Here is a 140963-nt window from a genome sequence, read left to right on the forward strand (position 1 = left end):
TCTGCAAAGTGCTGTGTGGACGGTCAATGTCATCAGGGACAGTGCCTCCTGTGGGCTTGGTTCTGGTAGGGCAGGCTGGAAGATCTACAGTAGCTGCTTTCCTGGCTGTGGAAGCACAGGTTCAGCACACACTTTCAGGGTGCCTTTTGTGTGCCAGCCCCTCGCCTGGCCTGGGACTTGGACGGCAGGAAGATGAAGACACCTTCAGCAGGCCTGGGAAAGGGGAACCTGAACACCTGCCTTTTCTCAAGGGAACTCTCCAGAGGCCTGCTACAGAGCTCAGAACTTAGGAGCAACCTGACTTGTTGGCTCAGGAAGGAAATTTCCACAGTCCGTGTCCAGGGACACCAGTTCTCCTCCAGTAGAGACAAACACTGAGCACCTCCAGGAGGGAGTCAGGAGCGAGCCAGGAGCTGGGACACCACAGGTGGTTTCTAGTCCCGGCTCTGCCGCTGGCTCTGCCATTGAACCTCTCTGAGCCCCAGCTTGCCCATCTGAGAAATGGGTATCATAATAATTACCTTAGAGGAGGTGTGGGAGGGTCGCTGACATGCTGTATACGCATTCTTAAGGCAGTGCCAGAAATGCAGTGGGAACTAACCCCAGTCACAGTGTGACCAGCAAGGATATGCACTCCGGGGAGCCTGCGCGGGCCTGACCTCTCTGCTGGAGTGTGGCAGGAGGTCGGTCACTGTCAGCTGGCCAGAACCAAGCTGTAAGGGGTCAGGAGGGGCGGTTTGGAAGTGGGATCTACCGCAGAGGCCGGAGCTCAGCCCGGGGTCTGGGCGGGACGTGGAGTCTGGGAGTCTTAGGTAGACCTGGGTCCTTCCCCCCGCACCCTGCTCCTTGAGCGCCCGGCAGCTCTGGCCTTTGATGGGCTGTGTGAACTTGCAGGCAAGTCCCGCCACGCTTCTGGGTCTGCCTTTGCTCATCTTTATAAGAGAAGAGCGACAGTTCTGGCCCCCTGGCTGTCGTGAGAGGCACACGGGGGTACACCTGAGTATCAGGAGCAAGGCGTACTCCAGGAGCTGCGGTTGCTACCCCGAAGTCACGGCGTCTGCTTCTCCTGCCTCAGTGATTGTCAGACAGAGGGGACTGATCTGGAGACGTTCTGGTGGGAGGCCCATGCTGCGCCTTCCCATCCCTCCCATCCCCGTGTGCGTTGGGAAGTTGTACAGTTGCGGAATTCCTGTCCTGATCCAGCTCTCACTGCCCACTTCACAGACAACCAGACCGAGACGCTGAGAGGCCCAGCACCAGAGCCAAGGTCGAACACTGAGGTGCTGGCAGGCTTGGGAGGCAGCTGGGGCCCCGGACTCTGCACCAGTGCTCCCACCCCCGTGACAGTCATGGCGTGGAAAGGCAGAGGGTAATCCCCTCGTGCGCTTAACCCCCCAGGACTAAATACCCTCTCCCCTCCCAAGGAATAGGCTCGGCGCTCAGAGGGCGCGTCAGCACGCTCCAGGTGAACACGCTTGGAAACACAGTTGGGATCTCAGCATCGTTTCCTTTGTCTTATATGTTTTTTAATTAAGTAAAACACAGGGGGGTGACGGGAGGAGAGGAGGAAGGCGGAGTGGTTCTTCCTCTTCTTGTCTCCAGACCGGTTCCTGAAGGGGGCTCTGCTGTAGTCCCGCATCTCTGTCTCCAAGGCATGACCCCTCAGATGAACAGTCCGCCCACCTAAGTGAGACAGAATTGCTCCGAGACCCCACGTCTCTATAGCACCTTGCCCCGCCAGCGCTGTCCCGGTGGACTTAATCACAGATTAAGTCCCACAGATGTGGGGACGCACTTCCCACCGAGGGCAGTAACTGAGACCCTCCAACTTCTCTGTGGTTCTAATTAGTCCCGAGGGTATCCTTCTGGCCTCAGTAGGATTTACAGCTCCTCTGCCTCCTGATTTCCTAGCTGGTCCTGCAAGGTATGAGTTAGGCAAGAGGATGCAGATTTCCTGACTCAGTTGGTCTTTTTCAGCAGACCCTTCAAGGCCTTGGAGAGAGGTGGCTTTTGAGGACGCTGTCTGCCTCCCCGCCTCCATGGGATGGGTGCTCCCGCCATGCCTGTGCATGCCCCTGGCCACTGGAATGCCTTCCCACCGGCTGGGTTCCTGCTCATACTGACCTTTTAAGACCCAGCTTCAATACCACCTCCTCCAGGAAGCCATCCCTAATTGCCTTGGCTGGGTTCTCCCAGTCCCCATGTCTCTCTCCATTGAAGCACTGACCATACCACGTTTGCTTGTTTGCCTTCCTGACTCTTTGAGGACACTGGGAGCTCTAGTGCGGTGGCGCAGCACGTCTGCTATAACGAAGGAGTGGAGGAAGGAAGAAAGGAAAAAGCAAGGAGAAAAGGAAGGGAGGGCAGGTAGCACAATGCCCATTTTGCAGATGAGAACACTGAGGACGTGTGTCTGGGAAGGGGCAGATCCAAGCACCCCACCTACCAGTTCATCCTACTTTCCATCTTGGGTCTAAAATAGCAAAGAGGAGCTTCTTTTTGATTTGGTGAAACAGGAACGGCTTTACTAAAAAGCTGCAGGTAAAATGTAAAGTGCGGAGGGCTTAGGGTCTGGCAGATGTGTGTGCAAAGCCCAGTCGTCCCTGCCGCAGGACCTTAGACAGGGCCCTTCAGCCTTCCAAGGTGGCTTTTCTTCTACCTCAAGTGGAGACCACAATCCTCACCTCCTGGGTTGCTGGTGGGTCAGAGGAGATGGGTCAGAGCAAGGAAAAGCACCCCAGGCAGTGTTCTAAGAATGTCACTGGTTGTCACCCCCTCAGCCCCATGTGGAACTTGACATCCACCACATCGGCAACCCTGGTGTACCGATGAGGACGCCAAGGCACTCAGATGTTGAGCAACTGCCCCAACATCACACACCTAATGCATGACAGAGCCAGGATCTGAAGCTGGGCCCTCTGCTGTGACACTGGGGCCACTGACTGTTTTGCTCCACTGCCTGAGGTGTGTAACTTCCAGAGTTGTGTCTGGCTGCTGGGGACTTAAGTATCATCATGCCAACACACTCGGTGGGACCCTCCACTGCTGTGTCTGGGTGGGAGGCTCCCCTCCTAGATTCTGCTGTTTGTACAGCTGGAAAACAGGGCTTGTTCCCCTGTCTTGCTCATGACTTTCCTCTGTGGGCCCCCAGCCAGGGCACATTGGAGCTGATCTGTGGCCCCTGGAGCCACTTGGATAAAGTATGACAATGGAGGGCTGTCAGGCTTCTGGATGCTGCATGAGAGACCGGAGCTCTCAAGCCCAGCTCTAGGACATCTCAGGCCAGGTTGAAGGGCTCTGAGTTGCCTGGGGCCCCAAGCTGCTTTTCCACATGTGGCCTTGCCCTTGGTCTCCGGAAGGCTGAGGAACTGCCTAATTGTCGTCTGAACTCTCAGGGATCAGTGGTCCAGAATCACTGAGATTGCTAGTACAGCCTTCATGCATAACGACCACTGGGCAAGTGTGGACAGAAGTATTGCAACTAAGCATGCACAGAGGGAGGCATTCTGAAGGCTGGAAGTACTCAAGCGCCTTCCAAAAGCATTGACCAAAGTGTCCATCTGTAAAACCGCATCCTCACCGTCAGCTGGGTCCAGGGGATGGAGAGAATTGTTGTCAACCTTGCCAGCTTTTTCTAGAAGGACAGGCGAGCTGAATAGTGTTCTAACATTTCCAATAAGATTCATGACTCAAATGTTGGATAAGATTTCAGATTTATTCTCATACCCAAAAGTTTCTTCTATGGGAGTGACATTTGCTTTTGGCCAAATACTGATTGTAGCATCCAGCCCTGACCCATGCACCATGCAGCAGCCAGCTGTGCCCCATGCACCATGCAACCATGCACCATGCAGCCATGCACTGTTTGGCCAAAATGTGCACTGGGCACACTGCGGCTTCTGGCAGAATGTCTATATGAGCTGAGATCCTTTTTCTCCTTTGAGATGTTCTCTTGGCCCTTTCTGGCTCAGTTTCCCTCCCTCACTCCCTTGACCACAGCAGCTCTGTGAGCAGAGGCAAGGCGTTGTCCAAGACGGAAGCAGCAAGGCTGCCCATGCGAGCTTTGGTTCTGTATTGTTTGCTGTCAGGTTCTCGTCGGCTCACCTTCACATCTCCATTCGGTTCTGGGCATCTTGCAACAAATGGCACCAACCTAGGAACACAGGAGAGTCCTTGATGAACCCAAGAGCTCTAAGGACTAAGGAGAGATGCGTGGATGAGTAGACACGTTAATAGATCAAACACCCAAATTGCCCACCATACTTTTAGGGGTGGCGATTGTCAACCTTTTAGGTGTTAGGAGCCCTTTACACTCTTAAAAATTATTGGGGATTCCCTAAGAGCTTCTGCATATGAGGGGTATCACCATCAATATTTACCATATTAGAAATGAAAACTGAGACATTAAAAGATTTGCATATCTGTTCATTTAAAAACAAGAATAATAAGCCCATTATATGTTAACATAAATAATTTTTTTTCCTGGAAAATTACTGTGTGAAATGAAAAAAACATTCATGAGAAGAGTAGCGTTTTGTGCATGTCTGTCATGTCTGGCTTCATAGATGGCAGCAGGATCCTTGCACCTGCTTCTGCACTCAGCCTGTTCGGATCCGTTGTCCAGTTGAAATGGTAGAACAACCAGCCTCATGCACATAAGTATTTGGAAAAAACAGGACCCCATGAGCTACCAGGGGTCCTTGGACCACATCTGAGAACTGCTGGTTTAGGGGATCGATGAGGCTCAGGATGAAGCTAAAAGAGAAAGCATGTGTCTCCCTCCCTGGGTCACTTTCCATTGACAAGGTATCTTAGACAGCATCCCAAAGGAGGTAGGTTAGGAGGAAAATACCAGCTCCGACTGGCTTGACCTGAGACCCCTCCAGCCAAGACCCCCATGCTTTGGCTCAACTATCCCCTGCTGTTTCATCCAGCTGCAGACTTCTGTCATTCGGCTGGACTGGACATTTCTGGTGGAAGCTTGCTTTTGATGCCGTGTTGGCTGCCCACTGGTTTTCAAGCTTCACTGCTGTATGGCCCAGCCCGACCCCTCATATCACATCAAAACGGTCCTGACTCTGCCTTTGCTTGCTGGTCCAAGCCTCAGGATCCGAGAGTGCTGTGGAAAAGGCTTTGTCCATGGAGCGGGGGCACCTTGGGCTTCTCCAAAGTTCAGCTCAGGCTACCCATGCTGGCTTCTGGCTTTCTGTTGGCCTTTGATGAGCTCCGTGCACTGGGGGAAGCAGGACGATTATTAATTAATTCAACATGCAATTAATGAGATTTTACTGAGCGCCTGGCACAATGCATTTCTCATGCCCAAGCCAGGGTGGGTCAGACCTTCTTAGGCAAATCAAGATGAATTAGCAGCTTGATAAATATGAATGATCTCAGTTGATGAAAAATGCACAGAATGGTTGTTTCCCTTAATGTAATTACTCGGGTGGTCGGCTTGTCTCTAGAGCCTTGAGGGTATTAAACCATCAGTACTCTGGAGGATTCAGAGCAGGGTAGGTGCTTGCCATGGCCCTTTCCCCTTAACTGCAAATAAAAACTTAAGGGTGTTAGTGAGTGCTATAAACTGCAGCGTTCTGATGATTAGGATTACAATTAGGATTCTGATGATTAGGATCACAATTAGGATTCAGAACATTTCCGTCACCCCCAGAAGTTTCCTTGTTCTCTGGCACTGTCTCTCTCGGACTGTGCCCTGTGTCCTGGCGACCGCTGATTTGCCTTCTGACACTGTGTATTGATTTGCTTTTCCTGGAGTTTCAAATACATGGACCGCTTACGCTTTTGTCTGGCTTCTTTCGCTGAGCATAATCCATTTGAGACTCCGCCCCCCCCCCATTGTGTGTCTCACTGGTGCATCCTTCCTGATGGCCAAGCAGCATTCCACTGTATGGACGTACCACAGTTTGTTTCTGCATTCACCTGTTGGTGCATCATTTCCAGTTTCGAGCCGCTGTGGGTAAAGCTGCTAGGGACACGTGTGGGCAAGTCTTCATGTTCATGGGCTTTGTTATTCTTGATGACAAGAGATGGCTGGGTCATATGAGCGGCATGTGCTGAGCTCTACAAGAAGCCACCCAGCTCTTACCTACAGGGCTGAAATCACTGTGCATTCCCACCAGCAGGGAAGATTGTCAGTTGGGGGACACTCTCACATACTTGGGATTATTAGTCTTTTTAATTTCAGTCCTTATCTTGGATGTCTGCTGGCATCTCATCGGGATTTATTTACTTATTTATTCATTTTTATTTATTTATTTTTCTGAGAGAGAACAAGAGCATGAGAGGAGCAGTGGGAATAAGAGAGAGAGATTTTTTTTTAAAAAGATTTTATTTATTTGTCAGGAAGAGAGAGAGAGAGAGCAAGAGCATGCACTGGGGGAGGGGGACAGAGGGAGACACAGGCTCCCCACTGAGCAGAGAACCTGATGTGGGACCTGATCCCAGGACCCTGAGATCATGACCTGAGCTAAAGGCAGATGCTGAACTGACTGAGCCACCCAGTCCTCCTGGGAGAGAGAGAATCTTAAGCAGACTCCATGCTTAGCACAGAACCTAATGCAGGACTCGATCTCACGACCCCAAGACAATGACCTGAGCTAAAACCAAGAGCTGGTTGCTTAACCAATTGAGCCACCCAGGTGCCCCTCTCATTGGGATTTAAATGTACATTTCTCTGGTGAGCAATGGTGTTGGGCAACTTTTCATGTCTTTACTAGCCATTCATATATTTTGCTCTAAGAGCAAAATATTTTTTCTCTATCAAACATTTTTCTCATGTTTGTTTAAGTGGTTTGCAGGCTTATTACTGACTTATACGAGGTCTGTGTACACTCTGGATGTGGGTGGTTTGTCTGCCATACATGTTGTGGATATTTCCTCTCAATCTGTGGCTTGCCTTTGTGTTTTTATAATGGTTTCTTTCAAAGAACAAAGCTTTAAATTTCAATCAAGTACAACTTATCCATTTTTTTTCTTTGGCCATTCATGCTTTTTAGTCTTGTCTAAGAAATCAAAGCTGCAAAGATTATCTCCTATATTTTCATCTGGTTGTTTTGTAGTTTTAGCTTTTCTATTTAGGTCTGTGACTTATTCTGACATAATTTTGTACGGGGTGTAAATTAAGGATTAATGTTAACTTTTTCCCCCATACATTTATTTATGGATTGGGAAGACCATCCTGCCTTCGTCCAGTTGCCTGGGGTGTCTTTAACAAAACCATAGACCATGGATGTGTGGGTCTATTTCTGACCTCTCCGTTCTGTTGTCCTATTGTGTCCTCGTAGCAATACGACAGTCTGACGATTGTAACTTTATAGGAAGTCTTGAAGTCAGGTTGGGTAGGGCCCCCAATTTTGCTCTTTTTCTGTAAAGTTGTTTTGGCTATTCTAGGTCCTGATCTAACAGGAACTCAGGCTCACGCATTTACTCCTCATGGCCCCGTGAGGCAGATGTGAATGTTTGGCCCATTTCCTAGCGTGCTGGGGTCTGGTTGTTCTCCACGAGCGCCTTGGTCCTGGCCTCTGTGATGCTGGGCTGAGCCAGGTGGGGCTGGGAAGCCGTGGTGAGGGTCCTGTTGATTGAGACGTGGGGCTTCCAGGGGTCATGCTGCTCCCCAAGGGCCACGGTGGGGCTGTGGGAGGAGTCTCACTTGGAGGCTGAAGGCTTCGACTGAGGCCAGATTCAGGACCCGGGCAGGTGTGGATGTGGGGGACTCACCTGTGGTGTGCCAGAGATGTCTTGTGTCAGAATTTGGTGCCCTGGCCCTGGCTGTTACGTTTTTAGGGAGTTTGCAAGCCTGTTGTTAAACTGTGAATGACTTGAGGTCTCAGACTTAGCAAACACATACATCAGCATGTTCACTCTGGTTCCCCCACCCCCACCCCATCCCCCAAAGAGCCAGTGGTCAGCTGTCTACCAGCACAGCACAGACCCCACCGTCAGGGAGCCTCAGTTTCCCCATCTATAAATGGGGGAGAGTCGTGCCACCCCAGAAGGCCATCACAGCCATTAAGTAAGGTCATAGGTGCAAAATGCTTGCGGTGATTGTGACGCCAAGTTTGAGGGACAGTCTCCATGTTGGCCCTGCAGTTGGGATCCACATACCAGTTGCTGAATACAATGTGCTTGGGCCTGGGTTTACCTGCATGGAGATGGCAGAATGGCCCAAAGTCCTAGAGCTGCGGTGGGGACTTAATGCCCCATGTCGGGGAGGCTCCTGGCCAGCACCCTGTCCGCAGTGGCTCTCAGTGAGTGTGCGCCCCCAGGACCCGGGTTCTGCCAGGGTGCCAGGCGAAACCACGATGGGGACATCTGCTTGTCCATGGCCTTGGACAAGCAGAGTGGCTGTGCCAGCCACATAGCCCAGTCACCTCGAGGCCAGGAGAGGGGAGCCCCAGGGGAGCCGGGACTCCGGCCCACCAGGGAGCAAGGCAGGCAGCCTAGTGGCCTGAGCGTGCTTCTCGCTGGTGAACGAGGCCCCGTGGAGGACCGGCAGCAGCGGCAAAATCAAGTGGGCTCCACGCTAACCTTTGCTTGCCACATCCCATTCCATAGGCATTGTCGTGCCCATTTTACAGATGAGGAAACTGAACCTCGGAGGTGGGACTGCTGCCAGTGGTCCTCAGCCAGTGCCCAGCTAGAGTGACCCTGTCTACTTGCTGCTAAGGCCATGCCCTTACCCTTGGGCATCTGGGGGGCACCCCCAATGACAAGGCTGGAACAATGGTTGGGGGTGTCCAGGCACTGCCACACTTCAGCGGGAAGGCGCTCTCACTCTGCACTGGACTATCTCCCAGAAGCTGGGCTGCAGGGCCTTCCTAGGAGGAAGGGGAAGGAGAGAGAGTACAGTGCGCAGTGTTTCTTTGTTTCTTTGTGGACACTCCCCTGCCAACAGACACTTGGTGTTGGGAGGGCCCGCTCAGTTCCCATTTGGTGCCCTCCTTGTTCCCATGGCCTAGCATGAGATCTGGCCCTTAGTCGGTGGCCACTAGTCCCATTTGAGAAAACACAAAAGTCCAGGCTGGCTAAGGGTTGGGGTTGTGTTTGGAGGGAGAGAGAGGCAGGCAAGGACAATGGGGAGCCACAGGTTTTAGGGAGGGTCACAGTGTGATGGGGTTTCAGCTTCACAAAAGGCCCTCTGGCCTGCATGGACCGGGCTGGACAAAGGCAGGAAGCTCCAATCTCCCAGGAGAGAAATAGTGATGGCCAGGACCAGGACAGAGGGGCCGGCTGGCTGTGCCAGCCATGACATCAGCACCCAGCTCAGTGCCCAGCCCCATGCCCCAGCCCCGGAGCGGAACAGGTGCAGGCCTGGCAAAGGAACCAATGGACACACTGATGTGATGAGGCCCGAAGGGTGTCCTTGTCACTGGGCCATTTGGCCCAGGGTTGCCTGGCTGCCAGCAGGGGTCTGAGGGACTGGCTGCATCCTGAGCTGGATGGCTGGGGCTTATAGGACCCAGGCGCTGGGAGGGCCCTGCTCCAGCTGGCCCAGCCAGACCCTGGTTGTCAGTCTGGGTCAGCCTCAGGCCTCCATCCTCCCCTCCACAGCAGGCTCATCATCCTGGCCTGTGAAAGCTCGTTGCCATTTCCAGAGCCTTCCAGCATAGGCAGCTCTTACCACGACCATTACACAGAGGGGGAGAATGAGACTCAGTGGGCTTCAGAGCCAGGTCCCCCGACAGCAAATTCACCACATCTCAAACCACCCCCTCTGTGTATTAATTCTTCCCTCTGCCCTTCCTCTCGGTATCCAGATCATTCTGTTGGTTTGTGTGCAGAATCACAACATACTACTGATCGCAGCTCCATTTTTGGGCAGTTTCTTGTTATCAGACACTTTTGTATATGTCGCCTCAAGTCCTCACAACCAACCCTGAGAGACAATAGCATTGTACCCACTGTAGAGATCGGGAAACCGAGAATCCAGCTGCCCCAGTGAAGTGAGACTCTTTCACTCCCAAACCTCCCAGTGCTTCACCAGCGGCTTGGAGATCTTGGCACAGCACAGGAGAGCCTGTCAAAATGCAGATTCCAGGGCCAGCAAGCCATTCTGATCCACTGGGTCTGGACAGAGCCCTGGGAATCTTCCTCTTTAGGAGAGGAGCCCAGATGATGGTGCTGTGGGCTTTTCCTGGAGCTTGTGCTGTGAGGAAGCGGGCAGGGAGAAGGTGGCCTTCTCTGGGTCCCTTTCACCTTGCCCCATCCCAAGATTAGCTGCTGGCCCCAGGCCCCCTGGGCAACTTCTGGGCCCACAGTGGTGTGATTGAGCAGTGATGCCTGAAGGCTCTCCTGGAGCCCACTCTGGGGAATTGTCCCTATTCTGAGTACAATCTGCCCTGGCCCGAAGTCAGACTCAGCGGCCTGACCAGGTCCTGCTGACCACAGGCAAACCCATCACTGTCCCCACTCCTCCCGTCCCCATCTGCGTCTGGGCCGGCCGGGCCAATGGCTACACAGCAGGCGCCCATCCGGCCTGGCAGGGAGGAGCTGGTAGGCCCAGCCCCTGCCCTCCCTGAATGCTGCCCCTCAGGGAGCAGCCATGGAAGGGGCAGCACTGTCCCACCCTCGCTCAGTCCCTCAGCCGGTCGGGGGTCCCAGGGCACAGGGCCACTCACGGGCTCCCATGCAAGCCTTCTGGGGCTTGCGTTTCTGCTGGAAGGGAACGGGACCTGTCCCGTCCTTGATCACAGGGGAGTGGTACTCAGCCAAGAAAGGATAGAGCAGTGGTGAACCCTGCACATGGGTGAGCCCTGAGAACAGGCCAGGGAAAGGAAGCTGGACACAGAAGGCCCCGAGCTCTAGGATCCCAGTTAGAGCAAGTGTCCCGAAGAGGCAAAGCCCCAGGGACAGAAGACAGATTAGGGGCTGGCAGGGAGTGAGGAGTGATTGCTAACAGGCACAAGGGCTCTCTTGGGGTGTGAATGGAATGTTCTGGAATTAGGTAGGGGCGATGATTGCACAACACAGTGACTACACTAAAAACCGCTGAAGTATACAGTTTGAAATGTGAATTTTATGTTATGTGAATCATCTCTCTGTTTTTAAAGTGTTAAAAATAAAAGCAGCTATCACAAAGACATCGTGATGCCTCTCCCAGCAGCTCAGGAACCAGAGCGAGACAGAGAAATGAGGGAAAGCACGTGGGTGGTGGGGACAGAGTGGGTTCCTGCCATCCCTGCTGCATAACCCTTTCCTGGGAGCTGCTCGGGCCAGGCCTGCACTGGGCGGGGAAGGGTCTCTGCTCCCCCTACCCCCAAAAGAGCTCACCTCCCTTAGTGAGAGACGCACACATGGGTAGCCTCAGCCATCAATCCTTGCCAGTTGGTGGTACCCTGGCCCAGAATGCTCTGTGGTTTCTCGGGTCACCTGGAATCAAATCCTGAGTCCCACCTTGGCCTGCCTCCCCCAAAGACCACACCCCCCACCGGCCTGCCACTCAGAGCTCATGTCCTGCTTCCTGTCATCTTCATGCACATGCTTCCTCCTTGCCTACCTGCAGCAGACCAAGCTGATTCCTACCTAGCCAGGCCTTTGTACCTGCTACTACCCCCTGATATCTGTGTGGCTCCCTCCTTTGCTTCCTCAGGTCTCTGCTGAAATGCCCCTCCTCCAGGAAGTCTTCCCTGACTTCCCCAACTAAAACAACACCTCCGGCCCCTTCCATCTCCTTTATTTTTATTTTTCATCTTAGCTCTCATCCCCTCCCCAGAAAAATGATGTATTTTTATATGAAAATTTGCTTATTGGTTGTGCCCTTCCATAAGGAGTGAGCTTCCTGTGGGGAGCGTATATGGAGAGCGCCTCTGTATGCAACAGTGTTTAGGATACAGTAGGTGCTCAATTACTATTCTTTTTTTTTAATTAAAATTTTTTTGGCATCCCTGGATGGGCCCAAATAAACGAAATTTCTTGTAAAATATGCACAAGACAAAATGTACCATTTAAATCCATTTTAAGTGGACAATTCAGTGGCATTAAGTACATTTACAGTGTTGTGCAACCAAACCCATTTCTAGAACTTTTTCATCATCTCAAACAGGATCTCTGTACTTTTTTTTTTTTTTTGAGTCTTTTATCCAACAGTCTACCTTAAAAACATCAAACTCTAGCCAACATCTTCCCTTAAGACCATAACCGAACATTTACCCAGTGCCCATCCTATGGTAGGTGACGTCGGGTCAGCCTTTCAACCACCATGGAAGGTGTGGATGGCCATCTTCATTTCACAGATGATTGGTTGGGCTCAGAGAGATGACGTGCTTTGTCCGAGCACACACAGCTCAGAAGACTGGGATTTGAAGGCAGATCTCCCGCTTGCTAGATAGTGACCATCCCATGGAGTGACAGCCTTCACCAGCCCACCACCCAGCCCCACCCTAGGCCTCCTCCTACCACCCCTCTCTCCCATGGGCACTCTGTGAGCCAAACATTCTAGGCATCCCCGGCTCTGGTTGGCTGACCACAGGATGGGAGGTGGTGGGGGCCCACTGCACAAGACCCTCCCAAACCGCCCACCAGCCCCTTCACATCGTACTCTGGCCAGGTGACCCCAGCATCATACAAGGAGACCTTCCTGAGCTGGCCACAACAACCAGCTGTCCCCACCCAGTCTCTGCCTGCAGCCTGGGAGCTGTTCCCCAACCCCTGCCATGTCCAGGTTCTCACAGACCTGCTTGGACACGGGGCTGGACTTCTGCAGCAGGGGCTGAGGTTCAGCAACAGCATGATCACAGTTCCCGGTGGCTGCCAGGAGTCCTGACAGGCTGGGTGCTGGTGCCTGGGCGAGAGCAGAGGTGCAGGAGGCAGGCGTGAACGGTGAGCTCAGCCTCTTTGGGGTGGTGTCTCCTCCCTTTCATCAGGCCTTAGGGAGGTAGTCTTCCCTGCCCTGGATCAGGCCTTGGACAGGTCCGTGCCCCGATGGTCACCCTCAGGGAGCTAATTGGCCCCTTGTCATATATGTGGTAGCGGCTGTCCGGTCCCAGGTAACGGTCCAGAGGCCGAAGCAGACTCGGCATGTCCCCTCTGCACCCCCCTGCTCGTGCTGGAGGCCGGCAGTGGGGCTGGGGCTGGAGCTGGGTCTTGTGGGCCCACCCCATTCACTGGATGGCCCACCTCCTACTTCTGGTGGCTTTGTCTGCTCTGGGTGGACAAGGCAGGTGGATACAACTGCCCGCTTTTCTCGTGGGTCTTTCCTTGGCTGTTCCGGAAGTGTCCTGCCAAATCTTTCCTCACAGAACCCTTGACTCAGTCACAGCTGTGTTTCTGGTGGTCTTGCTTGGCCCCCGGGTGCAGTGGTTTCCCTCTCCTGCATTCTCCTGGCCGTTCTAGGAAGCCAGCAGACAGGACAAGGATGACCCATGCCGACTCTCTCCTGTCCCCAGGAAGCACATGGACACAAGCCATTGTGTCCCCAGCAGAGCCAGACACCAACACCTGGCTTTCCCAGTCTTGGGCCTGGGTCCCCTGCCTTCAGGAATTGTACTTTGGAGCTCTGTGAAGGTGTCGCTAGGCTTGGGGAGGGAACGGGTGAGTGGGGACCCTCCCCTCAGCTCCTGCTTTCTCCCAGGAAGTGTCTTCACCACCTCCACTCCCACCTCTGACCCCTTTAAACATCCAGAGAAGCACCAGGCTGGGGGTCAAGTTCAAGGACTGTGGAGCCAGCCTGCATGGGAGTGAGTCCTGGCCCTTTACACACCAAGCAGGCAGCTTTTGGCAAGTTAGTAATCCTCTCTGTGCCTCAGTTTCCTCATCTGTACAATGGGGACAGCGGCATCACTCCAGCTTTTGAGAGCAAAGAGAATTTATTGTTGTAAGTTTAAGTGCTAGAACAGCTCCCAGGAAGTAGCAGGAGGGTTAATTATTACGGTGACCTGTTCTGGTCCCAGTGTGGACCTGTCATTTGGCTGGTTGTATCGGACACCACCTTTGACCTTTTCCTAAGCCCACACTGGACCACAGTGTGGATTTCTGGCTTCCCTGACCAGATAGCTCTGGGACTCCCCTGCCAGAGCTGTGTGGTGCCCAGTTCCAGGGAGTTGGCTGGTGTTCCCTTGTGCCGTGGTCCAAGCTGCCTCTTCCAACCCTGCCTTGCCATTTGGGGGACTCCCCAGAGCTGCAACAGAAGGCAGAGGGGACACCTCCCAAGTGGAAGGCAGCATAGGCTTTCATGGGATTTTTCTTCACTCAGATAGGGTGACTTGAAGCACCCACCAATCACGGGTGGGCTTGGTGGACCTCACTTGGTGGCTGAGTTGGGACCCTGAGCCTGAGGTTTTAGCCAGTGGCACCCTGAGGCTCTATGCTGCAGGTGCAGGGACATGCCGGAAGTCCATGGCAGAGGTCCTGCTGCATGTGTGACTTTGGACAAGTGTCTCACCTCTTAGTGACCAGTGTCCTTACCTGTAAAGATAGAACGATGAGAGGACAGCAGGATTGTGCCAAGGTTAGTCTTCTGGTCCAGAGAAAGCTTTAACTGAGTCTTCACTTGCTTTTCATTCTTGAAGAATATTTGCATTGGATATAGAATTCTGGGTTCACAGATTTTTAAATTCTCTTTCAGCACTTTGAACATCTTCTGGACTCTGGGCTCTAGTATCTTTTTTTTTTTTAAGATTTTTTTATTTATCTTAGAAAGAGAGAGCACAAGCCAGGGGAGACATGGGGGAGAGGGAGAGTGACAATCTCAAGCAGACTTTCCATTGAGCATGGAGCTCAACACAGGGCTGATCCCAGGATCCCAAGATCATGACCTGAGCTGAAATCAAGAGCCAGCTGCCCAACTGACTGAGCCACCCAGGTGCCCCTGGATCCAGTATTTCTGATGAGAAATTAGCATTCGTTTGAGTCCTAATGCCTCTGAATGTAACATGGTTTTATTCTAGCTGCTTACAAAATGTTATCATTATTTTGGTCCTCAGCAGTTTAATGGTTAGGTGTGGTTTTCTTGGTATTTATACTTTTTGGAGTTAACTGAGCTTCCTAAATGTGTGCATTAATGTCTTTTCCCATACTGGGGATTTTGTCAGTCATTATTCCTTGAAGTCTTTCTCCTACTCTACTAACTCTCTCCTCTCTTTCTGAAACTCCAGTTATGTGTATGTTATACCTTTGATGTTGACCTACAGATCCCAGAAGATCTGTTCTTTCCTCTTTCAATTTATTTTCTCTCAAGTTTATTAAGTCTTTCTTCCAGCATCTCGAATTTTCAGTTAAGCAATTCAGTGGTTTTCTGTTTCAGATACTGTATTTTTTAATTATAGGATGTTCATTGGGTTATTTTTTTTTAAAAGATTTTATTTATTTGACAGAGAGAGAGACAGCAAGAGAGGGAACACAAGCAGGGGGCGTGGGAGAGGGAGAAGCAGGCCTCCCACTGAGGAGGGAGCCCAATTCGGGACTCGATCCCAGGACCCTGGGACCATGACCTGAGCTGAAGGCAGATGCTCAACGGCTGAGCCACCCAGGCACCCCTCCACTTGGCTATTTTAAAAATAGTTTCTCTTTCTCTGTTGAAATGCCCTTTTTTTTCATCCAGTGGAAGCAAATTTGCCTTTACATCCTTGAACATAGTTATAATTCCTACTTTAAATTTTTTTCATTTGCTAATTCCAACATCCAGGGCATTCCATAGCTAGTTTCCATCAATTATCCTTATATTAAGTATGGGCGATGTGCTCTTATTCCTTTGTGTGTCCTCATATAATTTTGGATTATATCCCAGGTATTGTGAATGATAATATTGTAGAGATTCTAGATGTTAAGTATGTCCCTCCAAAGAGCATTTTTGTTTTATTTTGTGTTTGTGAGCAGTTAACTTGGTTGAACCCAATGGCAAACCCCATCTCTGGGGAGATGGGCGCAAACTCCAGTTCACTTCTTTTAGCCTTAGCTGGGCTGCTTGGAGTCTGTCATGGGTATGCATGTTTTGTGGCCAAAGATTTGGGCAGAGTTTATGTGCTGTATTTGGGGACCTCCCTCAGGCATCCCCCTTTCTAGAATTTAGTCCCTCACTTTCTGTCTACTACTATGGTTTCCCCAGCCTCTGTCACCTGGTTCATTGAGCCTTAAGTGTAATACTCTCTACCTGAGTTTCAACAGCTACATGGCACAGACTGGGGCCTGTTCCCAGACTAAAAGCCATGAAAATTACTCACTGGGTGAGTGATTGCTAATTTTCCTGCAGGTTCCAACTGCATTTGGTCCCCTCCAGGGCCTTCAGGTAGCTGTGTTTTATTGTTCTTCTGCTGAGGCTTTGTAGTTGTGATTGGTGAGAGAGTTGATCCAACAGGAGCCACCAGGCTATTAGCAGAAGCGAAAGCCTGGAGACATTCAGAACAGTCCCTGGCTGATGAACACATAAGACACGTGAGCCGATGTTACTGACTGCACCGCTGGGTTCCCTTCCATGGTCAAGATGAGAAGCAACATGGATACGGACACCCTCGTGAAAGAAGGGGTCTACATTCAATGAGGGGCACACAGTGGGCATTAGACTGTTGTTGTGGGAGACCACTGAACTGGGGGGCAGCAGCGCTCTCCAGGAGGCTTCCTGGAGGAGGTGGTATTGGGGCAGGAGATGTGTCAGATGTTCCAAGATGAGAGAATAGACTTTCTGATTTCAGGGTTTTATTGATAAGGACTTCTAGCTCTTGGGGGAGGTAACCTTTCCTAAGGTAAGCCCTGGAAGTTACTTCCTGTAGCCGCGAATAGATGTGAAACATCCAGGAGCCCCAAAGTCCAAGGAAGCAATGCCACGGCCTGCTTACTCCATAAATGTTCCCAGGATGGGACTAGCGTGGGGCTGGAGTTCGGGACCCCCAAACCTGCCTAGTAAGGTTGAGCTACCACTCATTTTGCTCACTTCTGAGCCCACCATTGTGAAGTCTGTGGAGGCCAGAAGCAAGGATGACAGGGAGCTTTAGTTTTCTGTCCAGTTAATTTTGGTAACTCCTCATTCCTCAGAGTTGTGATCCTTCCTCCCCAACACACCCCATGGTCCCACTGGAGCTTCCAACCATGGGCAGGCTCTGTTATGGCCATGCTACAAAACTGAGGCTCAAAGAAGTGGTGTGACCAACCCAAGGCCACACAGCTAAGGTGCTGGGTCCGAGACTCCAACCCAGGACTTCCCACTGGCCCTCGAGCAGCTTGGGAGATTGCCCCCGTGCAGGGTCCTCCATCTCTCCAGCTGCCAATGGAAATAATAGCCTTATCCCCCTCAGGGGCTGGCGTGAGTTTCAGAAGAGGCCAAGTGTGTGAAACTGACACATAAATTGTAAATTGCCTACAGACGTTAGTGTCTGTTACTGTGGTAACCGCCCAGCATTTATAGACTGCTTTTGCTCTGGGTACCAGTAGTCACATTGGCATTTTAATTTAATAGCATTGTTATTCTTCCGTTGTAAAAACAATATAAATTATGCATATGTCCAAACTCACCAATTGTGTATATTAAATGTGTGCATTTGTATAAATCAGTTATATCCCAATAAAGCTATTAAAAATTACCTTCATTACAGAAAGTTGAGAAAATGTAGAAAAGTAGAAAAAGAAACAAAAATATTTTATTGCAGCAACCCCAAACTACCCTCTGCTAATGTCGGGGGGATGGTAGTCATTTTTCGACTTTTCTTCCCTCTGCCCAGTGTGTTTGCCATTTAATACGGCTGTGATCACTGGTGTATATAATTAAAAGCATTTTATACACAATTTTATATCCTGCTCTTTGCCCCTTAGGGGCTGCTAATAGGAAGAGCGAGGACTGCTGCCTTGCTGTCTGGGACCCCATCCCCGTTGGGCTCTGGCTCCGGGTCCGGTGTGCTTGTGCTCCTGGGTCAGGGTGGATGGCCCCAGGGAGGGCCCGACATATCCCCCCCGCTCCATGCTCAGCAAGCATTTACACATTCCCATCCGCTGCTCTCCTTGTCTTGTTTTTCTAAGTTTAATGAAATGTGCTTTCATCGTGACTTATGGAAAGTCCAGCTCATCATCCCACTTCTAAACCACCTTTTCTCTCCTCCTTTCTTTTGTTGTCAAATGGGCATTTACTTAGGCTCAGAAGGCTAGTGCAGGCCGGAAGCTGCCTGTAACAGGCACTGATTGGAAAAGCAAAAGGTGTTGATTGAATAGGAAAGTGAAAATCACTTGAGGGCTTGAGATAAGACATAGCGGGTACTTTTGAGAAGCAGCAAGGAGCCCCGTCTGAGTGGAAGAGCGAGGTGAGCAGGAGGGAAGATGAGGCTGGGCGGGGTGAGAGGGGTTATCTTTTACCAAGTGGAAAACACGAAACTCAGTGGCAATCAACCACAAACAATTTCTTCTTGAGCACCTGATGATCCTGCTCATCTGGGCTGGGTTGGGCTGGGCGAGCAGGTGGGCAGAGGCCCTGCTTGGGGCTGGTGTGGCTGGGTGACTCTGCTGCATTCCTCTCCCCCTCCTGAGACCGCTGGGCTGGCATGGGCAGGTCCTTCTGGCAGGGGCAGGGACAGGGTGGTGGCTTATCTGATGGTGTCCCGTAGGCCAGAGCAAGTCACGTGGCCAAACCCAGAGCTGGGGAGTGGTGGTGGTAGGCGGGGGCTGGGGATTGCCCATCCCAGGGTGGGAGGCAGGGCCATGTTCTGTGCAGGTGCAGGAGAAGGGCCAAGGTCTGGGCTTCTGACGTGGTCTGTCTCTGGGGACTGCAGACCACTCAAGCTTTAGACCCCTCTGAGACATCGCTTTACTCCAAGGTCAAATGGGGATTTGACTCAGAGGGTTTCGGGTGGGCTCCCTTGTGCTCTGCTGGGGTTAACGTAAGCAGCAGCAGGGAGAAAGCAAAGAGATCCTTTAGGGGACTGTTGGAATCTTCCAGGCGAGAGGCAGGGAGATGTGGGTGCGATCTGGCTACATTTTGGAGTCCTGGCCAGGAGGGTGGGACACGGCCCATGGAGAGGGAGACAGAGAAAGGGGTCAGGGAGACTCCAAGGCTTGGGCCCGAGCCTGGGGAGGATGGAACTGCCACCACCTGGTGGGGGAGGCGGCCCGGGAGGGCTTTGGGAGGGCACAGCGTCCGGTTTGGGGGACCAGTGCAGTGTTTGGGGCCGAGACACGCCATGATTCAGGTCGCTGTAGGAGTTTGGAGTGGGGGCTATATTTAGAGTGGTGGTTTATTGGAGAGTAGGTCCCCGGTGCTGAAGCTGGACTTGGTGCCTGCAGAGTCCAGGCCAGGAATGCGTGAAGGTTACGGGGGTCCCTCCAATGGGGAACTCATGGGGGGCAGGGATGACCATAGCTGGCCCCAGTGGACCCGAGAGTAGAGCTAGTGTCAGATTGTGGCCCAGTCACCTGGTCAGCACACGAAACCCCCGAGCTGCTTCTGGAAGGAGGAGGTGGAAGGAAGGAAGCAGGAAGGAGAGAGAGGGAAGCAAGCCCACAAACAGGTCTCCGTCCCGCAGCCAGCCGGGAGGGGACAGGGGGACCATCGGCCCCTCGTTAGTACCCTGACCCTCGGGCCCCTGCTTCTGGATGGTGGCCCAGCCCACGGGTGCAGGCTCTGGTGAGGGGGCGCTGTTCTGTTGAGCTGCACAGTACTGGGGTCCTAATGAGCCACACCTTCCTGTCTCTCCCTACTCCCCACAGCCGATATCATCTCTACTGTTGAGTTCAACCATACCGGAGAGCTGCTGGCCACAGGCGACAAAGGTGGCCGGGTTGTCATCTTCCAGCGGGAACCGGAGGTGCGGCGGGACCTGGTAGTGGCGGGAGGGGGCCCCACACCCCACCCGGGCCTTTGCTGGCTCTGTCCTGGACCCTGGGGACGCATTCAGAACAGGCAGGGGCAGCTGTGGCCCTGGGTTAAGCCTCCGATTGCTGCCCTCTGCCTGGGTGTCCCGGCCAGTGGTGGGGGGACAGGAAGACTGCGTTTTCTGGAGCCGTGGGGCTGCCTTCAGGCTGGGGTTGGTGACTTGGCTGAGCCCCAGGCCTCGCCCTTACGAGGTTTGCTGTCCAGCAGAATTTCAGGTCAGACAGGGGTGGCCTGGAACAACCCACCTAAGGGCACTGTTTCTGAACCACTATGAGAACATCATGATAAAAGACCCCCATTTGTTGAGCACCTACTATGTGCAGTTACCTTGCTGTGTTCTTTACACACTTTTGTCATTGACTCTCCACTGCCCACCTCAGAGGGTGGGGACCAACACCCATTTTACAGATGAGGACACTTGGAGAAGTTGCCCAGCTAGTGAGCAAAGACCGGGGGCCGAAACCAAGGCCATGTGTTGTCACGTACACCCTGCCTCAGAGAGGGGTGACCCACACACCAAACACATGCAGGGATTCGATGCTGAGGATGGGAGGGCGAACACCAAGGAGGTGGAGGACAGGGAAGGGAGAGGGGAGGGCAAGTGGGATGAAGGGAGAGGAAAGAGGAGGAAGGGGGGATTGAGAAGGAGAGCGGGGAGGAGAGGGATGAAGGGGGCAGGAGAGATGTTGCAGATACATCCCTGCCCCGTTCCGTTCCAGAGTATTCCTCAAGGTCTGACTTCTCCATGTTCCCTCCCTCCCCCCGTAACCCCCCTCATGACAACCCCAGTGGGGCCTTTAGGTGCTATAAGAACCCTCACGTCATAGACGGGCAGACCGAAGCTTGGAGGGTGTGACCTAACTTAGCCAGGACACATAGTGGAAAACAGATGGCTGAAAATCGGTTAACCGAGCACAGGCCTGTGGCTGGAGCATGCCGATTTCACGAGAAGGACCCAGGTCGCCCACCGGGGATTGCAAAGCCAAGCCTCCTTCTTGCTGAAAGAAAATTAAATGGGTAGATGCACGTTTCTCAACTTTGGAACTTTTCTCCTGTAATTTTTTTCTGTATTCTGGTCCCCATGACCTTAGTCATAGACAGCGCTCGTGGCAGCTGAAGGGACTTAGAGGCAAAAACACAGAAGCTTGCCAGAAGCAGGACAAGTGTATAAATATAGCAATAGATGCTTTTAGAAAAAATTAGTGAGAACTTGAAATTGTGTCTGGTTGACTGTCTCTGTTTGCTCCTGGGCGGGTTACATGTCTGGCTGAAGCTTTGTATCACCACGTACACTGAACTTGTCCACTGAGAAGGCCAGCCCTGTGCCCACGACGCCTCCCCACCTCACTGTTTGGAGGGCCCATGGAGGAAAACCGTGGGGACGATGGCCTGGCCCCAGTCTGACATTCCAGAATATTCTACCTCTGTGTAAAAATCTGCTCCAAGATGCATGCATCCCATGAGTCAGGACCAAGTTGGACACTCGGACTGGAAGAGCAGACCGGAGCCTTGGCCTTGGTGTCAGACAGACCTCAGAGGCACGAGGGACGCATGGCCTTTGAGGGGAACAGTCAGTTCACCTCCGAATCTCCATTTTCTCATCTGTAAAATGGGGGAGAATGGCTGTGCCCACTCCAGAGGGGTCATGCAGATAGAAGAAGACGGAGAGGGAGAAGCACTTAGCTCAGCACCCTGCACATAGTAGGTGCTTAATAAATGTGAGCCACCCTGATTGCTGGACTGAGGAGGAGACGGGGCTTGGCCACAGCCATGCACCAAGTCATTGGTCATTTAAAACACAGAGTTCCCTTTGACCCTGGCATCAGATCGCTCAGCCCTGGTGAACACGGGCTCCTGGTGGTCAGCACGCCCCTCACCCCTGCCCCTGCCAGCCTGGAGCTCACGCCCCCTTGTCTGGCTTTCCTCGCAGAGTAAAAATGCGCCTCACAGCCAAGGCGAGTATGACGTCTACAGCACCTTCCAGAGCCACGAGCCCGAGTTCGATTATCTCAAGAGTCTGGAGATAGAGGAGAAAATCAACAAGATCAAGTGGCTTCCGCAGCACAATGCCGCCCACTCCCTGCTGTCCACCAACGGTGAGGGGCGTGCGTGGTGGGGGGGCACCGGCTCTCTGGTGCTCTTTCCCAGTTCGCTCGGACTGAGCATTCTTCTAGGTCCCCAGAGCTCAGAAAGCATCTTGAGCGGTGGGAACATTCTGAGCCATGAGGTTCATGGCTTCCTCCACCCTGGCCCGTGGGGGATGTGGGGCTTGTTTGCCCTGCGACAGCTGGCTAAGTTTGGGACATCTCTGTCATTACTGTTCCTGGGAGGTGGAGGGAGCTTGGCATTCCCAACCGAGGAGGCAGACCTAACTCTTCTGGAATCCCGGAGCACCCCTGAGTGGGGTTGTCACCCAGAATGTGGGGCAGGCAGGAGCAGGAGGATGGGTTCAGAAGCCTGGCTGGACACTTGACCGTTCTGCCCCAGGGAGGACGCATGCACCACTCCCCAATCCCTGCCCAGGCCCCAGGGAGGCTCCTGGCCAGACTCCTGCTTTGATGTGTCCTACTCAGGGCCTGGGTGCTGGGGCCCGAGGTTCGGTGTCCCCTGCTCACCTTCCCACATCTCTCGCCCCTGTCATCAGTGGTGTCTGAGTGGTGGGAGGACAGGCCTGGACTCTGTCCCAGCCCTGTGACCTTGGGGCGGTGGCTTTGCTTCCCTGGGCCTTGGTTCCCTCCCCTGTGCAGCGGGGTGGACACAGCTCCCCCAGATTGTGGTTGGGGTTACATGAAGGCCACACGGCCAGGACCCTGAGGCCAGCCAGCCCTGCTGCAGTGTGCGTGATCCTCACACAGTGACGCCACGTGTCCTCCCTGACAGAGCCCAGACTCAGTGCAGCGGCTAAGGCATCCTCGAGACTGCTTGGACTTGATCCCACCAACCCTTGCGCCTAAAGACCACCCTGTCTGCCCCTCACCTGGCCAGCCCCTCCTCATCCCTCAGACCTCCAGTGCGTGTCACCTGCCACTGAGCCTTTGCGGACTTCTCCGCTGAGCCTGCTGTCCCTCACGAAGTCAGTCCTGGCCGCCTCCCGCCCCTGCCAGCCCCTCCTGACCCTGGGCCTGCGCTCTGGAGCTCCTGCTGCTCTCATCCTTCACTGTGCCCAGTGAGGACAAAGCCCCCTAAGGGTGCCTGGCCCTGGGCCATGCTCAGGCAGGAGCCCGTCACGTGGTTCACATCCCGGCCCTGCCACTTCCTCATCTGAGTTGCCATGGTTGTTCCTGCCTCATGGGGGTGCTGACTGGACTAAATGATGAAAAGCCACATAGTGGCTTAGAACAGGGCTGGTGCTAGGGAGTCGCACATGCTTGCTCCTTTCCTTTAACCGTGGGAGTGGAATGTTTCATTCTCCTCCTGTCCCTCGGGAGAGAAGGTCAGCTTCAGGAGCTTCTTGGCCCCCGGGTTTAAATTCCACCTGCACCCTTTCAAAACGGCATGTCCTTGGTACCTATCAAGGATTTAATGATAGCAATTGTCTCCCTCTTCCTTCTCCTGAGAAGGCTGTTTGTTTTGGCTGCAGTAGCAGTGCGAGAAGCAGGACCGATAAGCGTATGTGTGCATGTGTGCACGCGCCATGCGCGCGTGTGTGTGTGTAGGTGTGTAGGTGTGTAGGTAGGGATACACATGTACATACAGATAAGCTATATGGAAAGAGATATTTTAAGTTGTCTCACATGATTGTGGGGGCTGGAAAACCCAAAATTTGCAGGGCTACGTGGAAGGCTGGAGATCCAGGGAAGAGCTCATGTTGCAGCTTGAGTCTGAAGGCCACCTGCTGGCAGAATTCTCTCTTCCTTCGGGGGCAGGGGGTGGTGGGGAAGGGGGTGTCAGGCCTTTGAAGGCCTTCAGCTGATTAGATGAGGCCCACCTGCAGCATGGCCAGCTGTCTGCTTTGCTCTATGTTTTTATTTATTTTTCTGTGTGTGTGTGTGTGTGTGTGTGTGTGTGGGTGGTTTAACAGAAGTTTGTTCTTCATTCCCCTAAAGTCCATCGCAGGGCTGTGGGACTTTCCAGAACAGCTGTTCTCAATGCGGGGGGCTCAGCATTCCAAAGTACTTTGAGTTTCTGGTCGCTGTTTCTGTATGGGTTTCCACTACTGGAATTCCCAGCCAACCCATCTCCTGAACTGTGCTCTGTGCTAGTGTTAATGATGAATCTCATTTCGTTTGCTCTGTTTTGAAAGATAAAACTATCAAACTATGGAAGATCACGGAACGAGATAAAAGGCCTGAGGGATATAACCTGAAAGATGAAGAAGGGAAGCTTAAGGACTTGTCCACGGTGACGTCACTGCAGGTAAGATGTGGAATGCGGGAGGTTCTGGCAAGCGGAAAGCAGTGTGGGCTTCTTTTGTGAAACAGTGAGACTTCAGGACTGGAGGGGCCTTTGAGATTTGAGCCCGAGTCAGGTTCGGGTCCTGGCTGGGCTGCTTCCCTGTGGGGAGGCTGCCGGCTCTTCTCTGGCTCTAGCCTTGGGCTCTTCACGAGCTAAGCAGAGGCCATTCTCTTTCTCTCAGAAGTGATGTGGGGATGAGGTGGGGTGATACGTGTCCTGGAGAACCCATGGGCTGGACTTCGTGGATTCCAAGCCCTTTGCTGAAGAGCCGAGAGAGGCCTGGAATAGGTGATTCTCGCCGCCTGCTCAGTGGGAAAGAGGGCTGTTTGAAAAGAGGCTGGGAAGGTTCAGCTGCGGGGCCATGCCAAAGCAAACCCTCGTTCCCACGTGATTAAAAGGCAAAAGAACTCCTCTTCCTTCCAGAGGCTGTGAGACACAGTGGAGAGCGTTCTGGAGTCCCAGGATCTGGGTTCCAGTCCTGCCCGGGCCACTGGCTGCTGGTGTGGCCTGGGGAGGCACTCAGCCTCCGTGAGTCCGCTGACTCCTGGTCTGGAATGAGCATAAGCACCGTGGCCAGCATGAGTCTTCCAAGCACTCTACCCATGGTACCTCAGTCCTCCCCAAAGTCCTGTAAACGGGACACATGATTATCAACGCCATTTGACAGATGAAACGAGAGCTGGGATCTAAACCCAGGAAAGTCTGTCTCCAGAGTCGGCATCCCAGGCTCTTCCATGAAGTGGGAGCGAGGTCCCAGCCTCCCGGGAGAGCAGTGGAGATGGTCAGTGGTGTCCTGCTAGAAGATTCCGTAGAAGTCTGTCCCTGTCCATCTCCAGCAGACAGGGAGCATAGCCAGGCCACCTTGTCTGTCCCTTGCTTCCAGAACGGAGCCTGGAACATGGCCGGGCTCTGCTCGTGTCTGCTGAAGGGGATGCTGGCGCATGGCTCATTTGGACTTATTTACGCATTGCACATCTACTGAGCACCAGCTTTTTGTCCAGCCCTGCTCGGGGCATGGGGAGCCCTCAGCAAAACAAAGAGCCTGGGGGCAGTATTGGGTCTGAGTCTCAGTGTCCCCTGTTCCTGGGACCAGCTTGGCTCTGAGGAGGCGGCCTGAGTCCCACGAGTGAGCCTCACAGGTACCTCTCTTCAGCTCCAATTTCCATGTTTTGGCCAATCGGAAAAGCCTGGGTCACATCGCACAAGCTGCCTGTCCTCCTGGGAGAGGGGGACCAACTCATGACTCTGAGTGTGCACCCCTCCCCCGGGGGGCTGGGGATGGGAGGACAGTGGTGAGGCCAGGCGTGGGGCTGTTAGTGTTTCTCCCGGGCTCCCCAACGGCTCACAGGTCCACTTGTGGTTGGTCAGGCGGCTGAAGGCAGGGCCCTGCCCCATGCCTCCGTTTCCTCACTAGCAAAATGGGGATGAGGACTCACTTTCCCTGAAGCAGCTCAGTGTATATGCTTACTACGTGTGCAGGGAATCGTCGTAAATATGAAACAGTAATCAGTGTTGGTCCCGAGATGAAGAAATAAATGTTTAAGCATATCAGCCTCTAAATGACTGGCAAATTGTGCAAATAAATTCTGAGAAAGCCAGGAGGCCAATTAGCTTCCACATTGAGTAATGGGAGTGACGTGCTCCCTCCCATGCCTCCCCCAGCCCCCAGGAAGTTTATGAGGCTTTCATCTGGTGGGAAGGATGCAATTATCACCACTTGATGGGCTTGGCGTTTGCGGTAGAGCCCGTGGCCCACGGGAATCCATTTATTTCCCTCCCAGCATCTGAGACTTTGCTCTGTATCTCACTCACATCCCAAGATGACCCACCCGCTGAGGCTAAAGGAGGAGAAAGGGAGAAAGAACAGGGGCATCTGGGTCTTTCCTCCTCTCACCTCTTCCTTGTCTCGTCCTGTGTTTCCCAAGCCACCCAGCCATGTGCAGTTTTTTACTGAATCCAAGCTGTTCCCGCTGGAGCCTGTCACTGTTGTTTACTGACCAGCTGCTCTGCCCTGGGCCCCATGCTAGCTCCCTGGGTTTCAGAGGTGGGCTGGGTCAGGCTGAGTGCCCAGCCCCACAGGGAGACAGACACGGAGTCATTCTACTTTGTTGATTTGGTGAACTCCTATTCATCCTTTAAAACCCTATTAGCTTTCTCCTCTGTGAAGCTGTTTCTACACAAGCCACGGAAAAAACTTCACCCTGTTTCTGTGCAGTCTGGCCTTGTGTATCCCACAATGTTCTGTCTTTAGTGTTTAGGTGTCTGCTGTCCTGCCTCTCACCTTGACTAGACTGCGACTTCTAGAAGGGTTGGGGGAGAGGAAACATTTTAATCATGAGACACCCAAAACTTCAGGGCATATTTATTTTCACTCTTCTCCTTTGTTCTTTTAATGACTCTGAAATATGGTTTGGGGATGGCAGTAAATGCTGGAGCCCTGGGTGTAGGCCAAGGCTGCCAGGAGGGGAAGTGATGTTGCCAGAAGAGGGGAGGCAGACTGAGATCCAAGACTGCTGGGCCAGTGATGCTCTGACCTTCTCCAGACAGGTGTGACTTGAGAGAGTCCAGGCGACCTGCAGGTGGCTGTGGCTTGAGGAAAAGAAAGGAAGATTAAGAGCTGACCTAGAATATCCAACACGGGGGGGACATGGGCAAGGCGGAGGCCCAGTCACACCACCTGCTCTCGTCTCTGGTAGAGTTCCTAGAAGCTCAGGCCCAGAGTCAGCGACACAAGTATGGCCCAGAGCCAGGCAGGCATGCACACCGATTTTGCACACATCCACACTCATGTTCACACATGTGCACACCCACACACTCACATTCACACATGCACACACCCACATCCATATGCACGCCCACGCATACACCTGCACAAATGCATACTTGCACACACCCACCTCATGCACACACATGCACACTCACATGTGCACAAGCAGGCACACATGCTGGCACAGGCTTGTGCTGGGTCCCCTGGTGCTGTGCCAGAGGAGGAACATTTAGGACTCACACACCCTGACTGCAGCACCAGGCTCCCTGGGGAGCCCAAGGGACTCACCCCATTCATTTATTCACTGACCTACCCACTCATTTCCCCAGGACCTTTCTGTGCGGGGCCCTGGGCTGAGCACCAGTCATACAGAGATGAGCACGAGAAGACACAGTGCACCCCTGACCATTCCCAGGCCACTGCAGGAATAGGACAGCAGCCTCGTCATGGGGCCAGGCCTATGACAGACTGTGGCCCCTCCAGGGAGCCCCTGGCCCAGGCTAAGAGTGACGGGCAATCAGGAGAGGTCCACTGGGAGAAGGAGATTGTCAGGTCCATGTCAGCCCAAGTCTGAGCCACACAGCCATCGTCAGCCCTGCTCCTATGTATCCCTTCTCATTTCCCTTCCTACCTGGCACCTTTCCAGCCACCCTGTCACCCGACCCTGCACCTGTTTTATTTTTCCGCATAGCACCTGTGCTGTGGGAACTCTCGATCACACACACACGCACGTGCACACATGCTCCCTTCTGTATCAGTTTATTTTCTCTCTCCCACCCGAGGGCTGGCAGCCCGTCTGCCCCTGTGTGTCCTCGCCCAGTTCGGCTTGGCTTCCTGTGACTCTCCCTGGTAACTGCTGCCCCAGGCCCAGGAGCCTGGCAGGTAGCAGGACGAGTCAGCATAACAGGGTGTTCAAAGAGGGTGATCGTTTCAGGCAGAGGGCACGGAGGAAAGTCAAGGCACAGGATGTGATGCTGTCCCGGGGACTCCTCACATCACCCTCTCCGGCGCAAGTTCGTGTGCATGAGGCTAACACCAACGGCCCTAACAGATAACCCCAGCATCACAGGGAGCAGCACACAGAAATGTCTTGCTCACTTATGGGAAGGCCCAGAGTCAGTGTTCCTGGTGGGCATATGACACTCCTGCAAGGACGCAGAGTCCTTCCATCCCACGGCCTTCACTCCTAAATCTCGGGTCCTCACCTTCCAGTAGTGGAAGGGGAAAGCCGGTAGAGAAGGCCCACTCGTGCCCAGTGTCACTGTGCTCACATCCTACTGGTCAGAACTAGTCACATGGCCACAGCCGACTGCAAGGGCAGCTGGGAAATGTAGTTCTTGCCTCAGCAGCCACTTCCTTGTGAAAAGGGAACAAAAATGGTGGATCGTTGGCGGGGGCTGCCATGGTATCTTCTTATTCCATTTCAGAGGCGAGGAAACTGGGGTGCTGAGGGGTTTGGCCCCTTATTCAATGTCCCACAGTCAACTCAGAACCAATCCTGGGAGGCTAAGCTTTCCTGTAGAGCTAGCTGGTGAAGAATGTTGGCCACATGGTGCTGCCTGTTCCCAGCCTGTGCAGGATGGACGCCCACAAGCACACTCCTGCCCTCTGGTTGTTATCGTGTAGCCCCTGCATGCCGTCTCTGCCTTGGGCCCCCGTCCCCCTGCATCTCCCCCACCCCCGCCCCGCATCACCTCGTCATCCTACAGCCCGTCCCCTCCCCCGCAGGTGCCTGTGCTGAAGCCCATGGATCTGATGGTGGAGGTGAGCCCACGGAGGGTCTTTGCCAACGGCCACACCTACCACATCAACTCCATCTCCGTCAACAGCGACTGTGAGACGTACATGTCGGCGGATGACCTGCGCATCAACCTCTGGCACCTGGCTGTCACCGACAGGAGCTTCAGTATCCTTTCCCACTGCGGGCTCGTGCCATCTCCTGGGGGGCTTCCGGGAGGGGGTGGCTGGCTCAGTTCTGCTTTCGCTCAGCTTCTTCAGCAAGTGAGGCCCCGATCTGGAATCCTGATGGACTGGTTTATGAAAACTCTAAATCCGTGGCTGCCGAGGGTTATATTCGACCCCTTGCCTTCTCCGGATGGCTGTGTTCCCTGTCGTTCTGGGACAGCCTGGGGGACCCCAGAAGAAGAGAGTCCTGGAGTCTGCCCTCCCAGGGGAGGGATGGCTGATCCATTGGAGAGTCAGCCGGAGGCTGCTCTGGACCCTCCTCCCTGCAGCCTGAGGCAGGGGCCTGAGTGTGTGATGAACAGCCTTGGGGTCCCACCCCGGGCTTAGGGGGACAGTCGAGGTGTCAGGAGCCCAGCTGGAGGAGGTCAGAGGAGGGCCTGCCTGGAGGTGCCCTATGTCTAGGCAAGCTAAGGGCAGTAGGATGGACTCTAGACCCCGCTGACTTGTGAAGAAAGACTTGGTACACAAGCACGGGCCTGGGAGGGGCCCCCGTTGACAAAGCAGGCAGGTTGCTACCGTGTCACTATTTGCAGGCCAGTAATAATAATCCTACACAGTGGGTCTCTGCGCCTGACCTCAGCATGTGTTCATGTCAACTCATGTCATCCTCACAAAAACCCGGGAGGTAGGTGCTATCATGACTTCTGTACCAATGAGGAAATCGAGTCCCAGGGAGCCCAAGTTAACCCGCTCAGAACTCACATATAGCAAGTGTCCGACCCAGGGCCTGCCCCCCCAAGTCCCTGACTCCCCATCTCCAAACTTTATGTCCACCTGCCTTTTGTGAAGACTGCCTCCCAGGTGTGCAATGGAACGGGGTAGAAGGCAACCCCCCCCCAGAACTGTCATGCAAGCTGACAGTCTCCTAAGTGTCCCCTCTGTGCTGGGCGCTGGGCTGCTCCTGCCGCCAGAAGCTCTCAGCATGGGGAGTCCGGCCTGCTATTGCTGCTGCCTTACCTAAGGTCACGAGTGGATTGTGTCCCTGAGAGCAGAAGCCAGGGCTGGCCGGGAGGGCGTGTGGGAGCAGGAAGGAGCAGTCTGGAGGGTTTGAAGGTGAGACAGAGGGTAGCAAATGGCTTCTGAGGGCTGAGAGTCAGGGGCTGGTCGGAGGCCACTGGGCAGAGAGACCTCGGGAACGGAGAAAGGGGCTCACAGGAGCAGAGAACAAGCGCATGTTCTTCCCTGAGCCCCGTAGGTGGGTGTGGGGCTTTGTAGTCACTGTGAGCCTCTGCAAGAGTCTCGCTCTGCCCCCTAAGCTCGCTGACCTTGGGGAGTAACCGGATCCCTGTGAGCCTCACGGACCCCTCCTTGCTAGGACTGCATCGCGCACGTTCAGTGAGCCCCTCCCAGATGCGCCCAGCACAGAGCTGATGCTCGGTGTCCCGAAACGAAAGCATCTGTCTCCTTCCTGCCCGGAAAGGGTGGAGGGCTCTGAGCCAGGAAGATGGAAGTGGATTGCGGTGGCCCCAAAGTTCAAAAAGGAGCTGAGGCTGGAGCTGCTCGGAAGGAATGGAAGCTCAGATTTGGCTTGGTGGAGAGAGCGGGGCTGGGCATCTGCCTGACGCTCCGTTCAGGCTGAAAGCCCAGTGGGCCCTGCCCTTGTTCCCAGTGCTGAAAGCTTCAGTGGGTCAGGACTCCTTTGGTTGCAAGGCTTAGAGCATCTCATCCCTGCTGACTCAATCAAATACAGGCATTTACTGACTTGTGGATCATGAGAAAGCTTCAGGCACAGCTGGAGCCAGGGGCTGAAACAATGCCATTAGATGGTTCTCTCTGCTTCTCTTGCGTCTGCTCTCTGCTCTGGCTAGTCTCAGGTGCCCCATGGTGGCAAACTGGGGCCAGCAGCACATGCCCTGCCCTCCCAGAAAAAAGTCCCAGAGGAAAGAGACCCGTTTCCTGTAACCTGTCCCATCAGGCCCCCAGATGGCGCCCCATGGGCTCTGATGGGGCCTCAAGGGCACCTCTGAACCTGTGACTGTTGTGGAAGTGGGATACAGTGCTCTGACTGGTCAGGCCTGAGTCAAGGGTGCTGGAGGGAGTCACTATAGGGGTCCCCTTGGGAAAAGCAGGCACTGTCCCAGCAGTTGGGGGTCCCTGTGGTGGATCACACAGCCAGATGTCCCCTGCCAAGTTTGAGGTGTTGACCAGTTTCCTAACAGAACAAAATGGGTCACATGGCAGCTCTAGGTCTGCAAACAGGGTGGGCACGGGACTTGAGGGACTGTCGCAGGCCGTCCTCAGCGCTTCCTCCTAGCACTCGACCGTGTTCCCTTCGCTGTCTCACTTGACCTTGGTGTTGGTGTGAAAGCTGAATGCGGTGGCACGTTATCACCCCATTGTGCAGTGCAGAAATAGAAGTTCAGGGAGATTGGGGGCTGGGCTGACGGGGGCAGAGCTGGGACTCACCCTTGGGCCTCCATGGGCTGGACCCAGGCTGTTTGCCCTGCCCTCGGGCCATCTGCTGCGGCCACTCTCCTGGAGCTCTGGCTCCCTTGTCATAGGACCAGGCTGGGGACATGCCCCAGGCTGGACTAACACTGCTGGGCTGCTGTAAGAACTCGGTAACACTCTGAATGCCCTCGCCCTTTACAAAGTATAAAGCCCGCAGCTGTGTAAGGGATAGTGTTCCCTTTCATTTAGCCATTAATTCCTGGTGCCTCTTCTGACCCGGCCCATGCTGAGCCCCAGGGACACAGGGACAATGAAAGAAAATCAGCCCTGCCCGTGGGGGCCTCTGGACTGTGTTGGGAACATCACCCCTGCTGTGAGCGGGGCAGCACCCACACAAGCTGTGGTGGGCAAGGGTGGGTGTGGCAGGGCGTGGCAGGTGAGGACGGTGGGAGAGCTGTGCGTGTGTGTCCTGGGTGGACTGGATTCCAGCAGGCAAGCCTGGAGCCCAGGAGCCCAGGAGCCCAGTGAGGAGATCTGGGGGGAAGCAGCAACGAGCAGGCAGGGGCTTGGCCATGGGCAGGAGGCAGTGGAGTAGTGGGGCAGTGGGCATATCATAACCATCTTTCAGACTGAGGTGGTCACAGGACATTGGAACAGGTTAGTCATGAACAAGAAAAAAGGGTTGATCCACCTCAGGACTGCAGGCACGGTCCTCCTGAGTCCTTATGACCAGCGGTAACTCCTTGTCCTGTTTAAACACATGGATTGTGCCCTGTCCACATGCTGGGGAGCATGCCATTCACCACTGTATTTATTGAGGGCCTACTGTATGCCAGGCTCTTTGACTTTGAATTAGATAGAGAAAGAACACTGCCTTCCTGGAGCCAACAGACAGTAAACCATTCATGTAATGCATGCAAGCAGCTGACAGGTGCTGGGAGACCACCAAGCACAGTGTTGTACAGTTTTTCTAGCCCCGTTTATCTGCAGGGCTGCAGGTGTGAGCTAGGTGAAGGGGCAGTGGGGAGTCTCCCGGGCCGTGCGGTGGTTGTGGAAACCTCCCCTGCTGAGACTGGTTTGTCAGGGAGCCATGGTGCACGTGGCACTCCCTGGGGCCTGTTGCTGCTTGGCCACCAGTATGATGAGCCCCAGGGGCCCCACGCAGAGCCTGGTACCCGCACTGCGGAGGCCAGCGTCCTGGCAGAAAAGGCGTCAGGACCGTGGGCTGCCACCACGACGTGGGTCTTGCACCGTTAAGTAACTAGAAAAGATGTTTCATTTCCAATGTGGGAGAAATGGCTCCAAATTGGGAGACCCCATTTGGGCAAGCACATGGCCAGGTGTTCTGGGCCGGGGGCTTCGCTGTCCTTTAACTATTGCTGTCCGGTGTCTTGACTTGCCCCAGTGGGCACTGTCGTTCAGGCTCTGAACCCCCAAAAGTCTCCTGCTGCGGAACTACCTTCTTGTAATACTTTCCACCTTAGCAGAATTGATCTCTAGCAAAGGTTTTGAGAGAAAGGAAAGCCTTCTTAATAAAGGAGAGAAGGTGGGCGTTGTTTGGACCAGTGCGAACAGATAGTGAAGAAGCGGACTCAGAGGACCTTTCTGCTGCTAATTTGAGATTTGGCTGCTGTGCGTGGAGAGGCAGGGAGCCCGGTGCTCATGGAGCCTCTGTTTGTGTGCCAGGCACCTCCTTCCTCTCCCTCGCCCCCAAGATAGAAGGAGGTGCCAAGCCCTTTCCTTCCTCCCCTTGGATGGCTCTGGAATCAGGCTTTCCTTTCCATCCCTGCCAAGGCCCCGCTGCAGCCACATGGTTCCTGCCTGGCCCGTTGCCTGGATCCTACACCGCCCAACCCCCCGGCCCCACACAGAGCTGGGAGAGCGGCTCATCAGATCCTCTGCTCTGAGCATGTCGGGCCTTGGCTTAAAGGTCTCAGTGGCTCCCCATCAACTCAAGTCTGAATCCCTCAGCAGTGGCCCCTACCCGCCTCCCCAGGCTCAGTGGCTCCCCATCAACTCAAGTCTGAATCCCTCAGCAGTGGCCCCTACCCGCCTCCCCAGGCTCCTGTGCATCAGGCCTGACCACACCTTCAGGCCGTTGGGGTTCCCTTCATGTTATTGGGGGGGATTAAGAGGAGAGGTGCTCAGCCTTCTGCTGTTCCTCTTCTGGATTGCTCTTTCTCCTTCGTGTAGCCTGGCTGGCTCCCCTTTGTCCATAAGCATCACTCACAGCCCCCTTCACCAGGTCACCTCTGCTCTGCCGACTCTGTGTGCCTCCTGGGCTGTCAGAGCCCCTCTGAGCCCACACTACCTGGTCACACTGGGCTTTTCCTCCTCAACCCGTTTTCTGGAGAAACCCTTGAGATGAGGCACACCCCCTCTGAGCCATCTCTGTATCCCCATACATAAGGCCGGGTCTGGCACATAGTAGGTGCTTAGGAATGATTGTATGCAACAACTTGGAGGAATTCCAGTGTCCATGCGGTGTTAGGATGTAGACACCTCCTTGTAAATCTGGGCTCAGGGGGGCTCAGAGACCCCAGGCACGAATGAGCAGCGGTCTGGGCTCTGAGGTCTGGCAGACCTGTGCTCAGATTCATTGTGTAACTTCCTCGGCCACTGATTTCCACCAGTGTAAAATGAGCCAAACTCCTTGTCCAAAGGATGTTTGTAAGGAATAAAGAAGTCATGCTTATGAAAGGCCTGGCAGTAATCAGGCCCACCAGGTGGCCAGTGTTTCCCCCTAAACAGAAGCTCCTTAGGTCTTTGAGGCTGGCTCTCAGAATTGCCGCGTCCTCTCTGATTGTTGAAGCCCCTTTCCTCCCTGGCGCTGTGTCCACATCTGTTTAAACAACCTCTCACGTCCTGTAATACCAACATTGGAGACAGTTAGGCAGTGCTGAGTGATATTTCTGGAGCTCGATGCCTTTTAAATAAAGGTAACAGATTGCACAGAGGGTCTCAGCTGATGGGCCACTGCTTTATTTTTAGCACTTGGAAAATTGTGAAGATGGTTCAATTGATTTTTCTACCCCCTGACCAATTTCTCATGGTGGAAGCTTGCATCTCACCAAGCCTTGGTCGAGCAAATTTCTAATCGCCATTGATGGAGCAGGTCCTGAAATGAGGTGGGATGGTGTGGCGATGAGGGACAGAGGCTCCAAACCTCGGTCCACACTCAGCTGCCTGTGGGCTGAGCATGTTCCCCATGCAGGGAACAAAGGAGGGGACTATGCTAGGGGCTAGGAGGGTGGAAGGGTCAGGGAGCACAGAGCCTGGTGGACTTCAGACTCAACCCGCACTGGCCCTGACCTGCTGTCAGGCACCCTAGAGGCTGCCTTGTTTCATCCTCCCGTGGTTCCACTCTACAGAGAAGGAACAGGAATGTGTGCTCAGAAATGCCCTGGGTCTGAATCCCCAAAATTGTTTCCCACCCAGAAAGCATGTGGGTGAAGTCTTGCCAGCACACCCCTGCTTGGGGGCTCAGCAAGGATGGGCTTCCCGCAGGGCCTGGGGGAGGGCTTGTTAGCTGTCCGTGGTACTGACTTCACGGGCAACCAGCGCTGCGGGTCCTCTCCCCCACCACCTCTCCCCACCACCTCGCACAGCACCATCACCGTCACCCCTTACCGAGACCTACTCTGTGCCCAACACAGCTCTGAGCACATCGCTTGCACCAATTCTCTTTAAACCTCCTAACAACACTGGAGTAGGCATCATTCACATCCACCGTTTAAATTTTTTTTTTAATTTATTTATTTGTTAGAGCGAGCGAGTGAGCACAGGCAGACAGAGGGGTAGGCAGAGGCAGAGGGAGAAGCAGGCTCCCCGCCGAGCAAGGAGCCCGATGTGGGACTCGATCCCAGGACGCTGGGATCATGACCCAAGCCGAAGGCAGCTGCTCAACCAACTGAGCCACCCAGGCGTCCCACATCCACCGTTTATAGATGAGGAAACAAAGCCACAGGAAGGGCAAGTAATTACCCAGAGTTACCCAGCTGGGAAGTGGCAGGGCCTAGGATTCAGACTCAGGACCTCTGGGTGCAGAACGCACACACATCCCTGCACAACCTTGCAGTGAGTAGAGCCACAGCCCTTGCCACAGCCGCTGTCATTCCACCTCTAGCCCATACATACGTGGCTCACCTCATGGGGCTGTCATTTTGTGGGTGGTGTGGGGATGAGCTCTGAGAAGCCCCATGAGTACAATGATGTTTCCTGGCTTTACTTTTAGATCCTAAGGGAGAGCGTGTGCTCTCCCACGGCAGGACAGAGTGGGGATCATGTGGTGACATAGGTGACAGGTGACCCAGGTGGCCAAGTGCATGGGCCGTGGCAGCTGTGTGTTCCTAACAGAGGCTTTAGTGATGAGAACGCGCCCCTTTTCTGTGCTTCTGATTCCTCCTGATGGGCCTCCATGGCATTTCTGAGACATGCTCCTGATTAAATTTCTCCACCCTTGACCCCAGCCCGGAGCCCTGTCTCCTACCCTGCCCCATCGGGGCTCTGGTGGGACAGCATTGTGAGGTCCTCTGCTTTCACTGCTGGGCTGGAAGCCCTGGGAGGGGAGGTCAGGAGAGGCTCTGGTTTGCCCTTTCTCAGTGACCACGAGAAGGCAGTCCCCTGGATGTGCTTCCCGGCTCTGTCCTGTCCGGAGTTTCTCCCTCAGCTCTTAGGAGCCAAGGAAGGCATGCCATTCAGCACAGAGCCTCAAGTTCATTCTTTCTCGGGGAGGAGGGGCATATGTTGCACCTTTGGCAACCTGCTTAATTTCCTTTTTTCCCAGAGGGAGAGAAAGACTCTGATTCTGATTTAGAGAACTTTAATTATTGCTAAAAGTACTAACTGGGCTAGGGCCTTTTAAAAAATCATATGTCTAAGTCATTTTATTTACTTTAATTGCTAGGGCTTTTGACTTAATGTCCTCTCATTAAATCCTTATCACAGCCTTGCTAAGCAGATGTTATCAAACCATTCTACAGATGAAAAAAGCAGGGGTAGGGAGGTGGAGAAGTTGTCCGGGGGGTCACACAGCTGTGTACCGTGGGGCTGGACTATTAAGCCCTGGTCTTTGTGACTCTGAACTGAGTGCTCTCTTCCCTGGCTCGGAACTTGGGAATCACATAGGCTGGCTGGTGGCTCGACACAGGAAGACACACAAGGGCTTTAGCGGTTACATGGACTAGCCCCTCTCCATGGCCCCCTGTGGCCCCAGCAATCTGGCTCTTCTCTACAAGCAGGAGTGCACCCTCATAGTTAGTAAGGTTCTGAGCAGAGAAGGGAAGGAGCCTGTTATGGGCTGAATTGTGTCCCACTGAAATTCCTATGTTGGGGTCCTAACCCCAGGACCTCAAATGTAACTGTATTTGGTCTTTAAAGAGGTGATTAAAAGGAATCCATGGGGGAGGGGGTCCTAATCCCTTGTGACTGTTGACCTTACAAGAAGAGGAGGTTAAGAGAGCAGAGAGGGAAGACTATGCAAGGAGATGGGCAGAAGAGGGCCATCTACACCCTACAGAGAGAAGCCTCAAAGAAGGCAACCTTCTGATGCCTTGATCTTGAACTTCCAGCCTCCAGGACTAGAAGGGAATAATTTATTGTTTAAGCCACCCACGCTGTGGCAGCCTGCAGCAAGTTCATACAGAGGTCAAAGTTGCCAGGAACCTCTTCCAGGATCTGACGTGGTTTGGCCAGAAGTGCTTCTAGCTCATGTCCGTAGCCAGGTCATCTTTTGGAGAAAACTGGCTGGGGGAAAAAAAAAACAAACCAGCTTTGGTGGCTGTTCCCCAACAAGACTGCCTCCATGTGCAGGAGGCCTTCTCCAGTGTCCCTGGAGAGCCCGTGGGGGAGACTTCTCATGGCGTGGTTCTTGGCAGAGCTGCCTCCATCCTTGCGCAGTGGCTGCTCCGTCCCCATGGTAACCGTCTCCCCCATCCCGAGAGCATGTTCCTGCTGAGACATCTAGATCAACCATGCTTTGCTTAGTTGAATCAATGGAGCCCAAGGCTGCATCCTTCTCCTCATCGAACGCCCTTCACTCACGCTGCTAGCACCCCCCCTTGCAGGGTCATGAGCCAGTCCAGTGTGCCCTAGCTGCCTTGCCCGTGGGGTTGCATATCGTGTGGAGATGCCCTCCTTCCAGAACAGGGTGGGCACAGGGAGGAGCACCAGCTGGGAGTCAGGAAGCCAGGACTCTGTCCTTGCTCTGAGGTGGCCCACCTGTGGCCCCGGGCATGTCACTCGCTGGCCCTGGGGTCTCTCTCCTCCTTCATGGGCGTGGAGGGTGGGTGGTCCTTCCCACAGGGATGCGAGGGACCTGACCGGCAGGTGCAGGGTTGGGGACTGCCCTCAGCAGCTCTCTGAGGGGTGGACTGGGTCTCCAGCCTCAGCAGCTGCGTCTTTATAGAGTCCCTGGTCGTGGCACTGTCCCTAAAGCCTGCCGTGATGTTAGTTCGTATCTGTGTGCTTCTTTGATGTTTACGGGATGGTTTCCATCCCTGTTCCTCACTTGAGCTCCTTCCCAAACAAACCAGCGACGTTTGTTGTTTTCATGGGCCTGACTGATCTCACGGCTGGGGGGAGATTTGGCCGTGGATGAGTGATGGCCCTTGGCACCTGTGCCCACCTCCCCCCACCCACCACCGGTAGTGTAGGGGGAACCAGGCTGAGAGGTGAACTTAGAGGAATGAGGGCCACTGAAGCTGCAGTGACCTTTTCCCTGACACTTCAGGGGCCCTCCGAGTGGGACATCATGGTGATGCGGCCCAGGGACCGATGTGACCCTGGCTGGCTGCCAAAAAGCCATGGCCCTTTGGCAGCAGACGATGAAGGAGGTTCTATAAAAATCTCTATAAACCTGATGACACAGCAGAAGGCCCGCCTGGATTACCCTGCAGTGTCCTTGACAGCAAGAGCTGCAGACTCTGCTCTGGGCGGGGGGACAAAGGCCTGTTTCGGAGCTTTGCTGACTCCTCCCGGCAAGGACCAGAGCTCACAGGGCACAGCCAGGCCCGGGAGGGAGGAGCCGAGCCAGTGGTGCTCTGTCTCACTCTGGTCCTGCGGGGGGTCAAGAAGGAAGGTTACTGTTACAAAAGCAAGACCACAGTCCTCCTGGGCCCGCAGCCAGCAAAGCACAGCCCTGGGGGTCAGAGCACCTGCTCACATTTTAAGGGCACTCAGCCACTCCCATTCATGTTGTCCGCACCCGCTTTGCTATAGGGCTGCAGCGCTGAGCAGTCGAGGTGAGATCTTACGGCCTCTTACGCCTAAAATGCTGACTCTCGGGTCTTTTACAGACATCTGCTTGCCCTGGGTCTAGAGCAATTTGCCCGTTTACACTTGGGCCCGGAAGGAAAAGGGATTCAATGTAAGATATGGGGCAGGACCCCAAAGCCGCTAGGAGCTAGAGACCTCCCCCTAGACCCTGGCGCTCCAGGGGCCACACCCCTCCCGGCCTGAAGTGTGCACTTCTCACCCCTGCTCTGCTTTGCCCCCATCACAGGGGGCGCATTACCGACAGTGGAAACCAGCTCAGTCAGTCCCGAGAGCCAAGACCCGAGAGCGCGGCTCTTCCTTCCGGAGCCGCCCCCACCACATCTTCCACCACGGGATGGGGTACACATCACTCACGGCTGGAGAGGTTTGAGGGGTCACAGCCGGGAAGCAGCGTGCCAGCGGCCAGCCGGCGGGGCGGACCAGGCGCAAAAGCCGAGCATGAGCAGGTCTGCAGGCAGAATGCAGTGGGGACCTAAGGAAGGCAACCTTCCCGAGAACCTCACAGAAACCCAGGCGCAGTGTGCTTCCTGGGTTCCGCCGTGCTCTGGAGCGTTTGCAAGGATGCTGCAAGGATTCCTACGCGCTGCTGGTGGTGGCCCTTCTAATGGCCCTTGTCAGGGATCCCCTCCCCTGCCCCCCTGGCCTGACCTCTCCCTGAGCCTGCACTTCGCCTCCCCTGTAAGGGCTTCGTCCCCTTGAGCTGGGTGGGATGCTCCCTGTGCACCCCTGGCCCAGCTCTCAGGGGCCCCCGACGGGCTGGGGGTTCATCCACTTCTGCAAATCCCCTGTCGTGTGCCGGGCGCTGCTCCAGACACTGAAGGTGCAGCAGCGATGCAAACGGACAGGTCCCTGCCCTCACTGGGGAGCTGGGCAGCCAACTAGTGAGCACTATGGGGGACTAGTGCGACGGCCAGGCCGCTGCTCCCCAGCTCCCAGCAGCAAGCCGGTGTCTGAGTTTCCAGCAGATGCCAGAGCAAATGTCCGCAAACTGGGCAGCTTACGACAGAAATCTACTCCAGTTTTCATGCTGGCTGGGGCTGTGCTCCCTCTGGAGGCTCCCCGGGAGCCTCCATCCTGCGTCTCCCAGCTCCAGGAGGCCCCAGGCCTTCCTAGCAGCCGCCTGCTCTCCAGCCTTCCCCCGTGGTCATGTGGTCACTGGTTCAGAGCCACTCCGGGAACCCTGGATGGCCTCCTCTTAAGGTCCTTCACTATATCTACAAGGACTCTTTCTCTCAGTGAGGCCACATGTGCAGTCTCTGGGGGTTAGGTTGTGGCCAGGTACTAGTTACCTATTCACCCTGGTGCTCTGGATGAAAAGTCCTTTATGCTCAGTCGAGGAGGGTGGCCCCGAGCAAGTTCACCATCTGTCGTCCTCCTCCTCCCTGCGTGACATGCTCCTCTCTCCACCTTCCTGGTGCGCAGACTTAGATGCCAAGGTGTGACCAGAGGTCTTCCAGCGGGGTCACGTGGAAACGTTTCCCATCCATCTTTCCCCAGCAACCCCTGTACCCAGAGTCCTTTGTTTGGAATTCCTGCAAGAGATTCCCTGAGTGATGCTTGGGCTGTAAGAGCGGTGGTCCTGGGCTGTCAGCGGGACCCCGGCCTGGGAGGCTCTTCCCCCAAGCCCCACTCATGGGACCCTCAGTCCACAGGCCTTGCCTTCAGCCCCTCTGTACCACCTGGTTCAGGCCTGCTCACTGCAGAGGGCTGCAGACATCATTGACCCCCATGTACTTCTAAAAGCGGTCACGCCTTGAACGTTATTTCTAGCAGATGTTTTATGAGGCTTTTAGGACTGGTTAAGCATGATGGGGTTGCAGGAAGCATGCAGTCCGGACTTGAGCAAAGAGGCCACACCCGTTCGCTTGGCCTTGGGCCCCTTGTGGGTCAGGGAGCAGCACGTGGGGCACCAGGGGAGGAGGCTTCTGAGCCCCCTTTCCCCCCACCGCACTGCCTTCCCAGGGACGCACAGTCTGCCCATCTTGGTGAACAGATTTTCACGAGCGTTGGCCTCTGTCTTCACAAGCCAGACACTGAGTAAATGTGGGTGGCCGGTGACTCACGATGGTCATAAACAGAACAACAGTCGTGGTTGGGTGCATAAGAGTTTTAGTTTTGGTGGACACAGAGTGATTGGAGCTCAGATGTCACACCTCTGATCCTTCTCCGTTGAGCTGCATTCTAGAACATCCCCAGGTGGGAAAAGGAAGAGGGCTTGGATGCTGAGTGGGTCCGGAGGGTAGGTTATGGGCAGAAACAGACCATTGGGAAGTCTCAGAAGCTTGAAACAATTCAGGTATCTTTTGTAGCAGGTCCTCTGGGGCACAGGTCCCCCCTGCAGAGGGGAAGGTGTCATGGCGCACCTCATGCTGACTCTCAAAGCATTTCAGTCTGGCAGGGAGGGAGAACGCCTGGCACCTGTCACTTCTGCCCTCCATTCTTCGGGAAAAGCAATCAGGACGCGGCTGCACTGAGTTCCATGGTGTCTGTGGACAGGTCCCCCTACCCTGCCCCGGAAGGGAAGCTGGAGTGGTTGGCAAGGTGTTTCCACCTTATCTCACAGACTCCTGCTCCCCGAGAAGTCGCAGCCCGATGAAACACGGTGCAAACATGGGTCCCCTAATATGTGATGCACCAGGTCTCCAAGCCCAGCTGGGTTCCCTGAGGCCTGGGCATTTCTATGTCCCCAAGCTTCCTTGGACTTTTGTGGCCCGAGTTTGGCAGAGAGGACTTAGTTCCCATGGGCCAAAGCATCAGACAGGTGCTGCGCTCACGTGTCTGACATTTCATAAACGGCTGCACCTTTCCCCCAGACACCATTTTAAGGTTGGGGGAGAAGTTGAAGCCGTTCCCAAGCAGGAGTATGTAGGCGCTTAGCCCCTGAAGGATGGGGATGGAATTAGCAGCACAGAAGTCTCAGCTTTTTCTTACTGTTCAGTCTCATTTTTTATGATTTAATCTCTTCTTATTGTCCCAGAAAACCACAGTTTCCTGGGAAACCAGCCCAGGCTCCTTTCTCCTCTATATTTTTATGTGATTCTAAGTTTCTGGTTAATGAGGTATTTCCAGAAGCAGTATTTGAGCGTGAGCACACAGACTCTCCTCAGTGCCTCTGGTCACTCAGCTTCAACATTTTTTTGTGTTGTTTTAGAAACTCTCCTGTTCGCAAAAGTCACAAAATGCCCCTTTATTGAGGCTGCGGGTGGGAGGAGGAGGGAGGACTGATGGCAGATGAGTCTCAATCAGTATTTTCCAGATAACAAAAAGCAGTAATGTCTTTGATATTCACTGAGCTCTGTGATGTGTCAAGCAGTGAGCAAGGGGCTTGGACTCCTGTAGTTTTCACAGTACAACTGTGTTAGAACTGTTGGCCCATTTTACAGATGAAGAAACAGAGGCATGAAGAGCTAGGGAACTCCCCCTTGATTGCACGGGGAAGAGGTGGCACAGCTGGGATTTGAACCCCAGGCTCTGATTCTAGGACCCACACACAGATGCAGAGGGAGGAGAGGGCATTTCAGCTACAGGGGACAGGCTGGGTAGAGCTCCCACGCAGGACTGGGGACACCAGAGACCAGGCTGTCGCTGTCAGCGAGGAAAGCACCTTTAGGGCCCAGGGACCAGTTGGATCCAAAGCTGGAGAGGTGGAGAGGGGCTGTGCCGGGCCTTGAACCCTACATCAGCGGGTTTGGATTTGCTATTGTAGACAATAAGCAATGGCTGGGAACGCAGATTTACTACTTGCTGCTGAGCCATCCTGGAAAAGTTGCTTACCTTCTCTGGGCTCTAGAGTATCTGCCAGGGATGCTTTCTTTGCAAGCAACAGAATTCCTGATCCTAATAGAAAATGGATTTATTGACTCCCATGTTTAATTGTACAAAGCTCATGACTTCCTGCACATCCCGATTCAGGATTCAAACGGCATTGCTGGGTCTTTTCCTCCACTCCGTCTTTGGGGGTGTCTGCCCCAGCTGCAGGCTCCAGGTTTCCCTTGTCCCAGCAACACAAACACGCCCCTCATCTGTACACCACCTAGCCCAGCAGAGAGGACACAGCTGCTCCCAGCATGTCCTGCATCTCAAGCCTGGAATCCCTGTGCCGGCACCTGCGAGGCCACGTGCTCATCCCTCCTGGTGATTGTGCGTGGAGTGGAAGGCATAGATGAGGGCAGAGAACCCAGAAAGGCAGAGAACCTTTTACCCAAAGGATAGTCTTGATGCCGTGGACAGAAGGGCAGTGGGTGCTGGTGGGTGGGGCTCCCCGCACACTCAGCCCCAGGTGCAGAGCATCAGTGACAGGGACAACTGAAATTGTTCACCAGGAGCCCCGCATGTGCTAGGCCCCCAAACGCTCCTTGCCTTCTGCTCGGCACCTGGTGTGGGGGGAGAGGGGAGGCTGAGAAGCTGGTGGGTGCTGGCTGGGGAGAGGGCGTAGGTCGGGGGGGAGGCTGCAGGGACAGTGAATGGCATCCAGAGGGGGCAGCCCACGGGCAGTTGTACATGCCGGTCTGTAGCTCGGAGACTGTCTGGGGCTTTGTCCAGGGGTCTCGGGAATGGAGATGTGGCTCAGATGCAGGGTAGGTGGGAAGGCAGAACAGCAAGGGTGCCCTGCCTTCTCTACCCTTTCCTTGATGGGCCAGACATTGTGGACATCAAGCCAGCCAATATGGAGGACCTCACGGAAGTGATCACAGCATCTGAGTTTCACCCCCACCACTGCAACCTCTTTGTCTACAGCAGCAGCAAGGGCTCCCTGCGTCTCTGTGACATGCGTGCAGCCGCTCTGTGTGACAAGCACTCCAAACGTAAGTGTCCACACCAGCTGGGATCCGGTACAGAGTGGGGGCGGCAGGACAGCGCCCATCCTGGGCTGGTGCCCCGGGAAGGATGGGGAGTGGCATAGGCATCTCCTGCACTGGCTGGGGCAGGGGGAAGCTGATCTTGCCACCCACTGTCCCCCCGAGTCCCCAGACAGGAGCTGCCCGGCATCCAGGGACCAGGCTGCTAAAACAAGGGTCCGGGAGTAAGCTGGGAGCCAGAAGCTAAGGAGGGACCATACTCAGCAGTCACCTCCTCCAGGAAGCCTTCCCTGACCTCCACATTGGTTCAGGCCCTTTCTCTGTGCCCCTAGAGTCCCCAGAGCTTCCTTCTCTCAGACTGGCCACACCCTGAAGAATTTTCTGTGGGCTGGGGCATCTCCCCCAGAAGCTTGTGAGCTCCATGAGGTCACTTCCTCATGCTGGAACCCGCCTCAGGGCCAGCCAGGGAGGGGGATGCCTGAGCGAGGTCCAGGGAACATGACAGGACAACTTCCATTGTCCTCACTGGACATGCTGAGCCAGGTGCCCAGACAGCTGTCACCTACATCGTCTCATCCCCACATGAGCACTGACGGAGTGCTGCACAAAACAGGAAGCTGAGGCTCCAGGAATGGGTCCAATGTCACCCAGAGTGACAAGTGGTGAGGTAGGACTTGAACCCAGGACTCTCCAGGCTGAGCTCCTTGGTGCTGGGTTTCCCAGAGGCCTCTGAAGGCAGAGGATCAAGCGGTCAGGCCAGGGTGTCCTCCCTGGGTGACCTTATAGTGTCAGCAGGGGACAGGGACAGACAGGACTCCAGTCAGGAGGGTGGGGACTTTGGTTCTTCTCTGTCTCTACCCCAGAGCCTGCAACAGTATCTGGAAATAAGCATTTGTTGAGTGAATGAATGAATGAATGAGTAAGTGACCAGTGGGCCCCTGGAGGCAGTTTTAGCGAGGTCTGTTGGGAGGGACTGGCTCACTCTTCTCCCCTCAGGAGCCTGGTTTCCTTGGGCAGCCCAAGAGGGTGGCTGTTGGCTGGCTCACAGGGGCTCGAGCTCAGGACCCTCTGCGGCTGCTGGCCCTTCCCCACCCCTTGGCCAAGCCCGGTCCCCCTACATCTCCCCATATTGCTCTTCTCTAGGCAAGCCCATTTGCGCTGCTATCCCTCTCCAGGGCTTCCCCACTGGTTTCCTCACTGGGCAGGCCATCCCTTTGCGCAGTTTGCACTTGCAAATTCAGAGGGCTGAGAGGCCAGCCCCGAGGGTGGGAGAGCAGATGGCCCTCTGAGCAGAGCCCGGATACCACCTGCTATGCTCCAGACATTTCCTGCCATGGTGGGTGTAGCAAGAGCTAGCAGACAGGCGATGAACTCGTCACTGGGTCGTGTCATGTCAGGAGGTGGTGACAGATAGCAACAACAGACACCGAAGAGTAGGGCGCAGGGAGAAGTTAAAATGGAACGGACACCCCAAGGTGCCATTGAGCCATGCAATCTCTGGGGGAAAGAATGTTCTAGAAGGGGGACACTGCAGGCTCTGAGGTGGGACCTGAGGTGCAGTGACCAAGGGGAAGGGTGTCGGGAGCGGAGGTCAGAGAGGCACTCGAGGTGGGTGACTTAGAAAGACTGTAGGTCAGGGGGAGGATCCCGTTTTATTCTAAGTGAGGTCAGACACCTGCGGAGGGTTGAGGGCAGGGCAGGATCTCGTGAGATGTGTGTTTGGGAAGAACAGACTACAGAAGGGTCAGCGAGGAAATGGGTGGGAGGAGCCCCACCCCAAGGTTCATTGAGAAGAAATAGTGCACCCCGGGTGGGATGGCCAAGGCAGGGAGTCAGACCCAATTCTGGGAACTGTTCTTTGAAGGCTGAGCTGGCAGCCTGTGCCAAGTGGGGTGTGGACCATGATGACTCCATCTGCGGTTTTGTTTGTGCGGTGGGTGAAGGTGGGGTCCTGTCCCGGGATGGACAACGGGCATGCAGGGAGCAGGGCAGCCAAGAGCAGAGATGGGACCAACGGGCCAGTGTTGGACATGAACATGGGAGATCGTGCTGGGCTCCAGGGAGGGTGGGTCCCAGCTGGAGATAAAGGTGCGGAGCTGTCAGTGTTTGGATGGACAGGAAGCCCAGGTATGCGTGTGGGTGGCGCCCAGCCCCCAAGGAGCAGCCCAGGGCTCTATTGGGGTCCCAGGGCTGCCCAAACGGATCACCACAGACTTATGGCTTAACAGGACACAGGTATTTTGTCTCTTACAGTTTTGCAGTTTGGAAGCCTGATATGGGTCTGAGCTGACAAAAATCAAGGTGTCGACAGGGCTGGTCCCTTCTGGAGGCTCTGGCGAGGAGGAATCCATGCCTCCCCTTCTCCGGCTTCTGCCTCCCCTTCCCCTTTTAAGGGCCCTGGGGATTCCATTGGGCCCACCTGGAGCATTTGGCTGATCGGTGATCTTAGTTTCCCCTTTGTCACATAACAGAACATATTCCCAGGTGCTGTGGATTAGGGGGCAGACCACCCTGGGGGGCCATTATTCTGTGCCTCAGGCCACAGGTGGCCCGGAGACTTATCTGTGTGGAGCTCTGGGTCCGACTGGCATAGAACGAGGTTGGGGAAGAGTCTGGGCTCCACTGAGCCCGTGCAAGCCCCACGGGAAGGATGCAGGATGAGACTTCATGGGCCAGCCTTTCTTTCTTTTTTTTTTTTTTAATTTAATTTAATTTATTTATTTGACAGAGAGATCACAAGTAGGCAGAGAGGCAGGAAGAGAGGGGGGGAAGCAGGCTCCCTGCTGAGCAGAGAGCCCGATGTGGGGCTCCATCCCAGGATCCTGAGATCATGACCTGAGCCAAAGGCAGAGGCTTAACCCACTGAGCCACCCAGGCCTCCCAGGCCAGCCTTTCTTATAGGGGCCAAATTCAGAAGCATTCTAGAAGTCCAGCAGAGCAAATGACAAGTGAATGATAATGCCATCTGTATACTCCAGTGTCATTCAGTCATTTAGAATCTTGATTCAGAAGATTTTCAATGACACGAGGAAATGATTATGTTAAAACGTCTGATGGGGGTAAGAAAATAAGGCAAAGACTACCCCACCCCCCAAAAAAAGCTGAAACAGAAAAAGGGGGAAAGAAATATGCCAAGAGATAGTCCCTGAGTGGTGGGCGCTGGAAAGTGATAATCGTGTTTTCTACATCTGTCTGTGTTTTTGCATTTTAGCTTGGATTTCAACTCTGAATCAGGAAGCAGGTGTGTGTGCGGGAAGGCTGGTGGTATCTGGGGAGTAGAGAGACAGCTTCGTGCACCCCACGCTGTTTGAATGACTTTTCTCGGGCGGGCTGGTGGTGGGAAGTCAGTCCCTCTTGGCTTTCGTTATCCGGCTCCCCAGGGGTCTGAGCGTTCGGCCACCCACAAGGCCAGCCGTCACTACCATGATGGCACGCACGGGTGGATTCTGGGCCCATAGCTGTCACGTGCCTGGGGTTGGGGGTGGTATGTGTCTGCGGCGCGTGTGAATCAGCCCACGAACTCCAGAGTGCGAGAACTCGAACTTCATCTTGGATGACTCAGCTCCACTTGTGTTTCTCGCCTCCTCTCCCAGGGCCGCTGGGAACATACCAACTTCAGAGTTGCCCAGAGAGCCCGCGGAGGTTCCAGAAAGTTTTGCAGGGCTCAGGCATGAAGGGAGGGTCACCGTGGCTTCTGACCACCATGATATATTCCTTTCCCCCATCGGCCCCAGGGGCCGGGCTGTGGCCCAGACATTTTTTGCATAAATGCAAAAATTCTGCTTTTTGCATAAACATTCATAAGTGAAGTTGGAAGTTGGTCTTCAACTTTTTTTTTTTTTTTTTTGGCACTCTCTTTGCCCAGTTTTATTAGGATTCTACTCTTGTCAAACAAGCTGGGCCATGCTCCCTCTTTGACCGGAATGGTTAGTTTAACCTCTAACTTGAAGTCTTCGTGAAACTCATGTGTAGATCGGTTTGGGTGGTTGGTTTATACAGGTTTGCTAAATGGAATAGATGTTGTATTTTCAATTTTTTCTAGAACTTTTCTTCGTTCTCCAACTCAATATCGTGTGCCGACACCTGCCCTTTAATGCTGGTAGAGGGATCGCTTGCAGCTTTTTCCCGCCAAGTGTGCCTTCCGGCTTGTTCTCCTGCTTTCATGCACTTGCCGTTGGTAGCAAGTGGATGGGGTGTCAGCTTCACCGGGAGGGGATCCCGCCAGCTCTTAGCCCTCTGGGGGAGTCAGGCAGGCAGCCACAGCCAGTTAGCAGGAGGCCGATGTGGCTGTTTCAGATCAGAACACAAATGGTTGTTGTTCCAACCGAGTCTTTAAAGATCCCCAGAGATTAGATCTCTTCCTTAATATCTCGTGTCGGTCGGTTGATCTGGGGGCCCCAGACGCAGGCATGGTGGGCAGGGGTGCCTGGATGAGGTCATCCTCCCAACAGCTAAAACCAGGACTCTCCCTTCACTGGATGAAGAGTGTCCTGGGCCACAAGTGGGTGTTTATTTCTGCCCTGGGACAGCTAAGGAAACTGAGGCACAGCATGGTGTGGTGGCTTCCCTGGGTGCTCTGTCAGGGGCGGAGCTGGGGTGCTTGGGCTATGCGGCTGCCCAGCCCACAGCCTCACTGTCTTCCTCCGAAGCCGTGGAAATTCGCGTCTTTTGTCTACTAGTCATTATGACAGGGTAACCATGGAAACATCCTCCGTGATGCCTCAAAATAGACGGTTATTTCTGCTTTTGACAGCACAGAGCAGTGTGCTGGGCCAGGGCCCCAGGGGTTGCTAGAACAGGGCATCATGTCAGCCGCTGCCCCTCTGGGATGTGCTGGCTGGGAACAGGGGCAGCAGCAGCCCGGCTGACGCGTGGGCTGCTGGCTACACGCCGGGCACTGCTGTTCTGAGATCACGTCTCCATAAATCCTCCGAGCTGCCCAGTGATGGAGGCACTTGGCTGGTTCAGCCACAGACAAGGACACAGAGCACACGGCTGGGAGTGGGGGGTGGGGGCGGCTAAGCTGCTGTCACACGTTGTCACAAATTACGCGGCATAAAACAACACAAACCTATATTTTTACATTTCCGGAGGGCAGAGGTCTAGAAGTCAGGCGGGCCTGCCTTTCTTCCAGAGGCATCAGGAGACAATCTGCTCTCTGGACTTCTCGGGCTTTTAGAGGCCACTGTATCCCGTGGCTCGTGGCCCTTCCTCCATCTCCAGGGTGCGGCGCGCCACCCTCTGCTCCGTCATCCCATCTCCCTCTTCTGCCTTTGACCTTCCTATGTCTTTCTCATGAGGACCTTGGTGGTTACCGCAGGGCGGCCTGTAGAATCCAGGAAAACCTCTGCAGCTCCAGATCCTTCCCTAATCACATCTGCCGTCTTTTGCCATGTGAGGTAACACATGCCACGTTCCGGAGATTAGGACGTCTATAGGCGTCATTATTGTTCCCCACATCAGTGGCACAGAGAAGTTAAGGTGTTCTCCCAAGGTCACTCAGCTAGGGTGAGCTAGGATAGAGGCTCCTAGAGTCCTATGCTTATAAATGTGTACCGTTTCTCACTTCATCTTCTCTGAGATTTAAGAGCTCTCACAGGTACTGTGGGTGAGCCAGGTTCATTGAAAGGGGCCTGGGGGGGCGGTGACTAGACTCCCAGGACTCACTCCTGATAATGGATCTGGGGTAGAAAGACCAGACCCAGCCACCCGCTGCCGGGCAGCTCCAGATATTTGGATGCAGAGCCAAGGCAGATGTCTCCAACAGAGGGGACCCAGTGCTAAGGCAGGAGCAAAGCAGGCAGAGGTGTGGGGTAAGGGCAGAGAAGTGTGTGGGACCGCGATCAGAGCACTTTACAAAGACGCAGGAGTTCTGGTTTCCTCCAAAAGGCCAGGAGCCTCAAGCGCGTTTGAGCCGGGAGTGACCCAGCCTGGCTGTGTTGGACAGGATCCCTCTGGCTGCTGAGCGGGGAATAAACTGGGGGTGAGGTAGGAGTAGGGTGGGGGGCAGCTGATGCTCAGAGCAGGGTGGGCATAGTGGAGGAGGGAAGGCTGTCAGGTCCTGCCTCCCCATGCGAGCTCCAGCCTGCTGGCTTGGCCCTTACCGAGCTGAGTGGACAGATAGGCACACTGACTGCCAAGTAAATGGGAGCATCGAAGCGGGGAAAGTTTCTGAGGGTGTCCGCCTGCTGTAGCTGGATCTCCATTAAGGTGGTCCCAGGAGGCTTCTCTGCACCTCAAAGAATGAAAGAGAGCCAAGGAGCCTGGGAAGAGAGGGGGCAGAAGGCGGGGCTCAGGGCCTCAGCGGGTGAGAGGAGTCTGGCTGCAGTGGGGAGAAGGCGGGGCTGATGGGTGCCAAGACAGAGAGGTGGGGGTAGATCATGCAGGGCCAGCGCCTCAGTGAGGCTTGGATTTTATTTTATCCAGTGGTGTTCATCAAATGGTGCCAAGGAGGGGACAGTCATTAGCAGAGAATGACAGTTGTCAACTCTCCATCAGTGAGCACTCATTATGCCCACCACCTTGTAGTGACGCCCTGTTCATCTCCAGTGGGCACGCCCTCTACCTTCCCAGCGGTGGGAGGGGGCGTTGCTGGGGGGCAGGGGCAGGGAGGCAGTCATGCAGGAGGTCCTGCCCCCAAAAGTGGCCTCGAAGAGGCACCCGTCCTTCGGTCCTCCAGGGCGCCCTGTGATCCACAATCCAACTCTTCTCCCTCTGCGGCTGCACAGACCCCTCCCAGCTCCTCTTGGAGCTCTGCCCAGCAAGGCTAGCCTGGGCTTCTCCTGGAGCCCGAGGTGGGGCTAGCCTGGACATGTGCTCATCATTCCGCAGCTGTTCTTGTCTAATATCAGAGCAGAAGGGGGACCGGATGCTGGGGCCGCTGAAAGCAACGACGGGGCAGGACCCTCTCGGCTCCTTCAGGCCTGCAACTTCCTATACTCCCCTGCAGAGCCCCTGTCCTGTATGTCTGTCCATTTCTCTCCAAGGCCTTATTGGCCTGCACAGTTGTCCCTGCTTGTGTGGCTCAAGCCAGGGCAGCTCTACCCTCTAACTCTGATCCCTCCTTCACCCTGTCCCCATCGGATCAATTCTGCCTGCACCGTTTCACCCTCACCTCCCCCACCTGCAGTCAGAGACCCCGACAGGAGTGGGATGGAGCAGGTGCTACCCAGAGGGATCCAGAGCAAGAACTGGGGGCACTTCTAAGAGATACAGGCTTCCCTGCTGGGCCTAGAAGATTCAGTGCGATTGGATCAAGTTGAGGAGGATATGTATGGGGAAAGGCACAGAGAAGAGGTGGTATGGGCAGGCAGTACCAAAACTTCTATCCACTCTGTGAGTAGGGCTGGGCTCTGAGTAAGGCTCCGGGCTGGGCAGGGATGCTCAGATGAGAACGGAGCCCTGCCCCAAGAGCTCACAGTCCCATGAAGTGACAACATATCCCTGCTGATGCCATACGGGAGGGCACCCCAGGCTGTGCGGGCAGCAAGGGTGACCCTTTTGTTTCTTTGGAGAACATCTGGACAAGATTCACATAGAACAGGGTATTTGAGTTCGGAAGGATGTATAGGAGTTGGTAGGAAGAACAAGACCTAAAACTGGGAATGGAGATTTCAGGGAAAGAAAACAATGAGAAAAAGTTATAAAAATAGCCACACAATTTTACTGAGCAGATACTGCTCAGTAAAACTGAGCAGTTTGGGTTTTGTTTTTTTTTTAAGATTTTATTCATTTATTTGACAGACAGAGACCACAAGTAGGCAGAGAGGCAGACAGAGAGAGAGGAGGAAGCAGGTTCCCCGCTAAACAGAGAGCCCGATGCGGGGCTCGATCCCAGGACCCTGGGATCATGACCTGAGCCGAAGGCAGAGGCTTTAACCCACTGAGCCACCCAGGCACCCCAAAACTGAGAGGTTTTATAATGAATAACTCCCAGTTATTTCTTCCAGAGGTCCCATCATGCTTTGTTCTCCAGGCCAGGGAAGCTGGGCCCAGGCGCTTGCCTATGGGCATGTAGAACTCTGGTCTGTTCTGCTGCCTGGTATGGGAGGGCAGGGCACTGAAAGACATTCATTTAAGGTGACCATGATGGTGAGTTGTTCAGTGTGCAACCCTATGGGCCTTGCTTGCCTCACCCTTTTTGAGGCGCTGGGGTCCTGGCAGAAAGGCGGTTGGAGGGTGACTGGAGGGTTGGTGAGGGCCCCATTAGGAAGGAGCTTATCAGCTCCATGTAGGAGTCTGAGTCTTGGTCCTGTGGGCAGTGGGAGCCATGGAGGGCTTTAACCAAGAGCAACACCATCAGCTGTGTGTGAGGCTGGAGAGGAAGGTCATCCCGCCGCTTCTTACTTCACGTTCCCATTCCTTGGGTGCAGAGCTGGGCTCCCCAGGACACCTTTGCCTCATTTTGGGGAGTGTGGGGGGCTTCTCCCCCCTCCCCACCATGTGCCAGAGGCAACGCCATGGGACACCAAGACAGGAGGATGTGTTTGTCAGGGAACCAACCGGGGCCACAGGAGCCTTAATTATGCAAAATCATTAAAAAGAAGTAAGACATTTCTGGGGATTCAGAGTCCTCCAACCTGAACATAATTAGGGCGGCAGGGGAGAGGTGGGATTGAGCCTTTCACAGCGACAGGGGCTCTGGGATGCATTTCTGTAAACCCTTGGCAGCAGTAATTACTGTGAATGTCCTGAGTGATTCTGTCAGTTAGAGGGGGGACTCCCTTACCTGTGATTAATGCCCTGGGGGGACGTGCGGCTTGCCCGTGGTGGCGAGGCGGGGGGTGGGGGAGGGGGACAGGGATAGACACAGAAGATGACCTTCGGCAACCTTTTGCCAAAAAAAAAATAGTGGTTTCAAACATTTCACAGGAATGTGTGAAAAATAAAAAGAACTCCTGTGTATAATCTTCCCACGCCTGTCAGTGTCCCTTCCCAGTCATTGCGTGCAGCTCTGGTCCTCTTGGGCTTAAAGAGTCATCAGAAATGCCCACATGCAGCCAGAGCTGAGGTGACAGAGGGCCATTTGGTGTTTCTGTCTTCCACTATCGATTAGAGCATCCTCTCAGGCTTTGACCTTTGTGGTGTCTTGCTCCTTGAAGCTGGCAGGGGACACGGCCCATGGCTCTGTGATATCCAGTGCAGACACTCCTCTGCAATTTTGGTCCCCCCACCCCCACCCCCTGCCAACCTACCCTGCATGGCCTGCCGGCTGCTCTGCCCGGTGCAGGGGTGAAGTGAGATGGGCCACCCCTGGGGGTTTGGGTGGAGGCTGGCCAGAGGAAACCTCCAGGGTGGGCCTAGGGTGCAAAGTTGGGGTGAAAGAGGCAGACCACATTTTATATCTTTATAACTCTTTTCTTCTGACCCCTCGTGGCAGGAACCACATCTACTTGGGACAGGAGGGAGATCGGGGTGCTGGATGGTGGGATATGGGCCTGGGATGCAGCTGGGAAGTAGGATGGGGGACTTTGGGATCGGGAGGGGCTGGCAGGCAGGGCATGCTTGTGAGCCTCTCGGGACATGTGATCGGCTCTTGGCTTCCCTATTTCAGATCTAGGGGCTCAGGGGCCAGCAGAAGGAGCAGCCACTCGGCCGGTTTCCATGGGGACAGCTGGAAAGGTTGTCAGATGTTTAATTCCTTCCAGAGGGGCTGGAAGATAGCTGTCAGCCCACCACTATATCTTCTTCCCAGCTCCCCGGGCCCAGCCCAGCTCCTAAGGAGCTAATGCTTGGTTAGCTTGGTTAGCTAAGGTGACGATGCTTGGTCACGTTTGGTCCCCACCCTGCCCCAGGGCCACTGTGGGATCCGATTAGCCAGTGAGGACATTGGTGGGCAAACTGGTGAGACAGCCAGCAACAGACTGGGTCCTGAAGAGCTAGTCCTGCTGTGTGGGAAGCTCCGTGTGTCAGGAAGGCTCGGTTCTCAGGGACAGCAGTGCAGAGGCGCTGCCTGGGGAGCCACTCACTGGGCCCTCTGTCCCCCAGTGGGATCATCCAGTAGGGGCAGCAAGCTGTCACCTTCAGGAGCCAAGTAAGCAGCTTCCTGTGTGGAGCACGTGGTCTGAGACATAAGAGGTGGGGGGAAGAGGGCACCTGGGACATCAGCTCCATCTGGGCAGCAAGATGTGATTTTGCCACAATCCCCGCGGCAGCCAAACCAAACATGCCTGCTACCAGGGCTCAGCTGCGACTGCCCAGTGCCGGATGGACAGAGGTCCGGGGCCACAAGCAGTGCCCAGCTTTGCCCAGGACACTGCCCGGTCTGTGAGAGAATGTTAGGACACCTCTTGGTGCTGGCGCTCAGCATCACCAGTAGGTGGCAGCAGAGTACACCATAGCCAGTGCCTCTCTGGGTTCAAATCCCCACTCAGAGGCTTTCTTCTAGCTGACGACCTTGGGCGTGGCTTTTAGCCCTTGATGCCTCAGTGTTCCCGACTATGAGATAGGAGTGATGGTGGGATGAACAGATGTTTTTATCAGGCGGTTAGACGAGGTAACGTGCAGCAGGGCTCTTCACAGAATCTGGCTGAGACTAGATGTTCAATAAACGTTCCAGAAGCTGCTCCTTCCCTTCTCGGAAGGTCCGCTCAGGCCCCCGGCCTGACAGGTGGTCAGTTAGAGGTTTGATGAATGAATGAAGGAAGGACCATGCAGTGAGATCCCAGGGTGGAAACAGAGTCGTCGGTTATTCTGGCCCATGGGGCCGAGCAGCCTGGTAATGGCCATCTGTTCTCTGTCTCCACAGTGTTCGAAGAGCCCGAGGACCCCAGTAACCGCTCCTTCTTCTCTGAGATCATCTCCTCTGTGTCGGACGTGAAGTTCAGCCACAGCGGCCGGTACATGCTCACCCGGGATTATCTCACGGTCAAAGTCTGGGACCTGAACATGGAGGCGAGGCCCATAGAGACCTACCAGGTAGGAGCTGCAGCCCAGACAGACCAGAGCCCCTCCCGGCCTCCATCCCCTGTGCCCGGAATCCCCCCAGAGGGGACATCCCTGGCTGCAGAGGTGGCGTTCATATCCCCGTATTGGAGGCGAAGACAGTAAGGCTTAGGAAATCAGGCAGTCCGTCCCCGGCCCCCAGCTCGGCCAAGAACAGAAGCGCGTGCTCAGTCCTGCCTCTTGGGGTCAGTGGGTGCTGTCCACTTGCTGGCCTCTGTGATCCGGAGCCCAGGGGAACAAGGGTGAGCATCAGCCTCGGCCCAGTTCGAGGGTTCAGGTGACTAAAGGTGCAGACGTGGTCCCTCCTCGGAGCCGGGGTCTGTAGCCCAGGTTAAGGCGGGAGAAGCCCTGCCCTCCCCCTACGCCCTGGGGAGCACCCCTCCTGAGTGTGGGGCTGGGATAGGGGTCATACTCTGTTTCTAGATCCTTAGCCACAAGCCGTGGAAATCAGGGACTTCAGCTGAAGCAGGGGACCCCCCAGAAAGGCATTATCCATCAGCTTTGTGTTATGAGCCACCCAGATCTCTTAGGGGTAGAAAACAAAATTCATGGGATGTTAGAGCAAGACTCCACCAGAAGCCCCAGGCAAACCCTCACTGTGTCACCAAGTGAGTGCCCACAGGGGGTCATGCACTTCTGTTCGTTACCTCTGTTCCTTATTGTCCCCACAAAGGGAGTGCCATCAGCTCTACTGGGCAGGAAGGGGACCTGGGTGCCAAGAGGCCAGGACTATTGGGACCTGCCTTGCAGCTGGATGGTGATGGATGCAAGCCCTCCAGCCCCTTTCCTGTCCTCCCTCCCTGCTGGGGCCTGGGGTAAGGGGTGTCCTGGGAGGCGGGGGGTGGGGTGGGGCTCACTGGGAAGGGAACAGAGTTTCAGGGAGAGACCGGGAGCTCAGTCTGGAGGCCATACGCCCACAGGTGTATCTGATCCCTTCAGATCCTTCCCTGAGCTTCTACCCCTTCCTGGGAAGGGCTCATGGAAGGTCTGTCATGGCTCCTGGTGGCAACCCCATTAGGAGCCACGTGTTTATTGGAGGTCCTGCCCAGTCCTCCAGTTGTCTCCTAGGCCTCTCTTCACACTGCCCACCCCAGGGAGGGATCAGCATCTCCTCTGACCCTCAGGAGATGGCAGAGTCTAGAGATTAGGGCAGACATGACCCAGTCCCAGCTCAGGCGCAGGAGTGACCAGCCCCTCCTAGAGCCAGGCTGGGAAATGACTGTCTCGAGGTCCACAGGGGCCCTCAGCCTTCCGAGGCCCGGAGTCAGTAAAGGCCCACAGACCCTGAAATTAGGTGCTGTATTTAATACTGGCGTCTTGCAGGGAGAGCGCCTATAACCTCCAGAGAACCTCAGAGCATGTGAGGGCCCACTAAAGTGGGAGGAGACTATTCTGGAGACAAGGCTGAGAGCTGGGTGCTTGGCTTCCAGCCCGCTGGCCTACTGATTCTAAAATGACAATAGTTACATAAAACCAACACAGTGACTAACATTTTTGGCTGTTACACTCTAGAGTCGTGCTCAGCTCAGTTGTGGTTGGCTGACTCTCAGTGTTGAACACATAGGGACTTCTCTCCCTTCAGAAGAAGTCTTGAAGGGGGCATCCGGGAACAGCGAGTGGCTCCAGGACCTCCTTGGGATCCCAACAACTCCTTCTGTGATCTGGCTCACCATCATTTGTATATCCGTTCCCTGCCTTCATGTGCAATGCCTCATGGTGGCAAAATGGCTGCCACACCTCAGGAACTATGCCTTCATTCCAGGAAGGAAATAGGAAGGATGTTGGAAATAGGAAGGATGTACTGGTTGGGTCTGTTGGATATTTTCTTGGGAGCACAGACGCTTTCCCAGAACACTCCTCAGAAGACTTCTTGTAAGTCGTTGGCTGGAATGGGTCTGTGACCAGGCTGGGGAATGAATAGTTTCACGGCCTCCATGTTTGAGGAAGGTAGGAGAGAGGGGATGAGGATGGGTGTTGCATGAGCCAGCCCTCAGCATGCGCTGCCTTGAGCTGAGTCTTTGGCATACTTTTCCTCTCCTAAAGCCTCATGGCTGTCCAGGAAAGTGGGGCCAGTGTTCTGTTGATCCCATTTTATTTGGAGAAAATGGAATTAAATGGTATATCTGCAGGAGGAGAGCTGGCACACCCCACACCTGATAGGGCTTTCCCCGGAGCCCACGCTCTTCCTTGCTCTGCCACCAGAGGGCTGGGTGTGCTGACCTTGCAGGACGGAGAGAGGGAGAACAGCGCATGTCAGTGCTCAGACCAGTGCATCAGTGAGGCTGCTGGGACCACCCAGGGAGCAGAGTGCACAGAGCAGAGCAGACCTGGAGGGGTTGAACACGGGCCCCTGAGAGTCTGTCTGTGGCCTGCATGAAGCTATCCCCATTCATCTGAGCTGTCACACATAATCAGCAGGTGTGTTCTGTGCCGGGCTAGACCCTGGGCTTAGGGAGAAGTAGGAGCTGCAGTTTCACCCTCCAGGGTCCTGGAAAACAGGCACATAGTGAGCCTTGGCGTGGTGTGGCCACAGGCCAGGGACTCACTAGGAGGGGGAGGCTCCCTAAGGCTGGCACCTGTGTGAAAGAAACAGCGGGGCCCTCCTGGGTCAGTTTCCCCTTTTTCCCAGGGACTCATAAGCAGGCCAGTGTCTCATCAGGGGCAGCCTGGCATGATTCCTTCTGCTGGGCTCTATGCTGTCTTCCCCCTGGCCGTGCAGGGTCCCCATCCCCCATATTCACCTGGGGTTGGGGGGCTGCCTAACCCAATGGCTCCAGCCCACATTTGGGTCATTCCCTGGTGTCACAGAGCCCTGCCCTCTGCTTCCCTCCTTCCAGGCCTTGGAGATGCACAAGTCCTTCCATCCCACCCTGGCCTCCTCTCTTGGGTCCCACAGCACAGCCCTCTGGGCCCTCCTCTTTGTGTCTCTCGGCCTTCTTCTCAGCCCATTGCAAGGCTCAGCCTTCTCCTTTGAGCCTCTGGGTAGGGATGCAAGCCCATCCTCTCCCCACTGCACTGTCCCCCAGACCCAGAGCCTTGCGGCATCTGGAGGGCCACAAGTTGAGTCTCTAACCCACTCATTCATTCTAAAACCTAAATTCTAAAATCGAGCTCCTGTGATGTACCAGGCCCTGTGCATCCCACTGGCAAACTGTGAGGAACAAGACAGATTCATGGACATCCATTCCTACAGGAAAGATGGCCAGAAACCAAGCAAATAGATACAATAATCACAGGCTGCAAAAGGTGTGACAAATAAAGGAAACCAGAGACTGAGGCAAAGAAAGTAGGGGTGCTAGAGTCTGAGGGAGGTGAGGGCATCAGCCATCTGTGGGGAAGGTGCTCCCAGAGGAGGGAACAGTAACTGCAAAGGCCCTGAGGGAGGCTCATGGTTGGTGTGGCCCAGGAATGGTGGGGAGCCAGTTGGAGCAGCAGTATGAGCAGGGGAAGAGAAGAAGAGTCTGAGGTCAGAGAAGTCACTGGGGGCAGAGCCCAGGGGGGTTGTGAGCCCTGGAGGGTCTTGAACAGCAGCGTGGCACGATCCAGCTTGGTTTCTTAGGGGTATCCCTGGCTGCCCGTGGAGAGACACTGGGGCTGGCGGGCACAGGAGGACACAGGGAGAGCGGTCAGGAGGCGTTTGCCGTGATCTGGGAGGTGGCCTTGGAGCAGGTAGCAGCACTGGACCTGGTGAGAAGAGGCTGGGCTCTGGATCTCTCTGGATTCTGGACCAGCGGCATGAGGGGTGGGACCGACAAGAGGTGTGGGGAGGGATGCTGTTGGTGGTGGCCTTTGTACGGGGAAGGATGGGGAACACTGTGGGGACGGGGGGCTCAGTGGTGGGCAGCCTTGGTGGGCCTCTTGCCATCCCCTTGGCAGCTGGATGGTCTGCTGTGTGCTTTGTCATCAGAGGACGGAGAGGAGCACAGAGTTCAGGCAGGGGTGGGGAAGGAAGGGCCGTGGAGCCCCCTTCCTGGGCGGGCGGGGAAGTCATTGTGTGAGACTAGGGTGAACCTTTGGAGGGGGAAGGGGTTCACACGAACACAAAGTTGGGACAGGAGCCGCAGACACCCCTAGCACTCCAGAGGGGACGAGACGGCTCAGCCTGGGGAACCAGGGAGGCGGCTGGTGGGGCACCCTTCCTTTTAAAGATGAGTAAGAACTTCCTAGACAGAAAAGGATGAACACCTCCTTTTACCTTCCTCTCCCCTCCCTTCCCTTCCCCCCTCCCCTCTTCTCCCCATCTGCACTTGACCCCTGGCTTGTGGCCTGAGTCACTGCCCAAAAGGAGTTGAGCACGTATTTCTGTCTGTCCCTCCAGAGTTAATCAGGGTCCCAAATACCTATGGGTGCTTTGCCTCTATTTGTCTGCTTAGAGGGTCTCACCGCTCTCTCTGTAGGTGGGAAGCCTAAGGCTCACAGAGGTTCAGTGACTCTTTGGGTCACACAGGCATTCGGGATTTGGGTCACCACTGTACCCTCCCTCACCCCACTCAGGGGACAGGACCCCATCCCTGGCAGGGAGCAAGCCCCCACGAGGCCCTCTGGGTGTAGAACATGTGGGATCAGGCTGCTGGGAGGTGGACGTGGGCCACAGGGACATCACCATCTCTTTTGTGGTGGCAGGTGACTCTGGTAGAGGGTCCTGGTCTTCCAGTTATAGGCTGTGTGACTTTGGGCCAGTTACTCACCCTCTCTGAGAGGCAGTGCCTCATCCCCAAAACAGGACAGGTGATGGCTGCTGAGCTTGTGTTCAAGAGGCCCTTGGGCATCCTCCTCCCCTTTCTTCCATGATTTGTGCTCATGGTGACTGTCCTCAGAGGCCAGGACCCCTATCCTAGGCAGTCTTCTCGGGTTGATCCCACAACAGCCCATGAGCTTTGTGCTTTTATCACTCAAAGGAGGAAGAAACCAAAGCTCAGAGAGGTCTAGTCACTTGTCCAGGATCACACAGCAAGGGCAGGTGTGGAGCCGGGATTTGGTCCCTACAGTATGGTTCCCTTTGTCATGGTGACTGTTCCCTCTCTGGCCACAGCTCAGGGATTGGCTGTGACAGGTTGTGGGGCCTTCTAGGTGAGCGGGGCTGAGTTGGGAGGGCCATCCAGACCCTCAGGGAGACCCTTCTGGCTGCAGGGCCAGGATCCCCCCCACCCCGCCCCAGCTCACCCTGCAACTTCTCTCACTAGGTCCATGATTACCTTCGGAGCAAGCTCTGTTCCCTGTATGAAAACGACTGCATCTTTGACAAGTTTGAATGTGCCTGGAACGGGAGTGACAGGTACCCTGGGCATGGGACAGAGGCCCCGTGGCTGGGGAGGGCCTTGGCTGCTGACCCAGCATGGTGCGAATGTGCCGTTCACGAGCCTTGGTGAACGAAGGTGTTGAGGGACCCCCTAGGCTCAGCCCCTCCACACTGGGGCGGGATAGGGTGCCACAAGTCCCTGACTACACCCACCTCTAGTCAGTCCCAGGTCGCTAGCCTCATGGCCACTTTCCGGGGGGGGCTGGGGTGAGGGATGTTCCTCTCTGGGGTGGAGAGCACATCTCACAGCCCCACCCATGCGGGAAATGGCCTAAGATGAGCTCCTGACTCCCCATTGTTGGCCTGGCCCAAGGCAGGTGCAGACAGAAAGTCCTATGCTGAGACCATAGGGTGGGGGTGGGGAGGAGGGCCCAGAAACCACAGGGATGGGCCTGAGAGGAAGCCACCTGCTTGCAGGCTGGCCCCATGTGGGGCTGGGTCACCGTTTCTGGGCATAGGGATCCCCTGGAGTTGCTGCTGACATCCTGGGGCTCACCCAGCCCAGGGGGTCTCTGCGGGTCACACGGGGTCTGTCAATAACACTTAGAAAACCTGGGTAGAGGCCCTGGCTTGAGAGCAGGCTGACCCAGAGGGTCAGAGGGGACACCCTGCACCCTCTCCAGGCCTGCACTCAGACCAAGCCCAGACACCTCCAGTGAGGACAGGGCCTGAGCTACAGACCCTGACATATTGGGGGCTCCCCACTGAGCACCGGCAGTGGGTCTTGGGTACGGGGTCCATTAGAATCTCAGGAGAGGGACATACTGCTGGCCAGAGGGGATTCCAACACTGCTCTGTGTGTGTGTTTTCTGGGGGTTCTCCACTGGCTGTGACTGCTGCATGCCCTTCCTCCAAGTGACCACCAGGGGGCACTCAAGCACAGGCGATGCCTGGGTCCCAGGCAACAGGAGCTGCCAAGCTTGTCCTGGTTGGTGCCCAGCCTGGAGCTAGGCTCTCTTGCCTCTCATGCCACTTCCTACCATGCACTTTACCCCTGGGGGTCCTGTCACTCCCCTCAGTGGTTCCCCCTCCACAACCAGCTCTGCTCCCATACCCTGAAATCCTGGCGTCATTGCACCTAACTCATTCCTGCTGTCACCTCAGATTACTGACTCAACTGAAGGTTGCCTCCTCCAGGAAGCCCTCAGGGCCCTCTCCTTGCCCCGCCTCCCTCAGCCTCCTGAGTTTTCCATCTGTGTCTTGGCATTTATCATGTTTTCTCCTTGACTCCATTTGCCTTCCCTTTTGGATAGGGTGCCCTTGGGGGTGTGACTGGAGCCCAGCCCATCCTGAGCTGCTCCCTCGGGGCCTCAGGGGTGTCTAGTCAGTGGCTATTAATGTTCCGGAAGGCATAGGCGCGGGCCGCCTCTTTCCATATCATCCTGGACACCTCTTCCAGGAAGCTCTCCTTGATCTGTTCTTCCTAGGACAAAGGGATTTGGGTCAACCAGGCGTCTCCCAGTTGCAGAAGTCAGACAAGCCTAAGCTCGTCTGGGCAGGTGCAGGCAAGGCCACCCCGGGGCTCAGGTGTACCCTGGGGCCATCGCTTTCTCTGTTGTCATCTCTGTGCCTCCTTCCTTCTTACACACTAGCCCTGTCCGGTCCTGCAGCTCCCCTCACTGCTTGGAAGATGCTCCCGTCTAGTTCCCTGGCACTGACCTCACCGCCCACAGCCCTCCCCACGCCTACCGGAAGTTCTCCTGGAGGGTCCTATTGACTTGGTTCGGGTTACATGCTCACTTTTTGAGCCAGTCCGTGTGGACACGATTATTGCATACCCCGCTTGGCCAACAGGGGCGCATAGAGCCCAGAGCTCCACAGTCCCTCAGCTGTCCCCAGTGCAAAGAGCCCTGGGGACAAGAGTGGTGACTGACATCCCCACGTGCAGATGAAGAAAATGAGGGGCCCAGAGGTGAAGCAACCTTCATAGACACAGTCCGGGGCAGGGGCTTTTCTCTGTTAAGGGAACCTTCTGGAATGTAAGGAGCGGGCCATCCTGTCCTGGCGTGTTTCGCAGCATGCTGGGACCTGGTGCTCTGAGATGAGAGAGACCTTCCTCCCTGCACGTGGGGAGGGGGCTCTTTCTTCCACCCAACTGTGTGGGTTGCCAGGAACTTTAGTGATGTCACTCCACATTTTCCTCTGTGGATCAGAAGCTGGGGTGGGGGTGGGGGCTTCAGCAGGGCCCTTTCCTGAGAACCATTCCTCATGCCCTCTTTCCTTCCGCTTCCCTGCTTGGGGCGTCCTGTCCCAGACCTAGCCACTGGGGCTTCAGGCCAGGAGGATGATTAGAATCAAGAAATACCTTTTGGAGTTTCCTGGGCCCCACATTGCCCTGTTTTACCGAGAATCCCATGCTCACCAGGAGTTGGGGTTCTTCATTACCCCCATGTTATTGTTGGAAGAACCTGCATGGAGATTGGGCGGGGGGAGCATGTTAGGGACAGAGGCAGAATCTGAACCCGGGTGGGCTGGCCTGAGTCCCCGCCCACAATACCGGGCTGGGGGCGCGCCTTCACCGTTTAGGCCCAAGTAAAGTGCGTGGAGAGAGAAAGACTTCTGACCCCGTGTTTTTACAGTGAGGCCAGTCACCAGCCCCTGACCACCCAATGCCTGGGGCTGCCCCGCTACGTTCCTGACCCCAGTCTGATCTCCACGGCAGCTGCTCTGGGCCCAGGGAGGGGAGGCCTTGGCCCCATGGGGATCTCAGACTTGCCTTCCAGCGTGGGTGTTGGAAATCACAGCTGGGCCCTGGCCCCAAGCTCCTGAGTGGGCCCCCAAGCAGGCCTGCTGTTGGTTTTATGAGCTCCCCGGGTGGGTCTGCCGCCAACAGCTGACCCCTCTCCTCTGCAGGCTCTGGGAGTGACCACCAAATAGGGCAGTTGGTGCAGGGCAGAGGTCGCAGGGTGAGGCTGGATGAGGGAGGAGTGCCACAGCTGCTCGCCCTGGGGGAGGAGGAAAGTCCTCCTCTTGCTGGCATCTCAGCAGTGTCCCCTGAGTCCCAAGGCCGGGCACGGCAGGTGACAAGGAGGGAGAGAAAGAGGAATGACCTTCTAATAAAGCACGGGGCCAAGGGCATCTGGGCTCATCAGCGCTTCCTACCTGTGCATTTGCTGCCTACCTGGCAGGTGCGGTCCTTCCCTGGGACCCAGCCTGTGACAGCAGCTGACACGAGAGGACACCTGTTGTGGGAGTGAAGGGGGCATCTGGCAGGGCCACAGGCGGGTCCCCACCCCCCGCCCTTGTCTTGAGCCAGACAGGCCTGATGGGTTGCTGTCCTGGGTCAGAAGGTCAGAGTGCATCCCAGCTGGTGACCCCGAGGTCTGAGTTTCCCCCTCTGCAGGGTGCGGGGCAGAGTCTGTCCCTAACGTGCTTCCTGTCTGGGCAGCTATGAGCCCGGGATCTGCAGATTCCAGTCTTGGGACCGCCGAGAGCACAGGGCACCAGGGACACAGCAGAGATGGGCCCATTGCCTACGTGGCAGGACCCTGTGTCCTGTGCCTTTTGCAAGGCACAGACCAGAGCAAAGCTCAGAGGAAAGCCCCAGGCAGGAGGGGAGTGGGTGCGGGCCCATTGGGAGAGGGGCCTGGGGATAGCCTCCTGGAGGAGGTGCCCTCAAGTCTCAAGAACCCAGTAGGAATTTGCCCACAGAGGGTGGAAGGGCATTGGGGGAGAGGGAACAGCACGGCAGAAACCTCAGGGAAGGAAGGGCAGCTGATGTGGCCATAGCTCGGTGTTGAGGACAGAGGTTAAGTCTCAGGGTGAACAAGTGCTCTTGGGCGTCCCTGGGGTGGGTACAGGGGATGATGGGCTTGGGGGCTGGGCTGGGGGCCAGAATCAGGGGGACAAGTGAGCAGGCTGTTATAGCCGTCCCTCTGGGCCAGCCAAGGGTGATGTGGACGGTGAAGGTAGAGGGGAAGGGCTAGAGTCAGACAACCGTTAGTGCATTTAAGAATGGACAGGAGCTGGGTCGCGTACACCCTTGGAGGTGGCCATGGGGGCCGGGGGTTCCCACCTGGGTGGAACATTCAAGAAAACATACCCCCTTTTTCTGGAAAGCAAGAGATGTGTGCAGAAGCTCCCCATGGGCTCGTCATCCCCCCGGGCTGCACGAGGAGCTGACAATGAGCAGGCCACCTTGTCCCTGAATGTTCTCTCGTTATTGCAACAGTTAGCCAACGAGCCCCTGGCAGCCCCCCTGCCTGTCAGCCTTGAGACTCTGGCACTGGGCCATGGAGTGGCCCCTCTTGCCCCCCCCCAAGCCTCAGTGGCCACGCTGACATCACCTGTCCCCGGCCCCCCACTCTGTCCTCCAGCGTGGGCCTTCGAAAGCCCCAAACACGGGCACTCCACGGGCTGGGTTGCCGGGAGCCCCCTGGACCGACTGGCATCCCTAGGTGTCCAGTGGGCTCCCTAGGGCGTGACTTTCCCTGGGAGAGCAGCTCTGGGTCCCTGACTTTGTTGCCCACACTCTCCTTCCCATGGCTGGGTCTCAGCTGTGAGCCACAGTCTGAGGGAGGGCACCCGGGTGATGCCCTGGCCCGGCCCAGGGTCTTGTCGGCTGCCGTGGCCAGATGCCCGGATCCCCAGGGGCTGCCTGCTGGTGCGCCTGCCAGCCCTGGGGGCAGCCCTGTGACCTGTGGGCTTGGGTTCCAATGATGGAGTCAACAGCCCGTTCTACATTCTCACACGGGGGGATCCATGCTACATGAGAGAGGGCTCATGGGTCATAACCTGGGGGAACATCTGAGCCAACCCGGCCTTCCTGGGATGAGCTGATGTGCAAGGAGAGACGGGGGGCTTACTTTGGGAAGGTGGGAGCAGGAGGGCCTCTCCCCACACAGCGTAGCCCTGCACCTCCCCACAAGCCACTTCTTTGTCTCTACAAGCAATGGCTTTGTTCCCCTCCCTGAAGACTGAGGTTTCAGAGGCGGAGTTACAGAACAGAAGAGAGTAGACCCAGCCTGCCTTCACCTCCAGAGATGTGGCAGATCTCCCCAAAAGGCAGAATGGCCTGGCCGCACCCCTTCCCCAGGCACAGCTGCAGAGAACCTGTTCCTGTCCCCTTCCCCCCAACCCCGGGTCAGGTGCAGGGGGTGGGAGGCGCTAGGCAGCCTTCTGCTCTCCTAGGACTCCTCCCAGGGGTCTTTGTGAAGGCCTGGGACCCTTCTGCTGTTTTCCCTCATATCTGCATATGCCCCTAGAGCACCTGTGGGTGGGGGTGGAGGGGTACTTCTGAACTTGCAGGTGTGGCAGTGAACAAGAGAAGCTTCTAGTCCTTCCTTCCCTGCTGTTTACAGAGCATTTGCTACCTTCTCCCCAAGCCTCGGGCCCCAGGGGCTCCCCTTGGTCCGGTTCTATTTGGCTGCGTCTGAGAATCGGCATTCGCTCCTCCAATGAGGCCAGGCCAGGCCGTGGGACTCAGACCAGACACTGCCATCCCGGGCAGCCGCAGGCGCTTGCCCACAGTGTTTAATGCCACAAGGTATCTCCCCTCCTGCCCCTCGGTCTGTGTCTCTGTCAGCTTTTCTCCCCTTACCCCTCAGGCCTGGTAACAAAATCTCCAAATGTTCCAGCCCCAGGGCTCAGCACTTTCCCCGTGGTTCCCTTAGAATCTTCCAGAACATTTGTGCATAACCTCTTTATGGAGCTCTTCTCCAATCACCCACTCAGCCTGTGCCGTCTGCCCTCTGCTGGGGTCCAGGGGACCCCTGCCTGGGTCTACCTGGACACCCCAGGAATGTTGCAGAAGAACTGCTTTTGGGAGGAAGTTTTCCATCCGCACTGTCCCCCAAGTACCCCACCCCCCTAGTCTCACAACACAAGGTCTGATAAAGCAGTTTGGGCGGCAGGGTGAGGAGACACGCGATGCTGGCATGGCAGATTGTGGACTCTGGTGCAAAGCCTTGCCTCGTGGGTGCGGGCCGTCAGGACCGCACGCCTGGGGTGGGCGGGGAGGCCTCGAAGCTGCTCGTGGGTGGGAACCCAGGGCCTCTGCTTTCCTCCGGGGAACTGATGGCCCAGATTCACGAGGCACCCAGAACACAAGATCCTTCCTGGGAAGGATTGGAACTCCAAGGGACCACCCTCTCAGTGAGAAAGGAGCTAGACGGTTGTCTGTCCAGCCCCTGACCTCTGCCGAGACGATCGCTCCCCTCAGGTGGGTCCAGGAGCCAGGTGGCAGCGAGGTTGTCCCCACTGTGCACTCCCCTCACCACCATCTAGAAGGGGCTGACCCTGAGATATGACCCATAGGTGAGGGGACAGTGTGACTCCTGATCACAGCGTTCTGTTCCCAGCTCCAGTAGAGATGCTGAGGGGAGGGAGGCCCGGGTCTACTCTCCCCGCATCTGTTTGCCACCCCACATTCGCCCACGGAAGGGAACACGTTACAAGAAGCGTGTCACCTTCAGCCTGTGACTCAGCATCATCCACTACCCCCTGCCCCTGCCCGGATCTCCATGAGCATCTGACCTCCCACAGCCCAGGGGCCTGATACGAGAATGTCTCCTGGTCGGTCTGGGGGAACATCTGTCTCCAGCATCTCCCTGCCCTGCGTTGTTCCCCTGACTTGGGTGATCCTGAAGACATGGTGTATGTGCAAAACCCTTGCTAACTAGGGGTCCACGGAGCTCTGTCTCAGAGCAGTGACACCTCCAAGAAACACGTTCAGCTTCCAAAAGGAGAAAGGAATTCCAACTGTATGCACCCGCTGAAGAACATTCTAGGGCACCTCATTTCCTAGAGTCCCCTCCCTCCCTCCTGTTACTTTGCCCCCGCTCCCTGCCTGGCTGCTCCAGGGCCTCTCCTGGGCCAAACCCCAAAACCCCTTCTCTAGGCCCAGGCCCCATAGCTGGCATTCTGGCCGTCCCAGCTCCCACTGTGCAGACTGACCGCCACCCCCCAGGACCCCCCTCTCCTTGGGGGAGGTGGGGGAAGAGAAACAGAGGGGATCACCAATGTCAGATTTTCTAGCAGGACACGGGGGTGCATGAATACCTACACAGCCCAGGGTGGAAAGGGCATTTAGTCACTCAACTACTCAGAACAGGAGGGTGCTGGGACACCATGGTGAAGGGCGTGGCAGGGGGGACCGGGCGGCCCTGGGGCGGCCTTGGAGTCTGCAGTTGGGTGGGGCTTCTGTGTTGATTTGCCCTCCGCTTTCTCTCTGCTGGCGCCTCGTCTCTCTGGGAGGCCAGGCCTCTCTCCTGGAGGAAAGGGAGAGTACATGAGAACTTTCTCCGTGGTGTCTGGGCAGAGTGTCAAGGGGTCTTAGCTCTGGGCCGCGGAGCCTGTGAGGAATGAAGGTGGGAGGTGGGGACCGGGACCCATCTCTGCCCCCTGGGGGGTGGGGTGCTGCAGCCCCTGGGTCTGTCCCTAGAGATGTGGCACGTGTCCCCTCTCCATGTCCTCCCCGCCTGACACCCGTCCTCCTCCTGCCAGCGTCATCATGACCGGGGCCTACAACAACTTCTTCCGCATGTTTGACCGGAACACCAAGCGGGACGTGACCCTGGAGGCTTCGAGGGAGAGCAGCAAGCCCCGGGCCGTGCTCAAGCCACGGCGCGTGTGTGTGGGCGGCAAGCGCAGGCGGGACGACATCAGTGTGGACAGCCTGGACTTCACCAAGAAGATCCTGCACACGGCCTGGCACCCGGCTGAGAACATCATCGCCATCGCGGCCACCAATAACCTGTACATCTTCCAGGACAAGGTGAACTCCGAGATGCACTAGGTGGGCGCAGAGCCCCATCCGGGACATGACCACCGAGCGGCCCGGCCAGGCCGCCTCTGCTGGCCACGCTCTCTGTTTGGAAACAGGAGTCAGGAGGGTTCACAGCCACCGACCTTGAAATGGGTGTGATCGTTGCCTTGGGGTCCTGGCCGTTCATTCCCGTCCTTAACCGTGTGCTGCCTGCTCCACGATTAAGACTTGGACTTCTCTGGGCTCACACTTCACTTTTTCCAGCAGCAACTCTGAGGGGAAGCAGGCGCCCTGGGAACACCCCTCCCCCCGAGAGGGCCCCAGATCAGGGCTCTGGGGACAGAGGACAGACTCAAACAAGCCAGCCAGGGATTCTTTTGATTATCAATGGAGCAATTTTCACTGTCTCAGAGCCGAGGGTCTTCCCTTGGCTTTTTGGATCATGAATTCATGCTGAGAATTGGCAGGTGCAAGCTGCTCTTTTAGTTTGTTTTAAGTCTTTCAATACCCCAGGTCCGGTGTTTCCGGAGAGGAGAGGGGGGCAGTGAAACCCGCCCGTGCGTGTGCCTGTCCTCCTCACCATGTCCCTAGCCTTTTCTGAGCGTGGGCCAGGGGCCAGACATGGTGCTCGGCCCATTAGGTGCGTGTGTGGATTCAGTCCCCACTCCGCGGGGCTCTGCTGTCCCGTGTCAGGGTCACTGGGCGCCTCGTGGGAGCTCACGAGGGCTCTGTCTGTGACCCTGGAAGGTGGGTGTCTGTTCACTTACTCCGTTCACTTACACCAGCCTCTCACTGAGTGCTGGGCTTTGCCAGGTGCCAGGGACAAACGGTGAAGAATTGTCCTTCCCGCTCTGCACACGAGGCAGCGGGCCCTGACAGCATGAACAGTCGGTCCAAGACACGCACCGACCAAGTGGTAGAGTCAGGAATCCTGGGCAGGTCTACATGCGCACTGCCTGCTTTCTGACTTACCATGTCGGCTACTCGCGTTAAAGCAGCGTTCTTGTGTGGAAGGTTCTGGAAACACCCCTTCATCTTGGGGGGCTGGACAGAACACATCGGTGATGACGAGGGTCCAGCGGGGCGACCCGAGCTGCAGCACAGAGAATGGAGAAGACCCCAGTGGTGCCAAGCTCTGTGTGGTGACTTCAGACACCCCCCACACCTCGGGGGTGCCTCGCTGCACCCATCTCTCTACCCAAGCCCCTCGTTCGGGTGCACTGAGCTGCCTCCAGGAGGAACTTGCATGTTAGGACCATTTCAAGATACATTTTCGTTAATGACATGGCCTCGGAGGACTCTTTCCTGAGGGCCACAGAGAATGCCGTGCTCCTGCTGTGCGGACGTGGATACCGGCTCTGCCCGCCCTGCCTGATCATCCTCCCTGCGTACGATTACAGTGAACCACTGGCTGTGCGTGGCATTCAAAGAACAGAGCGTGGAGCCTGAAGCCAACATTTTTTTTTTTTTTTACAAGCTGTAACCCAACCCAGGAAACAGACCCACCCGAGATTTTTCTCAGTGGACAGCGGTATACTGTCGTGTGTGTCAAAGCACAAAACGCATGTGCATTCACTTCCAGCCATATGATATTTACACAAGGAAATGGGTCCATTGTTTCGTTTTGGGTTTTTTTGTTTTTGTTTTTCAAATCGACATGAATGAAGAATGTTTGTTTCTCTATCACTGTAAAATCCAGGTGACCTGGACAGTATTATATGTACATAATCTATTCTAATTAAAATTAATCACAGGATTGGATTCCTTTTTTTCTCCCTTTGTAAAGAGGTTCAAGAATGTGGTACCTTGTATAGAAATCTTGTTGAAGCCAAAATCCAGCTCTGAGGGCCTTACACAATTACACGGATATTTGGCACAATCCATTTCCCTTTGTGATTCAGACGCTAAGAGAAGACTTTGCCTTTGCAGCTGGAGGTTACTGTCAGATCGTAGAGTTCACACTATCTACAGTGTACACCTCTTAACACTGCGTTCAAAGGAAGGTCTTAATACAGTTCCTGGTTATTTACTCCTCTTTTACACTTTGGATACCAAACCAAAAAGGAAAAGAAAGAAAGAAAATGATCTTAGAGGAAAAGCATGTCTTCAGATCCCTGAAAATCATGATGTCCAAAGCAAGTTGTGAATAATGACACTATTGGGGGGGAGGGGCAAGACTAGTCACAGAGACGGGCCAGTAAGATAGTCACTCTGCTTCTTATTCTGTTTAAATTTTCTGCTCTTCTTGAATGTATGAGCGTTCACATAGTCATTGTGAAGTTGTTGGGTCGTTCTGTTTTTATTCTAATACTCCAAGGACTGAGCTCTTGGTGGCATTGGGTACGTGGTGGTAGGTAGACAGACCGGATCACTTTGGATTCTATAGCTCATGGGTGCATTCTGGTTTTCTTCGGTATCTCAGATTATCCAACTGTTGAATAAAATTATAAATATGTTAATACCAGCTTTTTCAAATAAAATAACAAATGTTACATTGAACACAAGACTCAGAATGCCATTTGTTGCAAATGAGGCCAAGCCCAGGGCGGTGGGTACTGGTTTATCTCCAGGCTCTGTGACCTCTAGCTCTTAAAGCAGTTTTTAACCTTTCTGAGCTCTGATTTCATCTCTGGAGAAATGGAGCTAACTGCATGAATCAGACAGTGTCAGCAAAGCCGTATCTGGTGCATAAGCTCTCAATAAGTGATCATTGCTTTGCCCCTTTTTTGGTTTTGTTTTGAAGCAGGTGCACATAGCCCACCGTGATTTCCAGTATTCTCACTCTGTTTTGATCTTTTTCACCCCCACGTCAGCGTGAGGGTATGGTACAGATGAGGACATGCAGGTCCAGGGAGGTTAAGGAATTAGCCCGAGGTCATACAGCTAGCATGCGCTGGAGCAGGTTTCAAGCTTGGCCTACGTAAGTCCTATGTCCCTTCCTCCCCAGCAGCACCACCCCACAAGTGCCTTGGGTCCCAGGGAATGGGACCATGGGAGGAGAGACATCATAGGGCATCGGATTGGTTCTAGAATCCAGAGGGGCCCAGCCTGGCCTGCTACAGTGGCTGAGATAAGCCAAAGAATGTGTGGGGCTTTGTGCCCCACCCCCCACAGTTTCTCAGCACCCCTCCTGGGAGCCCCAGCCCTCCCCCATCCCCTTTGCAGAGGGCACTTTATGCTTCTGATGCAGCAGGAGGAAGGCAGATGCTGTTTGGGTAGGTCCTGCCGGTGGGGCACTCATTGGCTAAGTTCTTCATGACCCTGGACAGAGAGTTGGGGGGTAGAAAGCTCCCTGGCTGTGCACCCTGGGACTGGGCTGCTGTCTCTGAACCACATGTGTATCTGGGGGGCAATGCCACTCCTCAGTGTTGTTGGGACAACTGACACAATAATGAAACTGCAACACTGAGCCATGCGGGACTGTCCCCGGGCTGCACGTATACTGTATCACACATGTTACCGTGTCAGACCCAGGCATTCGTCTGTGCTTAATGTCATCTCTTTTGCAGGGGAGATGGGAGTCCCGTTGTTATACCCACTTTACAGATGCAGAACTGGGGCTCAGAGAGCTGAAGTGATTTGACTTGGGCCCAAATTCACAGGACCAAGGAGTGGTGGAGTCTGGATTCAAACTCAGACAGTGAACGTGCCAGGCACAATGCAGGCGCTCAGAGAATGGTCAGGGATGCCATGACCTCAGCTCCACCAAATCCAGCCACAGGCAGTGCTGACTAAGCACCAGGTCTGGGCTGTGCACACGTGACCCTGAGATGAGAGGTTACCCCAGGTCATCAGGTGGGACCCATCTGTCCCATGAATCCTTGTCAGCAGAGAACCTCCGGGGGAGCGGAGACCAGGGATGGAGGGTCAGATGTGGCAGGAAGGTCCCACCAGCCATTGCTGGCTCTGAAGATGGGGGAAGGGGCAGTCCATAGGCCCAGGAACATGGGCGTCCCACCGGCTGGGAAGGACCAGAGTGGATTCCTCCCCGGAGCCTCAGCAGGACACCACCCAGCTGACACCTGGCCCTTATAGTCTTGATTCCCCAGAGTAGTTACCTGAATCCCAGAAAATTTAGGACACCTGCCCAAGGCCACCACCCACAAGCTAAGGACCACGTTAGTGACCGCTGATGGCTACCAGCTCCATGCCAGGCACTGCGTTCAGCCCTTTGCATTCATTATTTCATGCCACAGTAGACCCACGTGGTAGGTAATATTGCTGCTCCTGTTCTAGAGATGAGGAACTCAAGGCTCAGAGGGGTCCTTGCCCGGGACCACACAGCAGAGGCAGAGCTGGAACCCAGGTGTCTAAGACTTTTGTCCCGTGCAGTTGTAGGTTCTAGAGCTGGGGTCTGATCTCAATCCTGTTTTGACCTCAGTGCCCAGTTCTTCCAACATTGACACTCCTGTGCCAAAAGGTGGTTGACGGCATGAGGTCTGCAAAATCAAGAGAAAGCTCTAGGATTTCTGCTGGTACTAGATTCCTTAATTACATGCTGCCCCAGAGTTGCCGCATTGGGAACTTCTGCTACTTTTCACTGAAAGGGAGCCCTGTTGCCAAAATTCACACAGCCTCATTTTAACCTAAACATGAAGGCCTCCAGTTGGAAAGTGCCCAGGGAATGTGTGTCTGGGGGTCAGAGCAGCTGTAAGAGCTGGATGGTTGTGGGGGGTCAGGGTGGGGAGCCCTGCTGTGATCAGGGGCCTGTTGGGCACTTCCTTGTTCATCTTCCTCAATCCCGAGAGGGACCCATGAGGAAGTGAGGCTCAGAGCCCAAGTCACGTAACTGTTGGCCGGTGGGATGGTGATGCTCAGACCCACCCTCAAGCAGGACAACAGGGAGTCTCTGACCAGGAGGACAAATGATTTTGGCGGGAGCGTGGGCTTGATGAGAGAGGACTGAGGGCCAGCATCCATGACCCCACAGCATCTTTTCAACCTAACTTAGCTCTGGGTTGACTTGGAACATTGCCGCGGCCCCATGGGCAGAAACCCATGCTTGCCTTAAGCTTCCTTGAAGTAAACTGAGCCTGGAATGGTCAAACATCTAGAAAAATACGACTGATTGAAGTAATAAGGAAAAAGTGTGGGGCCACCCCCTTGGCCAGCAAATCCAACAGCCTAGGAGACTTCATGACAACCTTCAAAGTCACCTGGGGACTTTTAAAGGGCTTGGGGGTGAGATTCTGGAAGAGACAGGGCTGCTGGTCCGGGGTGAACTGGGGGTGCAGCCTTAGGAGACCCGGGTTCAAGCTGGGGTTTCGTTGCAGCCTTGTCACTGACCAGCATATAGGTTGCATCTGTTATATACTGCCGCGTAACAAACAGACCCCCAGTGTAATAGACTGAAACAATGGCATTTATGGTCTCACGTGGTTTCTGAGACTCGGGAATCAGGCATCGATGAGCTGGGTGTTTCTGGCTCAGGGCATCATTCATTTCTGAGAACGTGCTGGGTTGGAGGTTCGGTTTCCATGGTCACTTACGTGGCTGGATGCTTTGGTTCCGTGCTGCATGGGGGTCTCCCCGGGGCTGTTCCCAGCACCATCTACTCACCCAGGGCAACTGATCCAGGAGAGAGACAGCACCCACGTGGAAAGCCATGCTCTTTCTGTACTCACTAACATGCCACCTTGAACGGGTTACAAAGCCCGATCCTGGTGGCATGGGGGGAGAAGCTGCGACAGGTGGTGGGGGTCATTGGGGGCCATCTGGAAGCTGGCTGCCACAGGGGTCCCAGCAACCCACTGCACTTCTTTGAGCCCAGGGTTCATTTATAAAGCGGTGACAGTAATGACCACACGAGGGGTTTCCATGAGACTCAAGTGGGCTGATGTCCACAAAGCCACCGTCACTGTGTCTGGCTCATGGGAGGGGCTGTACCCCCACCCCTTGTCCTGCGCCCAAGTGGCCTCCTTGGCAAGACTGGGGGGCAGGAGGTGATCTGACCCCCTCACCGCTGGTCTCCTGGGCATTCTCAAGGTCAGGTGCCCCTTAGCCTCGCCCGGGAGCTCTCCCAAATCCCACGGCCCAGCCATCAGCATCTCAGGCTGGGATTCATTCAGCATAGGCACTTTCTAAAGCTCATCAGAGGTGGGGTGTCTGGGTGGCTCAGTCGGCTGAGCGGCCGACTCTGGCTTTTGGCTTGGTTGTCCTCTTGGGGTCATGGGATCGAGCCCCGTGTCCGGCTCCGTGCTGAGCATGGAGTCTGATTGTCCCTCTCCCTCTGTCCCTCCCCCCACTTGCTCTCTCTTGCACTTGCTCAGTCTCTCTTGATAGAACAAATAAATTAATAAAATCTTAAAAAAGAAAAAAGCTCATCAGAGGACTTAACTGTCCTAAAGACAAGTTATTCAGTTAATTAAATAGGAAAACAGTGCCTTTCTGGAAAGCAGGAAAAGCAAATGATCTCTATTTTGTTGGAAGGAAGCTAAAAGCTATTTGGGGGGGGGGAGGGGCAGTTGATTTTCACCACTCCTGGAAAGAAAGCCCCGGTGCTGGTGCCGAGTCTTCTGTTTCTCCCGGACCACTTACTGGGCCACCTGCAGAAGTTAACCACGTGAGGAAAACTTGAACAAAGGCTTATCAGCTCTGGGGTTGTTTCCTAGCAACAGAAAAGCTTTTCGTGTTCTAAATAATTGCTCAAGTCGTGAGTGATTCATTTCAAACAGTCGTGTCCTTTTAAAAACACACACACACACACACACACACACACACACAAAGTCCTATTCTCTCTACCTGGAGACTATTCACATTCCCACAGGGCCCACGCAGTCAGATGACATGATGAACTTCAGGGAGGGAATGAAATATGCAAAAGGCAGCGGCAGTATTAGGACAAAAGTAAAAGTGAAAATGGAAAGGAATCCATGATTAAAATTATGCAAAAAAAAAAATCTAAACATGCAAAATAGATAGGAATGTTTGGAGCAGTGACTTGTCTGTTTAACTCCTTTAAAGCCTGCGAGAGGGGCTGATGATCGTCTTGTTCATAAACGTGCCAAATAAGAGCAAACTTCATCTCGGAAGGGTCACCCATTCTTTTGGCAAATCTACGTAATCATTCGCCTAACGGAATGGGCTTTGGAGAGCCCACTGTGTGAGCAGCGGTGATGCCCTGTGGCTCTGAGCCTGGACACTGGAACCCAGCTGCTGGGACTCACATCCCAGCTTGGTGGTGGATCCTTGGGGATGTTACCCCCAACCCCCCACTTCCGTGCTTCTTCTCGGTTTACTCATCTGCAAAGCACGGAGAATGACCGTATCTAGCTCGGGGAGGTTGTGTGGGTTCAAGAAGAAAGTCTTCGCTGAAGTGGTCTCAGCCCATAGCCCGAGCTCCCTGGGAGCCCGTTGAGGACATCAGCACTGGTCCCTCCAACTGTGACTCCCCCCACCCACCTTCAGCACAGCCCTGAAGAACGCTGCATTGCAGCCTCTGCCACCCCGGGGAGAACACTGGGGACAGTGGGTGCCTGTGCTGAGAATGAGGAGGAGTCTTAAAGAGGGAGAGATGGGGGAGGGAGCATGGGGAGGTGGTGGGTGGCTGGATGGTGTCAGCGTGAGCACCCTGCCCCTCTGGTCCTGGGGTTGCTGTGGGACACATGACCCCCAAGAGCCAGGAGGAGAATGGCCCAGGAGGCCCACGTGAGCCCAGTGACTGCCGAGTGTCCATGGTGGCTTCACTCCACAAGGCTGACAAGAGCCAGCAGACATAGAACGTGCCTCCGTCCTTAAGGCTGCTGCCTAGAAGTTGACCGTGTTTGCTCCCATCCCTCCCAGTGGCTGGAAATGGACTGGACAATGCATTATTTCCTGGGTAGCTGCGGGTCCGGCTCCAAGTCAGGTGCCACCACCGTAGGAGGGGACTTGGGGGAGGCACACAGAGCGGTTATGTCTGCAGAAATTTGGGATGGTGCGCCTTCCCTCCAGGGCTTGTGCCCAAACAATTCCCAGAGAAGCCGGAGTCAGCCAGAAGCCACGGCATTTCTGTGACCTGCCCAAAGGTGTGACTGTCGCCAGCTCCCATGGGCCTGCTTCCAGGATAGCAGTGTCAGCACCTGGTGACTCTCCCACAGGTTAATGACACACTCAGGACAAACAGTGGCCACTTTCTGGGGCAGATCCAGGGAGGAGTGGGGGCTGCAGGGCCAGGGTCCTGGGTGTGAGCTTCGGCCTGAGGGCAGGTACAGCTGAGGCCCCAGGAAGAGGGGGAGGGAGGTGCAGGGTCCTGACATGCGGCTTGGCTCTCGCTGGAGAGCTGCGAGCCTCTGCGTGGCTGACCTGGCGGGGGGTGGGGGGGTGCATCAGGGAGTTTTGGTAAAAGGAAGAAAAAAATCTCCCTTTCAAGGATGAGAAGCCGAGCAGGAAGCACCTGGGAGTGGGGTCTCAGGAGCCATCCTGTGGACACAGGGAGTGGGGAGTTCCCTGACTGCTGGCCAAGGGCAGTGGGTGCCAGGACCCTGTCGCTGGCCCACCTCTGACACCCTGTCCCTCCTGCTTGGGTGGGCCGGTACCATCAAAGAGCCTGGGCCTGGTGCCCCCGCGTGGCTCGGTCGCTTAAGTGTCCGACTCTTGGTTTCTGCTCAGGTCATGAGCTCAGTGTCCTGAGATGGAGCCCTGTGTCAGGCTCTGCGCTCAGTGAGGAGTCTGCTTCTCTCCATCTCCCTCTCCCTTTGCATGCCACCCACCCCTTCCTCGCTCTCAAAAACAAACCAAAACCAAAACCAAAACAAGAGCCTGGGCTTGTTTCTCCCAGCAAGCTGGGGGAACCGGGGAGAATGGGCCCTGGGACAGGCAGCACGTGGAAGGGACCCCCCAGGGACAGAAAGGAGGAGGCAGCTGGGAAGTGAAAAGGACAAGCGGGAAGAGTCCTCAGGTGCTGGGTTCAAGGAGACACAGAGAGATCGGGCATCAGCCGAGGCCCAAGGAACATCCCTGGGCCGAGGAGTCAGAAGAAAGACCACCAGGCTCTAGTGGCAGCCGGGTGGTCCACAACGCTGAGCCGTGGGCCTGGGGGTCAAGCCGCATGGGTCAGCAGTGATGCTGATGTCAGAGGCAGAATGTGGATGGTGGGGCTCCCCACCCTGGGGCTGTGCTGTACTGCCTGAGGATTCGGGGTGCTGACAGGCCCTTCTGTCTCCAAGCCGGATAGGAAGGAGAGTGGAGAAGGGAGAGAAAGTGGACTAGGAAAGAGCCCCAAGGATCCTGGGAGGAGGGGCGCCCACTCCAGCTCCTGCTGCCCGTGGCTTGTCACTCATGGACACATCTGTCCCTACTGTTTGGGGGGGCCCACCTCTGTTATCTTGACACTCTGAAGGGACTTCCTGTTATTTGTGCCACCCAAGTTGGTCTTCCGTGAGCGCTTCCCAGTGCCATTGGTCCCTGGAAACATGACCAGACCCCCCCCCCCCCAGCACAGACCCTCACTGGTGCTCCCAGAGCCCTGGACCGTGGGTCCAGCAGGTGCCCAGCAGGTGTCCAGACATGGTGTTGACTGACAGCGGCTGCCCCTGGTTCTTTCCCCTCAGGTCTGAAGGACGGCCCCTCTGGGCGGTGTTGTGGAGAGAGAATTAAAGCCCTGGCACAATGTGATTTCTTTGTAGCCCTGAGGGGAAAGAGTGGGACCAGGTTCCCACCCCAGCTCTGCTCCCTCCTAGCCACATCCGGTCAGGTGAGTCCTGCTCCATGATGCTGAATGATGCTATGTGAAATAGCGCGTTTCGGGGGGTTACGGGGGACCTCTCTGTGTAGTCCAAGTGTCTTCATGGGAATGAAGTGCCAGACCCACAACCCAGCTCTGAATCCTGTCTCAGGGGACCCTTGGCCCCTAGCAATGCGAGCTCCGCAAATACCTCCACGAGCCTGACATCTTGTCCTGAGCCATGGGGCAGCAGCCTGGTTATCCACGGGAAAGCAGGACAGCCAGCATGCTGGGGAGCCCCGGGACCATGGGGGTCAAGGACATTCTGATACATACATACAGCTCCTTGGAAGCAGTCCACAGAGCAAGTGTCCGGAACCAAACAGCTCACAGCCGGCCAGGTCAGATGGAGAAGCAGGGGACGGCCTTTCAGCATCTTCATGGGCCCTGGTTTTGGAGCCAAGAGGGCATCCCAGCCACCCGAAGGACCCAGGTGCCTTCCCTCCTGGCCTCCGGACCTGCAGCTGTGTCTGGGAAGCCATGGCCTCCCGGGCCCACGCCCGACACCTTCCAGTGCGTGCCCTGAATGATGTGTAGTCCTCTGACCTCTCCAATTCCAGTCCCTCCCTTGCTATCAGAATGGGAGTGCCCCTTGTACTCCCGGAGCCTCCTGACCCTGATCTCACCAGAGGCTGTGCCTGAAGCCAGGGGGAACTTCTGACGGAATCAGGGCCACTCACATCCGACCTGCGTGACTTTCCTGGGGGTGGGACTTGGGCTTGGCTCAGACTGTGGAATTACAGCGTCTGCTCAACCTCACAGTGCAATAAATATTTGCTCGTGGGTGGCAACAAGTACATTCAAACCTCATTACTTAAGTTAAATGAGTGTTTTAGGTATCGGCCAAGATTTTCTCAACGTGTAGCCATGAGGAATTAAACCGGTGATGTAGGAGGGAAGGTGGGACTGTGTTCTGAGGTGCCTGGTGCGGGCGGGCTGTGGGCAGGTCATCCTGACACCAGGCCCACTCCATCAGTCCCAACCTAAACATGGTTATTTAAGCAAAGTGGGAGGGGTTTTGTTTTTTGTTTTTTAAATGAGGGAGAGCAAGAGAGCAGGGGGACGAGCAGAGGAAGAAGGACAAGCCAACCCAACGCTGAGCACGGAGCCCAACTCAGGGCTTGATCCCAGGACCCTGAGATCATGACCTGAGCCAAAACCAAGAGTCACACTCAATTCACTGAGCCATCCCGGCACCCCAAGTGTGAGTTTTTAAAAAGCTAGAAGAGGCTTTATAGGTCGTGCAGTGAGGGTCTACAGGTACAGGCCTGGAAAGCTTGAACTTTCCCAAGGTCAGACAGCTGGGAGGGCACGGGAGAGGGATCCATGCAGGTGGTGTCCCGATCCCACCTGCCTCGGACGTTGCAAATGAACTTATAAATAGCACCTTCTTCACTCTAGGGATTGGAGTTCTGTACCACATTTAGTTGAGAAAGTGTTTCATGGCTAAGTTTTGGAAACCATGGACCTAGCCCAGACTGTCTGTTTTGCAGATCGGGGCACAGGCCCGGGGACGCAACCAAACGGGCTGCCAGTGACGCAGGGGTTCGTGATGGAGGCACTAGGTCTGGTGTCCAACTCCCAATCCGGGGTGATCCCCAAGACCGTGTCTCCCCTGCACTGGACAGGTGGCTCTTCTGGGGGCTAAGTGGCAGCGTGGTGGCCCAGGGGACAGATCTCAGTGCAACCCTTGCCCCACAGCTAGTGTGCAGTGTGCCCCGTTTCTGAATCTGTCTTCTCCTCCATGCATCAGGATTGTCCCTGTACATCCTCCATCTCCCATCCAAGTTAAAGGATCACATGCTGTCACCGCGTTCCCCCCTCTCCATACCTTTGGGAGGCAAAGTCACACTGTGAATTCATTCTGTAGCCTCGCAAATCTGTGGGAGCAGAGAGGGGGATGGGCTCATCTTTCACCTCCTCTCACCACCCAGAGAAGGAAGCCCAGGGAAGGAACCCTGGGGGGCAAACCCGGCACAGAGGGATGCCGGCCTCTGAGCACTCCCAGTGCGCGGGATTCCAGGCAGGCCCCCGGATGATGAGGGAAGAGTAAACAGGGTAGAGGTGCAGCTGCTACCTGCCATGGCCAGATGGGCCACATCCACGGAAAACACAGGCAGCCACCCCTGGAATGGTCAGCGCTAGGTCTCCAAATCACAGAAGGCATGTAGGAAGGACTCCAGGTTTCCTGAGCTCTGCAGGCCCACTGCTTACCAGGGGTCCACCCACTGGGGAGGGGCGGACTGGCGGCTTTGGCATCAATGTCAGCCCGGAGGGACTCAAATTCAGGTCACTATCCGAGGGGCACTATGTTCACAGAGGGACCCAAGCTGCTCTAGCACCCCCATGTGGCTCAAGCTCCGGTTGTATTTCTGTGGCATTGTCATCGTGCATCCCTGGACCCAGGAGATGGTTCCAGACTTCTTGCCCATGGAGTGATTGCTCCAAACCACGGGTAACCACATGTGTGCCATCCGATCGGTGACCTGAGTCTTACGGTCACTGGGGCCATGTGGGCTCCCCCATAAGACCTGCTGCACAGCTGGACAGCCATGGGCAACAGTGGGAGGGTGGGAGGGGGCACCAGGGTCTCCACCCTGATGGGGGTGGGCGGTGGGGGGAAGGTGTCAGCTATTGAGAATGTCAGTTCTGCTCTTTGTAACTCACTTTAGTGAGTTTGGTGCCAGTGTAGACACCTGTTCTCATGAATGCACAAGAAGAAAATATTTCTTTAATAAAGAAAAGAGAAACAGTAGACTTCAAGAAATGTTTTTATTTTGGCTGCTTGAGGACCTTCACTTTCAGCTTCCCAGTACTGACGTAGGCCAAGCTTTTCCAAGCTCCAGGAAGGGACTCTCTAGTTTCTTCCCATTTCCTAGTGCTGGTTGATGCCTCAAGACCCTCATCCACTCGCCCACACGCACCAACAAGAGAGCTGCCGGGCAGCCGTGGGGCCCAGAGCTCCGCACGAACATGCTCAGCCCTGCGTTGGCCCTGGATTGGCCAACAGTGGTCAAGGCTTAGCCGTGACCCAACAAGAAACGCTCTTATGGACTTCACATAGCAGCACATGCAGTTCTTTAAAAAACAAACCCAACACGAACGGGAACAGGGCCGGGGAGCTTGGAAGGGGGGGCGGAGAGCAGCTCACCTGTAAAGAGCTCTTTGGGGCTGGGACCATGGGCAGACCCCGGGCATGCACTCTCCCACGACGCCGGGGGTGTGAGCGGAGGCACGTGATGCGGTCTCCAAGCATGCCATCTGCGCACGCACACACACTCAGCGTCAGTGTCGTGCCGTCAGGCGGGGGGGACCACGCGAGGGTCAGGTCCTGACAGGGACATGCATGGACAGCTCCTCGTCCGGGGGGCGGGGGTGGCATACCCTCACGCCGCGGACAGGAATGGGAAGAAGAAGAAGTCGAAGGCGAACTTGACCGCACCATGCACAGTGCTGCGCCAGTCGCGCTCGATCTTCACGTGCCGCCGCGCCGGTGACAGCTGGGCCATGCAGTTGAGGCAGCTGATGGCCTTGAGCTCGAAGACAGGCCACTTGCTGCCCAGGCGGCCCTCGAGGACGGTGCTGAACTCGATGAGGCTGCCCTGACGCAGGCCGAGCAGCACGTCCTTGAACTCGCCGCTGGCCCGCAGCACGATGTCCTTGGTCACGTCGTCCTCCTCCGGGCCGCGGGAGCCGTTGGTGCTGCTGAATGGCATGCCCACTGTGATCTCGAACTTGTAGCGGTCGAACTTCTTGATGTGGCAGGGGTGCTTGGCCAGGCGCTTGAGGCGGCAGAGCTCCTCCTCAGCCGTAGGGCCACTACCGGGGCCGCAGGCCGGGTAGGCTTCGCCGTAGAGGCAGCGCAGCCAGTCACCCACGAAGAACGGCAGCATGTTGATGGCTGCCTCGGCGCTGTTGTCGATCTCCGTGACGCGCACGTACTTGAAGCGGCCCGTCCACGTGACCCGGTGGCCCTCCAGGTGGCTGCACAGGATCTGCGTGCGGGCCATGTTGGTCTCCTTCCAGGCCCGGGGCCCACACAGGAAGCTATACTGCGGCCAGGTGAGTGTGGAGTTGTACACCTTCATGCCCTCCGAGCGGTACACGTAGAACCAGCAGAAGAGCACAATGGCCGTGAGCCACACCAGGATGAGCTTGACGATGGAGCTGCGCGTCAGGGACTTGACCATCCCCAGCACCGAGAAGTTGGCCTTGGTCCACCAGCGGACCAGCAGGGGTACGCTGCACGCCAGCACGGCGACGGCGATCTTGGTGAGCTCCAGGGCCAGGAACCAGCGGGCAAACTGCACCACACCCACCAGCACCAGGCCGGCCACCAGGATTGGGAGGGCGAACAGGAAGAGGCAGTAGCCTATGGAGGCACGGATCAGCCCCAGGCCCGTAGACTCGAGCAGGATGACCACGGCCAGCTCGCACCACATGAAGCAGACCAGGTAGGGCACCAGGTAACAGTAGGTGCCCTTGAAGTTCCTCAGCTGTGCCATGCGGAAGAAGAGGTACAGCAAATAGATGTAGAGCAGGCAGGGGAGGCTGACATTCAGGACGACGAGGGGGCCGACGGGCACGGTGAGGAAGGTCTGGCCCAGCAGCTTCAGGGGGCGCAGGTCGAAGGGCAGCGTGGGCAGCAGGGAGAGCAGGCCAGCGGCCACCTCGGTCACCAGGGCCCTCCTGGTATAGGGCTCGGCTGAGGTGCTCAGGCTCATGTAGCTGGTGGCCGTGAAGAAGACAGACACGACAGCCAGCTCTGAGCAGGGAATGTAGTCCTTGCTGGCAAGGGGGAAGGAGAAGATGACGAAGACGACGGACAGCAGGAAGTGGAGGTAGGGCTCTAGGTGGTTCCAGCCGAAGTTTACCTCAGCCTGCTCCACGTCCAGGTTGGGCTCGAAGCGCAGAAGCAGGCCCGTGAGGGTGCGGAAGCTCTCCCAGGCCCGGCTGTCCTGGAACACCTTGAGCGTACAGATCACCATGGAGATGAAGGACAGGTAGAAGATGACCAGGGGGATAAAGAGGGCGAAGAAGTCAATGGTCAGGTTGCTAATGATGAAGAAGAAGATGAGGGCGTTGATGTGGTGGGTGGGAACGATGGTCGACAGCCAGTGCACTCCTGCCCGGGACGCCATGTCGATCAGGTACTCTTTGATCTCCATGACGGCGTGCAAGGGGTATTTGACCACCTGGGGGGGTGCGGACGCAAAGACAGAAATTGGAAGCAAGTCAGCACAGGAGCCCCAACGCGGTCCTCAACACCCCACCAGCCACCTGAGCTCTGCTTGAAGCAAACAGCTAACCCTGGACCCCTTGTCCCAGCGGCTCCTTCCTATGTCAACACCCTCTGCACACGGTCACATCTTCCCCAGGCTCTGTGGTCCAGACGGACCTTCCCTCAATCCCATCCAGTCCTGCAAGTCCTGGCTCCTCTCCTCTGGGCCCCTGGAGTCCAGCCCTTGGCTCCCCTCCCGTCCCAACCTTCTGCCAGGGTTTTCAGACTCCTGCAAGCTAGTGTCCCCTTCCAGACCTCAGGTACCTGGAGGAAAGCACCTGGTTCCCCTCTGCCCTCCCCACCAGGCCTCGCTGGTGGAGACAGGAGCCCTGGCTGCCGGTGTGGGGGTGGGGCTTGTGACCTGGCCACCCCCGCGGCAGAGGCTGCCCTGCCGAACCTCGGTCCCCCCCACCCCCATTCTCTAAAGGTAGAGGAACTGATACTTTCAAACCCATGAAGGGCTCTGAACAGTCCCAGGAACGGCAGCAGGTGCGGGGAGCCCAGAATGAGAGCTCCGTGCAAACATGAACTGGGACCGCCTGTCCTGTCATAACCAAATGGAGATGATTCACCTGTAAGGGCCAAGGAGACGTGCTCGCTCGTGGCAGGGGACCCCAAAAAGCAGCTGCCTGCTACCACCCACCTCCACACACCCATGTTGCTCAGAATGGACACCACCACCCCCTGCCATGGCCGCTCCCACAGTCGGCACCCAGTGTGAAGGGCAGGCCGACCCCCAGACTTCACACAGCAAAGGACGAAGGAGGGACATGGGGGGCAGCCAAGGGGAGGAGGCAGGGGGGTGATTCGGCCCCCGGGGCTGGACTCCATACCTATGCACAACTCCCCAAGACGTCTGCCAGGCCAGGGCACAGGGAAATGAGAGAGGGGCTGGAGGTGCTGGCGCTCAGAAGGTATGGCATGGGGGAGGCCAGGGGTCTGGGCGTGTCTCGAGGGGCAAATGCATGGACCCCTGACCTCACGAGACACCCACGTGTGGGGGCAGGGAAGCCTGCCTGCTGCCCAGAGCCCCTCGGAGGTGGGGGGATACCCACCACCGCCCAGTGAGATGGGCAACATAGCCTCTGCCTCGTCTGCCCAGCTAGAGCATGAACCCGGCCAATGAGGTGGACACTGGGGGAGCACAACTGAGTGATCAGACCCGGATGCAGCTGTCATTGTTCAAGAGCCTTGGCTGTCAGCTCAGGAGGACCTGGAAGCAACGGGATAGTGCGCCTTCCACAGATGGGAGGGCACCTGGCTCACACATGAGTTGGGATATTAGGGAATGTGTGTGTGCACACTGTCTGTACACATACACACACATACATGTGTGAAGAGCTGCGTTCCCTCTTACACATTTGTGACAGCCCACTTACTCTCGTTCTAGAACAAGAAAGGAAGTGAATGATCGACCTCCCAGCTCAGGGGTGCCCACAACCTGCCCTGAGCACAGCACCGCCCTCCCACGTGACCTGGATGGGCCCTAGCGAGTGTCGGTACGTGTTCCTGCTCCGGAGCCGGAGTGGCTGTGAGCAGACTCCTCCAGGCTTCCCCCAGGAGGGCTCCTCTGACACAGACACAAAGCCAGAGCCCGCATGTGTGCAGCTAATCCTCGCTGAGGCAGCCCCAGCCAGTGGCAGGATAGACCACAGGTGTCCCCTGGGGCTGTTTAGCTCTCCGCCCTCCTCTGTACAAGCAACCCATGCCTGAAAACCAAGGAATCTGTTCTCCCCTCACCTCCTGAACCATTCACATCTCTTCTTTGAGCCCTTGAGGCCACACAACAGGGCGGAGAGGAATGTGAACAGACAGTGAAGCTTCTCAAAAAAAGAAAGAAAGAAAGAAAAGAAATCTGGATGGAACTAGAGGATATTATGCTAAGCAAAGTAAGTCAATCAGAGAAAGATCATTATCACAGGATTTCACTCATAGATGGAATTTAAGAAACAAAACAGAAAAAAAAAGAGCATAGGGGAAAGGAGGGAAAAATAAAATAAGAGAAAGTCAGAGAGGGAGACAAACCATAGGAGACTCTTAACTCTAGGAAACAAACAAGGTTGCTGAAGCTTCTCGAATATAGTGTCCAATGGTGTCTGGCCTCTGCCTGCACACTGAAGTGCCTGGGCCACTAGGACCAAGTAGTCCCTTCCTTTCGGGGCCCCAACTCAGCCCCTGGTCGCTTCCACCCAAGCCCTACTCTTGGGGCCCCACCCAACTGGGAAACGGAAAATCTTTTCTATAGACCAAATCCAACAAATTAAAACAAGCTGTTCTCTGAGCAGGAAAGAAATTTTAAAAAAAACGAGCAAGGGATCGGTTCTATGACAGGACAGCATCTGTGACCAGGCAGTTGCAGCAAGACCATCTCAACCTGACTAGGCTCAGACCCGAGTGACAGTGTGCACACGGCAGCCTTCCCGATGATTCAGGGTGAAACTGCGGATTTTTAAATATTACTAAATTGACTCTCGTGAGGGCTTCATCTGCCACGAAAGTCAGGAGCAGTGCAGGAGCAGTGCAGGACCTGGAGTCTGGAGGAGCCGGTGGAAGTCACAGCCGCTCGCAGAGGCACCTTGCACTTCGTGGGGGCGGGAAGATGGAGCGTGTGCCCTCCCTCCTGCTCCGAAAAGCTGGAACAGCCTTGGGTTTTAGAGACGCCTGCTAGGATTCATCATCTCTTTTTCACAAGAGCCTTTTAACAAGACAAACTGTAAAGGCATCAAAGTGCTCTGACAACTTCAGAAACTAAAAGAAAACAGAGCCCCGTGTACTTCTTGTTAGAATACTTTAAATCTCTTTCCCAAAAAGGACTCTCAGAAGTTTTGACAGCACTGAGTTTGTCACCTGTAAGAAGGGTGACATAACTCACCATCCCAACCAGGCTGCCTTGAAAGCAGGCACTGTTAGCAACCAAGCCCCGCCACACAACCTGCCCGCAGTTCCCCAGACTCACCCCTTCACCTTTGACCCTTGCTGGCCTCCTCTTGGCCAAGAACCATGGCAAGCACTCCACCCTCCTTCTCTCACATTCTAGGGAAATTAACAGCGTCCGTCTGTGAACACACTTAGCCCAGGCCTGTCCGAGTGGACCTGCGATAAAGTTGTGAGCTCCCTTGGTCAAGCTCCTGGGTCCTCTCAGCCTGTGGCTGAGAACTTCATCCTGGACACAGCCCCTGTCCTCGGGGGATCCCTCCGCTCTCGGGTCCCGAGTGAGGTCACCATGCCGGCCGCCCTGGGCTGTGGCATCTCCGTGCACCGTTTCTGTGTCGGCCTCCCTACCTGGAGGGCGCCCGATCTGAGCCTCCACAGCCAGGCTCCCAGGAAGGGCTACACCAAGCTGCCTCCACTGGGAGGACTTTGGCACACTTCCTGTCCCTGCCAATCCTGCTGCCCGCTGATGACCGGGCCATCCCCTGCCCCTCTGCATCACTGATGGTGGTCCATACACACTCCTGCTCATACATGTTCAGTTGAGAACAAGGGCCTCTTAGACGACTAACGCCATGGGCCTCATGATGATTCATCTGCTCGGGGCCCCTCATGTAGACAGACCTGCCTGGGTCAGGCAGCCACACTTGGGGAAATCAGGGTGTGCTCTGCAAGGTGGGAGAGCTGACCTGGGGAACCCATGAGAGCGTGGCATGGCCCACAGTGACCACCTGCACTGTAAGTCTCAACCATGGGACCAAGAGTGAGTGTTGTCACAGCAGGGCCGTGACCCACCATCCCTGGCTTTCCACACTTGTTTGTGTGCCCTCATTCCTCACTGCTGCTGCTGCTTGCTGGCCGCCGGCGGGACCAGGCTGCCTCCCTTCCTACAGCTCGCCGTGCCTTCCTTGCCCCCGCAGATCTAGGTGAACAGCTACCCTGGCAGGATCCTCACGGTCTCCCAACATTAGCACTTTGCTTTTGGGGGAAGGCATCTTTGAGAAACCAACCTCCATTCCATGCTGTAAATGGATCATTTTTCAAAATGACAAAGTCTAAGTGAAAGTCAGACTCCAGCGCGTGGCACACTGCCACTGGAGCACTTTGCCCAGAAAGACTCAGGAAGGCTCACCCGTCACTCCTGAGTATGCCTGCCCTCGACAGTGCCCTTGGGTTTGGAGCCTGAGTCCCCACAAAAGGCCCCATTTGGGAGAACACATCCTGTCCTCCAGGCAGAGGGAGGGAAGTCCGGGGAGGTGTGGTGAGCGAATGACTACAGGGACCATCCGTGTGGTCCCAAAGGCTCCCATGTCACACTGGGGCCTCCCATCTACCCCTCTGGATAGCACCACAGTGTGTGGAAAGGCAGGTGGGGGCCCTAGCGGTCAGAGCCCTCCGGCGCACTCACCTTCAGGCGCAGGGGCAGGTCCTCGGGGCTCCTGCCCGCCAGCTCATCGTCATCATCGTCCTGCAGGAACAGGTTGGCAGGAATGATGCCCTTGGCATACTTCTTGGTGATCTCCACAAAGTCATCCAGTGCTATGTAGCTCTTAGCTGGGCCAAACAGAGAGGGGCACGGGGTCACCCCACGCAGCCACACCAGGCAGCGGAGGTGGCTGGGGCCCAGCGGAGAGGGAAGCCAAGCAGGTTCAGGAGCAAGCGGCTCTCTGTCCGGGATAGACTGGTGGGCAAGGACAGCCGGCAGGGAGAAGAGGTAGGACGGCCTTCATCCCACCTCTTCTCCTTGGTGACACGCTGTCCCTCCCCTGAACTTCCCTCTCCTCAGCTCTCAAGCCCAGGGTCTGCCTGAGCAGACCTGGCAGCCACCTTCCTGCCCCGTCCTTCAGCCCTGGCTTCTCACAGCCTTGCTGACGGCCGCCCTACAGCCCTGCCACTTATCGACCCCTCCACTCAGTATGCAGCCACTGAGGGCCGGCCATGTGCCAGGCACCTGGCCCTAGCACTGGCAACGCCTGGGATCTGTGCACGAACCCAGCGTGAGCCCCAGGCTGGGCTCCTGGGCTAGTGGGGTCATGCTCAATAAGGCCAGACGAGGCTGGCTGTTCGCCGTGGTCGTGTCCATCTCAAGACTGTCCTCCAGGCAGAGGGCAGCTGGGGAGATACAGTGAGCGAATTGACACAGCAATCACATCATAAGCGGGCTGCCAGCTGTGGGGCCATCACTCACCATGTGTTGCTGGGGCTGCCTGTGCAGGGGCTGTGTTCTGGGTACCGGGGGCACTGGGGAAACAGGGACCAAAGCCGATCGCCAGAAGAAATCAATAAGCAGCAGCAAGAGCAAAGGGAACCGTGTCAGGAATGAGGCAAGCACCCCGGGAGAGGGTGGGATGCAGATAAGGGGCTGTGTGCTAACATGGGGGGCTGGAATGCATCCAGGGCTGCACCCTGGCCACATGCCACCATGAGATGGGGTAGCCTGGGGCAGGGCCTGCACAGATGGCAGTGACAGGTGGACACGTGTGGCTTGAGCTGATGTGAGAGAGCCCAGTGGCCTGGGCCAGGCTGTGCATTTGGTGGCCTAACACCATGAGACTGGCCACCAAGGCCTGCTGTGGACACAGCAGTGTCTGAGGATGGGTCACCGGTGCCTTGGACAGAGCCATTCAGGTGGGATGACAAGGGGGTGGGGAGGGGAGCCAGGACGGTGACTGCAGATGCCCCCCTCCAGCTTTGTTAGCAAGGGGAACAAAGAAACAGGGTGGCTGCTATGGGAGTGAGGGGTCCAGAGAGGGTCTCATACCTTTTTTCCTGAGGTGAGAGGAATAAGCCCATGTTCACAGGCTTTTGGGAATGTCCCGGTGGGGAGGGTCTGGGAGCCCGCACTCAAGGGGAGGCTGGCCCGGCTGGCTGATAGCCGGGCTAGGACCCCTGGATGGCACCATTCACACCCACCACGGAGGCCTGGAAAGGCCACATCTCTGTCCAGCTCTCAGCTCCAGGGGGCCTCAGACCCATCCCTCTGAGCCCGGAGCATGTGGTCTTCCCCTGGACCCCAGGACTTTCTAGCAGTTACTATGTGCACAGGGAAATTCTGAGTGGTTAACCCTAAGGGGACTAGGGCAGAGAAGGCGTTGCTGAGCCTCCTCAGGAGGGACCAACCCTCTTCAACTTCTGCCCAGAGGCGTCTCTCAACCCAAACACAGTTGGACCCCCAGCACCTCTGTACTTAAAACCCATCTAGAACCTTGGATTCCTCTGGCGTCCACCAGCCACAGCTGTCTCTCCATTCAGTGTCCTACCCCGCTTTACATCCCCGGAACAGAGCAAGAAAGTAAGTCTGTGCCCACGACGTGCCCGAGGCCCTGGGAAAGCCAGACTCAGGATTCACGGCATCACCAGAGCTCCAACGACACTTCACGGACTGACTGCTCACCAGCCTGGTGGGAAGGGGTGTGTGCCCCTCTAATCTGCCCCTCACTGTGCACAAGGGGAAACTGAAGCTCAGAGAGGAAAACCAGGCCTGCCTGAGGTCATGAGGAGGGTGGCAGAGTTGGGGGAGGAGCCGGGCCACCTGTCAGCACGGAGCAGCCCCTAGGTCCCTCTTGCTGCCTCCTTGGTGACCAAGACCAAGAGTCTGTCCACGCAGCTAGGCAGTTGCACATGGATTGAGGACCTCTCCTAATTGGATGCCCCAAAGGCACCCAGTTCTGTGTGCACCCCGACTCTGCATTCCTCACCTTCCCACAGCCTGTGCTCTGGGAGCCCCACACTCCCTGTTGGGTGCCCTGTTGGGTGCCCCCTTGCCCTTCAGGGGCTGATTGCCTCCTCACCCTTGCTGACCTGCTCAGGCACGTGGATGCACTCCCACACCACCCCCGTCTCTCTGTCCTGTGAGGACTGTCCTACTGTCCTGTCCTGTGTCTGTTTTCCCTCATACCGTGAGCTCCCACTGGGCAGGCTCCAGATCCCACTGCCCAGAACACCGACAGCCCCATGTCCAGACTTTGCAGCAAGGAATAGACATGGTGCCCAGGGTGTCGGGCGTAATGGCTTGGTCAAAGGGGGTCACGGGTGCAGGACAGGAGGCCATACTCACATTCGCTGCTAACCAAGCGCTCCAGTACCCGCCTCTGCTTCTGTAGGGACTTGGGGACCGGGCCTGGCTGTGCCCCTCCATCTGTAGATGACAGAGCAGAGAGAGAATCAAAGCAGGCTGTTCCGGCATGCTCTGCAGCATTCTAGAAACTGGTACATGTGCTCATGGGGCATCCCTCAACTCTGGGGACCACAGGGCCTGGGGTCTCCATGCAGCCTCTGATGGGGACAGCGACAGCCACCTCTCGGCCCCCGCTGGGTACAGCCGTCCCCTCTACCAACACAGCCAGGGCAACAGACACACCAGTTTCTGATCAGCACAACTTATCCCCAGACATCTCTGCTGGCATTATCCTTGGCAGGATTTTCCCCTGGGAAAGACTGAGCTCTCTGGGGGCCAGGCCTTCCCTATCTCCCCAGCCCTGGTACTGGAAGGGGCTCCACAACGAGTCTGTTCACAGCTGAGTGCTGAGCCCAGACTGAAATATTCTGCCCTTTTGTCAACATCTACCCTCTGCCACACCCCCAATCCGGTGAGCAATCAAGTCTTCCAGCAAGCATGCCTTTGCGGGGTCAGGTCAGGCAGGAGTGAGGCAACACAAGGGAAGAGGCGCTGTGACCCAGAGAGACTGAGGGCCATGGAAGTGGCCTGGTTTGGGGGGGCAGCAAGTAGGGGCTGCTCTGTGTCACTGCAGGGGCTCTGGGGCTCCCCAGGGGCGGCCCTGAGCTTACCACATCAAGCACGGCTCCCCAGGGTGCTGCCCTCCGAGACCCAGGCCTCATGGACACCTCCACTGGCCCCAGTACGTAGTCTTCCCAGCCCCAGCCCAGACAGCAGGCTAGTGCCTGGAGGCTCTAGTCGGCAGGGGTCCTACCCGGAAACTCCAGGAGAAGGGCACATTGTCCACCCAGGCTTCTCTGCTGCTCTGCTGTGTTGGCAGGAGGCCCTAGCCCTGGTGGACCTGAGAGGGCTGGGCGCAGTCCTGGGCAGAAATCACACCTGAACAGATGGAAGCAGGTGCTCCTCCAGTAATGGGGAGGAAAGGTCAGGTTGGCCCCAGGGGATGGAGAGGCCGCACCCAGTTGGGGATGCCCATTCTTCCGCATCATCTGTCCTTTGGGCTGGTTGTGGCTCAGAAGGCTGAGGGAGGGCTGCGGAGGCCGGTGATGAGGCCTGCCTCAGGGAGGCTGTCTGAGCCACAGTCAGCTCAGTGCTCCTAGAACCCTGGGGACTCAGGGACCCAGGTCCCTGCCGAAACTGTGTTACTTTCCCCTGGCTCTGTCCCTTCAGGAGGAGCAGGACACCCTGAGAATGACAAGACCTGTGGCTCTGCCAGTGGACTGCACCAGAGCTCGGGCAGGGCTTGGGAAGGGGACCCCAAGAACAGGATGACACCCCAGGAGAGACCCTTCCTGGGCCTAGACCCACAAAAAGGTCCCCGGGAGCCCCCAGTGAGCTCCCAGAGTCTCTGCAGGGCTCCCAAAGGGAAGCCCCCCAGAATTCCCCCAGAGAAGCCCACGAGCTCCCTGGGGAAGGTCCGGAGCCCGAAAGGCTTGCATACCATGCTCATTGACCTGACCGACGTTCTCCAGCAGCTCTGACACAGCCACCTGCTTCTTCTTCTTGGGATTGAGCTTCCAGTACATGACCAAGGCCGCCTTGCGCACGGCCCGCTCCAGGTCCGTCTCGGAGGAGAGTTGCTTCACCTCCTGCTCATTCTCAGAAGTGATGCCTACGAGACAAGAGGCATTGCTGGTTTTGTTCCGCCTGCCTGGGTGCCGCTGGTGATGCTCCGAGCGCTGACCAGCTCCGCCTGCGGAGACCTGGGAGAGGACTCACACGAGATGCTGTGCAGGCTCCTCGGGTCACCAGGGCAGGAAGAGACATCTGCCCCAAAACGACATCTCGCCAAAGACCCTGCCAGGACCCACACTCCAGATCGGAGCTCAGCCTGGTCCTTCAGTGGACCATCCCCGGGGTGAGCCTGTGGGTGAGCACATGCCGGGCCCTTGCCATGCTCCTGGTAGGCCTCCCCCGGTGACCCCCCAGGCAGGCGTGTGCTAGACCTTCTTGGGCTCCTGGCCCACTTCCGCATCCGATTTCCTCCTCACCAGCACCCTCAGGAGTAGGCATGGCTCTCCTCATTTACAGATGGGGAAGCCGAGGCACAGGGGCGTCCTGGCCGGCCCCAGGCCAGGGAGTCAGAGACAGGCAGAGCAGCAGGGAACCATGGGAGTCAGAGACAGGTGACTACGGTTATCAGCCTGGGTGCTGCCTCTCCTGAGGAGGCTGGGAAATCCGGTTCCCACACCGCCAGTCCTTTTCCAGGGAGATGGAGACTCCCCATGGAGAGAGATGGGCACAGGTTTCACAGGCTAGCCTATGGCCATCTTTCTCCCTTCAACCGCACTGTCAGGGTCATCAGCGCCCCCCCCCCCAACCAAGGGCAGTAAGACATGAGATGGGGGGACAGAATTTCTTTCTCCTTCTAAACATCTTCCAAATTTTCCACCTGAGCACACATTTCTCTCAAGGTCAGGAAGCACTCAGTGTGAAAAAGGCAGGGGCGGAGGGTGGTGCGGGGCACACAGGGCCCCCCACGGCCCTCTGCAGCACACATCCTCAGGCCTGGTCCTAACCAGGTTCCCCCTGGCCTCTGGGAACTGCTGGGTGTGGGTGCACTGACATGCCCCCGCCGGCTCAAGGCCCTTCCTCCCACTCCACAATGGGAGAGTGGGCTGGTGAGAAATCCTGGTGGACAGAAAGCCTTGATTCTGTGTTTCCAACAGCATCAGTCCCATTTCCAAAAAAAAGAAGATTCTATATAATACATAACTCTTAAAAACATTCTGATACAAAACCAGAAAAAAACGCTCAAAACTATAGAGCATTTCTCTGGGTTTCAAGGTTATGGGTAATTTGTATCTTTGTTTTCTATACATTCCGAGTTTTATATAATAACCATAAAACACTTCCACCATCTGAAGAAAACCATTAAAAAATACTTTATGACACACACTACATGCTTCCATTTTTCTCTGAGGTTTGAAACTTCCAGAAGCACACTGCTCCACGGCCCCAGGATAATGGAGTAAATGACCGCGTGTGGCTAGGCTATGTCTCACTGGTCCCCACATCCCCACACCCGTTCGCTTCCTGACAGCGAACGCACCTGAGCAGGTCTTCACTGGCCTATGGTCCCCCAGCTGTTCAGCCCAGACTGGATGCAAAGTCAGCCCCATTAGTTCCATCCTGACCTCAGGCCACTGTCACATTGTCCTACTGTACCCTGCTGAAGCTGACCGTCCGTAGGCTCTACGATGCACTCCTCAATCTGGATTAGAACCCAGAAGGGATCTACCGACAGACCAACACAGACCGAAGAGGATGACAGCGGCTTTGCCAGCTAAACATCCCATGTCATACTCCGGAAACGTGTTTGGAACAAAACCAAAGCGGAACAGAATTCACACCTGCCAATTTAGCAAGCAGTGCTTGTCCCTCAGGGGCTGCGCCTGCCCCCAAGCCTCCCTCGGACCCACCTTTCCTGTCCGCCAGGCACCGACGAAGAAGCTTGACGGCCTCGCGCCGGCCCTGCTTCGCGGCGAGGATCAGCCAGCCCACAGCGGTGCAGTTGTTCAGCTCCTCATCCGCGTCGCCGGCAAGCTGCAGGTAGTGTTTCCCCACCTGCAGCAAGAACCCGGTCAAGCCACACTCCACGGCACACCCCCCACCCCGCCCCCGCTGTGTGCTGCACCAGGGCTCCTGCTCCGCATCCTGATCCTGACCTGCTCCCCAGAGACGGGCAAATGGGCTTCCTGACCCTCTCCTGCCCCGTCCTCCTGGCCAGCCTGCCTCCCCCACCTTGCTCGCCCAGGCCAGGAAGACGGGGAGCGGGGCCCCCGGGGCGTCTGCCCCCAGCAGGGCCTGTGGGACCCTCGGGGCCCTTGATCCTCAGAAGACTGTGGGGAGGGTATGGGCCCCCCTTCACAGATGAGAAGACGGGGTAGGGGGGCAGGGACACTGAGGGCAGACAGGAAGGAGGGAAGGCATCCCAGAGGAGGGGGAGGCCAAGATGGGGTGTGAGCTGGACGTGGGCGAGAACACAGGATCTGCAGAGGGTGGTGGAAGGCAAATGACACAGAACATGGGAACACAGCAAACAGGGGCCCGGCATCCCTGCTCTCCATTCACATAGCACCGGCTTTCCCCAGGGCCACTGTGCAGGGCCTGTGGGCTGAGCTTCCCACTGACACATGGTCCTCACCTCCGTCTGTGCCTTGGGGTCCCCTGCTTTGGCCTTCTCCAGGACTTCTTCAAAGGGCACTTCCACATCTCCCCTCATGGGCCCTTTCACACAGGAGAAAAGCACACAGAATGAAATGAGGCTGGTCCCTGTTGCCTGTCTGGGAGTGGAGGGGACTACAATGATGGGCTCAGACCCAGGGCAGCTTCGTTAAAATCCAGGTCAGACGCAGACAGAATATGCCAGCATGCTGCCTTCCAGTGATGCAGACAACCCCAGAACATGGACAGCAAAACTGCCACGGAGGGGAGCAGCTCAGAGCAGCAGGAAGGACGAGGATGAGGGGGCACAGACGCCAGTCCCACCCTCACCCCTGAGCTCAGACCTGCTTGAGTTGGGCTCTAGAAAGATCCTAGGACTCTGGCCTGAAAGCCCCTGACCTAAATAAACACCTGTGCCCCAACAGACAAACCAAACCCATGTTTTCCAAGACTGCCACCTACACGCACATGAGTTCTGGAGGCCACGATCGGAGCGCGCACACATGTGCATATATGTTACATTTACAACAGTGAATCATGATCAACTTCCCACATTACTCTCCAGTGAAAGGCACCATTTTCACAGTTCAGAAACCCGTCGGGAGGTACATGCTCAGGCTGCTGGGCCTCCCCACTCTGCTGGGCCTTTGCATTATTCCCAACACTCACTGATTTTATAAAACAGGGCCACAAAACCACTCTGTGGATATATTTTCTTTTGGGGTCATTCTCCCAGTCAGTTCTTCAGGTGTGTTACTAGGCCCAAGGGCCCAAACATCATATGGCTCATACTATAGTCTACTTTCTAAAAAGTTATCCGGAGTTATGGAAGTATCATGGAAATACACCAACTTTACAACCTTACCAGCAATAGGCAGCCTAATGATAAAAAATTTAATAGTTATTTATTTACTTTTTACCAGTGTCTGTCTTTGCTTTATACAATGAATATGCGGGGGCCTCCGTCCTGCCCCACACCCCACACCCCACCTTGGCAGGTCCCAGGCAACCCGTGGGATGTACCACTACTGACTCCACTGTAGGTGCCTTGTAGGAACTGACAGCCTCTCACTCTCTAGAAGTTTCTGGAAACAAAAATTGTCTCATGTGACATCACCCAAGGACCAGCCTTCCTGATGGGTTCATCCAGGCCTCTCCCAGAACCAGCTCTGCCAGGCTTGGAGCTGGCTCTGCAGCCACCAGTGCCACCAGGCCCTGCGTTCCAGTCACTCGAGTGCACAGGACACAGGACTCTGGGAGGAGGCCGGGGCATAGCCTGGGCCAGCACAGCCTTCAGGTGCAAAGATGGAGAGGCACGGGGGACTAGGGTCAGCTCAGAGCGAGGAGACTTCTTCTTAAGACCTCACAGCTCAGGTATACACTGCAGCCCTCTTGTGGGATGGCTGGAAGATACCAGGTCACCTCTCCCTGAGATCAGACTGGGTTTCCTTGCCAAGGTCCTTGGGGCCCCTGCCTAGTGTGGCCTCAGCATGCCCACCCTTCCCTCGTGCCCAGGACATTGGTGCTTCCTGAGCCAAGGCCACTGCTCCCTTCTGGCCCCTGTCACACCCCCTCCAGCCCCTGGATGCACATTCTGGCCTCGAACACGAGAGCACAAAACCTGCAGACTACAAGCCAGTCCCTTCCATGGGCTCCCAGGGAGGAGTGTGCACACTGAGGGAAATCCAGCCTGTGTGTGACTCTGCCATTAGCATCAAAGTGCCATGTTACCTAGCCAGGGTCATTTTCAACACAGTTGTTAATATCCAACCAACAGGACGGTTATGAAGGACAAGATACTTTGCGTTCCATGACTGGGCCAGAGTTGGCATTCCCAAAATGTGGGTTTCTTTTTCCTCCCCACTTCCCACCTCTTGTCTGACCCCAGGGCCTTTGCTGCTCACGGACACTGCACCTCCCACCGCAGGGCCCACCAGGCACCTTCCACAAGTCCAAAACTTTTCTTGACTAACTGAACTCACAAGCCCATGTTCTTTCTGTGTTCTGATCAGAATAGAGAGGAATCAAGCACACATCTGTTGGCTGAAGATGCTGGCCATGATTAATTCTTCACAGAAGTTATTCATAGCCTGGCATTTCAAGAAGTCTCCCCAGTAGACAGAACCTCCTTGAAACATACGCCACACCCTCTTCATGATTCCAGGTCCCACTTGGCACTGGTAGAAATATTTCTACAACTACTCAAATGTTGGGCCCGTGCTGCAGACCAGTCAGAGGGCTCTGACTTTTTCCATGTAAGCAGGAGCCTTCCCACATGTCAAGGGCTTACTGGCCAGTGTCATAACCCCCCAGAACTGGCTGAGGCAGTGTGGACCAAGGACCATGAAACACACCTTTCCTTGCACATGCAACCTGCATTCCTGTTTTTTTCTGGTCCCAGCACTTTGATGTCCTGTTTGGGTACCCACCGTTCCCTATATTGGTCGTCAAGGTCTGGTGTCATTGTCCCTCACCCATGCTGCATGGTGGGGGGCAGGCTGTGTCCCTGTCTCCCTGACCACGGTATTTGGGTTTCAGGGTTGGACACAGACCCAAGCCAGGCCAGTGGGGTTTGCACTGAACTGCTGGGAAACCAGCATCCTCCTGCCGCTAGGTCTCAGCTGACGGACACCAGTGGGGAGGCCTGGAGGGCCACCCAGTGAGAGAACCCATGTGAGGTGAGGGAAAGCGGAGCTGGGGTTGCTGATCACAGCATCTGAGCCCCTGGATCCAGTCCTGAAACCAGCACACTGTATACTCTACAGATCCCGGAACTAAGAAATTCCTCTCAACCTGGTTTTTTTTTTTTTTTTTTTTTTTGGCTTATGTCAATTTATATCGTGTCTCTGTGTCATTCACAACTGGAGGAGTCCCGACTCTAACTCATTTTTGAAAGGCTTCTTGTCACCAAGCAGCAATAACCAGAGCTGCTGGCCTTAGGCAGGTCTGCACACCTCTACCAGAGCCCACGGGAGAACCACATCCATGCCCTTCCCCATCTTTTCGTTGTTCTCTCCACAGATTCCCCACATTAGAAAGCCGTGCGTGTGCCCTGCTGACTTGGTATGTGACCTTGATCTTCTCTGGAGCTGTCCCCTCTCCCTGGCGGGGTCCTTTGCTGTTTTTCTTTGCAACTGGGACGTGGTGTTTCACAGCTCCCACCAGGCTTCACAGGGACACTCTGTCCAGGAGGTGGGTCTGACCCAACAAAGTCCAGCTGCCGGCACTGTGCTGGACCCTGCGGCTGGATAAGCGGTGCAAGATGGAGGGATGAGGAAGGGGGCCACCAAGGGAAGGAGGGTGGGCAGGGTCCGTGGCGCTCCTGTCTCTGCAAATACCAATGTGGGGACACAAGGACATGTTCCGCACGGTGACTGTGCTGCAAGTTCAAGGCCCCAGGCCCCGCGGCTGCTCTGCAAAAAGGGAGAAGGTCGTGAGCAAGCCTCACACCCACTCTGGACTGCATCAGGACCCTGGGCCGCGAGCGGGAAGCCCATGCGTGAAGCTCTCCCAGACATGGCGGGAGCAGGACAGAAGCTGGCGCCCTTACTCCCAATGGCTGCTGGCCGGATCCGCTGCTGAAGTGAAGTTTGGAATTGTTGAGAGCTTGCCAGAAGCTCAGAGAAAGGGAGGGCCACCTGACACCTGCAGGAGGAGGATGATGCAATGCTCCTGTCCTCCTGTGGCCACCGCCAGCTCCTTCCTCATTCCCGCCCGTCCTCCCTGGTCCTCCCAGGGTGCCCGCCCCTGGCAGCTGCATGGAAGCGCAGGGTGAAAAGCAGCCAAGGGTTCATCGTCTGTCCTTGTAGGCGCCTTGCACCAAGAGGCTGTCCCACACACACGGGATGGCCGGGTTGTCCTCCACCATCGGGGTGTCCCACACACAGGGCGCGGGGGTCGCCCTGCACCAAGGGGCTGTGTCATTAGCCTTTGGGATGCTGACTCTCGTTCTCGTGAACAAACAGGGTGAACGACCCCTGCCCAGGGCTGGCCGAGCTTAGCCGGGGGATCCAGCCAGGAGTCCACTCTCCTGACAGCCCAGGATGGGGTTTTTTACCGAGCACCGCCCACGTGCTAAGGGCAGCAAGCTGAAGGAGGCAAGACAGCTGCCCTCAAGGCCCGTCCACGGGCGGGGCGAGTATAGTCACACTTCATCAGTGCGGGCTGTGGAGATGTTGGAAGTCATCAGTCCTGATGGGGGGGGGGCGGTACTTCCTGGAAGAAGTGATGCCTGAGGCTTGGAACACAAGTCGATGGTTAAAGGTAATTGATGAGGGCACACGGCCAACTTTCCAAAGGTCTCAGGAAACCACCTGACCCTGCCACCCTGCAGCTCATGACAGGGCGTCCTATAGTGACGAGGTGACTGCACGGGCACGGCTACCAGATGGACTTGGGCTTGTACTAGGGTCAGGACAAAATAACCTGTGTGGAAAAGTCTCTGGATTGTCAATGGCTGACACCTTGACCAGAGAACAAGAACCCAAGCTGTTTATTGCTGTGACTTGTCCCCAGAACAGCAGGGCCTCAACGCTCTGTGCCTGCTCACACTCCCACATTGGCATTGGTTCTGACCGTCCAGCTCTGAACCCCAGCACTCTCCCACGGCTCCAGCCAGAGACCTGGGGGCCAGCCTTGCTTCCTCTGCCCTCATCTCCGCCTGCCCCTCAGCCACCACTCTGCCTGGCAGCTGGGGTTGCTTCCTCTTTAATGTGACACAGAGCATGTCTCCCTCTCATTTAGACCCTCCAACACTCCCCCAAACACCCTTCTCCTTATCATGACCCTTGAGGGCCCACCTGGCTGACCTCCTAACCCTGTACTCTGACTCCTTCCCAGGGGGCCATCAGTCTTGGAGCCTGGAGTCCAGCACGGCCACACACCGTGCAGGTCCTTCTTCATGTACTCACCTGGGATCCCTCCTGGAGGGAGGCTGTGGCCCTGAACCTGGGAGGCCTCATGGCGCTGGCAGTCCTGCTGGTGATCCGCCCTCACCCACCGAGGTCAGCAGAAAGGGCGCCTCGTGCTCCCCAGGCCCCCATAACATCAGCTATCCCCAGCACAGAGCCTGCCCTCCAGGACGGTTGTTTGCTTCTAGCTCTCCCAGGCCCAGGGCTCCTGGGGGCAGGGTTGAGCCTCACCAGAGACTACCCTGAGGGCCAGCTGATGAGCCCAGGGTCTCCAGCCTAGCCGTCTCTGCTTCAGTCCTGCACTGGGCTCCCTGGAGAGATGGCCCCAAGCACTGGGCACACCACCTGCGGCCCCCCAGTAAGCAGAGAGTCCCTGAGTGTGTTCAAATCTTGACCTCACAGTCACCGGCTGGTGTTCCAGTCTGAATATGTTGGAGGAGCAAGCACGCTAATCCAGATATAACCTAAAGTGGGGCCTGGCATGGAAAGCATTCCTTCCACACTCATGCTTGTTGCGACCTGTGGGCACCTAACTGGGGCTCGCTACACCTTTGCAGATGCGCAGGTGAGGGATCTAACCAACACAGGCCCATGACGCCCCTCCCTGGGCAGATGTGCTCTGGGTTCTGCAGGGCCAGCAGGGCAGGGCCTGCTGTGTCCGCCTGTGACCGGGGATGGACCCAGAGCAGCACAGCCTGGATGTGGGTCTGGGACCCCAAGATGGCAAGACTGCCAGGGCCTGCTTCTCTCCGTCTTTTGGGGGGCGGAAGGCAAACAAAGCCCTCGGCTGTTTCCTGACTCCCACCCGAAACTTGTGGTCTCGACGCTGCCCTCCGAGGACAGTCTGCATGCTCAGATTGAAACCAAGTGTGTTTCCAGTCCTGGTTTCTGTGCCCTGCAGCGGTGAGGCATCTGTGGCTGGGAGCCCAGGGTCAGGACCCCTCATCTGCCCAGAGGCCTTGGAAACAAAGCAGAGAACATGGCGATCTTTCAAGGAGATGCAAAGATCAGAAGTGCCCAAGGAGCGGGTGAGTTTCTGGAATGAATCAGGCACTGGCCCGACATGAACTGCACAGGGGAGACTCAAGCTGGCTTCCATCACAGCTCCATCTCCACTGGGCGGGTCTGGTGTTAACCCAGGGGTCTCAGGTCGCCTGTGGGCCTGTCACTCAGCAGCTGGGCATTTGAGCAAGTCTGTGCCTCAGTTTCCTCACCTCTAAGTGGGGCAACAACAGAGGTCCCCCCACTCCAGGTCACTGTGAGGGGATCAGATGTGGCCCACGGAAGCCCTGAAGACAGGGCCGGCCACATGGTACACACAGATGTGCACAGCAGGTGCCCATCACGAGCTGGGGGCTTCTGCACAGGCGGCATGGCTAAGCCGGGGGTGGGCATCTTAAGCAGCAGCCTCTGTGGGGGAAGGAAAACACGACAAAGCCTGGGTGAGTTGGAGAAATGGGAGGGGAGGTGTGACCAGGTGGCAGTGGGGGTTGGCCTTCCTCAACTCATCCAGACCACCTGGCGGAACAAAGCCTCCTCTCAACAGCCTGGGACTAAGGGAGAGAATGCCCAGTGTCCTGCCCAGGGCAGGGGAGGCGGTCAAGAAAGCACCCCCCCCCAACACACACACGACACACACGTGCACACGACTAGCGTGCGGCATGAGCCTCCCTTGAGGGAGAGAAGGAATCTGGGGCACGCACACAGAAGCCAGACACACATGGCCCGGAGCTAATATGAAGACCAGTCACCAAAGAGGTTCTTGGCGGGTGGGGGTCATAAAACAGCGGGTGCCCCTTCTAGGAGGGTTGAAGAGGATCTCCGTGAAGGAACCAGGGGGTCAGGCTGCTTGGTGACATGAAGCACGAGGCACCCACTATCTCGGGGCCCCCACGCTGGGTGCCTGCAGGGGACGAAGGGGCCCGTGCTGAGCGTGCACGCTCTCACACATGCCAGGGCCTGAGGAACGTCTCCCTTAAGCACATGGTCCTGGCACTAGTGTGATCCCCATGTGACCCCATGGGGCTGGTACGGTTGCGCCTACTTTACAGTTGCAGAAACGGGCTCAGTGTGGCCTCCTGACGCCCTCATAGGCACGTGGCTCAAGGGCCTGGGCCAAGACGGACCTGTCTCTGGCCCTTCCTGGGCCACTCAGGGCCCTGACAATCAGTAACAATCCACGGGGACAGACACACTCCAGGGAGTCCCAGCTGAGAAACGTTCCCGGAGAACTGGTGCGGGAGTCACCTGTAGAAAGTGTTTTATAAGCTGTAGGTTTCAACACAATGAATCACAAAATCCATTTAACTGTCCACGAGCAGCACTGCTTTTACAGAAAAGGCACCAAACGGATCAGACTCCTCTCACATAGTAAGGAAGAACGGTGTTCGGGAAATCTCTGTTCCCACTGAGAGTGTGTGTGTGTGTGTGTGTGTGTGCGCGCGCGCGCGCGCGCCTGCATGCATGTGTATACACACGGGTGCATATAGGCACCCACGTCAGGTGAGGATGGCACAGGGTTTCCTGCTGTGGGTCAAGGTCAGGAAGTTTAGGAGGCAGTGGGGCCCTCAGGATGGGTAGGATTTCAGCAGGGGGTGGGGGGTGGAGAAGGGCACATTCTGGGAGGGGCAAAGGGAGGTGGGGAAGCATGGGGGCAGGCCCGGAGAATGTGGACCAGTGCTGGTGTGCTGGGAGATGGGGACCTGGTGCTCAGGGTGGGACTGCACAATCCTATCTGTAATCAGAGTGAACGGTCTACACTGTGGGGCTGGTTCCGTTGAGAGTAAGACATCCAGCATACTGGAAAGCCTTGGGTAAAGTACCAGAAAGAACACTGCCAGTACCAGTGACATCTCCCACAAACATCAGAGCCAGAGGCTTGGGGCTCCTTCCACCCACAGCAGCCCCAGGAGCGTGAAGACACTGAGACCAGGCCGGTGCTCCAGCCCAGGGACCAGTCCTGCATGCAGCTCCCTCCCGGCGTATCTCCATCACAGGCCAGACCCATGACCATTATCACCCTGAGCCCTCACTTTTCCGCTCCAGACCGGATTCACCTGTGACACCCATGGCCACTCAGAGCCATGCTCAGTGGGCAGGAGGTGGATGGAGGATGGACCAAGCCCTAGCACCCCTGCCTGAGGGTCAGCGAGGCAGTCGGCCCCATGATCAACTGTCCTGTCCCACTCTGCTACTCACACCAGCTCACCTCTGCCCCTGGGAGGTGCCTCCGGGGAAGGCGTTGGGGAGCAGAAACCTGAAGAGGCCCCAGAGTGCCAGGGGGCAGGGCAGCCCTTAGCAGTCCAGCTTGGGGATGGAGGACGATGGTCCAGAGGGCACTGGGGACCCAGGCCTAGGTGCGTTCCAGGGTGGCAGCCGGCCCCTGAGGGGAGTGGCCACGTGGGTCCCCAGAACAACTAGAGCTCCCTGGCCAAATGGCCCTGAGGAGTGGCCATGATGGGCAGGGGACCACATGGGCTCCCCTGAGCACCGTGTGGGACTGGGGCTGGAGTAGTGGGGGAGAAAGTCTTCCTCTCACTCCTCTCACTCCACAGTGCCTGGTGTGGAACCAGCCTGGAGTGTGCGCAAATCAGTGCTGGAGCCATCAGATCATAAATAAAATAGGGAAACATGACCTCTGCTACCACCCAAGTCCGTGCATCAAGAGCAAAGCCTGCTGCGCAGATCGGAGCCAAGGGACTCGACCCATAGGAGGAACCAGGCAGGGAACCTGCACCCAGGACTTGCTGCCCACCTGGCTTCCAGCCCCAGGCCCTTACCTGTTCGGTCTGCTCTTTCTCGGCTCCGAGCACTCGGGGCCCGGACCATAGCTGGGGCAGCTGTGTCTCCCATGTCTGGTCCAGGGCCAACCTGGGGTCCAGGAGCTCGGGGCGCCTCACTCTTGTCCTGCTCCAACGAGGCAGTAGCATTGAGCCTTGAGCGGGCCTGGGGCTGCAGCGACGGAGGAGGCTGTGGGCCAGAGGGGCTGGCAGAGGGCGCACCGGGGTCCATCCTGCCGGCAAGAAAAACCAAGGGTCAGACACACAAGGGCAGCCAGGCCCAGCCTGCTCTGGCCTCGAGTGTTGGGCAGAGAGGGAACAGAAAAGAGAACCGGGGTGGGGAGGAGCACCTGGGTGGCTCAGTCGTGAAGCGTCTGCCTCTGGCTCAGGTCATGATCCCAGGATCCTGGGATTGAGCCCACGTTGGGCTCCCTGCTCTGTGGGAAGCCTACTTCTTCTTCTCCCACTCCCCCTGCTTGTGTGCTTGTGTTCCCTTTCTCACTATCTCTGTCAAGTAAATAAATAAAATCTTAAAAAAAAAAAAAAAAAGAAAAGAAATGGGGTGAGGGCCAACTCATGCTCTATATGAGATCTCACTCAACCTCACGGCAGCCCCAAGACCGTGCCCGTTTCACAGATGAGGAAACTGAGGGAAGAAATCCACTCAAGGCCTCTGGCTTAATGGGCCCCATCGCAGTCATGAGCTTGGGCCCTACATCTTCAGGCCCGGAGTCCCCTGCCTCAGCCGGCACAAGCCCTGTGACCTCAGTGTCCTCGCCTGAGCAGCAGGGATGGTGCGAAGTTGTGAGGGTCCAGTGAGATAATCCACACGGAGCACTGAGCACAGTGCCTGGCTCAGGGAGCTGAAGTGTGGCCTCCACCTTGTATGTCCCCCCTCCAATCCGTGAAGGTGACCCTACTTGCAGATGTAATTAAGGATCTTGAAATGAGATCATCCTGGATTAGGATGGGCCCCCATCCAATGACCAGTGTCCTGAGAAGAGGAGGGAAACACAGAGACATAGAGAGAAGAATGTCATGTGAAGACAGAGCATGGGACAGGAGGTGTGGCTGCAAGCCAAGGGCCACCAGGGGTCATCGCCTTCACCACAAGCCAGGAGAGAGGCGGGGAAGGATGACCTCTCAGAGTTCCCAGAAGGAACCAACCACAGAGTAAGAGTTAAATGTTAGGAGGTAAGCGAATGGAGGACTGGATGCAGGGGAGGAGGGCAGGGGTGGCAGGCCAGGAAGGGGGGAGACAAACAACCCATGAAGCCAGGATTTAGGCAGATGTGCCCGATGGCAAAGCCCTCCATGCCAGGCCTGAAAGACAGGACAAGACCCACCAGGCTTGGATGCCACTAGACACGAATATGCACTAAAAGGCAGAGTGAGGTGCCCAAGAACAGAGAATGGACTGGAACGGACTAGAGAGCCTGGTGCTTCTACAGCCCTCTCATGACAGGGAAAGGGCTCAGTCAGTCAGTAAAAGGGACCTCATGTGCTGATTAGCAAAATGGCAGAAACCACCACTGACACAATGGAGCTGAAAGCTCTGGAAGGTGCCCCAGCCCCAGGATCCCCAACCTGGGGGCCCTGGATGGGCTTCAGAAGACACAGACCCCTGAAACTGTCAGGACGACGTGTGCACTGGATGGGGGACCCGGGTGGCTTTTCCTTAGACTCCAAAAAGATGCCATGACCCTCCCCAGACTCAAGGCCACGTCCGTCCTCTTCACTGAGATGAGGAAAGTGAGCGCAGAGCAGGGAGAGGCTGCTCATATGGAGATCTGGCCCCATGCCCCCCAGCTCTGTGGTCCTGAGCAGGCCATGCCCCTCTGCTTCCTCCACTGTAAATGGGACAAGTCAGCTCACGAAGAGGGCCCCGTGAGGACCAGATGAGAGGACAGGCTGCACACGGGGGCCAGGCATCCCCAAACGCCCAGTGCCAAGCAGCAGGCCTGCCACAGTAGGGGCCCCCTGGATGTTTCTGGAGATGACTGTCATAGGAAGAGCTGCAGTGGCCCCAGGAGCCACATGCCTGTTTCCAGGGGCTGCACAACCAGGCCTGCCCTGTCCCCAGCCACAGTGAGTCCTGAAGATGGGATCTGTGTCCGCCAAACAACCCCACAGATTTCAATCTGGACATTCCTCCATCTGAAACACTGAGTCCTTATTTTAAAACATCCCCCAGGGGCAAGACAAGAGCATGGCCGAACCACGTGAATCTGCTTGGAAATCAATGCACTGCTCGGTGCCGTTTCCAAACTACAGGCTTCAGGGAACCCAACCAAGAGGCGGCTTCTATGAAACTCACCATTCAGCTGCACGTGTAGACCAGAGCGAGCACGTAGCCAGGAGTGGACCGGGGAGACCCGCGGTGACAGGCCACACGGAACCAAGTCATGCAGGACACCCACCCCCTGACCAAAGATAGCCAATACGTCAGTTCTTCAGACCACATAGGGCCACGTCCTACCAAGCCACCTCCCATGGCCCGCTGCCCCCAGGATCAAGAGCCATCTCCTTGGAACAGCAGAGCACAGCTCACCTTGACGAGAGCCAACTTGCACCGCTGCACCTGTGTCGGGAACAACAGCAGGAACGGATGTGCATCTGGGCTGCGCTCTGCTCTCCGCGCTTCCCGTGCATGTACTCGGGGGTGGGGGGCTGCACACAGTGCTGGGAGCCAGGTACCGCCACTAGCCAGTGTGACAGGTAGATGGGTGGCTTAGCCTTCAATCCTCACCCCGTTTCACAGACAAGGAAATGCAGGTCCAGAAAGGTATGATATGTGCTCGAGGCCACACAGCTCACAGTGTCAGAGCTGGAATTCAACTCCACAAAGCCCGTTTCTGAAAAAGGGGCCTCTCACAATCCAGCCACGCCTGCCCTTCCCTCCCTGCCCCTCCCAGAGCTGCCATCTGGCCTCTGCGCCGGTGCAGAGAGAGAGCCCTCCTCCTCCAGTGCTGGGGCCCAACGTGCCTCCTTCCTGGGAGTGTCCCCGCTGCCTCTGCTGAGTCCCATCTTAGGTAGAACCATCCTCTACCAGGAGACCCCAGGCCAGGGACAGTGTTATTCCTGGCCAACGGGACACAATTTTACTAACACGTGACATGGGGAGTGAGTCCCAGTTTTACTCAGGACCTGCAGCGACTAAATCTCACTACGTCTCAGTTTCCTCACCTGTAAAATGGAAAAACACCTCCCATGGAGGGGTGCCATGGGGATTAAGGGCGTGAAAGAAGAGAAAGTAATCTGCAAACCATAAAACATTGAAACGAACAAACAACCAAGCAAGCAAGCACACCCAAGCTGGTCCTCCTGGGTGCTACACCAGGGCATGGTCCATTGAAAAACACATTCTGGGAGGAACCACAGGGAACCACGGGTTCTGGGTGGCCTGTGGGTTAAGTACTAGGCATATCATACGACAGTAAAAATAACTGTTTCAAGTAAAATCTCTGCTTAGTAAGAATGGAAGAGTAAAAGAAAATTAATTTTCAGGGTCTCTGAGAGTTGCTCAAGCCCTTTGGGGAGCAAAGGGCTTATTATTTACAAACGAGACAACTCACTGCCAGGGTTGGGTCACAGGGAGGATCACAGACCATCTCCTAGTGGAAGGACCCACGTGGCAGTCCCGCCTTTCCTGCTGTTAACACGTTCTCTTGCCTGGGATACTGCGAGCCCTGCAGGCGGGGGCTGCGTCTCCTTACCCTGGAGCACCTGCTGCCTGGCCTGGCAGGCATCCTGGATCTCATGTGCATGGTACATGGGGACAGCCTGCTCTCGGGGAGGCAGCAAGCTTAGGGGACCTTGCTGTGTGACTTCAAGCAATTCCCACCCTGCAGACCCCAGCACCCCAAAAGCAAACAGGGAGCATCTACCAGCCTCGGCCCCAGCTCCAAGACCCCTACAAACTGTCTGCTAGGGGGCTGCCAACCCCACTGCCTGCTAATGGCCCCAGCAGTAGCCTGGAACCTGTCATTGTATAAGACCAAAAAAGCAAAGTGGCTGGCATTCTTTCCACGTGAGTACCAAGGCATATTTTTATCCCATCAAAACACAAAATACCAACACTGAGGAGCTCAGCTGAGGAGCTGCAGGGACAGTGCCTCTAGGGAGACATGGAGCAGAATGGCCACGTGTGGCCTTCTGCCCCAAATGCTCTAATCTGGCCCCACTCTGCTCCCCTCCCCGGGGTGGGGGGCAGCCCCACCTCTGAAACAAGTCCCCACGGGAAGGCTTAAAGTTGCTCCAGCACCTTCCGATCGGAGCCTCCACACTAGAGTCCCAGCCCGGCGAAGAAGCAGGGATGCCCACAGGTGTCACACGCAAGGGTGTGTGACGTGGCCACGCTTTCTGGCACCGTCCAGAGGGGAGTTAAGAACATTACATCCCCTCAGCACAGTGCTATCCTACAAAGATGTTAGCCATGACCCCATATACAAATAAACATTTATGGTCAAGGAAAATGTTGGTATAATACTGTTAAGCCAGATTTAAAGCAGCATGAGAATTATCCTGTCTCTTTAGAATGAAAACGACATCTACCTGCAGAAAAAGATGAAAGACAAAATACTGGCTCTCTCTGGGTGGAGGAATTATGAGTGGTTTTATTTTATTCTTTTTTCTAAATGTATTTCCCTAATTTTCTATAATAAACGTATAAGGTGTTTGAAATGAAAACAAAATATATTTTACAACCTGCCTGTGACTGAGCTCTAAGGGAAAGGGCCCAGGGGGTTACCCAGCATCTGGAGTGTCTGCTCCAGCATGGCCTGGCCCAGCCCTCTGGCAGAGGGCTACTCCTCAAGACAAGGGCACAAAGCCCTTGGAGGCTCCCAGATACCTATTTTTGTCCCAGAGTATTAAGGGCCAAACCAAGGAACATTCCGACACCACTCGATGTGCCAAGTTCATAGAAACAAAGTGGGAGGCAAACTGGGAATGCCCCAGTCCTTCATCAAGGACAGCCACAAGTGTCTGCTGAATGGCCGAGTCCGTACTACACACCTGCTCTGAGCCAGGCCCCGGTGGGTCAGCAGACACGGACTGGGGGCTGATCCTTTGCCAGGCATGGTGCTGGGCCTCCCTGCCCCAGGCAGCAATAGAGCTGGCCTTGGAGCGCTCCCACCCAGTGGGAAGGATAACACCTAAACAGACAACTACAAAGACGAGCAGCATCTGGGACAAAAACACCCAGTGGGGGAAGGGGGTCTTGCTAGCCTTTGGAAGGGAGGAGAGGGACTGTGGAAGAGAGGCCTTGACTCAGCCGTCAAGAAAAGCGGGTGTGAGCCAGGTGAGGGTAGAAGGAAGGAGGAATGGAGGAGCGTGGGCATTCCAACAGGGGACTGTCCTGGAGAAAAGGCAGTGGAGGGAGAGTGACCAGCCGTGTGGCCAGGAAGGTGCAGGTAGCTGGGAAGTGACCGCTGGGGACAGGACACAGGAATGAGAGAAAAGGCTGTGTGGGCAGCAAGGGCAGGTCCCAAGGGCCTGAAGGAACGCCGGGCTTTGGAGGCAGAGCTGAGCCTAGGACCAAAAGGAGTTCGGGAGGACAGTGCTGAGCAGGGAGGTGACAATTAAAGAACCACTGGGGCTGTGTGGGGACAGGATGGAGAGCCCAGGGATGGGGCTGGGTGACCATCTGGGGAAAGGTAAGGAGGCCTGGTCCAGGGCAGGCATTGCCAACTGAATGTGAGGGGTGGGGGAGCAGAGGGTGACTTGGTTTGTGTCTGGGGGCCAGCGCAGCAGTGCTACTTTCTGAGGTGGGGACGTGGGAGAGGGCGAGAGCCATATAAAGCATAAAGTTCCCTCCCTGTTAGGATTCTTATCATCACCATCACAGAGCAGGGTTTGGTCTCTGTCCTGGGGCTCAGGCACCTCTGGAAGGGGGGGCCAGGACTGAGCTGGAGTCCCCTCTTTGACCAGCCCCCAAGGCCTGTCGAGCCCTGGTGTAGGAGGGGCTGGGAAAGCGTGAGCAGGGAGCACCCCCCAGTCTTCCATCCTGGGAGAGAAGGTGTGATGTGGTCTCCCAGCAACCTTCCCTGTGCTCAAAGGTCCATCTGCTTGGGGGTGTGGGGGGTGCAGGGGTGCAGCAAAGGAGTGGTTTTATAAGCAAAGTTTCCTCTAAATCTCTGGTCAGACACCACGGGGCTCTCATGAGAAGCGCATCCCCTTGGAGACATGGGGCCAGGACCGGGCAGTGGAAACGTGGCCTCTGGGCTTCTGCTGACATGGCACCCTTGCTAGGGCCGCAGTAAGAACAGACGACCAGCACAGAGGGTCCCCAGGGCACTCTGCAAGTGACAGATCCTACCAGAAGGGAAAGCCCTTTACAAACAGGCCAAATGCCAGGGTCACTGTCCAAGGTGAGGAGAGGCAGGGCGGGGCTTGCTTTCAATGCAGACCCAGGGCGGAAGGCTTCCTCCAGGCTCTATGTGGTCCTGGGCAGGTCACCCGTCCCCAGGGAGCCTCAGCTCCATCATGTGTCCACTGGGGCTCTAATGCCCACTCCTGTAAGACTGGGGTGGGGGAGGGGAGTGTAAATCTGGTACAACTGTTAGTCCTTAGAATTCTCAGCATCAACTACAAGAACTGCGCTGGGCGGGCATGGCTCCATCACATCCCAAAGGGCCAGGCGAGATTCCTCAGAAAGTTTCCATCTGTCACAACAGAAATGCATGACGCGGAGGGCCAGCCAAGGGCCGGGTTCACCCGCGCCGGGACCGGGACGGACGGCCCCTGCCCCTGCCCGTCCCCTTACCTAGGAGCAGCCTCGGGGACAGTGAGTCCCGCACTGATTCTAAGTGGGCGGTGGGGGCTTCAGCTTGACCCAGGGGCTGCCCCCCCACCCCGGCGGGCCCGGTCCCCGGTGCGGGCTGGACCCCCGCCGATCCCGCGGCCCCACCCGCGCCCCCACGGGCACTGAGGGCCGCCCTGGGTGCCGCGGAGTCCGGCCGACGGCCGCGGGGGAAGGGCCATGACAGGGCACCTCGGGACTGGCGCTGCGGGACGCAGGGTGGAGCGTCTCCGGCTACCCTCCCGCCATCCGCGGGCCCCCCGGGGCTACGGCCGTTGGCAGCTCGGTGCCCGCCGCGCGCGGGGCTCCGCGACTCCCGAGGGGGTTCACCCCTCCCCCGGAAGTCCCAACCCAGGCCCGGGCGGGGGTCTCCGCGGGGGTCGTCGTGCGGGCGGGACCCCAGCCCCTCGCCTTCTGGGGACCTTGTGCGGGGGGGCACTGGGGGCAGCCGCGCAGATGGAGAAACTGAGGTCCGAGGCGGGCGGGGCCTCCCGGCTCCCTTTCCAGTCCCCCGCGTGGTTGTCCCCCGCCCCGAAGTACTCACCCGGCCGCGAGTGGGCCGCACGCGACTCCGCGACGCCTTCGGGCCTCCGGGCCTGTGGCAAAGTTGTTCGCGAGGAGCCGGACACCTAGAGGCGGGAGCTAGGACGCCGGGCAGAGGGAGAGACGCGAGCCACTGAGGGAGCGGACTAGCGCGGCCCTCCGCGGAGGGGCGGGGCCGGGGGCGGGGCCGCAGGCCGCGCTCCACTCCCGATGAGGCTCGGAAGACTCGGCGCCGGATCGGTCCGCTGTACGGCCGGCAAGCCTACCAATCACCTCGTGCCTCCGCCAATCACGAGGCGCCTCGCCTGGCTACCGCCGACCGCCCCCCGGTGAAGCCTGGCAGTAGGGCGCCGGGGGCGGGGGGCGGGTCCGACCCGCCCACAGCGAAAGTTTGCAAGCGGAGTCGGCCTCTGCCCGGCCCACCCCGTGCTGGCCCCGCCCCACCCCGCCGGGCCCCGCCCGCAAGGTGTTCAGTTGCAGAGGGAGGCCTTTGCTTCTCCATCTGTTAACAGGTGGTTGGACTCTTGGACAAGACTCAGGCCACCTTTCAGCCACCACTCTGGCCCCAGGGCCCCCAACTTCAGATTCATAATCACTGCTATTGCAGTATTAACTAACAACTGAGGGCCTGCTGTGCACCAGACCCCTTAATCCCAGCCGTGCCAGAGGCAGAGAGGGCTCCCCCGATACAGCAGCAGGGAAGGAAAACTATGGCCCATTTAAATGCGCACAAGTAACCAAGTACAGCTTTAAATGCACGCAATCAAATGCAATGTCGCACGCTTTTCGCAAGGTAATTATGGGATTCACCTTAAAAAATACATTAACGGGGCTGGGGGGATGACGCAAGGCTCAGGCGGTTTTGGAAACCCTCTTCTTTCAGTCCTGCCCTGTGTCTGAGGAGGTGTAGTTTGGAGATGCGGGGGAAGGTCTGTCCTTCAGTCAGGCCCTTGGGAAGATGAGGTCCTGGCCAGTGACCCACCCTGGGCTGTGTCTGCTCTGTGTCTGGTCCTCACAGCCACCTTGGGATGCCTGTCCTCGGTCATGGCAGAAGCTGCCTCAGAGTGGCTGCCAGAGATCTGTTACCAACATGTGGGGAGCAAAGATCCCGGTTGGTTTGGGAGGTGGATTCTATATACCGAACACACAGCACTGGGCACTTTAGTCAAAGCTGTGTGATTCACAAGTCACCTCGTCTGATTTGTCAGCTGTGCCCCTCGATGTTACCCCATCTCATCTGAGGCTGTGAGGCTCACAGGGGAAGGAAGGAAATGGGCATGGAGCAGTACCTGCTCAGCCCCAAGTTCAGTTTGGGGGGACTTTCATACATTAAAGCTTTTCACTGTACCCCTAATGAGTATAGCATTGAGGCAATGCCTGGGGCTCATTTTTACTGATGAGAAAATGTCTTTTTTGTCTCTTTCTCAGCCCTTTGCCCCTTGAGGAAGGCTTTGCCATTCCATTGCTAAGCTTCTAGAGCATTCTCTTAGTTTCTGGCCTGCCCTCCCTCCAATTTGTGCTCTCTCACTATCAAATAAATAATAAAATCTTTAAAAATAATAAAAAAATAAAAAACTCATTCAAAGACTATTACTGTCCACGGTTTCGGATCTATGCCTATGAAGAAAGGGTTTCCAAAGGTCCCTGCGTTCCCACTGCATGTGTGTGCGCTTGCCTATTTCATTAGGGCCAGGTCCTAGAAATAGAAACATGGATCCTGATAGGATTTTTCAGGTCTCTAGATACAGTTTTACCAAAACAGATTTCTCAATATTGTTTCCACTTCACGTCTGAGGGGTGTACACTGGAATGGGGAACGACTTTTTCAACCCCTTTCTTACTCCAGTAAATGAAAAATGGCCTCCCTGCCTTTGCAATCTGCATTTCCATGCTAACTAATGAGGCTAGACTTTTCATGTTCCTTAAGTTTGTTTTTTTTTTAAATATTTTATTTATTTATTTGATAGTGAGAGAGCATGAATTGGGGCGGGAGGAGAGGGCGAAGCAGACTCCCTGCTGAGCAGAGACCCTGACGCGGGTGGGGCTAGATCCTAGGACCCCAGGATCATCACCTGAGCCGTAGGCAGACACTTAACCAATTGAGCCACCCAGGCACCCCTCATGTTTCTTAATTTTGATAAGCATCTGCTTTCTCATTCATCTGTTGGGTTCCTTAGGCCCTTTGAAAACTCATGAGATGCGTTCTTTTATTTCCAGCCTCCCTTCTTTACCACCTGTCCTCCCCTTGAGCTGGCAAGATGGGGGCCGACCTGAATAGCTCATGCAGCCCACCCTGGGGGCCAGCAGCCCTCTTCACACCTGGGAGGGTGGGAGCAGACAGGCCTTCTCCAGGGACATGGGAGAACCTTGCCATCGCTGTCTTCGTTGTCTACAAGAACATAAATGACTAGTCATTCACCCCCTTGCTGGTTGGCCACCGCCCCAGAGACCACCATGGCCCTGTCCTCACAGACCTGACAAACAATAACAGAGAGACCAAGACACTCCCCCTTGAGGGGACACAATAAGCAGAGGAAGAGGACAGGTTGAGCAGCCCAGGCCGAGCCTGGAATCACTTAACACGCTCTGTGGAGCAAAAGGTCTTGAACGTCTTCGGTGGATTCAGAAGGAACATTGAGGTGAGGAAAATGAGCCAACAGGAAAATAACACAGAGGAAATGCCTTCGAGGGTGAGGGAAAAGCGCGTGAACATCCTGGAGAAAACGAGAGGCTTCGGGCAGTTCCAGGAGGGAGAACACCCACTCCTAGGGAGGACCAGAAGGAGCTGGTGGGCAGACAGGAGTGAAAGAAAGGAGAAAGTTTCCAGAAGAAAATGTCTCAGGCTAAAGCTCCCTGCTGTGAAGGCTCCAAGTCCCAGAAGGGGAGATCATGTCTTGCAAAGTTTCAGAAAGAACCAGTCCCAGCCGAAGGCAGGAGAATCAGCATAGTGCCTGCACTTTGGGGACCTTGAAACAACCCAGGGACTCTGATGATCTGATCAAGGAGCCCTCCCCCTGCTGTGATGGAATTCCTCTGCTGGGGAAAAGGAAAGAAAATATCCCAGTTGATAAGACACACAGAAGATCCCTTTTAGGAGGGCCCCTCTCACCAAGACAGTTCAACTACAGTAGAGATCTCAAGATAGAGCACAAGCAGAGAAGAGATAACGCTGGTGGACAGTGACCCTTGCAAAATACTCGATTTAATCTGAATATCCCTGGGATTTTGTATGATAACTGCTAAGTAAGGATTCTTGAAATTTGTGCCACGCACTGTAAGAGAAACCCGTATTCATCTGGGAGTAAACATAGAATCAATGTCAGCCACCCTGGAGCAAGGGGCCGCGGAGATATCAGAGGGACATCCTGGCATCTGGTGGCAGGGAGAGGAGGGGAGCAAAGAGCTTGCTCTGGTGTGAGCAGGAGGGGTGGGAAAGGAAGAAGCTCGTGGGGGAGTGCTGTTCCTGCTTACTTTTCATACATTCACGGGGGAGTATCGGTGTAATTATGACTATCAGGAGCTGGAAGAGGCGGGGGGTGGGGAGCGGGTGAGGGTGTCGAGAGTGAGCAGGGAAGCAAAATTAAGCAAGGAGGAAAGAAGGAAATGACAGCAATAACAAAGTTCAGTCCAAGTAAACACAAAGGGAGGCGAAATAAATAAAACCACAGATATCGGCTTTCAAACAAAATGGGGATGGGCTGAATTTCTCATCAAAAGCCTCTAAGGCTGGGGTGAAGATAAAAATCCAGTAAAATGCAATTTACAAGAAATGCTGCCCCCCCAAATGATGAGAAATAGAGGCCCCAAGTGCACACCGTTTGAAAATTGAGATTTAAAAATGACAAGAATGGCAAATTAGTCTTGCATAAGGAAGAATTCAAGGCAGAAACCATTCACAGGAACAAAGACAGATATTACATAATGGTGCAAGGTATAATCCACAAAGATTCAATAATCATAAATCTGAATGTACCAGAAATATAGCAGCTGTGATGTGCTGTATTTTATGTGATGGGCTACTGTGTATGTCACAGTGGCCAAGCCATGGTATCCAGCTGTGGTCAAACACCAGTCTAGATGTTTCTCTGAAGATACCTTTTAGATGAGAGTAACATTTGAATCAGTAAACTGTGTAAAACAGATGACTCTCTGCAATGCGGGTGGGCCACATCTAATCAATTGAAGTACTTGCGAAAGTAAGGCTGAGGTCCCCCAGTAAAGAAGAATTTTGCCAGCAGATGGCCTTTAGGTTTGAGCTGCAACATCAGCTCTTCCCGGGGTCTCCAGTCTGCCATCCTGTCCGGCAAGGTGGATTGGCCAGGCCCCACAATCCCATGAACCAATTGCTTAAAAATTTTTTTTTTCTGTCTTTAGTGTGTGTGTGTGTGTGTGTGTGTGTGTGTGTGTGTGTATGCGTGTGCATGTGCGTATGTGTGTAGGGCAGGAGGCCTGTCTTCACACCCACAGAGAGACAAGCCCTGAGCTTTGCTGTTGAGTTCTGGATGAATGAATGAATGAATGAATAAACAGACAAATGAGTTGCCCTATGCAAGGAACTCACAACAGCTCTTTCTTGCCCTCAACACCACGTGTTCAGACTCTTTAATGCGACATCTAAATATGCCTCCTACACTTCAGCCCTCTGATTTTTTCTACCCGCGGTCAGAGTCTGTGTTCACACCCCTGTCCCACTTCCTTCCCTGCTGCTGCTTAATCCTCCTCAATTTACGCAAGAGATCTTTATTGACGTCCCACCCATTCCAAGCCTTGGGCTGTAGACCAAGCCTCCTAAGAAAAGTGAAGAAGGAGATTTGTGAGTTATTTCCGGAGGAGAGCAGGGTTGGGGGCCTTTGCAGACTGTCAATGCACTAGACCGAAAACGACCCCCAGAGATCTAAGCCTACTTCCCGGGACCTGTGCACGCTGGCTAATTTGGGAAAAGGTGGTTGCAGATGTGATTGGATTACATATTCCTGTGGTCACACGAGATGGGGTAATTCTCCTGGATTCCAAGGCGGGCATCTAGATGCGATCACAGGTGTCCTTCAGGACTGAGGTGGGGGCTGGGGGCATCCAGGACACACACAGACAAGGCAACATGAAGATGGACCAGGAGACATATGGAGATGCCGGCCTTGAAGATTGGAAGGATGGGACCCTAAGCCAAGGAGAGCCTGCTGCCACAAGAAACTCAAAGAGGCAGAAACAGATTCTCCTTGATTTTTTTGGCTCAGTGATCCTGATTTCAGACTTATGGCCTCCGGTATAAGCAAACAGTACTGACAGTTGGGAGATGCGCTCAAAACACCAGACTGAATATTCCAGAGGCTCTGTGGCCCTCAGGACATCTGCAGCACTCAGTGACCTAAGCTCTGGGTGTGTGGATTAGTCAGATAAGAACGACACACGGGAACATGCCAGCCCCCCTCCCCCCGGCCCAGACTGCTAGCACAGTGTGACCTCAAGGACTGCCCACATCAGCACCCCACCACCACTCCCTAGAGTGAGGCCCAAGAATTTGCATTTCAACAGTGGCCCCAGGGGGAAATTCTAACCTACAGTGGGATTCGGGACCCAAGACTGTAGATCTGAGTGATTTGCAATGGATCTGTCCCTGGGCATCCTTCACCTGGACAAGTACATGGAATGCAGAACCCCTCAGGCCTCCTGAGTCAGAATCCACATCTTAAAGGGACACCCCCTATGATTTGTAGTAGGTATTAAAGTTGGAGGGACCCTATTCTAGGTGGGAGGCTCCCAGCCCAGGTTGCACAATATCGGAGCCACCTGTGGGGCCTGTCCTGCCCAGGCCAGCAATGCCGGAAGTCTGGATTCCGTGAGCAGTCCTGGAGAGACGGGGAGCAGAGGAGCCACACTCAGGATTTAGCAAGGTCTAGAGTGCATGCCCGTCATGCTCCGACTATAAGAAGGACCCCTTCCCAGCTTCCTGGCTGGAGGCTATCCTACATCTAGGACAGGAAGGTCCTCGGTGTCACCTCTCAGTGGATCTTTCTGATGCCCTGACCAACCAGGTGGCCTCCCTCCAATTCTGAGGAGCTGGGGGCTCCCCACGTTCACACCATGGTCATGGGCAGAGCCTTTGGGCTCCCAAGCCACTGCCCTCTGCTCTCTCTTGCCTTCCACCCACGCACTCCCATGTCCCACCAGCGGCTCCCCTCCCTCCTTTCCTCTACTCCCTGATGGAGGTCTTGGGGCTGGTCACAGGGCTCTGTGTCACGAGGCTCCATCAGGGGTGCTTTCAGCCCTACTAACCCACGCCCGCCTCCAGCTCCACCTGTGTATCCACATGTTGCCTTGTGGCCAGGCAGCTGAGGCCCCCCACGAGTCTGAGTCGTGCTTTACTCATCTCGGAAGGCAGAGACTTAATGCCACTTAATGGCCTTGTGATGAGTCACCAAGTACATTGTGAAGTTTCATATGGGGAAAAAAAAGCATTGAGAACAGGAACGTACCTTTGAGGCAGAAGAAAGACAAATGCCTGGCAGGAAGAGATGCGCTTTCCCTTGACCTCCCCCGCGTCCCAGCACCCCGCTGACACGAGCCATGAATCATCCGTCATTAGCCCTTGTCCAGAGAGAGAGAACCGATTCGACAAGTATAGATCTCCATACACACGGGGGATTGGCTCACACGCTTGTAGAGGCTGAGAAGTCCCATGACGGGCCCTCTGAGAGCCGGGGACCTGGGAGAGCCAGGGTGCAGGTGCAGTCCCGCCCAAGTCCCGGGGAATGCTGGTGTCTGAGGGCAGGGGAGGAGGGATGTCCCAGCTCAAGCCCAGAGCCCTTCCTGCACCTGCGTGTTCTCCTCGGGCCCTGACTGGATTGGATGGTGCCCCCCACATCCTCACACACTCAGAAATGTGCTTTAACAGCTCTCTGGACACCATTCAGCCCCGCTGAGTCAACGCAGAAGCCTTTGGGGGCTTGGGCAGCAGGCCATGGAGCTGTGTGTCACCAGGGCTGGACCCAGGGGCTGTAGTGGTAACGTTTGCTGAGCACGAGCGTGAGCTTGACGCCACACCATCTCCCATCTGATGGCCAGGCCATCTCACATGCGTCCCCCAGGGACGGGGGCATGAAGAGGTGTTCACTGAACACCTGCGGTGAGCAGCCTCCCAGGCCTCCCTGGGCCCCATACCTGGTGAGAAGAGAAACACCCCATCCCTGCTCTGGAGGGGCTAATGGGCTGGCTGGGTTCAGAAGCCAGAGCACCACCACCTGTTAGCAGTCAAGGGTAACCACGGAGAACCCGTGCCGCCAGATTCCTGACATTGGGAGAAATGACAGCCGACTGAGGTGGTCAGGGAAGGCTTCCTAGAGGAGGTGCAGACCTAAAGAAAAATTTTGTCCTTTGTTTGCTTGTTTTATTTATTGATTTATTTCATGTAAATTCAATTAATTAACGTGCGGTCTGTTATTAGTTTCAGAAGTCAGTGATTTATCAGTTGCCTGTAACACGCAGTGCTCATCACATCCTGTGCCCCCTTAATGCCCATCCCCCCGTTTACCCCATCCCTCTACTCCCCGCCCCTCCAGCAACCCTCAGTTTGTTTCCTATAGAGTCTCTTCTGTTTTGTCCCCCTTCTCTGATTTCATCTTGCTTTATTTTTGCCTCCCTTCCCCTCTGATCTTTTTTTTCATTTTCAATAGACTTTATTTCTTAGAACAGTTTTAGGTTCACAGCAAAACAGAGTGGAGAGTGCAGAGAGTTTCCTCCTTACGCTCCCTGCCCTATAGGCAGGCACATTCTTCCTCACTATCAGCGACATCCCACACCACAGTAGCATGTTTGTCACAATCAGTGAACCTACATCAACACGTCACAGTCACCCAAGGTCCTGAGTGTTCATACAGTCACTGTTGGGGCTGTACCTTCTCTGGGGTTTGACAGATGTACAATGACACGTATCTACCATTATAGCATCCCACAGAGTGGATTCATGCTCTAAAGCTCCCTGGTGATCTGCCTATTCATCTTCCCCCCAGCCCCAGCAATGACCCATCCTTTCCTGCCTCCGTAGTTTTGCCTTTTCCAGCATGTCATGTTGCTGGAATCATGCTCCTTTCCCTGAGTAACGCGCATCCCAGTCTTGTTTCTGTTTTTTCATGGCTCGATAGCTCGTCCCAACACAGAGCTGAATAACGAACGCCCCATGGGGTGGAGGGATCACAGTTTATCCATCACCTAAGCCAGAGCACAAAGGAGGTGCTGATTTTACATCACAGAACTGAGCGTGAGGGGGTCATTAGGTAAGTCTGGCTCAGGTGACTCACAGACCTCTTGGAGGGTCCCTTCCCATCCCCCGGCTCCCCGCGGGTTGTTTGAACGGTCCATGAGGGTTCAGCAGGACTGGTGGATGCTAGTTCCTTCCACAGCACCCAGAAACCATCGCCATGCTTAATGGTTACTACACCTGGCAGTTTATTACATGGACACAATGAACCTGGGAGGCAGGTGTTACTCCAGTTTACAGACAGGGACATAGCGGCTCTGACAGGTCAAGGAACACACATGAGGTCATGCTAAGACCCCTTTTGGATCGTATTGTCCCCAGTCCCTGCTGGCATGCCATCCCTCCTGCCCCCGCAGATCCCACGTCTGAAGCCCAATGAACTCCCACAGGGGGCAGGGTCCATGTGGGTCTAAAACATGTACACCTGTGTCACTAAGGACCTCACTGAAACAAACACCCCTGAAGAGTGGGCTCCTGCATCCTTCGTTCTCTGTGGCTTCCTGCGGCCAGAGGAGGGTGCGCCTGTCCCTCCCTCCCTTCCCTTCTGAAGCGAAGTCTGCTCTCAGTCCCGAGTCCCAGCTGTCATCGTGACAAAACCCAGAGCTAGTAGGAGAGGGGATGGCTTGCTCACTTCACCAGGAAACAGTAGAAGAAAACACAGGCATTTCAGCGCTCAAGAAATGTCAAGGAGAGGTGAACATTGCCTGCTTCAAACCCTCCCCGAGACTTTGCAGGCAGCGATCAGAATAACAGATACGCGCTGTGGGGAGACTGACAGGGAAGATTGAGGGGAAAAGCGCTTCTGATGTTTGTGGGAGCAATTTGGACACTTAAGCCGAAGAGATCCTGTTTTTGACAATCGTTGGAAGTATAAATTACTCAGAAAGCTCACCATGATCACAGATAATTGTTTTTCTTAAAATTTTGATACAATGGAAGCTGTCGGGCTCTGATGGCAACCTGCTTTATGGAGCAGGAGCCCGGGTACGAGGTGATCCTGGTGCTCACTTTGGGACTGTTAACTGTGGGGGGTGTGTGGTGTTGCATGAATTCACTGAATTGAACATTTTTCTTGGAGGAAACCCAATATCAGCAGCTAACCTCAATGCTGCTGGCCTTTGCCCTGCCCGAGGCAGGGACCATGAGCTTCCGTAGTCCTCAGAGTCTATCTGCCCTCTGTCCCTGAGCAAAGGAGAGGAGGGTCTGGCCTGACGTCAGCATGGATATGGGCCCAGGGAGATGCGGGGGCCCAGAACACACCATGTCAAGGGCAGCAGGCAGTGTGCTTTTCCAAATAAGCCTCAGACGCGTGTATGAAGGCCCGTGGAGTCCAAGGGTGCCTGCGGGCCGCTGGGGAAAGGGTAACTTTGGAGCTGGGACCTAAAGAAGAAAGGGAGGTTTGCTCTAGGAAGGGGAGAACAGGGTCCTCCTCAAAGAAGGCAGGATGGGATGGGTGCAGAGTCCTGGAGGGTGGCAGGCCAGGGGTTCCTGGCAGCTGTTTGGGCTGCTGAGAGCAGAGGTTGGGGGGGCGGCTGGCCATGAGGCTGGGGAGGACCAGATGGGGGGCAGTGGTGGAAATTGTCTGATAGGGAAAGGACTAGCACCCTGTCCCCCACACTTGCTTGTCCCAAAGTGGTCCCCTGGGGTGGGCAAAGGCATATTTCATGGGGCTCGGTCATCTGTTACTGCATCATAAACCATGCCTAGACTTAGCAGCTTGAAAAATTGCTTTATTTGTTCATCATTCTGGGGTCAGGAATGTGGGCAGGAGTCCACTGAATGTTTTTTTTTTTTTTCCCCTCTATGTAGCATCAGCTGGGGACCGTTGCTCAGATACGTGGCGCTGGCAGTGAGCAGGGCTGGAAGGTCCAAGAAGGCTTCACTCACATGAAGCGGATGCTGGGTGTCCTCCAAATGGCCTCTGGCTCTCCATGGGGCTGCTTGGGCTTCCTGCTGGCGTGGTGGTCTGAGGCCACAGGGCACCTGACATGGCAGCTGGCTTCTACGCAGTGGGGGAGGGGATTTCCGAGGTGTGCAAAGCAGAAGGAGCACATCTTTTTGGCCCTGCCCCAGAAGTTAGCATCTATTTCCATAAGGTGGGCACGGGCTTTCCATTCAGAGTAGTCACAGAGAAACCAGCCCCGACTTGGTGTGATGCGTGATGCAGGATGTGCAGCCATTTGTAGTGTCCCACAGCCAGGGAATGCCAGAACGTCAAGTGAGCAGCGCGGTGTCACCGCCGAGGCATGCAAAGTCAGAGCTGAACTTCCATCCAGGGCACCCCACCAGGCTTCCTCTCTGTCACACAGTCCTCCACGGCACGGGGTCAGCATGGGAAAATATGTCATCCAGAGTAAAATTGCTGGAATCGGGCTCTGATTTTCTCCTCCACTGAGAACTTCTTCAAGAGTCTTTTTTAGCTGAAGGAAAAGCACAAGCAGGAAGACTTTGTGTGGTGGGGGAAGAAAGGAGACAATGATACTAAGCAACAAATGGAAGGTAAAATGAACAGCATCAAGTTAAGTAGGGCTTCCCAACTTTTGTCACATCACAGCACACTCAGAAAAAAGTACTTGTGCAGACTGTGGTGAATCGTTGAGGCTACTCATATGTGTGCTCACTGGTCCCTGGAACAGTGTATCTCCGTGCTGAGGAAACCGCTATCCCAACACACAGGAACCCATCTATAATCACCAGCACCAGCATCAGCAACACCACAATCACCATCATCACCACCATCACCATCATCACCATACCCAGCATCACAATCCCCATCATCATCATCACCATCACCACTGCCATCACCATCATCACCACCATCATCAACATCACCACTATCACCACCATTACCACCATCACCACCACCATCACCATCACCCCCACCATCACCATCACCACCACCATCATCATCATCACCACTATCATCACCATCATCACCATACCCAGCATCACTATCCCCATCATCATCATCACCATCACCACTGCCATCACCATCATCACCATCATCATCAACATCACCACTATCACCACCATTACCACCATCACCATCACCACCACCATTGCCGCCATGATATTCTACCTGTCACCTACAGAGGATGTGTGTCTGTCTCAGCTCTATTCAGAGCGGCAGGAAAGGCAGCCATTGCTGCTGAGGGCCTGCTGGATACCAGGAGCTGTACAAGAGGAGCTCAAGGCTCAGAGAGATGAACGGACCACATCCAACATCTAATGCATGGCTGCTGCAGGATTTAAATTTAGGACATTTGGCTATGCCCTAATTTGAGAAATTTGAGAAGGGATGATGTCAGGTCTTGTCACTCCTTGGACAAAACCCTCCAGGGTCTCCGCCTCTCTCAGTGTAGAAGCTGAAGTCCTTCCAATTGCCCCCGAGATGCCCGGCGCCATGTTACTCTTGGGCCCCATCCTCCGCTCCTTTCCTTTTACTCCCTGGCCTCATGCTGGTCCCAGAACACACTGAGCCCACTCTTGACTTGGGGTCTTTGCACCTTCTGTTCCCTCTGCCTGGATGCTGTTCCCCAGCCCCATACTTCCTGGTCTCGGAGCAGGTGCCACCTTCTCACTGAGAGGCCTTCCCTGACCACTTGTGGAACATTGCAGCCCTTCCACTCCATCCCCCTTGCTTCCCTCCCTGCTCACTGCCATAGTTTATGGTTGATTTCTTGTTTGCCTGTCTCCCCTTGAACCTGAGCTTGACCAGGGCGTGGTCTTGCCTGTTTGCTCCCTGCTGCCTCTCTGGGGCCTAGAGCAATGCCTACCACTGGTAAGGGATCTATAATAGGGGTGAATGAAAGCAGATGGGCAGGCTGACTTGGACTTATGCACTAACCCAGCCTGTGGGCCCAATCAGCAGGGGGGCTGTGTGGAGATTAGCAAGGTGGTTGTGTCCCATCTCTGAAGGACATTGATGTCAAGCTGAGGAGTAGGGATCATCTGCTCCATCACTCAGGCAATAGGCAACCACTAGGGGCTTTTGAGCAGGGGGATGGCATGGTCAAAGCTGTGACCAGGCTCTACAATGACACAGCCCACCATGTGGCCCCCCAGGCTAGAGGGTCTCCAGTTAATGTCTCTGGAGCCAAGTGGAGAACTGGATGGCACCTAGCTGTGATCAGAGAGACCTCAGCTCTCTTTTTGACAGAAGCCCCAACAACACTAGGATCGTGGACAGCCCCTGCAGGCCCCATCCTGCTTTGCTGGCCAAGGTTCTGAGCTCCTCTCTGGGCAGCAGGTCCCCATGAGGATGTCAGCCCCCTATGTGCCATTTCCCCTCAGAGATCCAGGCAATGAGAATCCATCCAGCTCCTGTGGAAAGAAGCCTTGGGCAAGTGCGTTGCTGCCTTCAGCCCCTGGACCCTTAGGCTCTAGTTGCAGCTTCCCCATTGACTCTGGGCTCAAGGGACCTGGGAGATAGTCACATCCTTCCCCAGACCTTGGTTTCTACATCTGTCCAATGGCTGGTTTGGTACAGCTCTGTTCCTCTGCCATCGTATGCCTCTCCACCCGCGCTCAGAACCTACTCTACGTGGCATGGAGATGAATGTTCCATGGCCTCCAGAATGCCAGGTTCCTTAAAGGTCCAGACCTGCCAGACACCCTGAATTCCAAGGCACAGCCCCTGGTCTCCTAGGACCCTGAAGGCCAGGAAGAGGACATCTTACCCGTAGAGACAAGACTAGAGCTTGGTTCTATTTCTTTAGCAAAGTTGGGGGCCCAGGACAGGAAGCTGCAATGGGAAGTGAGGGGGACCCTGGAAATCTCATGGTCCAACTGCCCACACTTTATGGATGGAAGCACATAGGCCGAGAGAGGAGAGGCAGCTTCCCCAGGCACTGGTTCCTGGCTCCCCCAGTCCACCAGGCTAGCCTCTACCTGGGGTTTTCACTAGGAAAACCAGCGATCTGACCTCAGAAGTGAGCCCTTTGCAGATGCAGATTTCTTTCTTTCTTTCTTTCTTTCTTTTTTTTTTTTTTAAAGATTTTATCTATTTATTTGACAGAGATCACAATTAGGCAGAGCAGCAGGCAGAGAGAGAGGGGGAAGCAGGCTCCCTGTTGAGCAGAGAGCCCTATACAGGGCTTGATCCCACCACCCTGGGATCATGACCTGAGCCAAAGGCAGAGGCTTTAACCCACTGAGCCACCCAGGCGCCCCCTGATGCAGATTTCTGATTAAACATGCCTTTGAGGAGATGGTAACTCCCAGCCCCATTCTTGACAGAACTCCTCCCTTGGAAAAGCAACTCATTAATTCTTGGCTCTGGTGACCTCTAGTGGACAAACTTTTAATAGCAACACCGAGGACGCAAAGGGACCAGGAACCTGGACAAGTTCTCCCCAACCACTTTATCTAGGGTGGTGGGTCTTAGACTCACATGCCTACACTTCACCTTGAATACCATGAAAATGCAGAGTCTGCCTCCGCAGGTCTGGGATGAGTTCGAGATTCTGCATCTGTTGGGTTCCCAGTTGGTGTCCGCACTGCTGTTGCTTCTCACCTGTGTTACCCTCACTTGGCTACGTCATTGGTGGGGCTCAGTGGAAAATAAAAATGTGGGGCCCCTTTTGACTTAACTTAAAAGCAGAGGAAAGGTGCAGTTGAAAGTATTAAATACAAAGATTTTCCCTTTAAAATATTTTATTACTTATACACTATGGCAGCAACAATAGGAACACGTGGTAACAACATAAGCTTGCAAATTGTGAAACCAATTATTTTTGGTGTCATAAATTACAAAATACAACAAATAGTAATACCTTATTAATGGGAGAGCTTGATGATAAGATTTTCCAGATTTGCTTTACTGCAAATTCATTTAGTAGGTCATTGAAATGTATACTTAGAGCAACTTGTTTTCAACCAGCGTAGTGGGAAGGGACATCTGTTGCTCTTGGCAATTCAAGATCGTGAACCATTTCCAATAATTTTTCTTTCTGAGGGTCTTTCTGCTGATTGCAACCATTATTGGGGCTGCTGAGTTTTCTTTTCAGGCTGCGATAACATTGGGATAAATTTCAGATCAATTATTGATTTGAAACACAAATTTTAGTAGACCTAGAGCTGACGATTGCTGCAGAACATTTTTCTAAAAAGATGCAACTCTTTTCAGTGAGTCAGTTTCATGTAAATCTGAACTGAGTTTTACATGCAAATTTATACATGGTATTTTAATGTCTGATGTCTGACATTCCCTGTAACTGGGGGAGGTTTTACAAGAAACCACCTTGGCTCCATGATTTGTATATGGTTCATTCTCTTGCTTATGCTTTCTATCACTCCATCTTGAATTACAAGGGAAAACTTTAAAAAATTGTCTTCCTCTTTAAAAAAAAAAAGGTTTATTTGAGAGAGAGAGGGGAGAGGGAGGAGAGAGAATCTCAAGCAGACTCCCTACTGAGTGTGAAGCCCGACATGGGACTTGATCTCATGACCCTGAGATCATGACTTGAGCCAAAATCAAGAGTCAGATGCCCAACTGACTGAGCCACAGGCACCCCTAAATTGTCATCCTCTTTAATAATTGGTTCGTCAAACTTTATGTGGAAATAGTGTTCTTTTCTACCAAATATGACAATCTTTACATTATTTCTAATTCGAAGCCTTTGGATATTTGCTCAGCAATGTTGTAATAGTTTTTAAATCCAGAGATTCTAAACTCATTGAAGAATTCTACTCAGTGGCTTGCTTTATTGCGATGTCCACGGGCACACCTGTATTCTGCAATAACTTACCGACAAGGTTTACTGCCTATGCCTGGCAGATCTGGTCTCGGTGCTCAGGCCTGAGAGTTAACATTTCTGCAGGTGCTGCAAGGACAGCTTCCAGGCAGGGAAGGGCCAGCTTGTCTTCCACTGTGGTCCAGGCACCAGCGCCACAGGGAACCCTTCCCTCTTCTGGGGTTGCCCACTCTGTCACCATCACCACCAGTGCCTGTCACCCGATGGCCAAGCCAACTGCTTAGGGCACGTGCCGCCCACCATGTGTGCATAATCGCTTGGCATCTTCCCTCTACTCACAGCCGTCCTCCATTGTTCCAGTAGACGTCACTTACAAGACACAAGTTCAAAGAGAAACTAAGATTTTCAAGAGGATAACAGCTGAGCGTGGACCCAAGCGAACCTCTGTGTGATTTCGGAGGCTGCACACCCGTGACCCTGGCCCTGGTTATCATCACGGCCAATATTGACCGAGCTCACCCCACACCAAGCCCTGGTCTGTGGACCCATTCAATACTCTTCCACAGCAAGATTAGGAGCAGCCTCCTCTGAGCTATCAGGGGCATTTGTGTCTCACCCCAGGGCATCCCCGCGGGGGAGGCACAGCCAGATGCTCAGCCCTGGTTTCTTGCTTCCAGCACAAACAGAGGACAGAGTTCAGGCCTGGAACTCCCACCTACCCAGCCATGCGAGCTGATAACCAAACCTCAGGATGCCGGGGTGAGGAGGACTGAGAAAGATTGTAAACTGTGGACAGTGACCGATTAGGAAGTCCTGAAGTCAGTTTGGTGGCCTGTGACCAGCAGTTTGAAACCGTGAAACTGAAAAGAAGACAGAGGGTCAGAGTGCACCTCTGAAGTAGGGCAACAATTGTTTTGCATTGGGGTGAGTTGTAGATCTATTTGTGTATGCTAGGTCACGTGTAAATTGCATGTCTTTCTGTGTCTCCTCAGACAAAAATCTTGCCCAGATTCTTCGTTTCAGTTCTGCTGGCCAAGGCGCAGAGGGAGCACACTGGACACACTGTCCAAATGTGGCCCCCATTCCTGAAATCAAAGCCCCATCACCTCCAAGCGGTCCCGTGGAGGCCTTGGCCCAGAACCAGACCTGCAGGGAAATTGCATTTCAGGGGTGAGAGGGCGAGCTGGTGCAGGTGCACGGTGAATGGAATTGCTCCAGCCAAGAGGTTCAGATGTAGGGATAAGCCTGAGACCAGCAACAGGCCTGGGGACCCTCACAGAACCTGTCAGGTGGTTGGTAAAAGTGTCCTTGTCACTGTGTGTCCCAGATGGGTCCTGGCGGAGTTATCGTCAGTAACAACAGGACCAACCATGTCTGGAGCCCCTCCAGCAATGGGCAGGCACTGTGCTGGGCACTTTCTAAAACCCAGCTCCTTTTAGTCTTATAATAACTCTGCCCTGTCTTACAGGTCAGAACACTGAGGCTCAGGGAGCAAGTGCCCTGCTCAGAGTCCCTGGTTGCTACGTAAAGAACATTTGCGTGTGGGCATGTTTTTGGCATTCAGACGTCAGGTATTAAAGCCGAGCTACTTTAGCTCCCTTGCAGGATGTGAAGATGTGCTCCAGGTCCCGCAGGCTTTCAGAGGTAGAGCTGAAGCCAGAACCGAGCCTACCCAGCATCCACAGGTAAATCCTTCCACCTGCCACCTGAGGAGCCCCGCCCTCACTTCCTGGACCCCTGGGTCTGCCCCTGCCCCTGCCCCTGCCCCTGTCCCTGCTTCTCTTGGCTATTCTATGAGAAGTAGGAGTCTCAGACCCTGGCAGCCGGGGAGAGCTCAGGGACCGCCACCAATCTGCTGTGTGTCCCGGGAGGAGTGTATCCGTCTTCCCAGTGATGGAATGAATGAAGGGCCGAGCTGCAGGAGCTGCCTGGTCGGCGAGTCACTTGTGCCAGGTTTGCCAGATAAAATTCAGGACGTCCGGTTATATCTGAATTTTAGATAAATAATCAATTTTCAGTAGCAGCATGTCCCAAATATTGTGGGATATACTTACACTGAAAGTTATTTGTTGTTTATCTGCATTCAAATTTAACTAGTGTCCTGTGTTTTTATATGCTAAATCTGGCAATCCTCTTCAGGGTCTCATTTGGATAATTTCAGTGTTCTTATTCAGTGAGTTTGCTGAGTGTGTATCTGGGGTCAGCCTCTGTCTGGGGGAGCTCTTGACCTGAGGGAAAGAAGTAGAAAAGCCAATGACCATGGGCTGTTTGCAAGTGGGGGTGTCAGGGTGAACAGGGGTGAGGTAACCACAGGGAGGGAGAGGCCGAGCTGGTTTGGAAAGAGAAAGAGGTCCCTGTGCCAAGGGTTTGACAACACTGCAGGCCCCAAGGTCAGAGCCAAGAGCTGGATTCCAACAGGACGTGGTCACGAGGGAAACCACACCTGGCCTGCCCACTGATGGCATCTCAGACAAGTTATGGGGCTTCTCTCTTTCCATGCGTAAATAGCTCTATGAGACCTTCTTTGCACTCCTATTGGATGTTGTGGACAGAGGAAAGGAAATGATGCGTACAGAGCATGCCGCAAACAAAGCCAGTGAAGGCTTATCACCCTGACGTTGAGTCCAGCAATAAACACGCCAGAGACACACCATCTGTGACCACCCATGTCTGCTGAGTGGAGAATGACACCAGGCTCTTTTGCAAGGACTCCAGCCACACTGCATTCGGGCCTTCTCACATTGGCCTTTCCAATTTTGTTCTGCTCCCTTCTCCCTAATCCACCCCAGCTTTGCTCGGGGAACTACACTTCCCAGCCTCCCTTGCGGCCCTCGTGCTCAAAAGCTGCCATCTTGGTCGCTGAGATGAAAGTGGGAGTTGCTTTCTGGAAACTCTTTCTAGAAAGTAGGGCTCTCTGGAAGCTCTTTAAAAGTGAGGCCGACCAGCTGTCACCTGCTTCTTGTCCTTCTTCCTTGCCACCATTCTGCCTGGAGTGCAGAAGCAATGCTGGAGCCTGGGGGGTCCTCCCTTGGGGGCAATGGAAGTACACACAAGAGCCACATGCCAGTGCCTGCTTCCCTCTTGGTAGCTGTTCTCCCCGACCCTGCTGCTCACAGCTGGACTTTTTGTTATGCAGCGAGGCCACTGTGGTCAGGTCTCTGCTGCAGGTGGTCAGACCCAGTCCCTGCTGTCTACACCCTGTGTATGGGGAACTCACCATGACCCCTCACCCCCATCTCCTGGCTGCAAATCCATTAGTAGGCTAGAAAGCATTACAAGAGTCCCATAACAGACACTTTTGATGCACCAACCACAAGCCCTGTTCTTGCCACCCCAGGGGGCACCCTGGCCAGCCTTGCACCTGTAGCATATGTTACCCAGCCCAAGGCACTCTGATCTCCTGTGACCCCTTTGCCACCTGCACAGCAGGCTGGGAAGGACAGGGGATTAACCCTCTGGAAGCCACGCTCCAGCAGAGAGTAAAGGGAGCGGCAGCTAAGTACCCCAGCTCCCTGGCCAGCGGGTGGGATGCTCTTGGGTCCTGTAAGGTTCCCCAGGGCTTAGCTCACAGCTGCCCTTGATGGCTTCTTGGTCAGATAGCTCGCCCTTTTATGGCTCTCTCCCCTTCCCTACTCCCCATCTTGGACTCCTCTCCCCAGTAATCCATTTGCCTGCAAATCCTGATCTCAGGGTCTGTTCCCTGGGGAACCCAAACTCAGACAAGCCGATCATCTGACTTGATCTTCACCCCATCCTTTGAGGGTGATGGGGGGGGGACTATTGTCTTTATAACAGAGGGAACCAAAGCGTGCTCCTGGGGGGGAGGGTGGGGGGAAAACGCATGTGCTCTGAGAGCAGGAGTGCACCTGTAGTCCCTGTGGAGCTCACATGTGGAAAGACAAGTGCTTGACCAAAATCTTCCCAAGTCAAAGCCGCTCAGCTCTTAGCTGCCCAGGAGGAATACTTACAGCGCAGACACTGCCGAGCCCTGAGCACAAAAGAAAGATTGAGTCTGTTGCACAAACCTACACACACAATTTATTTTCTCCTGTCAGTAGAGCCATTCTGACTCTCCCATACATAAGTCACAGGATCTTTGGTCCTTTCTCCGCAGAGAGAGGTGCCTCTGTGGAAGCTGGCCTCGGAGCTGCTGGGAGAGGTCCGGGCTGCTGGTGCAGGGGTGAGGCACTGCTTCAAGCTGCAGAGTTGGAAGGCGCATTCAGAGCAGTTTACTGCCACAACAAAGGGATAGAGCCCAAGGGCTGTTGCAGATAACAAAGCACACCTTCTCTCCATTCACCTGACCTCACCTCTAACACTCCTGGAGGCCTACTATGCGCTGGGCATGGGGCAGAGAACACACATGGGGTCTTGAAGGAGGAGACCCCTGCTCCCCAGCTCACCCCTGGAAGAAGGTGTGGGACTCAAGCACATCCCAGGATGACTGGGTTTATTCCCATGTGCCACACCTCTGAGACTGCCAGCTCAGAGAGGTCATAAAACATCTTTGCTAATTTCAGGATTCCTGGCATCGGCCCCAGCACTTGGCAGGTGGGATGGACTCAGATGTCTTAGGAACGAATTGAGTGTGTGGTCTGGAGGTGGAGAGGCTGGGAGCCGAGAGTGGCCTGAGCAGAGAAGGTGCTGGGGCCAGTGGTCTAGGAACACTGGGCTTCATGACCGGTAAAGAATGTGTCTCCTATCTGCCACCCACGCCCGATGCAGACCCAAGTCTGTGTGATCCTCTTCCTCAGTAGGAGCCCTTGAGCCTGGTCACCTGTCCGTAATCTCACCTATCCTATGTGAGTATAAGGACTCATGTGGAAGTCATCCCAGGGCAGGTGCTCTCAATCAGGGCAAAGGGCTGGGAGGGGAGGCGAGGGTCTCCAAGTTTCTGAAGCAGCAAGACCTATTCCCCATCTGTCAGTGCCAGAGCTCTTGGGCTGAGGCTTTGCTACTGAAGAGAGCCAGAGTGCTCCCCCTGTTCCCAGATGTGGTGTCTTCTGGACTCCCTGTGTCACAGGGAGTGACACCAATCAAGCAATCAAGCAGGAGGCCCAGGGACCCTGCAACATGGTCATGGCCAGCCGGTGTCCCCGAGAGTTCCTATTGTTAATGTTTAATATCACCCCATTCGTGGATATATAGAGAGATACTTGGAAGGAAGGAGAGGCACGAAGATGCTGACAGTCACAGCCTCTGGGGCCCGGAAAGGATTTGACAGGGATCGGAGAGAGTGAAGGGGAGTGTTCATGTGTTAGATTTCCTACAAATAGTTGTATTTAAGTATTTTGCAGTGGAATGGTATTCATGAATTTTTTCTTTAGAGAAAAAAGTACTCCATAAGTTACTGCCTGAGGATACAACCCTCTCCTTGCTATGTCCTGCTCTCACCCTGCATTCCCAAACCTCCCCCTCTGCAAATAAAAGGCCTCCTGCCCAGTGTGCCAGTAACCCCTTTTCTGCCTAAGGGGTTTGTGTTTGGCTTCTTGAGCCCAGATGGAAATGCCTCTTCCTCTACCAGGCCCTTCTAGAAGCCCTCATCCTATAGATAAGGGATCACCTCCCTCCTGAGCCCATGCCCTCTGTCCATGGAGGGCAGGCCCCGCCAGGACACTGCTCACCAGCAGCCTAGTAAACCACGGTCTGTCTCCCTGACTAGTGCTCAAGGCCAGGGGTTTTTGGTCTCTTCCTCCCTGAGGAAGTGCCCAGCCGAGGGCCTGGATTTGGGATCATCAGCACCTTTCCACCCCCTCACCCGGCACCCAACGCAGAGTAAGAGTGCACTCCCCACTGCATGCAGAAATGAGGGAATGCAGGTGTGAATATGTGAGTGGCCAGGAATCCCCCATGGCCTTGGTTTTGCTGGCCAGTGAGGACCTAGAGGGCTGTGTGGGGCATGGGGATTGGGGAGGGTCTGCCTGAGGCGGGGGCTCACCCTTGTCCATCACTTGCAGGCCACAGTGCGACAGCATCAGCACCGTGTTCAGGTTCTCAAACTCCTTCTCCAGGATGACCCCGTAGGTCTTCAGGCCTGCCAGCTCCACCTCCAGCCTCTGCTGCTGGCTCTGAAAGGGGCACCTAGGGGTTCAGCCCTCGGCAGGAGCAAGACACGCCAGGGTGTGAATGCATGAGCGTGTGGATGCGTGAGCACAAGAAGCAGCAAGCAGACAACAAAGTGAATAAAGAAGTACATAAACATGCTTGTAAGTGAATGGGAAAGCATGTCAGAGAAAGAAGATAAGTAAATTAAAAGTCCATAAATAAGCAAGTAAATAGATAAGGAAATAAAGTACAAAACAAGTACATGAATAAATAGGTAAGTAAATAAGGAAACTCCTAAGTCGACAGTTAAACAGGGAAGGTCTTGCAGCCGCTCTCTGAAAAGTCATACACTCAATTCTCAAGTGTCCTGGATTTCCCCACCCCAGCCATCCACAAACACAGCCCCCACCCATTAAAATCCTTCCACAGCCCTCCCTCCAGGCCCATTCTGCCTCACAGTAGCTCATTCTATCCGCTGGGGAAGCACAGTTCCCAGGGATCAATGCTCAGCCTGGCCCCACAGCCAGAGAGGGGGGCCCAAAAGCACAATGGGGCTGGACTTCTGTGTTGGCTGTTTCCAGGCTCCCCCAGACACATGGCCCCACGGCAGAAATCAGGCCTGGGCCAGGGAAGATGAGGGGCAGCCTCAGGGTGAGGCGTGCACAGGAAGTGGGCTCCCACCCATGGAGAAAGGGCATCTGTATGCCAGGCCTTGCCAGCATGGGGCACAGTGGTCTTTCTCTGAAGATGTGGATTGGGATCTAGGTGACCCACCTGGCTCGCAAGGTCATGGACACAAAGGGGCAGGCCTCCCCCGCCACCATGTCACACCCTCTCCCTGCTGCCTAGGCTGCTGGGTCACATTGTGGTGGCTTTGGATAGCTAGGTGTTTTCTTTCCTGTTGTTACTATTATTTTTTTATAATACATTTTATTTATTTATTTGAGAGAGAGAGAGTGAGCGAGCACAAGCAGGGGGGAGGCGTAGAGGGAGAGGGAGAAGCAGACTCCCTGCTAAGCAGGGAGCCAGACTCAGGACTCCATCCCAGGACCCTGGGATCGTGACCTGAGTGGAAGGCAGGTGCTTAACTGACTGAGCCACCCAGGCGCCCTATTACTATTATTTATTTATTTTTTTTAACATTCACTGTTCTTCGGGATTCTTTTAACGAGCTGCAGGAAAGATGATGAGCAACACTCAAAGGAAACAGGAATTGCAGTGGAGCTTTGGGGAGCACGGAAGTCAGGGCTGATGACCCAGCTGGAGGGAGCATGAGGAACAGCCCTGGGAGGGCAATCACTGGGCACCAGGTACCCATCGGGGAATTCCTCGTGCAGTCAGGCATTTCATGGCCCCTGACTACCCTGGGGGCAGACGCACTGTGACAGCACCCCCACCCCCCGCCACCTGGCGGACGCATGAAAGACCAAGCACCAAGCACACAGCTCCTGAGGTCCAGAGCCCAGCTCAATCCCCTAGCGCCCGCACATGGCCCGTGCAGGTGTCCTCCCACCAGGGGAGCCACTGAGGGTAAGCAGAGCTGGACGGAACGTTCGGCACGGCGTCATTTATAGAATACCTGGGTGTGACCCACGAGCTCAGTGACTGGGAAACGGGGACTCAGTTATGGTTCATCCGTCTGATGACACATTATATGACCATGAGAGGCAATTCATCAAAGAACATAGAAGGAGATGTGCAAATGCTTACCATGGAAAAAAATGGAAGCCATGGGAGTCAAAACTGTGGTTTTGCATTTCGGTCTTTTCTGTCGGTCTGCTGTCTCTCTCTCCCTCCCCGCCTCCCTCCACACTTATTTACTTACAGAGAGACATACTTCCTTACACACAGGGATCCATGATAACATACAGATGACATAGATTACCTTTCTCTACACGAATCGACAGATTCAGATGTGCATAGAAAGCAGCCCAGAGACTGCCACACTGAGATGCTAACGAGGCTTCTCTAACGATTGGGTTTAAATTGTCTTCACACGCTCTTCCAAATTTCAGAATTTTCTTCCATGAATATGTTAATTTTATAATCAGAATAAAATAACACATTTAAAAACTGTGACTTTCTGCACGGTTTCACCTCGTTTTCTTCTCGTTTGCTTTCATTAAAATAGATGCCACCCGGCGATGCCTACATTTATGCATACTTGCCCAAGGAAAAGCACCTGCCAGCCGCCCCCGAGACACCCTTCTCGGGGCGTGTGGCCCAGACCACGGATCCCATAACAGGACACTCACAGGAACACTCATCATGTCCTCAGCTGTAGTTGGGAGGGGCTGGGGACAGACGGGGGACCGCCTCGAGGGGAATGGGGACGATGGCCCCAGTGGGAAGAAATGGGCCAAATGCCACTTGGCAACACAGTGAACACAGATCACCATGTGGAGTAAGCATGCAGCAGCGGAAGGCTTGTGGCACGATCTCTGGGCACCAACACCAGACAGAAACACCACATTTTATAAGGATACGTAACACCGAGACTCGCGGCTGGACGGGGCAGAGGGGAGAGACACTGGGGTTTGTGACACGGGGTTTTAAGCAGACTATGGGGTCTCCATCCCCTGCCTTGTTGACACCTCAGGGCCTGGGCTGAGCAGGGGCCACGGGGCCAGAATGTGGGTGTTCCCTTCCCCCAGGGGGGCCTCACCTGGAACTCGGCCAGCTGCCTCTGCAGGGCGTCCTGCTCTACTCGGGCTCTTTCCAGAGCCTTCCTCAGCTCTCTGAGCTCAAATTCCTTGACTGGGAGGAAAGGTACAAGAAGGCCATTTTTTTCTGTTCTTTTCCATCAAACACCTCCCCTTCTCTTTGAACTGAACTCCCCCTCCCCCTGTAGGCAACAGCTGAGGCCCCACTATGGGAAGCTCATCCCCCAAATCCTTTCTAACAGTGTTCTTTCTTTCTCTGATAACAGGAAGGACATCTCTGTCCATTGGGGGAACATGCACAGACCCAGAAGGGAATAAAGAAAAACATAATTCCCTCCTCTTGCCCGCTAGAGATAAACACCACTAATAATCACATGGATTTACATGTGTGTAATTTCACATAGTTGAGACTGTGGGGAAGTTGTGAAGAACACAGGTCGGGGAATCCTGTGGCCTGGGTTGACATTCAGCTCAGCCATCGACCAGCTGTGCAATCATAGGCAAGTTACTTAACCTCTCTGTGCTGTGCTTTCCTCATTTTAACTTTTTTTTTTTTTGGAATCTCTATACCCAATGTGGGGCTCGAACTCATGACCGTGAGATCAAGAGGCACATGCTCTTCCAACTGAGCCAGCCAGGTGCCTCCTGCTTTCCTTTTTTTCAAAAGAAAGAGATACTATTATGAACCACGCAGTACTTGTACGAGAATTAAAAGAGGTAATTTGTCTAAAGTTCTTAGACCTGTGCTTGGCTCCATGGACGGTCTTGGTGATTTCCCATCTGATTATAATTTTTACTTATTCTCCTAGATGGTATTTCGTTTTTTGTTCCACTTAATACCATAATTTCCTCTTGCAGGTTATTCTGACTAGGATTGTAAAACCCAAGATCACAAAGTTACCGGGAAAGTGATGAACTAGACTGCTTACTTTTCAGAAGTTTAAAGATAAACTCTTGCAAGAAACACAAGTCAAATGAGGCAAAAGGCTTCCCTGGAATCAGGCCTCCCAGTGGAAGTGGATCAGGGCACACGGCTTCCTCTTCCAAGTCCCCGTTGTGCAAATTCTGACCTTCTTTTTTCTCGGGCAGTTCCAGATGCTTTAAGTACTCTGTGGAATCTTTTTCGAATTTCCCTAAAAAGCAAAGAAATCCCAGGGTGAAGGTCAGCCTCACGAGCAAAAATGAGCAGCATCTCTGGGTCTGGCCCTGTGTCCAGATGTGAGGAAGCCAGACCCTGCTCCGGCCCCACCTCCTTCCCTGTCCCCGGGGAAACAGACAGAGAAGCAGAATGCTCCAGGCCCGGGGCAAGATGGGTGGCAACAGGGAGGCCTCCTGTGGAGGGGTCTTTGGCTGAGCTCTAACACAGGTGCCACACGATTTGTCCATTTGAAGTGCTGAAATCAGTGATTTGTCATATATTCAGAGCTGTGCAATCATCATCGCGGTCAAGTTTAGAGCCTGTTCATCACCTCAGAAGGAAGCCTGGTGCCTTTAGCCACCCATCACCCCCATCCCCACATGCACCCTCCTCCCCCAGCCCCAGACAACTGCTAATCTGCTTCCTGTCTCTGTAGATTTCCCTATTCTGGACCTTTCATACCCCTGGGGCCAGACACTAGGTGGTCCTCTGTGACTGGTTTTGTTTGGTTAACCGTGTTTCCAAGATTCACCCACACTGTGCCGTGCACCAGTCCGTCATTCCTTTGCAGGGCTGAACACTGCTCCATGGCACAGGCCCACGTCTTGTGTGTCCATTCATCTGGTGATGGATGTTTGGGTCTCTCCCACTTTGGGGCTCTCATGAATAACGCTGTTAATACACATTCCCGAGGTCGTGTGAACATACATTTTCAGTTGGCCGGGGGTCCACACCCAGGGGTGGCTCTGCTGGGTCATTTGGTGACTTGAGAGTTAACCTGCTGAGGAACCACGAGGCTGTTTCCCCCTGGCAGTGAATCGGGACTACGATTCCCCCATATCCTCACCCATCTTGCCTTTCTGAGGGTCTCGGGAAGGATGAACAGGTGTGAGACTGGTGCGTGGATTAGGGACAAGGCAGCCAGCAGAGGGGTGGGGTGGGCACACAGACGTCACAGGGCAGGGGCGGTGGGAGGCAGGGCGCTGATGACACACTCGGCCAAGCTCCCCGTAGTGCCACGGGCACCCAGCGTGTGTTGGCGTGGGTGGGATGCTGCCCCAAGACCCTCCAGCCCTTACATCAGCCCCATGAGGTCCTCGGTAACTGTTCCCATTCTGCATTTGTGGAAACAAAGGCCATAGGTGGAGGTTTGCTCAGGGCATGGAAGGGAGTAAGGGGCAGAGCAGGGATTCACACTCAGGTCCTTTGTGGCTATGGCGCTGCCCCCCAAAGATGTGATTGGGTTGGAGAAGCCTGATGGATGCTCCACGCAAAGAAGACATCAAATGTCAAAAGCTGTGCCCATCTACGGGGACAGAAGGCGCCTCAGTGCTTGCCTGGGGTGGGGGGTGGCTGCTAATGGGCATGGAGTTTCTTTTGGGGCAATAAAACTTGCTAACCTTAATTGTAGTCATGGCTGACTGTATCTGAATATTCTAAGAACCACTTTGAGTGGGTGAACTTGAAGGTATGTGAACTCCGTCTCGACAAGGCCATCTAAAGACAGAGCTCTGAGGCTTTGCCCCTGGGAGCAGAAGCAGAGACGGGACAGGACAGCTCAGGTTCTTTCGGGGCGGGGACATGAGGCCAGGTGATCTCAGGGCTCACCACCCCTTGGGGGCTCCAGTGCAACAAAGCTGGGTGAAGCCTGGCCCCCCTCTTCCCGCAGGACCCAAGCCTCAGAGACTCGGAAACGGCGCTGCCCAAAGCCCTGTTCCCCAGCAAAATCACAGTCATACGAGCAGAAACGGAAAAGCTCTCAAGAGCCTGGCCATTAAGGTAAAATTTGTGGGCGCTTTGGAAGGAAGATGGAGTGAGGTTTGCTCACATCTGGTTCCTTTTAAATAACTGCAGAGGCCGTCGGAGAGTCACACCGATCACAGCCACACGCAGCGACAACCTCACGGTCCCCCAGCACAGGATTTTATAGATTGTGAAATGAGCCTTAACCCTCTCCAGCGGGTAATTCACACAGCCTAACTCCAGGCGTCTGCTCGCTCGGGTTATGCTCGACAGCAGGAAGTGAGACGAGTTTTTATCCTTGTGGCCATTACTCACCTTCAACAAGACATGAGTGAAAACGTCTTATTTCCTTTCACAACCCAGCCTTCATGTGGGCCTGCGGGCCATCTGTGCACACCCTTGTCCAGTGTTCACTATCTGCTTGGGACCAGAGAGGAGTCCCGTCCCACCCCCCTTCCCACCCAGAGCGCAGACCCATGCGTGTGCGCGTGTATGTCGTGGGGTGGTGGGAACAACAACGGGATGGTCTGCACACAGCCTAGGCTCTGGGTGGAGCCTCAGGAGGCCCAGGGAAGCCCTCTCCCAAGTCTGTGATCGGGAAGACATCGTGGAGGGGGGCATCATCTCGGCCTCGCCAGGCCCGTGGGAGGCACTGATGTTGGTCCTCAGAAGAGCACTAAGCAGTGGGCATTTCATCCTTCCTTTACAGAGGAGGCAGTGGAAGCACAGAGAGGTCCAGTAACTGGTCCACAGCCACACAGCAAGCACGGTGCCAAGTAGGGGCTTAGGTCCGATCTAGTTCTAACCCCATGAAGGAATGGTGAAAAAAAAAAAAAGAAACAAAGGTCACCCCTTGCTATAGCACTTGACAGAGCTGTTCTCGTTCTTGGGGGATCTTTGCCAGCCCCAGGGCACACCTGCAATGCTAAGTGGTATAATCCGCTCAGGGCCCCTCTGTGCTGTGGGACTCATTTCGCTTGAAAGCAAGACACCTTAATGGAACACTGTTGTAGGAACCCGAACACTTCGGTTTCCTTGGGACGGAGCTCTGTGTCATTCTGTCTGTGTCCCCAGCACGTGGCTCAGAGCCTGGGAAGGAGGAAGCCTCAGGGTTGTATGTCGGACATATTGACTCATGCATTCATGCATCCACTAAACAAAAATGCACGCAGAGCCCACTGTGAGTGCCAGGCGAGGTTCTAGACCTGGGAGGTACCGTGTGGATAAAAGGGAAACATCCCCAAACACAAGGGGCTTATATCCAGGAGGGAGACAGCAAAGAACATTGAGGGCAAGAGGCTGCTAGAAGATGGAAGGATGGAGGGAGAGAAGGCAGGGGAGGATAGGAGGGGTGGGAGGTACATAGCCCTGCACACAGCCAGCAGGGGTAGTCTTCTAGGAGGTAACCCTGAGCAAGATCTGGGTCAAGGAGCGAAGGGAGGGAGAGAGCCTGCAGGGACTTGGCCACAGAAGCTGCAGGCAGGGAGAATGTGAAATCCAGGCCCCGAGGTTGGTGAAAAGGCCAATCACACAGCAAAGGAAACCATCAATAAAGCAAAGACAACCTAGGGAATGGGAGCAGATATTTGCCAACGACCTCTCCGGTAAGGGGTTAATATCCAAAATAGGTAAAGACCTTATGCAGCTCAACACCAGAAAAACCAACAACCCAATTAAAAAAACAGGCAGGGGCACCTGGGTGGCTCAGTGGGTTAAAGCCTCTGCCTTCAGCTCAGGTCATGATCCCAGGGTCCTGGGATCGAGCCCCACGTCGGGCTCTCTGCTCCGCAGGGAACCTGCTTCCTCCTCTCTCTCTCTCTCTCTCTCTGCCTGCCTCTCTACCTACTTGTGATCTCTGTCTGTCAAATAAATAAATAAAATCTTAAAAAAAAAAAAAAAAAAAGACAGCATCTGTACTTTAAAAAAAAAAAAAAAAAAAAAAAAAAAAAAAAAAAAACAGGCAGAGGACCCGAACAGAAATTTCTCCAAAGAAGACCTACAGATAGCCAACAGACACATGAGCAGACACGGAGCACCAGGGAAATGCAAATCCAGACTATAGGGAGCACCCCACCCCCACCTGTCAGAATGGCTAAAACCAACCAACCATACAAGAAACAATAGGTGTTGGTGAGGGTGCGGAGGAAAAGGGGCCCTCATGCATGGGGGGGGGGGCTAGGAATGCAAACTGGTGCAGCCACGCTGGGAAACAGTATGGAGGGTCCTCAAAAAATTAAAAATAGAATGACCATATGACCCAGTAATTCCACTGCTGGGTACTTATCCCAAGGAAAATGAAAACACTCCTTCAAAAGGATGTACGCACTCCTCTGTTTGTCACAGAATTATTTCCAAGAGCCGAGACATGGAAGCAGTCAAGAGTCCGCCCATGGGAGAAGGCATAAGGAAGGTGTGGTGTTCACATACTTGCAGCATTTATGACAATATGGATGGACCTGGAGGCTATTATGCTAAGCAAAATAAGTCAGCCAGAGAAAGACAAATCCCATACGATTTCACTCATATGTGGAATCTAAAAAAAAAAAAAAAAAAAGAGCCCAAATGAACAAACAAGCAAAAAGCAGAATGAGACCTATAAATACAGAGAGCACACTGATGGTTGTCAAGGGGACGGGGCTTCGGGAAACAGGCGAAGGGGAGGGGGAGGTACTGGTTTCCAGGTATGGGATGAGAAAGACCTTTGGAATAACAGGCACAGCCCAGAGAACAGAGTCGATGACGCTGTAACAGTGTTGCACGGTGACAGGTGGTAGTCACGCCTCCGCCTGGGTGGGGTGGTGGGGGCAGAGCACAACTTTGACACTTGTTGAATCACTATGTTGCACGCCTGAAATTACTGTCACATCGTGTGTCAACTACACCCCCAAAAAGGAATAAAACAAATGAAGAGGCGACTCCGTAGGCTGTTCTCTAGAAGACCCACGCCCTCCCAAATGCACACTCGATATAGCGTTGGAGTAGATCCGGTCTTAAAATACAAGCGAAAAGCAGGTGGGTGGGCGGCTTACCTGCGAGGTTCTGCAGGTGCTGTTTTCCCAGCAGGTGTTCCTTCTTGTTATGCAGGGAGCTGAAGAACTGCCTGCAGGTCCTACAGTACAGGTCATTGCCTTCATCCCCCTGTGGACAGAGATGTTTCAGAGGTGGGCGGAAGCACAGCATTCCCGCCGCCTCTGAACATAAACTTGGCTCAGAGGGGCTTACGCACTTCGCGCTGGCTGAGCTGCATCCTGCTTGTCCCGCTTACTCCTTCTCCCCTGGGAAACCGCTTGCCGGTTTGAGGCCTCTCCAGCACAGCTGGGAATTTCAAACCATCCCAAGACCTCTGTCACTGAGTTCTAGGAAGTGCAAGGAACAAGGAACAAGCAACAGGGCCTGGAGGGAACAGCAGGGAGTTCTGATTACCGGTGGTGTTGTTTGAGAAAGCGAGGACCAGCTCTGAGTTCTGCTTACTTGGAAAGAGTTTACTTTGAAATCCTAAACCAAAATGAGCTCTATGATTGAATAACAAAGATGTGTCCTTTTATCAAAATATCTATGCGTGAACCCATAGATGCTTGCATGTATCCATGGGTATTTCTGGAAGACGCACTAGAACGGATCTGGGTACAGTGGATGCCTTGGGGCACAGAGGCGGGCTGGGACCTGTGAGCAGGACCCAACTCTTCCCGGAAGCCTAAGTTTTCGTATGAGATGCTTTCCGACAAAGACTTCGTATGTTCTCCCAACCCTGGGGCTGCCAGGAGCTACGAGGCTCAGGACATCCTGCTGCTCACCGATTCCTAGGACTTCTGCCCCTTATCAGAGATTAGCTCATTCAGCCCAGACACGTGTCCCCGGCCTGGAAGAGGTTGTGTGATTTCTTGCACACCGTCTGCGAGACTTCACCCTACCTCTCGATAAATGAGTGGAAGGACCCTGCTAGGAGAGGGCCGTGAGGTAGGCCCTGGGAGCTGCAGAGAGGGAGGGATGGGGAAGGGCTCCTGGAAAGCCCCAAGCCAGGAGGGAACTTGACAGAAGGGAGAGGGGTCTGCGGTGCAGCAAGTCTGAGAAAGGGTTCCCCCACCCCCAAGCCCGGGGCTGGTGCTGAGACATCAGTCAATGTCCAAACTCATCTCACATACATCCCAATACAACGATCTGCGCTCTTACCTTTGCTTACAGAAATGTACCTTTTTCGTACACTTAATCGTGACAATGCAGGATGACCCTGGGAACGATTAGGGAAGGGACCACACCCTCATTCAGAGGATGCCCACCACCAATCCCCTTGCAACCTAAAGCCAAGCTTCGGAAGGCCTGTCAAGCCAAAATGAACTGCTTGGTGCTCAAGAAAAAAATGTTGAAGAAAAAAAATAGCCAGGAACCACTATCCTGTAAATCTCTGGTGCTGTGTACCTCATCTCAATAGAAGTATGAGGTCTTCATCTACTAGAATCAATTCACGTTTCCAACTTTCAATTCAACCAGAGGTCACTGGGTACGTGTTGTGGACCAGGCACAGAGCCGCTGGCTCGGATCCATTCACAATCATGCTCTGAGCTGCATGTTGTGAGGACAGAGGGGGCTTGTCTGAGGTCATGGGGTGGGTGAGGAGGAAAGGGTGCGGCTCTGGACTAGCACCTGGCAGCCCTCCAGGACAGTTGGGCATGTGGAAGGCAGAGGAGACTGGAAGGGGAGATGGACGCCATGGTCATGGCCCGCCTGACATGTAGTCGGTGGGGCCCGGTACAGGCTCCGGGTAGGGGGGCCTGGGTTGGTGGGGGAGCAGCA

At 55.1% G+C, this 140963-nt stretch overlaps 2 protein-coding genes across 3 annotated transcripts; one reads left to right on the forward strand and one right to left on the reverse strand.

The window, feature by feature from the left end:
- Nucleotides 1–19639: 19639 nt before the first annotated feature.
- On the forward strand, nt 19640–69838 carry PPP2R2C (protein phosphatase 2 regulatory subunit Bgamma). The gene is made up of 8 exons (XM_080796612.1): nt 19640–19733; nt 21732–21897; nt 24045–24157; nt 28692–28869; nt 43235–43399; nt 54141–54310; nt 59521–59612; nt 67080–69838. The coding sequence occupies exons 4-8, from the start codon at nt 28710–28712 to the stop codon at nt 67369–67371; spliced, it is 879 nt and encodes a 292-aa protein (XP_080652738.1). The 5' UTR covers nt 19640–19733; nt 21732–21897; nt 24045–24157; nt 28692–28709; the 3' UTR covers nt 67372–69838.
- A 9960-nt stretch (nt 69839–79798) lies between these two features.
- On the reverse strand, nt 79799–109772 carry WFS1 (wolframin ER transmembrane glycoprotein). Of its 2 annotated transcripts, none has more exons than XM_080796610.1 (8): nt 109636–109772; nt 102290–102522; nt 93581–93663; nt 92856–93000; nt 90875–91045; nt 89314–89394; nt 86665–86810; nt 79799–82239 (listed from the first exon to the last, which is right to left on the reverse strand). In XM_080796610.1, exons 2-8 carry the CDS (start codon nt 102519–102521, stop codon nt 80431–80433), a joined length of 2667 nt encoding a protein of 888 aa, XP_080652736.1. In that variant the 5' UTR covers nt 102522; nt 109636–109772; the 3' UTR covers nt 79799–80430. The 2 variants fall into 2 exon arrangements, with proteins under 2 accessions (XP_080652736.1, XP_080652737.1); XM_080796611.1 differs by lacking the exon at nt 109636–109772 and adding an exon at nt 104607–104673.
- Between the last annotated feature and the right edge of the window lie 31191 nt (nt 109773–140963).

The sequence above is a fragment of the Martes martes genome (assembly GCF_963455335.1).
Source record: "Martes martes genome assembly, chromosome: 2".
Lineage (NCBI taxonomy): Eukaryota > Metazoa > Chordata > Mammalia > Carnivora > Mustelidae > Martes > Martes martes.

What these genes read in the sequence shown, in the direction of transcription:
- PPP2R2C (XM_080796612.1), top strand. Translation starts at nt 28,710, where the DNA reads ATGGATCTGATGGTGGAGGTGAGCCCACGGAGGGTCTTTGCCAACGGC. An exon ending in GGCCCATAGAGACCTACCAG is followed by an intron (nt 54,311 to 59,520) that starts GTAGGAGCTGCA and finishes TTCTCTCACTAG; the next exon opens with GTCCATGATTACCTTCGGAG. An exon ending in GCCTGGAACGGGAGTGACAG is followed by an intron (nt 59,613 to 67,079) that starts GTACCCTGGGCA and finishes TCCTCCTGCCAG; the next exon opens with CGTCATCATGACCGGGGCCT.
- WFS1 (XM_080796610.1), bottom strand. Translation starts at nt 102,521, where the DNA reads ATGGACCCCGGTGCGCCCTCTGCCAGCCCCTCTGGCCCACAGCCTCCT. An exon ending in GTGCCTGGCGGACAGGAAAG is followed by an intron (nt 91,046 to 92,855) that starts GTGGGTCCGAGG and finishes CTTGTCTCGTAG; the next exon opens with GCATCACTTCTGAGAATGAG. An exon ending in CGGTCAGGTCAATGAGCATG is followed by an intron (nt 89,395 to 90,874) that starts GTATGCAAGCCT and finishes TGTCATCTACAG; the next exon opens with ATGGAGGGGCACAGCCAGGC.